Raw genomic sequence first — 126,206 nt, forward strand, 5'->3', positions numbered from 1 at the left:
AAGAAAACTAAATCACCAGCACACACCACCAGAGTCTGAAGATGAAGGTCAACGTCCAGGAAAAGTCCAGAAAACTTAGAAAATATCATAAACAAGAGGGAGTGTAAAGCATATATATTATCAGTATCCAGATCAGACCATCAAGTTACTTTATATCATTAATTATAAATAAGCATCAATTGTGTATGAAATCTGTGTTCTTGGTTTTCATCTATCCTAGAAGAAACATTTCCTTATATCCTGACCTTTTCCTGAACTCTATTTCAATAAACACACACACATAGACAGACAGACAGACAGACAGACAGAACAGATACACACACACACACACACACATACACACACACACACACACACACACACACACACACACACACACACACACACGACAGAGAGAGAGAGAGAGAGAGTCATATGCCCTTACTTGACTTAAATTTTCTAGCATTATTGGATGTTGAGTGTATTCAGCTTACACATTCTTCCTATAAGTGATGCTACAATAAAAAAAATCTTTGTACAGCATAATCATCACATTATGTATAAGTTTCTAGGGCATAATTCACAAAATTGGAATTAGTGGAACAGAGGATGTAAACATTGCAGCGGAATGTAGAAACAGTTTGTGTTTATGCAGGTTGCCCCAAATCTTAGTGGATTCTTTTGGTACATTTTCTAGCTTACAGACTTGATTTCAGCTAAGATGTTACCAGAAGACGTTAAATTAAATTATAATTTCTTTTTCATAAATACAAACTAATGTGATACACAGACATCTTGTCTTTTGTGTGCCTTTGAAAGCTTTCAGGAGCAGAATGATCTATACTATGTGAGATACGATTGCAGTGTTCTGGAGATTAAGATAACATCGCTGTGGAATTGTGGGTATGGTATGATTTGGGTTATACCACCCTCTCCACTCCACAAGACCCCATAGTTACTAATAGCCCAGATATCTATGCCAAGAGACAGAGGGCATGCTGCTTCTAACATCCTCATGACTGGACTGAGCCTGGAACAGCACCAGCTTAGAATTAAAGCCCCAAACTGTTACCTACGCCTCCCAACAGCACCCAACTCATTGCTCACACTGCTCCCAGCTGCTGAAAGTTTTACCAAAAGGTGTCAGTCTCATGCAGGTGGCCCATTCTCGCTGTGCACTGGGACTTTTGCTTCTCATCTGGAGGCTGCATCTGATGATTCTTCCTGCTTCTGTGCACCACAGAATGTTTTGGAAAGAAAGAGTTACTGTGTGTCTAATTTCTGGTTTTCCGGAGTTTTAAGACAATGAGCCACGAGGAAGAAGTTTGAAGTGCTCCTGAAGCAGGCTTTGCTTCAGGTTTGCTCTTTGGCGAGTCCCTTTAATATAGATCCATATGTCACATCCATGGTGCTCACATTGTTTCCACAGAACTGTACTTGACACCTCATTTGACAGTGTCAACATTCACAGTGGTTCTTCAATACATTTGACAGTATCAACCCTTAAAATGTTTTCACAATACTTACTGTAAGCACCTTTGACAAGATCAGCATCTGAAATGTTCCACTAGCTGGGTATTCAGTTTGCAACCCCAGCAACTCCTGCCTTCACAGCATCCACACACAATGCCTGACTGTTCATCCAGTGAACTTTCCCTTTTGAAAGCATAGCAAACATCAGGCTTTGTGATATACTTTTTTTTTTTTTTTTTTACAATGGGGATAAAGATCATCAATATTTAACCAATACTTTTATAAAAACTTCAGCTCACCCCAAATGAAATAACCACTCACCAACATTTATTGAACACTTGCTATGTGTCAGGCCAACAGCCCAGGTACTACCCTATAGCAACTCATTTAAATTTTCCAACTAGTCCCAGATAAATCCTGTTATACAGCCAGTAAACTTGACCTTCTGGTTGGTTTAGCAGTTGAGCACACAGAGTTAGAACTGTCCTTGAGCCCAGGCATTGTTCCCCAGGGCTTTGGGGGCTTTTCCTCCCACTGTGAACTTTTAGTCATACCATTGCTATAAGAGTTCATGAGCAAATAAGTACTTTAAGAGCAAATGATAATAGCCACTGGTTTCTTATGGTGTTGGAGGGAACCAGGAGAGGGATATATTTGATGGAACCAGGGGAGGGATATATTTGATGGAACCAGGGGAGGGATATATTTGATGGGACTTGAAGGGTTCAGTCCCAGTCTGGCCAAGTGGAAAAGCTGGGGGAATGGAGAATGTGTATAAAAGGTGATGCTACTATAACATGGAGGTATGTATGAAGAGGGCAGAGGATGCATGAAGTAGAGGCAAGATTAGGAAGGGTTTTGAATTTGCCAAGGCTCCGGTCCTACATAATAAAAGGGAGACAGGTTTCCAGACAAACAACTTTTATTGATATTGGCATGAACAGGAATTCATAGAAAAGAAGCAAAACCCCAAGAAGCGGAAAGACTCTACAGCTCAAATATTATTTTAACAAAGGAAATGGAATTTGGGTTTTTGAAGGAAAAGTGTCTAGCAAATATGTGGGGGTAAGTAGTGGCTATTGGCTAATTCTGTTTATAAAAATTCATGTTTCTGTTGAGTTTCTTCTCTGGGGATGAGTCTTTTGACCCTTCGAGAATGTGATGGAAAAATTGATATCATGTTTCTAAACAGATACAGAGAGGCAGAGAATGCCTTCTGACTTTCAGAACTCCCTTCTGCCTTCATTAAATATTTCCTATGGGTTGCACATTTTGGGGGTGGCAGTCTCTGATACACTTCAAATACCATTCTAAGGGATCAGGATTATATGATGTAACAGGAAGAAATTTTAAGCTTTAAGAGACATGGTCAGATTTATATGTGTGAGAATGGTTGTGGTTGGAAAGGTAGTAACCCCTTACATGTTGGAAGTTGGGAGACCACTCTCAGTCTGAACTTCACAGTATAGGGGACCAAGAGGGGAAGAGGGAGATGATAAGAGAAGGAGATGAAGGGAGGGGACTAGCAATTTCAATTTCCTTGCACCTATGACGCCTCTGTGACCACACCATCAGACTCTGCCCTGGAGATGCTCTTGGGCTCCTCAAAGCCTGACTGACATTCATCTTCCTTAACCTCTGGAAGGCTCTCAGCAGCTGCACAGTGGAGGCGGCCTGCTTAATACACCATTTCTGAGTCCTCAGCTAGCCTATGTTGCTGAGTGCTGCCTTTGAAGTCCTTTGTTCGTGCTGTGCAAGTGTTTAACACTAGAGAGCTACTGCTCTAGATGACATTCAATGGCAACTTCAGTTTTGTTGTTTGATGCATATAGACAAGAGGAAGGTGGACTCTCTTTGCTCCTTTCTTGGCACAGATAGGCAGGTATGACTCCCTACTCCTACCAACTCCTTGTTTAGTCCTAGGACAGCTCCAGAAAGCCACACTGCCTGCATCTACCTCCTGTCTCGCCTGTCTCTCTCCAAATCCTGAAAGCCTAGCCTAGTGTAGTGCTCTGGGACCAGCTGTTTTCCTCCTGGAGAGAATTTCTCTCTGGAGTTGGTATTATAGCTTAATGATGTTCCACCAATAAAGAGATGGTAATTGATTGTTAAGTGAAGATATAAATTGTAATTGAATCCGTCACATTTCAGTTTTTCATTATCTCATGACAAATCTCTTAGTGCATTGGCAAGGACTTCAGGGATAGGAGAGGGATGGGAAGAGACAGAGAGAGATGAGGAGACTTAAATTCTCTTCCCATTCCAAGCACAGGCAGTGGTAGGGATGCCCTTTCAAACTGTCAGCTCCCTCACCCTGACTTCTGCATACTTTAGTGTGCACAGGTATGTGGATAGTTACCTATGCCATGTGAAGCCATAAGGAGCCATATGAAAGTACAGAGTGGGGCTCGTGCAAGCTGTGGTTGGCACATGTAGGCCCAGCCTGCACTTCTGGTTGGTGTTTCTAGCTTCCTTTGGCTGTCGAGCCTTTCATAACTGTATGTGGTCAGAGGCTCTGTGCTACTGTGCTTATTGATTTGATCCCATTTGATATTAAGGAGAAACTACAGCATAGGCATTAGGAGACAGTCAATAAGCAGGGTGCTTGGAATTTCTTGTCATTCTTTTCTTTAGTAACTATTGCAGAGTTGAGCAAGCTGATGACCTCTCTGGTCTCTGTTCTATCACCTGTCAGATGAGGATGAGAACACATGTTTACTGTCTAGAGCGTTGTGCTACATAGAGTTAACTTAGGTAAAGCAATTAGAAAACACATATGGCAAAATTCACTAGTAATGAAAAATGACTCCAACTGTTTTTTCCAATACCAGTTCAGAATTAGTATGAGCCTAGAAGACAGAGCCTGAGGCCAAATTTCTCATGAAGCAGAAGCTTGATTAGGGCAGACAGGGTTTATCCCTGGGTAGCAGAGTGAGATACAGCAGGCATCCCTGTCACCAGGATATCTCTGGAGAGGCCCTATGGAATGAGGATAGACCTCTGGGAGCAAGAGGAAGGACTACAGCTGGATTCTTCAGACCTTTTCGGTTTCCTGTCTTTTGATAGTTAACATTATTACACGGGTTTTGGGTGTCTTGGATTTCTGGAATCTTCTGATAGCTTCTAGAAGACATGTTAACTAGACCCAATAGCAAGTCTCCCCATGCCTCTTAGAGTAAGTAACTCAGCCATTCTTGTAAATGTGTTTCCACTTTTTCCTTTTCCCTCATTAAAAAAATCACATATGATTAAAAAAATGTTTATTCTTAGTCCTTGGATTAAAGGGAAAGAGATAACACATTTTCCAAATGAATGGCGTTTCAGAAAGAAAATATCCCCCTACATGTGTTCATTTCTACCATTCTTCTTCCCACTCCCCTTAGCATCTCTTCTTCTCTTCTCATTATCCCCCCTCTCTCTGTCTCTCTCTCTCTCTCCCTCTCTATCTGTCTGTCTCTCTCTTTCCCTCACACATACACATACACACACATATACACATACATACACACATAGAGCACACAAACACACATATAAAACCTGATTTTATTTTTAGTTAGTATAGTATCTGTCACACCAAGATGTCCAATAAATGTGTTGAATAGTGTTATTCCATATTTCTATCCACTTATATGTTGTTAATATATGACTGATATATAAAATGCTTACATCTTTTACATCAGTGAACGTTGAAAATTTTATACTGTTGTATAAACACCATTGAGAACAGTACATAAAAGAGTTATATCATTTTGGAAGCTTCTATCATACTCTTAGTACAATACTCTCTGACCAAAGCAATTTCCTCTGGATTTCATTATCTTTGATTAATTTTATCCATTCTTGTAGTTCATATGAGTAAAATGATACAGCGGCTGTTCCTTTGATTCTGGACTATTTTACTTAGCATGATGCTTTCAAGATTCATCTGTATCATTTTGAGTATTGGTAGCTTGCCCTTCTCATGAATAATATTCCATTATATGAATGTATCAGACTGTGTTCATCTATTCTTCTGTTGATGGATATTTGGCTAGTTTTCAGTTTTGAGCTATTATGAATACAGCTGCTATAAAAATTCTTACATAAATCTTATTGTACGCATATGTCTTCATTTCTTTTGAGTGTATATTTAGGAATAGAATTGCTGTGTCTTAGGAGAGATATGCTTGCTCTTTATAAGAAATTGGTAAACATTTCCTCAAAATGGTAATGCCCTGCCACAACCCTACAGCATGGGTCCAGCTGTTCTGCATGCTCAAAAAAGTTTGTCAGTTTTGCTTTCAGACATTTTTTTTCTTTTTTGGGTGCAGCGAACTTTATTGATGGTATTCAAGAGTGTAGGGAGGGTTCCCTAGGCCCCTCCCGTTTTAGGGGTCTGGGGTGGAAATTGTGAGGGAGATGCTCAGTGTTGGGGGCCAAGTTGGGATAGGGACTCCTCAGCAACCGAGGGTCTCTCTCTTGCTCTCAGTGTCCTTGCTGGGGTGGGTGGTCCAGGGTTTCTTACTCCTTGGAGACCATGTAGGCCATGAGGTCCACCACCCTGTTGCTGTAGCCATATTCATTGTCATACCAGGAAATGAGCTTGACAAAGTTGTCATTGAGAGCAATGCCAGCCCCGGCATCGAAAGTGGAAGAGTGTGAGTTGCTGTTGAAGTCGCAGGAGACAACCTGGTCCTCAGTGTAGCCCAAGATGCCCTTCAGTGGGCTCTCAGATGCCTGCTTCACCACCTTCTTGATGTCATCATACTTGGCAGGTTTCTCCAGGTGGCACGTCAGATCCACAATGGACACATTGGGGGTAGGAACACGGAAGGCCATGCCAGTGAGCTTCCCATTCAGCTCTGGGATGACCTTGCCCACAGCCTTGGCAGCACCAGTGGATGCAGGGATGATGTTCTAAGCAGCCCCACGGCCATCATGGCACAGCTTTCCAGACGGGCCATCCACAGACTTCTGAGTGGCAGTGATGGCATGGACCGTGGTCATAAGCCCTTCCACGATGCCAAAGTTGTCATGGATGACCTTGGCCAGAGGGGCTAAGCAGTTGGTGGTGCAGGATGCATTGCTGACAATCTTGAGTGAATTGTCATATTTCTCATGGTTCACACCCACCACAAACATGGGGGCATCGGCAGAAGGGGCAGCAATGATGACCCTTTTGGCTTCATCCTTCAAGTGGGTCCCAGCCTTCTCCATGGTGGTGAAGACACCATTAGACTCCACAACATACTCAGCACCAGCATCACCACATTTGATGTTAGTGGGGTCTCGCTCCTGGAAGAGGGTGATGGGCTTTCCATTGATGACAAGCTTCCCATTTTTGGCCTTGACTGTGCCATTGAATTTGCCATGGGTGGAGTCATACTGGAACATGTAGACTATGTAGTTGAGGTCAATGAAGGGGTCTTTGATGGCAACAACCTCCACTTTGCCATGTAGAGACCAGATGGCAGCCCTGGTGACCAGGTGCCCAATATGGCCAAATCCGTTCACACCGACCTTCACCATTTTGTCTACGGGATGAGGCTGGCACTGCACAAGAAGATGCAGCTGTCTCTGGAACAGGGAGGAGCAGAAAGCCTAGACATCTTAGTATATATAAAATGGCATCTTATTATTGACTTAAAATGTAGTTTGGATGGCTAACGATATGAAGGATAGTTTCATATGCTGAAAGGACATTCCTATATCCTTTAAGATTTTATCTCATTTTGATTTTCTATATAAAATATTGATATAAGGGTAGGGAGAGAAAATAGAGAAGATAAACCTTCAGTGTGGAGAAATAGGATAATAGACAAAAGGAGGGTAGGGAAGGTCTCTTAAGGGTTAAAATATTCTGTGTAAGAGTTGAAGGACTCTCCATGGCTTTGAAGGCAGAGAGAGGTCATCTTTTCAGTAGGCTGCTCTCCTGTCAAGTGTGAAGAAGTCAGAGGAGCAGGATTTTTACTGCTCAGTCCATACAACCTTCCCCCTTATGCAGAATAAGGGTGCCCAAGGTCTTGGGAGGCAGAGATGCTCTTGTAAGAGTTAAACATCAGCATGTACAGTACAGCTGTGTGCCAGACACCTCCATGTCCACTGTCACCCAACAGTCCAAATGTCTACACGTGTTACATAAGTAGACTGGACTTTATGAGCTAGGTACCAGAATGCAATAATCACAGGTATGAGAGCCATCTTGTAGCTGTAGATTCATAGGTCAAAGTCAAGCCAGCTTAACTGTCCCATCATTTGTCACTAGAATGTTCTTTGGCCCCATGTCTCGGTGGATAGTGCAATTTCACATGAAGGAAATCTAAGCATCTTAGAAATTGGCATTCCAGATCCTTGATGGGCTCAGCTGGTATACCTGGCAGAGATGTCTTGTGTAGATATGTCCCTAGGTCTTGGTCTATGAGCTTAAGCACTAGAAAATCTTTGTCTTACATTCACTTAGTCATGCCTTTTTTGTGCATGCAGTTTCTATGCTGTATAGTTTTACTTGAAACCTATGTGCCTCTTTATATTTAAAATATTTTCATTGTAAGCAAAATACAGCTTGTTATACTTTTTATTCTGTCTTATTCACTTGGGATTTTAGTATTGATATTTCATTAATATACATTTAGGAATGGTGACTTTTAAGTCTATCATTATGTCATTAAGATGTATTTTTCCATTGTCTTTTGTATCATTTTCTTTTTAAATATATTTTATTAGGTATTTTCCTCATTTACATTTCCAATGCTATCCCAAAAGTCCCCCATACCCCCCCCCCACTCCCCTACCCACCCACTCCCACTTTTTGGCCCTAATGTTCTCCTGTACTGGGGCATATAAAGTTTGCATGTCCAATGGGCCTCTCTTTCCAGTGATGGCCGACTAGGCCATCTTTTGATACATATGCAGCTAGAGTCAAGAGCTCCGGGGTACTGGTTAGTTCATAATGTTGATCCACCTATAGGGTTGCAGATCCCTTTAGCTCCTTGGGTACTTTCTCTAGCTCCTCCATTAGGGGCCCTGTGATCCATCCAATAGCTGACAGTGAGCATCCACTTATGTGTTTGCTAGGCTCCGGCATAGTCTCACAAGAGACAGCTATATTAGGGTCCTTTCAACAAAATCTTGCTAGTGTATGCAATGGTGTCAGCGTTTGGAGGCTGATTATGGGATGGATCCCTGGATATGGCAATCTCTAGATGGTCCATCCTTTTGTCTCAGTTCCAAACTTTTTCTCTGTAACTCCTTCCATGGGTGTTTTGTTCCCAATTCTAAGAAGGGGCAAAGTGTCCACACTTTGGTCTTCATTCTTCTTGAGTTTCATGCATTTTTCAAACTGTATCTTATATCTTGGTTATTCTAAGTTTCTGGGCTAATATCCACGTATCAGTGAGTACATATCATTTGAGTTTTTTTGTGATTGGGTTACCTCACTCAGGATGATGCCCTCCAGGTCCATCCATTTGGCTAGAAATTTCATAAATTCATTCTTTTTAATAGCTGAGTAGTACTCCATTGTGTAAATGTGCCACATTTTTTTTGTATCCATTCCTCTGTTGAGGGGCATCTGGGTTCTTTCCAGCTTCTGGCTATTATAAATAAGGCTGCTATTAACATAGTGGAGCATGTGTCCTTCTTACTAGTTGGAACATCTTCTGGATATATGCCCTGGAGAGGCATTGTGGGATCCTCTGGTAGTACTATGCCCAATTTTCTAAGGAACTGCCAGACTGATTTCCAGAGTGGTTGTACAAGCTTGCAATCCCACCAACAATGGAGGAGTGTTCCTCTTTCTCCACCTCCTTGCCAGCATCTGCTGTCACCTGAATTTTTGATCTTAGCCATTCTGACTGGTATGAGATGGAATATCAGGGTTGTTTTGATTTGCATTTCCCTGAAGATTAAGGATGCTGAACATTTTTTCAGGTGCTTCTCAGCCATTCGGTATTCCTCAGGTGAGAATTCTTTGTTTAGCTCTGAGCCCCATGTTTTAATGGGGTTATTTGATTTTCTGGATTCCACCTTGAGTTCTTTATATATATTGGATATTAGTCCCCTATCTGATTTAGGATAGGTAAAGATCCTTTCCCAATCTGTTGGTGGCCTTTTTGACTTATTGACAGTATCTTTTGCCTTACAGAAGCTTTGCAGTTTCATGAGGTCCCATTTGTCAATTCTCGATCTTACAGCACAAGCCATTGCTGTTCTTCTATTCAGGAATTTTCCCCCTGTGCCCATATCTTCAAGGCTTTTCCCCACTTTCTCCTCTGTAAGTTTCAGTGTCTCTGGTTTTATGTGGAGTTTCTTGATCCACTTAGATTTGACCTTAGTACAAGGAGATAGGAATGGATCAATTCACATTCTTCTACATGATGACCACCAGTTGTGCCAGCACCATTTGTTGAAAATGCTGTCTTTTTTCCACTGGATAGTTTTAGCTCCCTTGTCAAAGATCAAGTGACCATAGGTGTGTGGGTTCATTTCTGGGTCTTCAATTCTATTCCATTGGTCTACTTTTCTGTCGCTATACCGGTACCATCATTTTCTTTTTAACAAATTTGTTTTTGCTTTGTGTAACTGAAATAGTTTTAGTATACCATCCTAATTTTTCTGTTGATCTTAATTTTTTATTACTGTTGCTTGAAGCATAGTCGTCCCAGATATGTCACTCTTCATCTTTATTATCAGTTAACTGACAACTAATTATTACTCCGTGAATGATGCAAGGAACTTAAAGATTAAATTTTATTTTTTTCTGAGATTTGTTCTTATGTGTTTTTACATCTATACAGGTTATAAGCCTTATAATACCTTTGAAAAAGTCTGTGGATGTTAAAAATGTGTATACATATGTATGTATAAATGAATACATGGAGCAAGGGAGACAGAAGTTGATAAGGAAGAAGAGGAAAAAGGAAGAAATATGGGTGTGTATATAAGAGCAGGAATTTTGGAAAAGGCCTTAAATAATTACATGGATACTTAAGCTTTGATGGTCCTTCTTATGTCCCTGAAAAAAACAAGTCTTTTACCTCATTTCCTGCAGCCAGAAATATTTTTAAAATATTTTCTTATAGTACAAATTTGTTGGCAAAATATCCTCTCAGATTTTTGTCTGTCTAGAAAAAGTCTGTATTTTATGCTTATTATTGAATGCTTATTTCTTGGATATGGAGGTCTAGGTTAGCAGTATTCAATTTTAAAAACAATTTAAGCTACTTCATTGTTTTGTTTTAGGGGCTCCAGTGTGTCTATGTAAACAGCTACTGTGAGTGTGTTGGTGATGTAATGAGTGTGAACTTTGTTCATTTGAGGTTGTTCCTGATGACCCTGGCTTTTGGCAGTTTGTCCAGGTGTCAGGGTGATGATGGTTGAAGTAGCTTATTGGCTTTTGCAACTTCCCATCTGTATCTCTAAATCAGTTTTATAAGATTCTTGACTGCTATATTTTCAGATATTCTTTTTTCACTTTATTCTATTTCTTCTTTTCTCTGGGACTCTAATTTCATATACGTAGTATTACTCAATATTATCTAGAGATCTCATAAACTCTGTTCCTCTCACCCTTAAGCTTCCTCTCTATATATTTTAGATTGGATAATTTTTCTTGTCTTGTTTTCAAGTTCACACATCTCTTTATGTAGTGAATCTAATTTATAAGCCCATCTAATGAATCATTCATTTCTGAGATTGTATTTCTTATTTATAGCATTTCCACTTTGTTCTCATTTGTAGCTTCTATTCCCTCATGAAATTCTCCATCTTTTCATATATGGTCCATGGTTTCCTATAACGTTTGAAAACATGTTTATCATGTTTTAAATTTTTCTATAAAAGAGATTCAAGTTCTGCATCTTCTCTAGATTTTATTCCATTGTTTTTTTCTTTGACCAGAGTCATATCTTGCTTTTTAAATGAATCTCTTTGTGTGTAAAAACATACATGTAAGGAACAAATGAAATACATGAACTTTTACCCAGAATAGTGCAAGCTTCTTTATTTATCAAGTTAGTATATGGAAAGATAATTTCCATACTCAGTAAGTACTCAGCTGAGCAGAGCCCAAGCTTTGCTCTAGTTTTTTGATATATTGAGTTCTTTTCTATTGTTAAATGTTTAACATTAGTGTAATTGAAACTTTCCCAGAAGCAGGGTTTAGATCTGTGAGGAGATGAAATTTTAGAGATCTCGAAATTTCATGGCTTTCTAAATAAGACAGTGTTTCTTAAAGCTCACATACCTACATTTGGGGTCATGATGAAAAATTGTATACATTCCTAGTACTCCTGGGTCTCTCCTTTAAGAGGTCTCTTTCCATCATGCTACCCACTTCAGGCTGAGCAGGAGGGTTGCATGTGCTGTGCCAAAACTCTCAGAAGATCTGGAATATGCCCCCTGATGTTCTGCCTGCCTTGTTCCATCATTCCACTAGCTGCTTTGGGTACTGGATGTAATCTGTGGTGTTCCCGGGAGTTTTTGCTAGCTATTTCTCCTTGTTCCTCTACACCTGTACCATGTCACATGGTCTTGCACTGAGGGAAATCCCCATATGCCTTGTGATGTGAAAACTGTCTTCTTTGTTTCATCCCTGATATCTGGTTCATCATTCTCATAAACTTGGTGAGGTTTAAGCAAGGAGATCTGGGTTGTTCACTGAAGTAGAATCATGGGCTTCTTGCATCCTACATGTCTGTGGATATGAGAAGATTTAGTGGCCCTTCCTTCCTTCCTTTTGCCCACATTGGGTTCCTCTGTCTACAATTCCAGTAAGAGTGAAAGCAGCTTTGGATCTCTATCCACATGTCCTTTCTGAAATGTAATTCATTTTGGCTTATTGATACTCATGGCTCTCTAATAGGCTTAAAGTCATACTTTTACAGCTTACATTTCTTCTAATATCAAGATGGAATAGCATACCCTCACAACTCTAACTCCTGAACAATTTTATTGCTCTGCTGAGTAGCAGCCTTCATTGGGGACAATAGGTAGTTTCATATCTGAAGAAGAGATTATTTGACTCTAACCAATGGCCCCCTTGCTCTTCTGACATCTAAAAGCCCATTCATACTGATGAAGATATCTGCTCTCTTAAAATAAGTTTTTAGTTTTCCAGGTCATTGCTTATAACATTTGGAAAGCAATACTTGGAGACATGTTCATTTCAACCAGCTGATATTTGACTGTATGGCATTTAATATGGCAACTTTTTCTCTTTTGTATTGAACAGTGACTTGAACCAGTTCAGAAGCAACACAGTGTAGATTGAAGAATTCTCTGTTCCTTTCTGCTAGGGCTATGCCCACTCTTTGGGTGAGAGAAGAACATTGACACAAATCAGAAGAGTGCTATAGGTCATCTTTTATTTTTATTATTCCTGTAAGCAGTGATAACTTGTCTGAAAGACCCCTTGCTATTCAGCGATTCTGGCTATAAGAACCCCCTTTGCACCGTTTGGGTCTGGGTTTTAACTTCTGGTAGCTTATTCTGCCTTTGTTTGGATGTAGAGCTCCACTCCTCCCTTGTACTTTGACATCCATGTTGCCTTTTGCCAGGAATCCTATAGAACCATCACTCAGGACAGCTCTGAGACATGACTGGGCTCAGTAAATTAGGAGGGAAAATCATGTGTACACTTTCAAAAGTCACACTTACTGCAAAGAGTGCTGTAGATCCTTAAGTTCCATTAGGAAGAAGTGCTGAAGGTAGGCATGGTTCTAATACCAGAGGGAATGAGATACTTTTTATAGTGTGATAATAATAAATTTAATTTATTAAGATGACTATGTAGCCCTTCACACCCTGAAATGTGGCCATTCCTCTAAGATGGGCTCAGAAGGACTTGTGTCGGGGTACAAGCAGACTGGCCCCTTTGCACTTTAATTGATGTTGTATCAAAGCTACCTTCTTGATTTGTGTTTGGTCTGTGATGAAGCAGGGAGAGCTAACTCCAAAGCTTGTTCCTAGTGAAGGATAGCAACAGTTTCTTCAGTAAGATACACAAACAAATCTATAAAAACCCAAGCAGTCACAGTCCCTACACTCCATCATAAAAGTATGATTGTCCCAGTAAAATTAGCATAATGTTATTTAGATATTGTTGATAATAGAGGTCCTGATTTCTGCATCAATTTTACCATTAGATGTGGTACCAATTGCTGACATTATTGCAAGTAATTAGAGTATTCCATTTTAAGTTTTATGATTTTGTTATTTAAATGTATACACACACACACACACACACACACACACACACACACACACACACACATGTTTTAACTGCATTAATGTCCGTGCATCATGTGTATATCTGAAACCATAAAAGGCCAGAGGAGGCCATTAGATCTCCTGGAATTGGAGTTATAGATAAGAGCCATATAGATGCTAAGAATTGAACTTTGATTTTCTGGAAGATCAGCCAGTGCCCTTAACCACTAAGCAATATCTCTAGACCCTAATTTTCCTGAACTTTTAGGAAACCATTACATATGTTTTTATGACCGTAAGTATATCTTCAGAATTCTACATGAAGTCTCTAATCTACCATACAACCAGCATTATAGGCTTAATGTAGAACTCTCATCTTAATCTTTTCTTTTTCTCATTCATCTATTTTCCTCAGTTTTGTGTTATACAACCACAAATTTAAGAATTCTTTGGATTTTTTCTTTCTTATATTCTCCATATTTGATATGTAAATCCTTTTGGCTTTATCTGTTCATTCACTGATGATATGAATACACGTGAGTTTTATGTATATGTACACATGGGCATGTTTGTGTGTGTCCTAACCTGCTTTCTTTCTATTGATGTAAGAGATACACGAGGCCACTAACTTGCAAACAGAAAGTTATATATCTTAGCTGACAGTTTGGGAAGGTCTGGTCTGAGTTCAGTCAGTTCTGAGGCCATATATCGTAACAGAAACACACAGTGGAGCAAATTCTCTTACTTCATGTTTGGATGTAAGATGGAGAAGAGGGAGACTTGGAGTTTCAGTGGCCCCTTTGGTGCTTGTTTACAGAGACCTAAGACATCCCTCTTGGCCCTACCTCTTGAATGTTTGATAACCTTCCTAACACCACCACTCTGGGGTTGGGAGGCTGTGGATCCTCATGGCAAACATACCAGGTTCAAACTGCAGCAGTAGTGTATGTCCACGTGGATATATATTTAATGTTGGTCTTTCTCTACCAGCCTTCACTAGAGTGTACTATAAGAGCAAGAACTTTGAGTGTGTGTGTGTGTGTGTGCGTGCGTGCGTGTGTGTGTGCATGTGCACATGCATGTGTATATACAAAGAGGTGTACAAAACTTTATGTTTGAGTGTACACATATTTTTATGTGTATGATCCTTTAGCCTGCATGTATGTCTGTGTACCATGTGTGGGCAGTGCCAGAGAGGGCATCAAGTCCCCCAGGACTAGAGTTACTGGTGGTTGTGAGCAGTCATCACAATCAAACCCATATCCTCTGATAAGAATGACAAGTCTATTTACCACTGAGCAATCTCTACAGGCCCTCTACCTTAATTTTTTTTAATTAAAAAATACATTTATGTAAGCACTTATGTATTTATTTAGTTAGTTTTATGTGTAGGTTTGTGCTTGGGTATGCAAGTGCCATCACATATATGTAGAGGTCAGAGGACAACTTCCAGAAGTCAGTTCCCTCCTTCCACCATTTCTATCTCAGATATCAAAGTCATATTATCAGGTCTGGTGCTGTTCCCTGCTGAGCCAGCAGCATCTCTCTCTCTCTCTCTCTCTCTCTCTCTCTCTCTCTCTCTCTCTCTCTCTCTCTCTCTCTCCCTCTCTCTCTCTCTCTCTCTCTCTCTCTCTCTCTCTTGAGTTAGAATTTCTTGCTGAAACTAGGACTCACCAGTAGCTGTTTTGGTGGGTTAGCAAGCATCTGGAATCGTCGTCTTTCTGCTTTTGGGAGCTGGGACTCAGGTGAGTACTTCCACACTCTGCTTTTTACATTCATTCCAGGGTTGTGAACTCTGGTTCTCAAGCTTCTGTAACAACCAGTCTACTCACTGCGTCATCTCCCCAGCTGGAGTCAAGATCCTTAGCAGCCAGTCTTCCATCCTTATGAGCTTTGGACCCAGGATAGTTGAACAAATCTTGAAAGGCAACTTGTGAAGTTGCAGCTGGGAATGAAATATTTTCCAGATGGGAGTCACCACACACAGGAGGGACAGATGCGTTTATCTAATTTTACTAGATGGTTAAGGTCATGGATTTAACATCTACCTGATCAAGTTGCTCTACTGAGGTGCTTATCTGTACAGTACTTAATTGTTTTAATTACTTGAGAACATTAAACAGGCAACTTTTCTAGATCTCCTGAGATCCTGGGCCATCAGGCAACATAGAACTCACATTCCCAACTACCAGAACATTGACGTTGCTGCTCTAGGGCCAGGCCCTGCTTTCCAGTTGGCTGAAGAAGGACCTTTCTCAGCCCATTTCACTTCTTTGCCAAGATAACTACTTGGTTCTTGAGGGCCTCTGGGACCAAGGCCCTTGCTAATCTGCCTTTCTAGAGTTTCCCTCCCATACAGGCAGGTTTTCCAGTCCCCACTTTCCTGAGGTCAGTCTCCAGTTCCACATGGCCCTGTGGAGATTTGAGGGTTAGTGCTTGGCAGCCATTTTGACCTGGGTGTGTCAGGCACAGTGTAGCATCTTTTGAATTTTCTCTGTCCCAGACATTTTCAAACAATTGTGTTGGAGAGAAAACAAATGGCAGATGTTAACAAAACCACAGCTTCTACTCAAAAATGACTCAGAATTCAAGATCTACTTCATGGTTATTGGTAGAATCCACTGACTAGAAGAACTCATAGTTCAAGTGTCACTTGTATCCAGACAATTTCCTCCTTCACAGCTCAGAATCAAGACATCACTAGCATCAGGCGCTTGAGTCTTTCAAAGCAATCCCCTGCCCTGCTATACTTTTGTGTTCCAGGAGCTGGGATCTTTCCAAGAAAAGAAAAAGCCCATATGGATCAGAACCGGGTGTCACTCATTTTATGTTCTTGTTTTCTTCAATCTATATGTAGCTGAGTTCCCAGAGATTTTTATATTTCTCAAGGGTGGCAGGAGGTGAGCCTTCTGTGAGAAATGACTCTGTAAGATGAAGTTGCGAATCGGAATCTCTCTCCATGTTTATACAACCATAGTGCATAGCTGTAGAGTCCAGGAGATTTCCCTTGGGATAAAAATGCCTATTCATTTTGTTATTTTGGGAGGTGATTTTTAAGGCACAGAAAGAATACAAATAGACAGCATAAAGCCAGCACAGTCTAAAGCTGGGATTCTGACATCAACCTCTACATTCCACACCTTGGTCACATCGCAGCTGTCTTCTTATTTATCCAGTTGCTGTTTTAGAACATTCCAGTGATCAATATGTGTAGTGCCTGTCTGGGAGGCCCCAGTAATGAACACAAGGCATTGACAGTGGAGTCACCACTTTCTATGGCAATGAGTAATTTGCTGGTTTTCTCAGAAGTAAACCGTTAAGAGGGCTCCACAAAATGTCTTTTTTTTTCTTCTTCATTATCATTAGCTATTGATTAAACTCCCCATTTTCCATCTGACAAATTTGTTAAAGTCACAAATAATGCAACAAATGACAGTGCTGACCACGGGGTCATTAGAAGCTTCCGTAGCCCGCGTCAGTCCGGGATGTGCTGGGTGTCTAGATCTTTGGAAAGCAATGCTGATGAGGAACCGTTTGCCCACTCAGGTCCCGGGTTTCTACAACCGCTGCGTGTGTCACCAGCGAGGCTCATCTTTTATGTTGATTTCTATTAGTGAATATATAAATACAGCTTGAAGAATGCTACCTGTCCCCCAGCTCTTGAACCATCAATAGAATCCAGAATGGTGAATTCTTTGTAGAAGTCACCTTGGTTCCGTTGGGGGGAAAATTACTGATGTTCTTTGAAAAGGTAGAGTTTGAGGGCTTTTTTTAAAAAAATGTAGCTGAATAGGATTTTAAGAAAGCAGAATTATAATGTGGAGTGAAAAGAAAAAGCGAGAGGTTGGGTCAGAAACTGGGTTATCAGTACAATGCAGAAAGGCAAAATAAATGCTAATAGACTGCACACGTGCCCTTCCTGCTAGATTAGAGACCAGGAGGGCGCCTGCTGAATGCAGACCATTGTATGGCCGCACAGAGCAAAGGGTCTGGGCTATTATCCCTCGCTCGGCCCCTTGTGCCACAGATGGTTCTTCTTGCTTCTCTTATCAGAGCTGTGCATTCAGTCTCTGCAGCTTGATCTCTTCCTCACTCCTCTGCTCATACAAAAAACGGATTGATCTGCTGAAAGAGAGGGCTAGGAGAGGGGCTGTCTCTGAGGGATAGGGGAGGTTTCAGAAACAAAAGGAGTGGGAGGCCAGGTGCAGGCATGGGACAGGGCAGTGGATTTAGATGCTCTAGGAGGTGATGGGGACAGCCCCGGCAGCAACCAGCAACCAAGTGTTCCCTAGGCCTTAAGCTCGGCCACCTGCAAAATGGCCTTGGCTTTTGTGCTCAGGGAGACCTAAAGTTCTCAGGTGTTGAACAATCGGAGTGGGCTCTCCATACCTCCCTGGGGATATAGAGCTGCCACTTCCGGCCCAGCCTTACTGCTCCCACTGCTCCTGGGACAGTTCCTGCTTCTGAACTGGTTGATAGAAACTGCAAATCCAGCAAGGATAGGCCAAGGGCATAGCCGCAGAGAGCCACTCCTCGTAAGTCAGCCCACCCAGAAGAACTGAAGGGACGAAGACTCTTAGGGTTGAGTCCTGAGTCCGGGCTGAGCTGCATTTGTTGTCCTTTTCATCCGAATCAATGTAGGATGGTTTGGCTTAGCCATACTCAAGCTGTGGCATCCACCAGCAATGGTGTCTCCAGAAAACTACCTTGTTTTTCTCCTCGCTTGTTTTCCAACTCTAAAATGCTATTACTTCATAGTGTTATTACATTAAAAAAAAGAATAACACAAAAACATCTAAAAATGAATACTAAATGAATACTGTTTAATAAGACAACAAACATTTTTAAAAAATGAATGGCTTAGAAATGATGCCATGAGATTTTAGCTATTGCCATCATTATTGTGATTATTTTGTGTTATTATTATGATGGTCTATATGAACTACATATTAACATCATAACTACATTTTAACATCATAACCACTTAGACATGATAATATAAATTAATGACAGAGCTTGGACTTAGGGGTCAAGGCCATCAGAGACTTCATTCTAACACACCTGTACCACAGACTTTGTTCATTTGGGTGACTACTTACAGTTCAAACTTCGGTCTCCCAACTGTGAAGTGGGGTTAACAAGAGTGATTGCTGTGGGCGGAGGGATGGATGGGAAATGTGCATTATCAGAGACAAAGTCTGATCACTGAAGAAGTTCAACAAAGGGGAACTGTTATTATTTCTTTTTTTATTAAATATTTTCTTCATTTACATTTCAAATGCTATCCCCAAAGCTCCATATACCCTCCCCCTGCCCTGCTCCCCAACCCACCCACTCCTGGTTCCTGGCCCTGGGATTCCCCTGTACTGGGGCATATGATCTCCGCAAGACCAAGGACCTCTCCACCCACTGATGGCCGAGTAGGCCATCCTCTGATACATATGCAACTAGAGACACAACTCTGGGGGAAGAGGTATACTGGTTAGTTCATATTGTTGTTCCTCCTATAGGGTTGCAGACCCCTTTTGCTCCTTGGGTACTTTCTCTAGCTCCTTCATTAGGGGCCCTGTGTTCCATCCAATAGATGACTGTGAGCATCCACTTCTGTATTTGCCAGGTGTTGGTATAGCCTCACAAGAGACCGCTATATCAGAGTCTTGTCAGCAAAATCTTTCTGGCATATGCAATAGTGTCTGGGTTTGGTGGTTGTATATGGGATGGAATAACCCTATTAAAAATGGGGTACAGAGCTAAACAAAGGATTCTCAATGGAAAAATACCAAATGGCTGAGAAGCACCTGAAAAAATGTTCAACATACTTAATCATCAGGGAAATGAAAATCAAAACAACCCTGAGATTCCACCTTACACCAGTCAGAATGGCTAAGATCAAAAATTCAGGTGACAGCAGATGCTGGCGAGGATGTGGAGAAAGAGGAACACTCCTCCATTGCTGGTGGAATTGCAAGCTGGTACAACCACTCTGGAAATCAGTCTGGCAGTTCCTCAGAAAATTGGACATAGTACTACCAGAAGATCCAGCAATACCCTCCTGGGAATATACCCAGAAGATGTTCCAATTTGTAATAAGGACACATGCTCAACTATGTTAATAGCAGCCTTATTTATAATAGCCAGAAGCTGGAAAGAACCCAGATGTCCCTCAACAGAGAAATGGATACAGAAAATGTGGTACATTTACACAATGGAGCAATTAAAACATTGAATTCATGAAATTCTTAGGCAATGGATGGATCTGGAGGATATCATCCTGAGTGAGGTAACCCAATCATAAAAGAACACACATGATATGCACTCACTGATAAGCGGATATTAGCCCAGAAACTTAGAATACTCAAGATACAAGATACAATTTGCAAAACACATGAAACACAAGAAGAAGGAAGACCATTGGGAACAAAATACCCATGGAAGGAGTTACAGAGACAAAGTCTGGAGCTGAGACAGAAGGAAGGACCATCCAGAGACTGCCTCCTGTTATTATTTCTACATGCTTGTGCAGGTAAGTATTGTGCATGCCTGTGTGCTGTTTGCATCTAGATGATCAGTTTCTATTTGCCTGTGTTTTATCTGTATGTATAAGGGCTCTCTCTCTCTCTCTCTCCCTCTCTCTCTGTCTTTCTGTCTATGTCTGTCTCTGTCTCTCTGTCTCTGTCTCTGTCTCTGTCTCTGTCTCTCTGTCTCTCTGTCTCTCTGTCTCTCTGTCTCTCTCTGTCTCTCTCTGTCTCTCTCTCTCTCTGTTTGTGTGTTGGAAGGGCTCAAGTTGGAAACATGAATCTTAATTATCCAAGTCCTTCCTACTCATGGCTCCTGTGTGTTTTTGATGAAACTTACATCTCCATCTCTCTCAGATTGAGCTCCTTGGTATACATTGAAATCCCATTATTTGTTTGGCAAGGAAAAGCTTTGGTCAGAACTAACAGACCTGAGTTAATTCTGGCTTGCTGTCTGTGGAAATTAAGGAATGGGGTATGGCACTATCTTCCTTTATGTCTTATTTTCACCATTTATAAACCAGAGGACCAGAAGAGATTGACCTCTGGAGAGACAATTTTGGAATTTTGTTTTTTTTTTAAAACACAGAAGTATTATAACAATATGTTTTGGTTTTAATCCCAGGTATAGGGCTTCTTCAGATTGTCTACAGCAGCCGACTATGTTTTGCCTCAAGCTCTAGCAGAGGCATGATTTTGCCAGAGGCAGATAGTTTCTGTGATTGTGTGATGTTTGGAATTCTGGGGACCTTTCAGAGAGTATATAAATGCTAGGGCCTAGAGAGTTGAATTGTAGGTTGTTGGTTGTGGGTTGTGGGTTGTGATTAGTTACATAGTTGTGTGCAAAGAAGAAAAAAAAAACAAGAAGAAATTAGATATCCTGATGGCAAAGATCAACTTGCCCCAAGGAACTCAATGCACCCACTCAGCAGGAAGTAGTCTCATTATAATGCTACCCACTTTCCAACCCCTGAATTTATTCAGGGACCTCTTTCCTTTCTTCTCTATCCTTTTTTCTCTCTTATTTAGTGTTAGGGTGTTGAAAAGGGGAAGAAAATTAGTGGAGAATGGTTGAAGAAAGAAGAACAGGCACAGTAACACAGAGCCCAGTCCTTCCTCTGTTTTCTATCAAGATCTAGGGTGCTATGTTGCCATTGTTGTCTCCATCAGCATCTTTGTGGCTTTGTTGTATCATGCACTGTTTCACTATGACTCCCCCCCCCCTTTTCTCCTTCCTTCTTCCTTCCCCTCTTTCTTTCCTGTCTTCTTCAGTTTTCTGAGACAGACTTACTCTATAGCCCAGGCTGGTCCCAAATTCGAGTGAGTCCTCCTGCCTCTACCCCTTGAGCGTAGGTGATAATAGTCACAAGCCACCAGGTTCATTCATCTGGTGCACTTCTTCTGCTGTGTTTTATCAAGGGAAATTGTGCATTCTCAGAAGGGTGCGAGGTACAGTCATCTGCATTAGCAGATCAGGCTAGGAGAAGGGAAAGGATGGTGAGATGAAGACGTTCGAGATCCATGCCCTTGCCCATTGCACAGGTACTTCTTCCCATGGGTTAAAGGGTTTCTGTCCTCAAAGCTTCCTCTCCTAATGGGAAAGCCTGAACTTCCCCAGGTCCTAGATACTGTCCTATTAATCAGTTGTGCCTTGGCCTGCTGGGCTGGTCCTGATGATACCAATCTGAGTTTGAAGAGGACAGGCTCCATTCCTAGTCATGCATTGTATCTGTGCAACTCCAGAGAACAATACTCATGTGCACTTCCATTCTAAATTTATCATCATTATAAGAATTTCCAGCAGATGGCCATAAAGGGTCTTGAGAAAGCAAGGCCTGTTTTTTCTTCTCTCATTTACAGAAGGTCACCCTGTCGGCCTGCAAGTGCCATGTGAGACTGTATTGCCTTCTGTGGTACCCTCAGGCTAGGCCTGCCTCCAGGCTCTCTCTTACAACACTGTATTTTTCACCTCACCTTTTCTTAGTTTATCATTATGATTTTCATTTAGAAACCTTGGGGATATTTTAGGGAAATTTAATCATTACTGGGAGGTATATAACTAAGAGAAGCTTCAGGTACCTACAGCCTCAGTTTCCCCTGGTTGGCAGAGCCTAATGGGACTGGATCACTTCCTTGAGGGTCTCAAGTCCTGACATCCCCCTCTATAGTTCTAAAAATTGACATCCATTCTTGCTCTCAATCTCTCTTATCAATATTTTAGGATGGAGGGAACTTGATCCAATGCCCTCCAGGATGTATTGCCATATTACTTTTTCTTCTTACGGGGGGTGGGGAGGGTATACAGCATATGTAACTCTTAATGCAAGACCTATAGATCTAGATGTCTTAGGTGAGAGTTTCTGATCAAAAGATGAAGGCCTAGGCTCTCTCCTTAGCACTTAGCTTATTCACCTAGGCTCTGGCCCAGAAGGAGCTCAGAAGTGAAGTCATGCCACCAATAACCAAGACACTGCTGTTAAAGTCACTACCTGGGTGAGTGCATGCACAGCTCTTGGTCCTGCTGTGTCCTAGATCATAGTGCCTTTATTACTTCCTTTTGGAAAAACTCTTCAACTAGGAGCTATTGAGTCAAAATCTGAGTGTTGATGTAGCTATTTCCTCTCGGTACTAGCTTTGGCATCATATCTTTATATTTTCAAATCTTATAGTTTATATTTTCTGCAACCTGGGAATATAGTATTTACCTTGCCCAAAGAACTGAAGCAGAAAGCACAAGAGAGTCTTGAGGACTGTATTAGGTGAAAAATAGCACATTTATGTTGGAAATTCCTAACTCATCCTCTTCTTTACTGCACTTAGATAGCAATATAATTTGAGGCCCAGCAGTCTTAGACTGGCCATTTCCACCAATAATAATCAGTCATATTTGTATTTGATCATTTACACCTTAATTTCTTCAACATTTGGCAGTAATCCTCCATGAAGCATAGAGGTTGTCATAAACAAATTTGGCATGTGAGTGCACATGTGTGCTCATGCATGTGTAGGCACACACACACACACACACACACACACACCCCAGGATGCTTATTGTAGACCTTGACCCCTCTACTTGTCTTTGACCAACATAAAGATAAAACCAACAGAATGTGTAAGTGTCTATTTTTTTAAACATGGTTCCACTGATCACACTGATATCAGCTTCTGCCTCAGGTATCGAGTGGTCATGCCTCTGTACTGGGTGTTCCATGTTCTTCCCAGTTCTTTTTCTCAGGTCAGGACTCTTGACTGAGAGGTAAAACTCATACACTGCAGCCTTTGGCTTTCCTTCTCAGCTTTCTTCTTCAACTAGTTTACCAAGCCACGAATCTGGAGCTGATTGCTTTTCCATATCCAGAGCCCAGTCCTAAGGAAGCTGGACTTCTCATTCATGGCACGTGGATCTATGGGGGGATTGCTCTGAAGGAAAGAGAACTCTGCCTACCTAGAAGAACCAGGAACCTGTACCCAACACATGATGGCCTCACTGCGGGGCAAGCCATGAATCAGTCTGAATCGCTTTTATCTTTGATTTTTCTACAGGCTCACTTGCCAAAGCAAAAGTTACTCTGAGAACAAACATTCTCCAGCATTTTGATCACACTGATATGCAGGTAAGACAAATCAGTCTGAATATTCTCTACACTTTCAATGCTTTATTTCTGAATAATAATATAAAAAAGCCCCTGAAGCAATACTATTTTGAGACTAATTTCCAGTGGTTCCTAGCAGGGAAATCACTACCTTTTCCCACAGCAATGTTCGTTTTAGTCTGAAAAAAAAATTGACTTGGTTGAAGAAGATGCCATTTGTTCTTCAAGCACTGAGAAGGTCCTTGGGGAGGACTTCCTGAGTCCTTTGGTAGCCACAGAGGGTGGAGCAGGGAGCCACGGGTACAGGAGGCTGACAGAGACTTGGGTTGGAAAGCAGAATACTCTAACTGAGCACTTTCCAGTCATGCTGTGTGGTAGAAAAAGCCCTTGGGAACGCCTTACACATTTCAATTCCAACACTTCTCTGATTTAGCTTGCTTAGTATAGGGCCCGGGAAGCTGTAGCTATATAGAACCTTCTTCTATACCTCAGAAATCAGAATGGCCACAGTAGAAATGTGAGAAGCTATTTAAAAAGTGGCCCCTGTGATTCTGGGACAGCCTGATATCTGTATACATGGGCATTTTTCAAAGATATATCTTTATTTCCAGATACTCTATAAAGGTTTTTGTTTGTTTGTTTGTTTTGTTTTGTTTTGTTTTGTTTTGTTTTGAATGGAGTTTCCTGTCACATGCTAGAGGACACAGCTCTAGTGGGTATCCTTATATTTAAAGCTTGAGGATGAAGCTGCACATCACTCAAGGGTGAAGCTGAATGTGAGATCTAGAGACCTTACCTGACTTTTCATTGACATCTGTAGGCTTCCTTCTTGTTCCCAGAACTCTATTATCAAGTTGATAGGAAAGAAGAATAGAGGACTTATGCTCTGTAAGAGAAGCAGCAGCAGTAGTACACAGGTGGTGGTAGCCTTTTGCCCCCACCGAACGCTCATGTGTTCTGGTCTGCCAATCCTGGAAGTTAACGCTGCCTTTACTACACTAGCGGTTTTGTTCTACAAAGTCTTTCATCCTGATTCAAGCACAGTGCACTTCATCTCTGTGTTCACATTTGAGCACCCTTGAATATTCATCTGACATTCCATCCTTCCTGAGGTTGCTTTCATTGTCCATGTCAAATGTGGATTCTGGTGGAAGAATGGACCAAAGGACAATCAAGAAATTACCTCTATCCACTCAAAGCCTAGGAAGAGTATGAGATGGGGCCAGGTTCTAGCTGGGGACTTTGGATTTAGGTTGGGGTTAGAAATCTCTGAGTATCTGGACATTGCCACACCTAGCATACCTAGGAGTGTTTATGGCTTATAATAAAATACCCATATATTTATTCATCACAGAGAAGCAATGATGTCTCACCAATGCCAGGCAGCTCAACTTATTTAACTTCAGGAATGTGAAATATTTTATAAGAAAAGAGTAAAACTAAGGCAAGATCACATGTTCCAGTTCATCCTGGGATGAGGGAGTTGGTCTGAGGCTGAGCTGGGGAACTTATTGAGACCTTGTTTGAGAATTTTATATATAAATATGTACATGTATATGTATGTATAATGGGAAATTAGAAAAAAATAATCCTTAAATCCTAAGATCTATATTTGAGCCAAAGTTGCATTTCTTTTTATCCATGAGCCAGCAATAGTTTCAATTCTCAATTTTTCATCTTTGAAAGAGGTGATGTTATTCATTGCTCTCTAAATGATAAAAGAAGATATTGTTATTCAGAGGTCTAGAGTGGCATCTGAATCAAAGGAATTCATAAAATATTTTGGATCTTTAATTTCAGATACAAGTTAGTCTAGATTGTTATTTGTGCCATTGCAGAGGGATGCCTTACATTCAAGGAATGGAAAAAGGATGGAGTAGTTGAAGCTAGGAATAGACGATCACTTGAAGAAATTTCCTGTGAAGATATGGAGGCATGGAGAGCATCTCTTGTAGTAGACACAGCAGGTAGTTGGTTCAGATTGAGGAAGTCATCTGTGCATGGGTAAGGTTTGTATAGTAAGAAGATGGCAGTTTGGGGGACTCTGACCTGGGAAGGGTCATTGTGTATTTGGGTTCTTTATATCAAACAAGAAGAAAGTACTAGAGTGAGGAGGGGGTCTTAGAGGATTTTGACAATGAGAGCTGTTGACTGTAACAAAACAAAGTTTGACATAGAAACATGTAAATCTTCTTTTGTAAAAACCTCAGCTGCCTATGAATAGGGTAGAGGAGTCAGTGCCAAGCTAAGGTGTGTTCTGAAAAATCTAGTACTATACCCAGTATAACGATGTTGCCTCAAAGTGTGATTTACCCTTAGAAGTCAGCATCTCTATGGCTCTTGTTAAATATCTTGCTACAGGATTTTAAGATGCAGCTATGGTTGAAAATCATTGTTATATTCTTCAAGTGATTAGCTCAATGGTGCTTGCTAAAGATGATTAAAACTGTCAATTCTCTAGTCACTAATGTATCACTGTACAGGTGAAAGGATGACTGCCCATCTGAGTCTCTACTATATAGTTGTATAGACTGTTTTCTGATGGGAACCATTTTATCAGAGAGAGCAATGAACCTTCTTATCATCTGCTGAGACTGAGTGCTGAAAACCCCATGTGTAATTGCAGATTTGCCTATTTCTCCCTTTAATTATGACAATTTTTTGTTTTATATATTTGAGACCATTATTGGACTGAGAGACATTCATGACTGTTATATTCCTCTGAAAAATTGACTCTTTCACAAAACCAATACTCTTTGTGAATTTAAAATCTGTTTTAAAATCAGCACCTGCTATTAATATATACACTCCAGTCTTCATATGCTTAGTGAGAAACACTTCGTCAGCCATTTAGTTTCAATCCTTCTGTGCCTTTACCTTTAAAGCCCATTTTTTACAGACAGTAGGTGGTTGGATTTTGCTTCGTTATTCATTCTATTCATTTTGCTATTTAGTTGAATATGATATAATTATCAACCTGGCTGTATCCACCTGTAACATTGCACTATTTACTGATTAGTTTTGGTCTTATGGTTTTTTTTTTCTTTCCTGAATTATTTTTGAGTTAACAATATCTTACAGAAGTCATCTGCAATTCATTTCATTGGCTCTTTAGCTACCCCTCTTTATATGATGGGGGTTTTGTTGTTGTTTTGTTTTGTTTTTGTTTGTTTGTTTTCCTGGTGGTGGTTTTCAACACACATATTTTGTTTTTAGGGGAACTTGGAAATGTCTGGACACCCTTTTGGTTGTCACATTGTCGGTGCTTCTTGCATCTAGTGGAAAGAGGCCAGAGATACTGCATCATGTCCTCCCACTATTTAAAGAGCAGTAGTTGTGAGGTTGAGAAATATTGTTGCATGAATTGCAACACACCTTTTAAAATTTTATAAATTGCCTAAAATTACTATTTATTTCATGAAAATAAGCTTGAAATTGTACACGTAAATGAACTCTTGCAATTCTTTATATTATGTACACTTAATTTTTTTGCTTTAGATAATTATGTGTATTTTGAAGAAATCAAAAGAAATGTCGTTATGTCTATCACCGTATTGGATGGTGTTCTTAATTAACTAAAAATCCAAGTTTTCACTTGGTGTCTCTTCTTCTGGACTTGAAGGACACCATAACAATTTCTTCTGTGAACTTTTTTTTTTTTTTTTTTTTTGCCATACATTGTCTTAGTTTTCATTTAAAAATATTTTGAGCAAAATACACAATGTGAAATTTTAAAAGAATAAACACAAATATATTTTCAAATATTTATCTGGTTTCTACTCTTGAAGAATATTTTCTCTGCTATAGAATTCTGTATTGGCAGATTCTCCTTCCAGCATTTTGAGGGTGTCACCATGGCCTGCGTGAGATGCTGGATGTCATCATAGCTACTCAGGGTCTGATGTGTGTTGTTTTTCGTGACTTTCTTTGGTTCTCACAAGCATACCTCTGGTGTACTCTACATGATTTTATGATATTTATTCTGTTTGTGGTTTGTTGAGCTTCATCCCTCGATCTCAGCTTCATTGATTAAAAACTCCACATATGTAGTGATTATAATTTGGTGAGTTTGAGTGTGTGAATCCACCCATAAGCCCACACTATAAACCATATCAACACATCCACCTCCTTTGCAGGTTTTCTGGGTCCTTCCTTTCCTTGCTTATGGTAGCAGGTCACTTCTAGTTACTCCACACTGTGTAACAGACATCTGGAATACATTCATCCTGTGTGGGTGGATCTTTATAGCTAATGGACATCTCATTTTCTTCTTCCCCTTATAGCACCTGGTCATCATTATCCTATTTTCTATTGGATATTTTACTTATTTATATTTCAAATGTTATCCCCTTTTCCGGATTCCCCTCCACAAACCCCCTATCCCATCCCCCTTCCCATGCTTCTATGAAGGTGCTCCCCTACCTACCCACTCATCCCTACCTCACCACCCTGGCAGTCCCCTACACTGGGGCATCAAACCTTTACAAGACCAAGGGCCTTTCCTCTCATCGATGCCAGACAAGGCTATTCATTCTCTGCTACATATGTGATTGGAGCCATGGATTGCTCCATGTGTACACTTTGATTGGTGGTTTAGTCCCTGGGAGCTGGGAGGAGAGGGTCTGGTTGATTGATGTTGTTGTTCTTCCTATGGGGTTGCAAATCCCTTCAGCTCTTCCAGTCCTTTCTCTAACTCCTAGATTGGGGTCCCTGTGCTCAATCCAATGGGTTGGCTGTGAGTATTCTGCCTCTGTATTTGTCAGGCTCTGGCCGAACCTCTCAGGAGACAGCTATATCAGGCTCCTGTCAGCAAGTACTTCTTGGCATCAGCAATAGTATCTGAATATGAGATGGATCCCCAGGTGGCACAGTCTCTGTGTGGCCTTTCCTTCAGTCTCTGCTCCATACTTTGTCCCTGTGTTTCCTTTAGACAGGAGTAATTCTGGATTAAATATTTGGAGTTGAGTGGGTGGCCCCATACCCCAAACCAGGGCCTTGCCTAACCTCTGGATATGGTCTTTACAGGTTCTCCCTTCTCTTTGTTGGGCATTTCAGCAAATTTCAGCCCCATTGGGTACTGGGGGCCTCTTTCTTTCCTGGCATCTGGGATTTACTGGTGGCTATCCCCAGTTCCCCATACCCCAATGCTACACATCTCTGTTCAAATTCTTGACCCTCTGTATATCATCTCTGTCTCCTCCCATACCTGATCCTGCCCCCCTTTCCCCTACCTCTCTTCTCTTCCTCCCAAGTCCCTCCCATCCTCTACCTCCTGTGAGTATTTTATTCCCCCTTCTAAGAAGGACTAAAGCATCCATCGGTCTTCCTTCTTCTTGGCTTCATGTGGTCTGTGAATTGTATCTTGGTTGTTTGGAGCTTTGGGGCTAATATCCACTTATCAATGATTACATACCATGTGTGTTCTTTTGTGGATGGGTTACCTCACTCAGGATGATATTTTCTAGTTTCATACATTTTCCTAAGAATTTCATGAAGTCATTATTTTTAATAGCTGAGTAGTACTCCATTGAGTAAATGTACCACATTTTCTGTATCCATTCCTCTGTTGAAGGACATCTGGGCTGTTTTCAGCTTCTGGCTATTATAAATATGGCTTTGATGAACATAGTAGAGCATGTACCCTTATTACATGTTGGAGCTCATTCTGGGTATACAACCAGGAGTGGTATAGCTGGGTTCTCAGGTAGTACTATGTCCAATTTTCTGAGGAACTTCCAGACTGATTTCCTGAGTGGTTGTACCAGCTTGCAATCCCACCAGCAATGAAAAGTGTTCTTTCTCCACATCCTCACCAGCATCTGCTGTCACCTGAGTTTTTGATCTTAGTCATTCTGACTGGTGTGAGGTGGAATCTCAGGGTTGTTTTGACTTGCATTTCCCTGATGACTAAGGATGTTGAACAATTTTTTAGGTGTTTCTAGGCCATTCGCTATTCCTCAGTTAAGAATTCTTTGTTTAGCTCTGTACCTGATTTTTAAAATAGGATTATTTGGTTCTCTGAAGTCTAACTTCTTGAGTTCTTTGTATACATTAGCTATCAGCTCTCTATAGGTCTGTTTACAGTAAACATATGAGTGGGATCATACAATATTTCCCTTCTGTAGCCAACTTATGATGTCTTTTTGGTCTCTCCATAATATTTGAAGTAGTATGGCTTTTATTCCTTGTAAATGGGGTTAGCTAATACTCCGTTGTGTATATGCCATACTTTCTGTGTCTTTCCATACTCATTTGGGATATTTCTGTATCATTGTGGTTGTGACTATGGCAACAAATCTAGGAGTCAGCACTTCCCATCACTTCCAACAGTGAACACAAGTTCTAATTTCTGTACAAATGTAGGGGTATTGCGTCCCGCTCGACCGGCAAGAAAGACGCAACAAACCAGAATCTTCCGCGGCAAAAGCTTTATTGCTTGCTTCTCAGGAAGATTCCGAACCGGGAAATGGCGCTGCTTTTATAACCCGCAGCGTGACGTTTCAGCACCTGATATGGCGTGACAGCTCCCGATTCGTTGCTTGCCCATCACCCCACTATTACACCCCGAGAATGGGAGTGACTAGGAGTGAATTCACTCTTGCACCTGCGTACAAGGCTTGTTTACTAGTTAGGCACAGCGGAGGCCCGCGCCATCTTATAATGGCGATTGCTCGCGGCACACACGGCTCTCCTCAGAGATTACTGGCGGCACACATGCGATTGCTCGCAGCACGCACCGGCTTTCCACATCTCCCCCTTTTGATTTTATTAAAATTTAAGGCTGGTCTAGGCCTGTGTAATTATGCCCATCCGCTGTGGCTCCTGTCTTAGGTCGTTCCTCCAATGTCACAGCCTTTCCTGTCATAGGGTAACCCTATCGCCACCGGGCCCCGTGTCTTAGGTTGATCTGTGCATGAGGAAAGTTGCCCGTCCCTGGATACCGCAGTGCTATGTGACATTAACTACTAAATGACCTAGGGCGAACTCTATAAAAGAGACCAGCCACCAATGTCAATTAATTTTTTAGCATAGATAGCCAGATTTCAGGGGAGGCCCCTTGCTCGATGGCAGCAAGTGCTTGAGTTATCACGACCTTGTCACGTGTTTGTTGGGTTCTGAGCTTGCAAACCAACCAGAGCATGACCACAAGTCCACAGCAGGTGGCAACGCCAAATAAACCTACCCCCACCCATTCCTTAAAATAAGAAAAGGCAGATGAAATCCAGGAGGAGAGGCCCTCTGTCAATGACAGGTCCACTCGTGTCGAGTTGATCTTTAGAACGGCCGCTCTCAGGGCCTCAAGGGTCTCATCGAATCTTTCAGACCAATTTCCTGCAAGATATAAAGAAAGCTGTCTAGACAGATTAGCTGCATAAGTAAAATTTTCATATTGGACACTGGTAATGCACAGAGCTTCCAGTTTTCTTTCACAACCCAACTGGGCCATCTGGTATAGAACACCTATCTGTTCCTCCGCCAGGTCAAGGCGCTGATTCAAAATCATCAGCCCTCCCTTTAACTTGGTACTAGCAGAAGTTTGGACAGTGATGGCATCAGCCAGATCTGCTGAAAGCTGATTTAATTTTGTGCCTGATTGAACCGCACTAACCATAGCGTACCCTGCAGCTGTAGCAGCAGCTGCACTGGCTGAAATTGCTATGATCACGGCAGCAGTAATGCCAAAATCTCTCTTTTGTCGAAACATAGATAAGGTGGAGGGTGTTTCCACCGGAACAGGGATCCAACGTGGGATCCGTGCCACCATGGCACTGGTGTTCTTTGTTACATCCCAACATTGAGAAATCCAACAAGAATCATTGGAACAGACTTCAAATGAATCATTTGAAAGAATAAACGAGAAAGGGGGGTAAACACAGACTGGGGTAGATGGATAATTAATCTGGTTTACCAAAGTTTTATTGAACCCAGTGATCTCTACACTGGTATTAGTATATCCATAAGAGTCCTGGGAGGCATCATGTATTCCCCAATACTGAGCAAATCTTGAGATGCCAGTAAAAGAAGCCTTTCCAACTGCTCCTCCCTGGATAAAATCAAAGGATTGAGTTCTGTACAACTGCCATTGACTCCACAAAGCACCCACTTGTGAAAGGGATGCATTCTAAAGTCCTGTATGAAAAGTCCCTTTTTCATAACAAATTCCTTCTCTGGGTCATCTATCATGTTGGGAGAAAAGGAAAAGGTTTTACTCTGATCTGCCCAACGAGTGATGGAGGATTGACAATCAGACCAAGGCAGGATCAGCCCTTCATCTTCCAAACTACAATGAGGGGCTATTTTTGGTTGGTGTGGACGTTCTTTGTCTGAAAAGTTAGGTGGTAGAAATGTACCATTAACCCAATTTACCTCCTGCCAAAAGGTCCGATTTGTAAAGGTTATATCTACATTGGAAGTATCTTGGGTTGTGCTCACCCAACCTCCTCGATGCTCATTAAACTTCCCCAAAGCTCGGGCTGTGAGGTTGATACAATTTCCTGGTCCATTAATTTGAAAACAAAGAACCCTGTTCTAGTAAAGAGCGATTTTCTCCTAATGGTGCTCGGGTGGGATCATAGGGTAAATATGGCAAATCCACTGTTTTATTAGTAGTAAAGAATTTTGGAAAAACTATAGCATCATGGCGAACTGGCATTGGTTTAGGGAAAGTCGAGAGAATAGCCCATCTCTGCTCGCCCATTATACTAGGAACCTGAGACAAGTTCAGCATTGTCAGGATCAGGAACAGTCCTCGGGAGGTCAGCATCTTCTGCACTATCCTTGATGAATATCCTGCGGGTGAGTCGTTCCGGCAGCCAAAATGGGTTGTCTTCACTCTGTGGAAAAACACAAACAGCTCCCCGGGATCTGATTAAGATAGGATCCGGGCCTTTCCACTGACCAGTTAAAACATCCTTCCATTTGACCATTTCTTTTGGTCTATCAGGGTCTGAGCTATGTCGCTCAGCTGCAGAGTGTCCCTGCTCGTCGAGATTCAAAAAATTAAGTGTAAAGAGTGCCATAGATACCGCTACTCTTGGCACTGAGGGCAGAGTCTCATCAACTCTCCTTTTTGTTTTATAAGATAAGATTTGAGTGTGCAGTGGGCACATTCCACAATGCCTTGTCCTTGAGGATTATAAGGAAGGCCAGTCAAGTGAGTGACATCCATTTAATGACAAAATTGTTGAAATTTAGTAGAAGTATATGCTGGCCCATTATCCGTTTTAAGAATTGTGGGCTTGCCCCAAGCACTCCACGCTTCTAGGCAGTGCTGTATAACATGAGAGGCTTTTTCACCTGTTAAAGGTGTGGCAAACATTACACCAGAGCAGGTGTCAATAGAAACATGTAAATATTGACTTCTCCCAAAGGAGGAAATATGAGTGACATCCATTTGCCAGACCTGTAATGGCCTGACGCCACGAGGGTTTACCCCTACATGAGGCGTAGGTAAAAATTGATCACTACCTCTGCACATAAAGCGAAGGTGCACTAGGACCCTGAAGCCGACAGTCCGGAGGCCGAGCAGCAAGCTGGCTTTCGCCAGCCGCTTTTTGCCTTTTTCTGGACTGAGTAGCTCGTTTTTTATCTTGCTGGTACCTTTTTCCCTTATAAGGAACTGCTTCTTCCTCCGAGTCTGTTTCTTCAGAGGCGCTAACCTCTTCATCTGGTTCTGAGTTACTAAGAGTTAGCTGCTTAAATTCATCCAGTGGCGGGTAGAGGCTCCTTTCCTTATGTGCCTCTCCAGCTCGATCTCCCTTCTTCTCTCCCTTTCCATCCCTTTTTCTTATCTCTCCCAAGGCATTCTTTCCTTTATATCTCTTTTCCTCAGGCTCAAGGCCCGTGGAAAGGCCTAAATTCTTCAGTGCACTTTGTTTCCTCTCTACTTTTACTTTCTCTCCCCGCTCTACCTCTGATAGACTTTCTTGAATTTTGTCCAGAACTTTCTGCCCCACTTCTACCATTTGCTGACAATCCTCATAATCGCCGTGCAAACAATCAAAAGGGCTTCTAACTCTGAAGAAATTTCAAGATTGTACGTACCTTGTAGAGCCTTTTGTCCCACGGTTCTGATTCTGCCCCGCGAACGAGGGATCTTCCTTGCGCCGGTGTGATGACAGTTCCCGGGTTCTTCGGCGCCACTTATTGCGTCCCGCTCGACCGGCAAGAAAGACGCAACAAACCAGAATCTTCCGCGGCAAAAGCTTTATTGCTTGCTTCTCAGGAAGATTCCGAACCGGGAAATGGCGCTGCTTTTATAACCCGCAGCGTGACGTTTCAGCACCTGATATGGCGTGACAGCTCCCGATTCGTTGCTTGCCCATCACCCCACTATTACACCCCGAGAATGGGAGTGACTAGGAGTGAATTCACTCTTGCACCTGCGTACAAGGCTTGTTTACTAGTTAGGCACAGCGGAGGCCCGCGCCATCTTATAATGGCGATTGCTCGCGGCACACACGGCTCTCCTCAGAGATTACTGGCGGCACACATGCGATTGCTCGCAGCACGCACCGGCTTTCCACATAGGGGTACTTGTCTTTTTAATTAATTAGCTGTCCTAAGAAGTGTTCAAGGACATCACACTGTGGTCTGAGTTTGCATTCCATTCTTAGTTGGCCATGCTGAATGCCTTTTCCTGTGTCTGTTACTCAAACTCAATGACTTTCTTTAGAGAAATGCTACTCACACCCTTTACCCTTTTAAGTTGTTTTCAGAAACACTTGTAGCTATTCAGTAGTAGGCCCATTATATATTTCAGACATTAATCTCTTACCTGATGCATGGTTTTCAAATACCTTCTAATACTGGAGGGTTTTGTCTGCATTGCTTTTCCCCCTCTAGGAAGATATTTTTCTTGTTTGGCAGTCTCGTGAGCAGAGGATGCATATTTGACAGAATACAGGAGATTTTTAAAAGTTACTTTGTCTCTTTAGGTCCCATCTGCCCTCTGTTGGCATTTTCACTAAGCCTCTCACATCCCAGGTCTCTGGGACTTTCTGGGTGTTCTCCCGTCCTCCCCAACTATACTGCAGCTGTATCTTTCATTCATTCTCCTGGCCCTCTGGGCTTCTTTCCTGCCCCCCATACCTGCCTCTGCCCCTATTCCTCCTGCAGTAGATAGACAGGGTCTCCCAGGAGATGGATGAGACCACCTATCTAGCTTCAAATTTTTAACCCAGAATTTTTCCTGTCTAAAGGACAAAAATAGAGCAGAGACTGAAGGAACGGCCATCCAGTGACCAGTCCAACTTGGGATCCATTCAATGGATGGGCAATAAACCCTGACACTATTACTGATACCAGGGTGTGCTTGCAGACAGCAGCCTGGCATTCCTGATCTCTAAGAGGTTCTACCAGCATCTGAATGAGACAGATGCAGATACTTACAGCCAACCAGTGGGCTGAGGTTGGGGACTCCTATGGAAGAGTTAGGGGAAGGATTGAAGAAGCTGAAGGGGATGGCAACCCCATAGGAAGAGCAACAGTGTCCACTAACCTGGACCCCTAGGAGCTCCCAGAGACTAAGCCACCAACCAGGGTTCATGGCCCCTGGTACACATGAAGCCAGAGCCTTGTTTGGCTTCAATGGGAGAGGATGTGCCTAATTCTGTAGTGAGTTGATGTACCAGGGAAGGGGGTGCTGTAGGAGATGTGATGGGGGTGGGTGAGTGCATGAGGGGGATGGGTGAACATTCTCTCAGAGGCAAAGGAGATGGGGAATGGGGTGAAGAACTCTGGGAAGGGGTACCAGGAATGGGGAGGGAACATTTGGAATGTAAATAAGTAAGGCAACTTAATTAAAAAGTTACTTTGTTTAATTGCTCATGGCTCCCTTTCATTCTCTCCTGATTTTGTTATTTTATTTGTAAGGATGACATGTTGGGGGTGTCATATCAGTCAGAGAGGTGGACCTTGGTCATCTTCATAATGTTCCAGCTTTTCTTTAGTTTGGATAATTTTTATTCACTTATCTGTGGACTTTTCTTTTCCCTTCAGTATATGGCTCAGTGCTTTTGGTGGCCATTCTGTTGGTCAACAGCTTTATTGAGGGAGAGATGAAACACAACAAACTATACTCACACAGTGTGTATACATTACAAGGTTCTCCCATCCAAACATACCCACCCACGAAACTACCACCATGGGCGAAATAGCACGGATAATAGTCAATCCCAGAGGCTTTCTTAGATTCATCATCCTGCCTCTTATCTACCATCAGCCTGCAGGAAAAACACTGATATGTTTTCAGTCACTAGTGATGAGTCCCCAATTTTAAAATTCTATAAAAATGGCATGAGATGGTTTTCGTTTCTTATCTATGTTTCTCTCTTACATAGTTTTATACAATGCTCCCATAGAGTTGTGTGTGGCTGCTTCAGTCACTTTTTGAGAATAAATAAATATATCACAGCCTGTTTATGTGCTAATCCCTTAGACACTCAGTTCCTTGTAGCTTATGGCGAGTCCACATGAAACCGCCAGGAACATGCTCAAGTCCTTGAGTGAGAACATGCAGTCTCTAGAACTGAGTAAGTGTGCTACACACACACACACACACACACACACACACACACATTAAGTGTGCTTTTCAGAAGCAGCAAAACTGTTGGCCAAAGTGATTGGACGGTTTTCCACCAGTCAGCAGTATATGAGAGCTTCGGTTGCGCTATAGCCTCACTGTCATTTGTTATTGGAATGGTCATTATTTTTAATTTTAGGCATTCTAGTTTACGTGTAACACTATCTCATTGTGGCTTAAATTTGCATTTCTTCAACAGCTAATGAGGCTGAGCGCCCAGAATGTGCTCTCTGCATTTCATATATCATTTTGCTGAATTGTTGGCTTCAGTATCTTGCTATTTTTCATTATTTTGTTTCTTATTATTGAGTTTTGAGAGTTCATTGTGCATTCTGATACAAGTCTTTTATCAAAATCTGTGTTGCAAGTGTTCTCTTGTAGTTAGTACTTTGTCTTGATATTCTTGTAACAGGAGTGTCATTGAAAGGTAGTTGTTTTATAATTTTGATAAACATCAATTTATCTATTTTTTTCTTTATGGATTTTTATTTTTATGCCATTGCTAAGGTAAATAAAAACTTTTGATACTTTCTTTTCTAAGAGAATTATAACTTTAGGTTTTATTCTTATGTACCATTTTTATGCTTAAGTTTATAGGGCCGATGGACTAGAATCAATTGACTACTTAATAGTAGCATGCTGAGGTCTAATGATGTAATCAACTTTGTAGGGAAGACTATCTCTCTGGGATCACTTTACAGTTTGTCTACAATATGTGATAATATATGTGCAGATCTCTCCCTGGATAATCTAGGGCATTCTGTGGATGCATTTGTCATGTTGTGCCTGCTGTACTGTCTCTTTTATTATTATAGCTTTATGTTATAGTTTTGGGGATGGAATGTCCCTCCAACACATGTGTCAAAACATGTGTCAAATAAAGGCTTTATTAACAGCTTGGAAATAGGAGGGGCTGGAAACCTTTAAAGGATGCCCTTTGAGAGGTTTAAAGTCATTGTATAGGATACCACCCAGAAAAGAGATATGGGATGCCTGTCTCTTCCCCTAGAGCTTTGCTTTACCATGAATGTCATACTATAGTGGGCTACCTTACTAAACACCCCAAAATAATGGGAAGCATTGGCCATGAATTTTAGACTTCAAAATTGTGAGCTACAATGAACCTTTCATTCCCTTAACTTGATTATATCAGCTATTTCCTTATAGCAACAAAAATCTGAATTCTATACCTTCCTTTGGGACCTGGAAGTGTGAGCCATTCAATTTTGTTCTTTTAAAAAATTATTTTGATATTTTATAATCTTTAAGTTCTTATACAAAATTTAGATCTTCTCTCAACTGAGCTATTTTTGTAAGATTCCACAATTAAAATTTTACTTTAAACCTTCTACAGTTCTTTGGGTGGGCTCATGTTGAATTTATAGATTGTTTTTAAGAGGATTAACATCTTTTTTTCCCCATTTTTTATTAGGTATTTAGCTCATTTACATTTCCAATGCTATACCAAAAGTCCCCCATACCCACCCACCCCTACTCCCCTACCCACCCACTCCCCCTTTTTGGCCCTGGCGTTCCCCTGTACTGGGGCATATAAAGTTTGCGTGTCCAATGGGTCTCTCTTTCCAGTGTTGGCCGACTAGGCCATCTTTTGATACATATGCAGCTAGAGTCAAGAGCTCCGGGGTACGGGTTAGGTCATAATGTTATTCCACCTATAGGGTTGCAGATCCCTTTAGCTCCTTGGGTTCTTTCTCTAGCTCCTCCATTGGGAGCCCTGTGATCCATCCATTAGCTGACTGTGAGCATCCACTTCTGTGTTTGCTAGGCCCCGGCATAGTCTCACAAGAGACAGCTACATCTGGGTCCTTTCAATAAAATCTTGCAATGGTGTCAGCGTTTGGATGCTGATTATGGGGTGGATCCCTGGATATGGCAGTCTCTACATGGTCCATCCTTTCATCTCAGCTCCAAACTTTGTCTCTGTAACTCCTTCCATGGGTGTTTTGTTCCCACGTCTAAGGAGGGGCATAGTGTCCACACTTCAGTCTTCATTTTTCTTGAGTTTCATGTGTTTAGGAAATTGTATCTTATATCTTGGGTATCCTAGGTTTGGGGCTAATATCCACTTATCAGTGAGTACATATTGTGTGAGTTCCTTTGTGAATGTGTTACCTCACTCAGGATGATGCCCTCCAGGTCCATCCATTTGGCTAGGAATTTCATAAATTCATTCTTTTTAATAGCTGAGTAGTACTCCATTGTGTAGATGTACCACATTTTCTGTATCCATTCCTCTGTTGAGGGGCATCTGGGTTCTTTCCAGCTTCTGGCTATTATAAATAAGGCTGCTATGAAGATAGTGGAGCATATGTCCTTCTTACCAGTTGGGGCATCTTCTGGATATATGCCCAGGAGAGGTATTGCTGAATCCTCCGGTAGTACTATGTCCAATTTTCTGAGGAACTGCCAGACTGATTTCCAGAGTGGTTGTACAAGCCTGCAATCCCACCAATAATGGAGGAGTGTTCCTCTTTCTCCACATTCACGCCAGCATCTGCTGTCACCTGAATTTTTGATCTTAGCCATTCTGACTGGTGTGAGGTGGAATCTCAGGGTTGTTTTGATTTGCATTTCCCTGATGATTAAGGATGTTGAACATTTTTTCAGGTGCTTCTCTGCCATTTGATATTCCTCGGGTGAGAATTCTTTGTTCAGTTCTGAGCCCCATTTTTAATGGGGTTATTTGATTTTCTGAAGTCCACCTTCTTGAGTTCTTTATATATGTTGGATATTAGTCCCCTATCTGATTTAGGATAGGTAAAGATCCTTTCCCAATCTGTTGGTGGTCTTTTTGTCTTATTGAAGGCGTCTTTTGCCTTGCAGAAACTTTGGAGTTTCCTTAGGTCCCATTTGTCAATTCTCGATCTTACAGCACAAGCCATTGCTATTCTGTTCAGGAATTTTTCCCCTGTGCCCATATCTTCAAGGCTTTTCCCCACTTTCTCCTCTAAAGTTTCAGTGTCTCTGGTTTTATGTGAAGTTCCTTGATCCACTTAGATTTGACCTTAGTACAAGGAGATAAGTATGGATCGATTCGAATTCTTCTACATGATAACAACAGTTGTGCCAGCACCATTTGTTGAAAATGTTGTCTTTCTTCCACTGGACGGTTTTAGCTCCCTTGTCGAAGATCAAGTGACCATAGGTGTGTGGGTTCATTTCTGGGTCTTCAATTCTATTCCATTGGTCTACTTGTCTGTCTCTATACCAGTACCATGCAGTTTTTATCACAAGTGCTCTGTAGTAAAGCTTTAGGTCTGGCATGGTGATTCCGCCAGAAGTTCTTTTATCCTTGAGAAGACTTTTTGCTATCCTAGGTTTTTTGTTATTCCAGACAAATTTGCAAATTGCTCCTTCCAATTCGTTGAAGAATTGAGTTGGAATTTTGATGGGGATTGCATTGAATCTGTAGATTGCTATTGGCAAGATAGCTGTTTTTACAATGTTGATCCTGCCAATCCATGAGCATGGGAGATCTTTCCATCTTCTGAGATCTTCTTTAATTTCTTTCTTCAGAGACTTGAAGTTTTTATCATACGGATCTTTCACTTCCTTAGTTAGAGTCACGCTGAGATATTTTATATTATTTGTGACTATTGAGAAGGGTGTTGTTTCCCTAATTTCTTTCTCAGCCTGTTTATTCTTTGTGTAGAGAAAGGCCATTGACTTGTTTGAGTTTATTTTATATCCAGCTACTTCAACGAAGCTGTTTATCAGGTTTAGGAGTTCTCTGGTGCAATTTTTAGGGTCACTTATATATTCTATCATATCATCTGCAAAAAGTGATATTTTGACTTCCTCTTTTCCAATTTGTATCCCCTTGATCTCCTTTTGTTGTCGAATTGCTCTGGCTAATACTTCAAGTACTATGTTGAAAAGGTAGGGAGAAAGTGGGCAGCCTTGTCTAGTCCCTGATTTTAGTGGGATTGCTTCCAGCTTCTCTCCATATACTTTGATGTTGGCTACTGGTTTGCTGTAGATTGCTTTTATCATGTTTAGGTATGGGCCTTGAATTCCTGATCTTTCCAAAACTTTTATCATGAATGGGTGTTGGACCTTGTCAAATGCTTTTTCTGCATCTAACGAGATGATCATGTGGTTTTTGTCTTTGAGTTTGTTTATATAATGGATTACATTGATGGATTTTCATATATTAAACCATCCCTGCATCCCTGGAATAAAACCTACTTGGTCAGGATGGATGATTGCTTTAATGTGTTCTTGGATTCGGTTAGCGAGAATTTTATTGAGAATTTTTGCATCGATATTCGTAAGAGAAATTGGTCTGAAGTTCTCTATCTTTGTTGGATCTTTCTGTGGTTTAGGTATCAGAGTAATAGTGGCTTCATAAAATGAGTTGGGTAGAGTACCTTCTACTTCTATTTTGTGAAATAGTTTGTGCAGAACTGGAATTAGATCTTCTTTGAAGGTCTGATAGAACTCTGCACTAAACCCGTCTGGTCCTGGGCTTTTTTTTGGCTGGGAGACTATTAATAACTGCTTCTATTTCTTTAGGGGATATGGGACTGTTTAGATGGTCAACTTGATCCTGATTCAACTTTGGTACCTGGTATCTGTCCAGAAATTTGTCCATTTCATCCAGGTTTTATAGTTTTGTTGAGTATAGCCTTTTGTAGAAGGATCTGATGGTGTTTTGGGTTTCTTCAGGATCTGTTGTTATGTCTCCCTTTTCATTTCTGATTTTGTTAATTAGGATTTTGTCCCTGTGCCCTCTAGTGTTCTAGCTAAGGGTTTATCTATCTTGTTGATTTTCTCAAAGAACCAACTCCTCATTTGGTTAATTCTTTGAATAGTTCTTCTTGTTTCAACTTGGTTGATTTCACCCCTGAGTTTGATTATTTCCTGCCGTCTACTCCTCTTGGGTGAATTTGCTTCCTTTTTTTCTAGGGCTTTTAGATGTGTTCTCAAGCTGCTAGTATGTGCTCTCTCCCGTTTCTTCTTGGAGGCACTCAGAGCTATGAGTTTCCCTCTTAGAAATGCTTTCATTGTGTCCCAAAGGTTTGGGTACGTTGTGGCTTCATTTTCATTAAACTCTAAAAAGTCTTTAATTTCTTTCATTATTCCTTCCTTGACCAAGGTATCATTGAGAAGAGTGTTGTTCAGTTTCCACGTGAATGTTGGCTTTCCATTATTTATCTTGTTTTTGAAGATCAGTCTTAGGCCCTGGTGGTCTGATAGGATACATGGGACAATTTCAAAATTTTTGTATCTGTTGAGGCCTGTTTTGTGACTAATTATATGTTCAATTTTGGAGAAGGTCCCGTGAGGTGCTGAGAAGAAGGTATATCCTTTTGTTTTAGGATAAAATGTTCTGTAGATATCTGACAGGTCCATTTGTTTCATAACTTCTGTTAGTTTCACTGTGTCCCTGTTTAGTTTCTGTTTCCACGATCTGTCCATTGATGAAAGTGGTGTGTTGAAGTCTCCCACTATTATTGTGTGAGGTGCAATGTGTGCTTTGAGCTTTACTAAAGTGTCTTTAATGAATGTGGCTGCCCTTGCATTTGGTGCGTAGATATTCAGAATTGAGAGTTCCTCTTGGAGGATTTTACCTTTGATGTGTATGAAGTGTCCCTCCTTGTCATTTTTGATAACTTTGGGTTGGACTTCGATTTTATTCCATATTAGAATGGCTACTCCAGCTTGTTTCTTCAGACCATTTGCTTGGAAAATTGTTTTCCAGCCTTTCACTCTGAGGTAGTATCTGTCTTTTTCCCTGAGATGGGTTTCCTGTAAGCAGCAGAATGTTGGGTCCTGTTTGTGTAGCCAGTCTGTTAGTCTATGTCTTTTTATTGGGGAATTGAGTCCATTGATATTAAGAGATATTAAGGAAAAGTAATTGTTGCTTCCTTTTATTTTTGTTGTTAGAGTTGGCATTCTGTTCTTGTGGCTGTCTTCTTTTTGGTTTGTTGAGGGATTACTTTCTTGCTTGTTCTAGGGCGTGATTTCTGTCCTTGTATTGCTTCTTTTCTGTTATTATCCTTTGAAGGGCTGGATTCGTGGAAAGATATTGTGTGAATTTGTTTTTGTCGTGGAATACTTTGGTTTCTCCATCTATGGTAATTGAGAGTTTGGCCGGGTATAGTAGCCTGGGCTGGCATTTGTGTTCTCTTAGTGTCTGTATAACATCTGTCCAGGCTCTTCTGGCTTTCATAGTCTCTGGTGAAAAGTCTGGTGTAATTCTGATAGGCCTTCCTTTATATGTTACTTGACCTTTCTCCCTTACTGCTTTTAATAGTCTATCTTTATTTAGTGCATTTGTTGTTCTGATTATTATGTGTCGGGAGGAATTTCTTTTCTGGTCCAGTCTATTTGGAGTTCTGTAGGCTTCTTGTATGATCATGGGCATCTCTTTCTTTATGTTTGGGAAGTTTTCTTCTATTATTTTGTTGAAGATATTAGCTGGCCCTTTAAGTTGAAAATCTTCATTCTCATCAATTCCTATTATCTGTAGGTTTGGTCTTCTCATTGTGTCCTGGATTTCCTGGATGTTTTGAGTTAGGATCCTTTTGCATTTTGTATTTTCTTTGACTTTTGTGTCGATGTTTTCTATGGAATCTTCTGCACCTGAGATTCTCTCTTCCATTTCTTGTATTCTGTTGCTGATGCTTGCCTCTATGGTTCCAGATCTATTTCCTAGGGTTTCTATCTCCAGCGTTGCCTCGCTTTGGGTTTTCTTTATTGTGTCTACTTCCCGTTTTAGTTCTAGTATGGTTTTGTTCATTTCCATCACGTTTTTGGTTGTGTTTTCCTGTTTTTTAAAGGGCTTCTACCTGTTTGGTTGTGTTTTCCTGCTTTTCTTTAAGGGCCTGTAACTCTTTAGCAGTGCTCTCCTGTAATTCTTTAAGTGACTTTTGAAAGTCCTTCTTGATGTCCTCTATCATCATCATGAGAAATGTTTTTAAATCTGGGTATAGATTTTCGGGGTGAGTGGATATGGGGGACTTTTGGTATAGCATTGGAAATGTAAATGAGTTAAATACCTAATAAAAAATGGAAAAAAGAAAAAAGAAAAAAGAAAAAAAAAGAATTCCATATTTTTATTTGCTGCTGTAAATTGTATTGTTTTAGAATTTTTTAAAAGATGGTTACTTATTGCTAGCAAATGCAATACAATTGATTTTTTTTATACTGAGCATATAGTCTCTAATGTAGTTGTTTTAGTATCTTTTCCAATCGTCTCTGTAGGATTTTCTCTGTGATCCTGTTAACTCCACCCAGTGAGCATGGACTGATTGTCCCTGGTTTATACACTTTCAGATTTATAATGGTCCACAAGTTATATGTAGTAATTTAGTGGATACTGTGCAGTGTGCTTTCTAGTCCCCTTTTTACCAGACTCTGTGGTGCAGGGAGCCACATATTTGAGGCAGCCATAGCATCCTCTAGGTTAATAGTCAGCGTTCTGTGCTCTATTATATTGCTAAGGTGTAGTGTTTACTTAGTTATATTAGGGACTTATTTGTTTTTTGTTGGTTTTTGTTTATTTTGTTTTGTTTTTCTGAGACAGTGTTTCTCTGTAACTCTACTCTGGCAGTTGTGGAACTAGCTCTGTAAACCAGGCTGGCCTTAAACTCATAGATATCTTTCTGCTTCTTCCTCCTGAGTTCTGGGATTAAATGCATATGCCACCCCAGCCCCAGACATTATCAGGTTCTTGTATTGTCAATTTACATACATGGTATTTAATACATGCAACATTGTCCTAAGTTAAGGAGTATCTGCACTTTGCTTCAGATAACTTAAATTTTCAATTTTGTAATTTCATGTGTTTTTATAGTCCTTTTCTTATGGGAGTCTTTCTGTTTTTAATTACTTGGTGAATGCAGTTCTTTATTCATTTGAGCACAGTTATAATAGCTGATTTAAAGTAATTTTTTCCTTAAATGTCAACATCCACTCTGTAATCCCAGGGTCTGCCTTCATTTTGTTGCATTTAAATGTGTCTAGTGATTTCAGATTTTATCTAGGATATTCTATAATATGCTCTACTCTGTAGGTACTTTAGATTATTCTTTTCTGCCTTTTTAGAAAGTTTATATATATATGTATATATATATTTATATATATAGTATATGCTTTTTAGAAAGATACATTTTAATATTTTTAAGTGTATGTCTGTGTCTGTGCCTGTGCCCATGTCTGGGTCCTGTGTGACTATGTAAATGCAGTATCCATGGATGCTGGAGGCATATGAAGCAGGGGGCTGGACTTGTAGGTGATTATGCGCTGCTTGATGTGAGTGCAGGCTTCAAACTCAGGTCTGCTGCAAGAGCAGCAATGCTTTTAACTGACAAGTCAGCTCTCCAGCCCCAGATTCGTTTGCTTTTAGAAAAGAAAATTAACTTGCTGGACTGAGCAAAAACTATCTCACCTCAGCTGGGTTTCCTTTTGTCTATCTCATATTTGTATATTTTAAGAGACATAGTTCCAAAAATACAGATACAGATCTCCCCAAATTTTCTCTTGTTTTAGAGTTAAAATTTTTGAGAATTTAATCTGTGGATGCTTTATTTACATAATTTCTACCTCTCTCTTGTTCCTCCTATTTGTTTTGTGCTCCTTCCCTCTCAAATTCATGACCTTTTCTATAATTTTTAGTAACACACACACGGGGTGGGGGCAGTGGTGGGAAGAGAGGGAGAGAGAAAGAGAAATACTATCTGCAGAGATTCTTCTATGTGTATGTGCTTAGGGCTGACCATTTGGGATAGGATAACCTATTAGAGACTTGTCCCAGAAGGAGGCCTTATCTCTTAGCATCCATTAATTGCCTATAAATATTCTTGTAGGGATGGAGATATTAAAAAATTTCCTCATCCATTACAAGTCAGTTGGCATTGTGATTGTTTAGGTCTTGTTGTTTAGACCTAAACACAATGGTTATATTGTTGAGATTTCATGGGGGCAGCTTCCCTGTCATGTAAAGAAAGACTATCTCACAAGAGACACTTTGGTCCTATGGCTTTCACAGTGTATGTGTCCCTTCTCCTGTGATAGTCCCTGAACCTCAGGTATAGTGTTTGTATTGTAGCCGGGCACCCCATGGTCATTTGTTCTTTGCATTTTGAGCAGTTGTGGATTTCTCTAGTAATTGCCATCTGCTGAAAAAAAAAAAAAGATTAAAAGGAGCTTCAGTGATGGGGAATAAAATTTACGCCTGCCTGTGGATGTAGGTCTAATTATTTAGAATGAAGTTGGGAATTATACCGCCTTAGAAAAACTGTAGTAGTGTGCTATCATGTAGGGCCCAGCCCTACTGGCTTTACAGTACTAGGCAGGAATGAACTCCTTTTAAGTGTGCTTTAAGTCCACATAGATGGCTATTGGTATCACAAAGTAATAAATGTCACCATTTTAGCTAGGTTGCCTGACCAGTGGGCTCTTAGGATCTGCTCATTGCTGCCCCACATTTCTACCTTTGTTGGGTTACAGACACACATAACTTTGTTTGGATTTTCACTGAAGTGCCAGAAATTTGATCTTGGTTGCCATGCTTGGATGCATCACATACTCTTTTCACTGAATCCTCTCTCTAGCCCCTCTTCTCACCTTCTTGATAGCTCTACCTATCATCAGTATGATGCAAGTTTCTTTTGGATTGATATTGCCATTCTAGCCTAGGTCCCAGATTAAGCAGGAATAAAACATATCAGAGCTCAAATTTGTGATATTTCAAACACTGACTGCTCTTCAGTATATACCAGAGTTCTCTATCCAAACCCAAAACAGGTTAACAAATTCATAGCACACCTATAAATTTAAGAAATATTTGTCTGCCTCGGGACCTGAGCCTGTGATTGTTCATTACACAGCATCCACTGACCATTACAAAGCTATGTTATTTCTCTTTCATTGTATCTCACTTTATATCTGCCCATCTTTTTTTCATCAGTAAACACTGGGCACCTACCTGTCCATCAGAAGTGTCACTGTGGCTGCTGAGTTAGGATTACATTTACTTACAGGATTTCTCCATTTCAGATAGTGTTTATTTCATGCTGACAATGGGAGAAAGGCAGCCAGTTAATCTTGACACAATTGAATTCAGAAATGCCTCAGATCTAATTTTACTTCCTTCCCATTCCCCAGTCACTCTTTCTGCTTCCTTCAGTTGTGTGTGTTTCAAGTCATTCCCACTGTTTACTTTTAATTTCTACTTCATTTTAATTATTTAATGGGTGGCATCCGGGTAGCACCTGTCATTCACCGAGTTTACTGAACAGTTTGTTTTCTGCGTATGAAATGTCAAAAGTATTTGATCTGCTGCTTTGTCGGTACTACTATTCTTCGGGCTGCAGACCCCTGGGCCCAGCCTTCCTTTTCTTTCTGAGTGCTTGGAAGGGACAGGATTCTTGGAGGTGAGAGCAGAGTACTTCAAAAATATAACACATAACTTACATAAATCAAAAATTCTTAGTTGTTTACCTGCTGATTGTGTACAAACGTGTAGAATTCAAAGGCATCATGGCATGCTCAATCACTGGTGTTAGGGGTCAACACATCAAGGGAGGGATCGGTGTTTGATTGGAACCCTTGCTCATTCCCTGTACAATCTAAGAAACATGGTTTGCTCTTCTTATCCCAACGCTGCCCACAAGAAGAAAATTCTATGTTAACGCTTCATCTCTTGCTCTCTCTGACCTCTAGCTGCCTACCCATGAGTGCCTGCCCAGGGGCTCAGCTTTTTTACCTTATATGGGCAAAAATCCCAGCTCCTAGCTCACACCCCCTGCCCAAACCTCATAAACCTCCATTGTTTTAGCCTGGATAAGTGATTTTATTGACCTCCACCCATGAGAATGGTGAACTTGCTGGGGATCTGTCTCTCAATAAACCTGCCTTTATACTTTTCATTTGGCTTAAATGGTTCATTTCATTGACATGGAGACCTATAAAGCAGTATTTTTCCAAGCTACGTCATATCTCTTTTAGCAGTTATGTCCACTGGTTAGGGAAATGAAAATGTGAGTCTGTGGATTATATCTGCTTATGCCCTAGAGACCTGACCTTAGAAGCCATTTTTAGCTTTGAGTCATGGGAGATAGATTTCACAAAGGGGAAGAGAACATAAGCGAAGTAGAAGATGCTTCTAAAAGTCTCAGAAACAATAAAAGTGATGAGAGTTTATCAGCATCACTTCAGGCATTTGTGATATATTTTGTAGTTTTATAATTTGAGACAAACCCAAACCTATTTTGGAGGCTTCAGTTCTTAAAGCGAGTTAGTTGTTTCAGTGAGAGAACCCTTTATCACCTTGCCATCTAAAGGACTGGGTGTACCTGAAATTATGTCAGAATTAAACTCAATGTGGTTGTGTAGCTCTTTACTGAAATCTGCAGCATCCCTTCATGGGGTGATGGTTTTTTAAGACTCTGGAAGTAAATCAACTTAGAAGTCTCAGGAAGCTCCTGAAATTGAGACGTTTCACAAGGCTCCTCTCCAAGACTACACAAGTAGTGATGGTTTCAGAGAAGAGATTCGGACTGACAGACTGTCTAAAAATTAGAGGGAGCTACAGGGGCAGAGTGCTCAGGAAGTATCACTTATGTTGGCAATGGACTTCTTGATGACATAGCTGCCCTTAAGTCACTGTGCTTCTGGAAGTAACCCCTGACCCTGTAAGTGACCTGGGTAGGCTTACTTGTTTAATTGATTGAGGCTTAGGTGGAATCTTTCCTTTGGCCTGTCCTTGGGGCCTTATCTAGGATGAAGAGACATTTGTTCATATCCTCCCAGGAAAAGCCATATAATATGTGTTCTCATTTTTTGTTAAAATTTTCTTTTATATTATGAATGGCCCAATACCCTTTCAATACCACATATGATATCTATTGAGATTTCTGAATTGAAGTTACCAGAGATCCATGCTTTTGTAATAAGTACTGAGCAGGTTTTGAGATTACCCCTGCCATTTATACCTTCACAAGAATCAGTGTGGAAGATTGGTTAGCTAGGATAGCACCATGGGAAGAAAATTTGACCATGGAAGCAGACAGATTGAATGCTTGAGGACAGGAATAAAGCCAGGCAAATGGTGGTCTGGGATCTATTTGGTAGAGTTGCAAAGGAAAAGAACATAGCAGTTGGGAGATGCAGGGAGTTGTATTTTTGGCTTTAGAAGGTTATTTGGAGCCAAGCAGCAGGGTTTCCTGGTAGACAGGAACAGTCTGCCCTGGAACAGGCTACAGCTGAGTTGGGAAGATGACACAAAGGAAGTAGCAGGAACCAGCAAGGGGCCTCTAGCCTGGGCTTCCAGTACCTGTTCCTGGTCATGCACAATCTGTTCCGTTTTCCAAAGCAGCTTCCATGAACAGTACCAAGCTTATATCCAACAATGGCCTCCTCGATACTTTTCTATCACATCAACAATGAAGCTCACTGTAGGCATTCCCCTCCTAACATCTGTCCTGTCCCCAGTTTTGCTTCCTCTATGTATCCACTGCTTTTCAACTGCTCAAGTCTTGTCTTTGCTCACTTGACAGATGGTTTAATCTCCTGTCTTGGCCCTGGAATCAGGGGTTCTTCCCTCATGGAAGTATGACTTTTCAGATTTTAACATTGTCTATCTCGTTACCTTTTTCAGATCTCTACCCAACTGTTATCTCATCAGACTATCTATCACTGCCTATACTTTGATATATCTTTATCTTTTCTCAGAGCAAACACCGTCACTTCATTTTGTATACATGGTTATTTCTCCTTAGGCCATCTATCATTGGAGCATAGGCTTCTTGAGCACAAGACACTTGTTTGAATCCCTGCTGAACTCCAGCCTCAGAAACCATTTCTGGTGTGGTGTGTTGCATATTCTTTAAACAGAGGAGTTAATGAGCAAATGACTTCATTGCCTCATTGTAAGGTGTGTGTGTGTGTGTGTGTGTGTGTGTGTGTGTGTGTGTGTGGTGTGTGTGTTTTCCACTACTGTGACAAAAAAACCAAAGATAAATTAACTTAAAGGAGGAAAGATTTGTGTTTGGCTCAGTTGTTCCTTTGAATTACAATGAACTAGAATATCAATATCATGGTGATAGAAGTAATTCATAGCAGAAGGGAAGAAAAGAGAGAGAGGGCCTAGATTCCCCAACCCTATCCAAAGGCACTTTTGTCCAATGACCTGCTTTCTCCATCGAATTTCTACCTCCTAAGGTCTCTACTTCCTACCAATGCCTCCATCATCTGGGCATCAAGCCTTCAGCACATAAGCTTTTGGGTGGATAGTTAATATCCTAGTCATAATATAAACCTACCCACTACCTGCCTTCGGTAATACTTAGCTTGTTGGAGCTTCATTTAGCTGGTTGAATACTAGCCAAGTTCATTTATATCTCCACAGAGTGGGCAAAAATGGGATCTTTGAAATGATAGCTGAGGCTAAGTGGGACCAAATTACTGAAACAAATACTAACAGTAGAAATTGGTTTTTTAAATCATATTAACAAAAAATATGTGTTTGTGTTTTCTCAACCTATCATATGATTTAACTGGTTGAACATGTACTTCTGCTATGCCCTTTCTTAGGACATCCAGTGGGTTCAAAGTCCCAGGGACACGGCAGTGATATGGCAAACAAAGCTTATGATCCAATATGGAGAAAGACATTTTTCCCCTTCTGATCATAACAAGATGGTAGCTGCAGTGTCTGGATGACCAAGATTGCTCAGATTAGTTCAAGATCTCATAAAAAGCTTCACTCTCAAAGGAAAACAAAATATATAAATTTATCAGTTCAATCTACAGACTTAGAGACAGTTGAAAATGAACATTGGCCCTTGATCTCTAAATGACATAGGGTTTAACCTTATTGAAGGAATTTGAGTTACAAAATTGGGTAAGAAAGATCCTTTTGCCACCTTTGTCTTTTAAAGGTGCATCATGGAATCCCTGGGATTGTTAAGCCTTTTAACAAGGTAAAAGATATTAAAATAATTTGTCTTGGCTTTTGTAATTTCTTAGAGTTGTAAACATCACAGAACAGAGTCTGCCAGTCTTTTATTGGGCTGCCCGGATGAATGCATTTGATAGAAGCAACAGAGTGTAACTAAACAAGATGCCTGCAGAATCTGGCCTCTCTTGTGCCTCATGGTATTTGGCAGAATTGATCCTAGAGCTGACTCAGAGGCAGTCTCACTCACTGGGCATGTGGGCAGACTAATTAAGCTGCTGAAATCTTTGGAGTGTTGTCACCAGCCCTTTACCTCATGTGACCACAAAAGGATGAAAGCCCACCTGGAGGCAGCCAGTGTCACGAGACTTATGCCGAGACTCTCTGTTTCCTTCCTCTGATGGTGATGTCACTTCTTGGGGTCTTTGAGGAAGCACTCCAGTGGATGGGTTCCCTTGTGTCAGCTATGGTGCTGAACACTTGATAAGTTTAGGAATAAAGATGGATCCCATATGCTTTTCCTCTAACAGCGAAGTTAGAAGCCATGGGTCTAACTTCATCAAAGTGCCAGGATAAGATGTAGTCATCCACCCAGCCCAGGCTATCCTAGAATAGAGGAAGTTTGCACAGAAGCAGACTGCCAATGCCAGTGTTTGGGCAGAATCCTGCTCTCTGTGGACTGACTGGCTTCTGAAAGCCATGAAATGAGAAGATTCTCGTATAATTTTTGAAAATTCACTAATAAGCCAATCATATAAGAGGAAGAAGGATAATACTTTTCAACCAAGTACAGTCTACATAACGACGCTTGTTTCTATCCCTCAGATTAGATTGCATCGGCAGACGCCTCTTGCTGAAAAACCAATTTCTCTCAGTCCTATCTGCTCTATGTGTCCACCCTTTCTGTTGTGCAGCCTCCAACTTCATAATGCAGACTGTGGTACTCTATCTTTACCCTACTGTGTTAAACATTGGTGCCCAGGTACCAAAGGCAAATAGAGGGATACATAGCAGGAAGGTGGCTCTTAGCTCCTCTCTCTGCTGTGTTTCCCAAGGCTTCTGCCATGCCATGGATTGATATTACCTCCCATTTGCAGCAAGGTACCTGTCTTCTAAGGGGTATCCTGGAATTCTCTCGTCCACACTGTAATTCACACTGCATGCTATCACTGGGCTAATGTTCTGAAAACACCACTCTTACAGAGTCACTCAAACTCCTCGATCCTCCATTTCCTCATTGAAAAATGGATATGTTTGTTTTCCCTGCTTGCCTACCTGATATTGTTGTGGAAAGCACCAGAAAAGACCGTGGTAGAAAGTGCTTTGTGGAGAGAATCATGCTGTGCATATGGAGCTAGACCTTGGAGATGTGGGCCTCCCATCACCTACTGCCTACTACAGCAAGTGCACACAGTTGAGCTTGGTGTTCAAGGCTTCCATGAGCAAGCATAACCTTGGTCATCTTTCCCTTCCCCACCTGTACTTTTGTGACATACCCAGTACCTTCCCTGAGTGTTGCTCATCTCCGGGAATCTTTACATCTGAGGTGTTGTAGGCTCTATAGCTAGAATTGTTTCAGTGTGGCTGCACATTTAAAATCCACAGAACAGTCTGAAAGAACTCCATCCACCTTTGATTGAATCATTTTGGAATGAAGTCAGGAAGGCTGTGCTCAGTTACATATTCCAATGACTCTAATGGATGCCTAGGGTGAAGAGTGCCTAGTTTAGGCCTTCCATTTAGCATTGAGTTGTTTTGTTTTCTTGAGTACAATGTTCTTCCTCATTAGCCTCAGATTTTTATAGACCAGAGACCCTTCTTCATCTCCTTTGTTCCATAATGCTTTCTGTCTGTTCAGGACACAGATAGATTTCGTACACGGGATTTATCAAATCTGCATGAGCACACGTCAGTTCTTCCATCTTCCTCACCCATCCCTCATTCTATCGTCCAAGTCTGAAGTCAGCATTAGTTATTTCTGTGGGTTGGGCCAAGCATGAGCCTCATTTGTGCTTACCAATGGGAACTTGAAGCTACTGTGTTCGCTTGGCAGAGCAGCAAGGGAGTCCTTCCATCAGGAAGCCTTTCATAGGTCTCTTTCTTGGGGGCAGGGTCCATTTGGTGGAGTCAAAGTTCAGAAACAACAGAAGTAGAATTTTAGACCTAGTCATCTAGAATAATAGTAGGAGGTAGAATGATGCATTTTCACGGACAGCCAAGTCAAAACCATGGTTTTGTTAGATACGTGTATTTAAGGCCAGATACTCAAGAAAAGAGTCTCAGTGATGACAGCAGATTGTTGCACTGCTGTTCTCTGACCTTTCCTGATGCACTAAAACCACTATTCCTGGGTGCCACAGGAAGCTTATATGGTTTTTGTTTCCAAATCCTCTGGACTGGAGGGTTTCAGTTATGGGAGGGAGCTATGAGCTCTTGGACCTCAAGAGTGGAATTACTGTTAACAGACATGTTTACAGTTACTCTTAGATACTGCTCACATACTACACAGAAGTGGTTTCTCCATTCCTTCCCTCTGCCCTTTTGTGTTTGGAGGCTGCTCTTATTGTGGCCACTTAATCTCATCTACTTAGCTGCAGCAGTTGGCTTGCAATATTCATAGTATGTGACTGTTCATTTCTGTTATTCTTAACATGGTTTAAAAATATATTTGATTTATTTTATGTGTGTGGCTTCCCAGTTCATGTATGTGTTACAGTGTACATGTGTGTGGAGGTCAGAGGACAATTTGTGGAAATTGATTCTCTCCTTCCAGGGACCAAACTCAGGTGATCAGGGTGGGAGGGTGGGGGGCAAGCACCTTTTCTAGCTGAGCCGCTGCGCTTGCCCAGTGTGCTATTTATATAAGCTATGCTCATACCTAATGTGCATCTTTCTTGCTGGGGACTGAACCTAGGGCTCCATACACATTTGGCAAGCATCCTACCACTGGGGCACACTTCAGCCCCTCCATTGTTCTTTTGTATGAATTATAAGCATCATATATGGTGTCATCTATTTTCCATTGTTTTCCTGAATATCTGTAGCATTTAGCTTCTTCCCAGAGCACATGCGATCTTTCAAGGCTTTGCTTAGTAATTTTGCTTCAGGCCATCTACTTTTTTGGGCCCTTTTCTTAAGAAGTCTTACTCTAGTAAATGGAGAGAAACACCATTAAAACAAAATAAAATACCACCTTGATTATAGTGTGCTGTGGCTGCTGAAAATTTATCTTCTTGTGAATACAAACCCCCCAGGCTGTCCGCTGTACTTCATATCTGAACTTCCCTATCATTCTTTAACTCTCTCTCCTAATCAGTCAGTTGGCATGAACTCAATAGAAAACTTTACCTGACAGCCTCACTGTTAACAGTGACCAAAGCAGACTTGAATGCCAGCAGTGTCTGCTACTTATGCCTCTTTTTTTGTTGGTGCCTGGACTACTCCATATCTGTGTAATACATGATTTTTAAGGACTTAAAATCAAGATTCAAGAGTGAAGCTGCACCTTGGTTTGTAGTGACTACAGACCATGGTGTCTGTACTAGGTAGTTAGATGGGTGGGTCATTCAGATGCACATTTGCTGGTGTTGTGAAGATATCCTGGCTGTGGACTCCCGGTCTTTGTGTCTTGAAGATTTGGCTCTCCTGTGACAGTGGCATCGATACTCTTCATTTGCCCTGACATTACGCATGTGTGCGTCTGTGTGTGGTCTGCAGTAATTACAGTATATGCCACCTGCCGCATCCCGGAAGCATGAGGGGGTGGCAGGAGAGCATTTGTGCATTTGTGAGAGGCTTTTCAAAATTCATTTATTTCAATAATTTCTCCTCCCTCTCTCAGGGTCAGTTGGCACATCTGCCATGACTACACCCCTCGCTTCCTGGCACTGGTATCAGTGAAGACACCTGCTTTCTTCCTGCTCTACGCAGAGGGAGAGGCATGGGGGTCTGTGGGCTCAGCGTTGAGCATCTGAATCTCACAGAGACATTTCAGAAAGTGTGCTGGGAAGACATATGCTGCAAGTTATTTTCCCAGAGTCGGGAACACAGCCAAAAGGACTTTATTTCATTCATTCCTTTGTTCAATATGATTTAGGTTACAAGTGTATGATTTTCCTTGTGTAAAGAGTAATGGGGGTAGGGAAGGCAGAGAGCCTTAAGGCATCTCTTTTATCAAATATGAGAACACACACACATGCACACACACACATATACATGCTCTCACACACATATACATGCTCACATACACATGCTCACATACATACACATGTACACACACACACATACACATGCACACACACACATACACACACACACACACACACACACACACACACACACACACACACACACACTGAAGATGCTCATTAAGCTGGGTGACAGTGACTGTCAGTTTGAAGAGCTGGCCTCCTGGATCCTACCATGGCTGTGTCTTCAGCCCTATATTCATTCATAGACTGTGCCTAACTGGTCAAGCTGTGAATAAAATTCTGGACATAGAAGAGAAAAAAGGAATATTTCCACTTATATTGAAAACCAGAACTTGAGTATGAAGAAATACAGATCTGTTTTGAATCAGTGTTGTGGGACTCAGTTGTATCCCTGGCAAATTCCTTTTGAATGTAGCCTACAGTGTTTGGGGTTCTGGCTCCAGCAGGGAGGTTTTTGATAGAAATCCACAGTCTTTGCTGAAATATAAGCAGTAGTTTCAGGTTGCTGAGTGGTCAGCCATGAATGGGACACCCATATCAATGCCCACAAAGCCTGGGGACATTGGAGGAAAGAGTGGAAGAAATAAAGGACACAGAGGAAGAAGTGGAACATCAGGGAACTCTGTCTTCCAGAGGTCTGGATGCATCCAGCTGGAGCTCAGCTGTTTCAGGAAAACTAGCAAAAGGGACTTTGTTCAGCAGCCTACCTCACTGGCCCTCATGTCCCACAGAAGGCAGGAGGTTACTGGGGAAGTAGGACAAGGAACATCAGTCTCTTGGGCTGCTATAGTAGCCTAGCCTGATGTTGAGCTTGTTGCCCTCTTGCCTTTGCCTCCTGAAATTACAGGCTCGCTTTTCTATGTCCAGCAGCAAGCAGTGTACTCCTATACCACAAGGCCAGGGTAAGTTTTTTATTTGTATAACGTTTATGTTGTGGTACTTGGGGACCAAACCCGGGGCGATCTGCATGCTAGAGCAGCATTCTTTAGCAGTCACTGGCATCTGAACTGGGATGTCTTTTGTGGATCCCTGTATTCTAGAAAAGTGCAAGCTAGTTGGTAGCAGAGATCCTGGAACCAGATGGAAATGTGAGATCAGCTTGGTGGCCTGTGGAAGGATGACACCAAGTATTTTGGAAAAGGAGGAGCAGGCATCCCTACTTTAGCTGTGAAGTGGATTTACAAGGCATCCTCATTTTATGACCCTTTATCAATGCATACAATCTGATTGTCTCTATCTTTGGGTAATTACTCCTATCTAATGAACTTAATTGCCAAGATTGCTGTGGGTTTGCTGCATTTTAAACAATTCAGTTAAAGATTGCAAAAGGATTGACAATAAAATGTTTATCAGGTGAAAATTATCTTCACAGACGGACACACCCACTTTCTGTCTTATAAAGACTGAATTCGAAGGCCCAGGAAATAGCTGGGAGGGTATTGATTTTTTTTCTCCCACTTGTTTATAGAAAGAAAATTATAGAAACAATAACAATCATATGTGTGCAGTTTGAACACCTACACTGTGTTAAACACTCTAATTTTACATCAAATTGAGCAAAGATGGAAGAGTCAGTAATTCTGCTCCCAAGGACTCTGATTGCACACACCTACAAGACCACTCCCAGAGCTCCGCGACGCCCATATTGACAAGTTACAAGGAATTCTGGGACTACTCCTCCTTGGCCCTCCTGTTCTGTAAGGATTCTCTCGTTAGCATTCCGCAGATGACCCAGAAAGTAAACCAGACAGTTAACAGAGCCTAGATCTTAATTAAACTACTTATACCAGAGGGTGTCTGGTATATGATTATGGTTAAGTACTGGCTTTCCCAGGAAAGCAATCCACTGCATAAACTTGAGAGAAGAATGGGTAGGATTTTGTTGAGGGATTTACAAAAAAGTTCTCACATTGTTCATGCAAAATCATGATCCCCCATGGTGATGCCACTCTTGGCATTGGAGCTGTCCCCCATACTTATTGATAATGATGTTTACTCCTCATCACCCACTCCTCTGGGACTTATGTGAATGTACAAAGTGCCTGGCCACTTCATCACGGCTTCTAGGTTGGTCATCCTCAGAAGGATTGACAGAGTAAAACGTGTGTTTTATTGTGTACTCTTTTCCACGTATTTCTGCACCACGGTGTATTTAGAGCATTATGCTAGTGTTTAGTTTTGCACATGTTTGATCTTTAGTTTTGCACATGTTTGATCAGTGCTGCTTTGGTGCACACCTTTAATCCCAGCACTTGGAAGGCAGAGGCAGGCGGATTTCTGAGTTTGAGGCCAGCCTGGTCTACAGAGTGAGTTCTAGGACAGCCAGGGCTACACAGAGAAACCCTGTCTCGCAAAACCAAAAAAAAAAAAAAAAAAAAAAAAAAAAAAAAAAAAAGAAAGGAAGGAAGAGAGAAATAAAGAAAGAAAACTGCTGCAGTGTTGAATGGGGTAAGGTAATTATTTTGCTCAGAACTTTACCAAGAGTAGTTTTCCAGTTTGAAAAGTCAGTCCCCTGGTGGAATCAAGCAGTGTTCCAAGCAATGGAATCATGCATGGCAAGGATGAGCCTGTTGAGGTATTTAATTTACGTTTACCTCTACACAGGTGGGAGTATCTGATGATCTGATTGCCTTCTAGCATAGTTAGTCATACCCATCTACAAACTCAGAGGTGTGTTGTATAATAAATTATTTCAACTGATCTCTCCTTTAGCTCACAACTAAGGTACAGCATTTCTATTTTATAAAATTATGTAGGCAGGTTATATTATCCATGGCTTTCACAGGGGATTAGCAAGGGGACTTTAGGATCAGCTGTTTGAAGGAAGACTCTGGCTTGGGTAAGGCTCAGATGAGTGACTGTGAGAGCTTCATGTAGCCAATCTGTGCTGTGTGGAAAGCGTGAGTCTTTAAGTTTCAAGCCTTCATGAGAGTGAGCACTCACCTTTATGATTCACATTCTTTCCCTGGGCAGCCACATGATTGGCTCAAGCCCAGATTGCTAATTACCCATCAGTGATTTGTCAATTGAGTAGATTCTGATTTCTCCTACATGTCTTCCTTTTCCCACCCAAAGGTTCAGTATCCTGTTGTGTTCTTCTCTCCAAACACACCACCATATTACCTTAGCATTCCCTCTTTTTCTCTTTCTTTCTGTATATAGTCATTCCTTAATATTCCTTCCAGAACTCTCACTAGATAACCAAATCTGTGTATCCTCCAGTATGGTAAATACATGACATGATATTTGCATCTTCCTACTTGCTTTAAATTATCTCTAAATTATATTACCTAGTAATATCTATATCTATATGCTTACATTACCTAATACAATATAAATACTGTGAGATAGTATTATGCCATTATAATCTACTGTTGGATGATAGGGTCAAAAAAAGACCAAATTTTCAGTACAGATACTTCATTACCATATATTTTTGATCCAGAGTTGGTAGAAGAAACCATGAAAATGGAACTCTGTATACCAGTGGGCAACTGTATATATGTAAACACACATATACATACATGCAGGCATGCACATATATATCTCATTTTTCCTAATTTGTTGAAGTTTGCCATGGTACCCATTGCATTGAATATGAAACCATCAATACACACAAGTTGCAGATCTGCTTGGCCCTGCGATGCCCTTTCTAGCTGTAGGAGCCCATTCAGTGTCAGCCATTGCACCTGCAAAGTGTAGTTCTCCTCACTGTGTGGTGCTTTTCATTGTCTGTCATGCTTTGATGGCTTTGAACACAGGTCTGTTATGCAGAAGACTGTCCAACAGTTCGGGCATTGGAACATTTATTCATCAATAGGTTCATAAGATTATCTCATAGTTTGGAGTTTGGGAGATTTCTTCATCAATAGGTTCAGCTTCTGCATCTCTGACTAGAACTTTGTGAAGCAGAATCAGTGTTCTTGGTGCATTATTTCACAAGGCACTTGACATCTGGGTTCTCTTCTGTGTATCTGCACATTTAGTTATGGACTCCTGGATTCACTAGGAGGTAACTATCCATTAAAATAATTTATTTTAGTGCTTAAGCTTTTGCCAGTTTAGATCTTGAGACTCATGTCTATTAGATACTGCGTCATTGGACATTTTCTCTTTAATTCCAACAAAAGATAGTCTCACACATTCTTTACCTCACTCTGGAATCAACCATCTTCCAGGAACTAAGACCTGGTGCTGAACCTGCTCATTACTCCTGGTTTAATTTGTTTCTAAGACTTCTCAGCAGACAGAACTACACCTCTGGATCTCTCCCTATCAATAACTGTAAGTACATAAAGCATATTCGTCTATCTGATACAACCCCCCACTATACATCAATGTCTCTAAAAGTTATCCACCATCATGTGCTTATTTTAATCTACCCCTTTCCACTCTTGACAGCAAGAAACTTGGTGTGCATAGTATTACTTTACTTATTTTTCCAGTCACCTTGTAAGCAGCTAATGACCACAGGGGCTGTTAATTCAGTGTCCCACTGATGCCGAGGGAGTCACCTCTCTTCCAGTCTTACCCTGAGAGGATGTGGGAAGGAAATAGTCTGTTATTTATAAAATTCATTTCAGGGTAATAGTGAAGGTACTTTTATAGTACATAATAACTAAATGTGTATTTAGTAGTGTACAGGATCACTTCTCATGTCCACCACATAACATTTTCCTATATATCGTATCTCACATCTCATTTCAATTTGTTTTTATGTCTGAAAGGCGGCTCTAGCCTTCATTTCCTCTATAATAATGTGCACTATACAGTAGTTGGCACTGTGTATCATTCTCTTCTGCTCTGGGGTTCATTGTGGCAAGTTTGCTCATGGTCTGCATTGGAGAGTCTTAAAGATGAAGCTTTAAGATCACGCTCCTAGAACTCTTAAAACCGATCTCTCATCGATCTGCTGCTGCCTCCACTCGCCATGGACCCCAACTGCTCCTGTGCCTCAGATAGATCCTGCTGTTGCATTGGCTCCTGCAAATGCAAACAATGCAGATGCACCTCCTGCAAGAAAAGCTGCTGCTCCTGCTGCCCCGTGGGCTGTGCGAAGTGCTGCCAGGGCTGCATCTGGCAAAGAGGTTTTGGACAAGTGCAGCTGCTACGCCTGGAGTGGGGACGTCTCCACAGCTGTGTAGATAGTATATGTAGGAACCTAGCCTTTTTTGTACAACCCTGACCCGTTCTCCACACCGTTTTCTATACAGCATGTAACTGACAATAAAAGCCGTTGACTTGATAAAGAAAAAAAAAGCTAGTTTTAACATTTTCTTTCAATGTTCAATATTATGACTATCATTAGCAGTAGACTTATTTTGGTCTTTCCCACCTGCTAAGTGGGGATATTTTGTTAGCCAGATTTCCTTTTTCTGATTCCAAAAAACTGGCCTCTGAATGGTACTTCTATAGTATTCCCTCTGTTCTCTTCTGGAGCACTCCTTCAACCTACACTGTACCTCTCAGTATATCCCTTCACCTGTCCTAATGAGTAGGTATTTATTCTGTATTTATTTTCTTTTCCTTTCCCACACTCAGCACAGCCTCTCCTTTATTAGGTTGCTTCCACCTCTATAGTCAGGCCAGAGTTGATCCCATTATCAGTTTGAAGAGATTGTTTATGTTCATTACTATAGTTTCTGTTTGTGAGATTCATCATTGGCTCACTCTCGTGTTTCTCTCTGAGCTTTTCAATGTAGGTTTTTGCTCCTTTAAATAAGGCTCTCCTTTCACTCATTCATATAAGCAGTTGCTCCTTCGCTTCTCTAAAGCAGTACATGGCTGAGTTTGGGGTTTATTTACTCATCTATTTTGTTTTTCATTTCATGCTTACTGTTGTATATTTTAAAAAATAGTTTGGAACTTTGACTCATGGCCTCATTTTCAGGGGTATTTTCTTATTACTTAGTGTTCCATCTCTGATTTCTCTTGTTCACTACCTTGGTGGTTATATTGAGGAGATACCATAATGGCTGTTTTAGTCACCAGCTCAATTGTAAAACCATAGAAATTACAGAGTGTGTTGAAAAGCCAGGAGAAGCCTTTGTTGGTTCCTCGCCTCTGGAATTGTAGTTCTGTGCCCCTCAGCTCCATGACCCGTCCTAGTTCCTAGCTTCTGAAGAACACCGAGGCAGCCTCCTTTCCTTCTATTTTATCAAATAGTGCGTATCTATGAGTATGCCAGTCACTCTTCTCATTGCTAAGACAAAGTGACTGCAAAGGAACGGATTTCAGGGGAGAATGATGGTTATCTAGTTCCTTAGCGGAGGAAGGAACAGCTTCTATCTGTAGAAGAGAGGGAAAGAGAAAAGGTTCAAGGGGAAGCAAGCTATAGGTCTCAAAGCCTATGCCTCCAGTTCCCTAATTTTGGGGGCGTTAGTCCCACATCCCTAAGATTCCATGGGATGGTCCAGCTGGGGACCATCTGCTTAACCATGTGAGGCTTGGAGGACTTCACACATTCAAACCTACCAACGGAGGACGGTTTGAGGAGCTGGATCGCTTAGCTCTAAGCACTGAGCCTACTTCTTAGTTGCAAGGAGACTTGAACTCAGGTACTCACTGCCTTGCTCTGACCCTGGGACTTATCAGTCTACCGCCAGGGCAGCTTATAGTTTGGAGTTGCTGCTCTAGTCCTGATTCCTTAAACCGTTTGTTGTTTTGTTTTGTTTTATTGTGTCTGAGTCTGGCTGTATTTTTGCTTTGCTTTGTTTTGAATATATCACTACATATTTTGAGCCAGAGTGACAATGTCAAAGTGTAGACTCACAGAGCTGTTTTGATAAAAGGTTTCCCATTTCCATTAGGCACAAGTAACATTGTGGTAGAACAGAATGAGGATTTTAACTCATGTGAGCTGCCAGCATGGTCTCAGAGCTCTGGGAGAATTTACCTCCATCCTTCACTGAATCACAGACTCTCCAAACACAAGGTCCACTAACACTGGACTTTGTTTATCTCTCTCTGTCTAGGAGCTATTTCATGGCAAGTTTATGCCTTTGGGTACCTATCAGTGTGGCTCACAGTGAAAAACGTTCTCTGGTGTGTTTTCTCATCTTGGTAGGAATGAGAGGCACAGTCAGCAGCCATCTTGCTTTGGGAAAGAAAGGCAGGGAGGGAGGCAGCATCATCCCTTCCCAAAGAGCAAGCACTTTAATAACTCCTGCGAGGCTGATCAGACCTTTAACAACACACAGAATGGTGTTCAGGGATATCTTTTTGGATTCTAAGATGCTTGCTGACCTCTATATAGAGGTAAAACCTTTCCTTACTTTCAAGACTACATGTATCTCCTTGTAACTGCCATCCTGATGACCCAAATGGTTCTCGGTTATAGAGCTGATCTGATGTGGGAAGATGCTGTTTTAAATTTTCCTCTTTGCCTAATTCCTCCTATTTCCTTTGGAGCTGGACTGTACCTCAGACCTCTCATTATTCTTGGTACCATCCTCAGTGTGTTCTATTTGGTTTTCATTTCTTATTTCTTGGTGGGGGGACATTCACTGTTTATGTAAACAAACATATACTTTTATTCTATCTTGCTTCTAGCTCTCCTTAGGTGGAGAAGGATTCAGTTTGTTCCGTCACAGGCTTAAAGATCTAACTAGATGGAGTTGCTGTCCTTGCTTCTAACATGGGTCATTCAGCCCATTCTTCTCCAGATACTTGTTCAGAACCCTGAGTTTTCAGTCTGGCCTGGTAAATGTTCACTGCAATTCTGTAGTTCTTCCCTTGTTATCCCTGCTGTCTGGGAAAAGCTACTCACAGGCTGGTCCATAGACCGGGTAATGGTGTATTGATTGCTGAGCAGGTGGTTAGAGTACGGTTTGATTTTTATATATAATTCCATTTTTTTGCCCTTTGGCTGGTTGCTGAAAGGTGTTTTATGTTATAATTTCATCTACAGGATAATCATTTTGATTTCAGTGCTTCCCAGTTGTTTTGACTTTTTTCCTTTTCTCTTTCCACAAACTGATATAATGCTCTGAGACTGTATGAGGATTAGGAAAAAGAAAAAGTGTGGTGTGGTTTGTTAAACTGAATATTCTGAAATAATATCTTCTTACGTGGAGGACTCAAGTGAGCCTGCATGAGTTGGTTTGTGTTGAATGTCTCAGGGATGTATTTTTCCAAAGAGTATTTCATGAACTTTCATCACCTTATGAGATACTTATGAGTGATGGTCTCCACCCTTGTGAGAGTTAGATGTCCCATGCCCTGTATCATCATTAGAAAGAACTTTTTCACTTGGTCATACAGAAAACATGGAGACTGCTAGAAGTAAACCTTTCTTATGTAACATTTACCATGCTTATCAGGGTAGAGCTCCTTAATTAAAAGATGGCCATAGCCATCCATGATCTGAAAAAAATAACCTTCTGTTTGGCCTGGTACAATCTTGGAGATGCCCTTCTAAGCTGTGAAGCATACCCATAGATGTTATGAAGTGTATGTCCATTCACAAAGTGCTGCATGCTTGACTCATGGACTGTGGTCCAGAAGACTAAGATGCACTTGTTTGTTTCTGTTGGGCAATTAATTTGAATATTCATCCAATAAGAGACACCCACAACCACATAGCTATCATCAGACTGTTTTGTGTCAGGAAGTAGGAAAGAGCATAGGGGAAAGATGTTGTCAAAATTCGGTGGACAAGCTGGGCATGGTGATAAGAAGGTATAACTCCAGTATGGGTAGGAGGCAGAGACCAGTGACTCTTGGGGGGCTTGCCAGCCAGTCATTCTAGCCTAAATGGTACAGATTTAATGAGAGATCTTTCCTGAAGGACTAAAAGAGAATTGGGGAATTGAGGAAGACATCCTGACATCATTAACCTCTAGCTTCCACAAGTACCTGCATGGATGCAAACATCCTCTCTGTCTGTCTCTGTCTGTCTGTCTCTGTCTGTCTGTCTGTCTGTCTCTGTCTCTGTGTCTCTCTGTCTCTCTGTGTGTGTCTCTGTGTCTCTGTCTCGCTCCCTCTGTCTCTTTCTTACATACACACACATAGTCACTTTTTAAAAGTAAGCATCTATGAAAATGACTGCCATGGACAGCTAGGAAAAGTTTGTTTGCTGGAGATAGATAATTCAGAATAGATATGCATAACAATAATGAAGAGATAATGTGTTTGGGAAATGGGGTATGAGAGGGAGGAGTTAGAGGAGGGAGAAGGAGGAGTGATGTAGATGCGGTGCCTGCGTATGAAGTTCTCAAGACAATAAAATGATTGTTTTAGAGACAGGAGGAGGAAGGAATTGGTGGATCAGGGTGGGGAGAATGCAAAGGTGTTTCCTGTCTTGACTGATGCACAGAGGAGAAGGGGAAAGAGTGCTGCTATGGAGGATGGATATGGAGGGCAACTATTGAATGGTACCCCATCCCTCCTCACAACAGAAACTAAATAGTTATGACTTATTTTAGGAAGATTTCTAAAGATCTCCAAGGGAAGCATGCTAAGATGCAGACAGTCTTCAGAGACAGAGGCCCCCATGTACTAGCAGACCTACTTGAAGTCTCTTATATAGTGACTTCTCCTCTCTCCCGGAAACAACACCAGGCTCATGAGTAAAGTTCTTAGCTGGAGGCTACCCAGTCACTAGGTAGTCATTAGGAGATAAAAACTATTGATCATTATTTGTCTGATGCTTGTTGGAAACAGCAGGCTTCCTGCTAATATCTTTATCCACTTCTAAGGCTGTCAGCCTATTGACTTTCCTTTTTTAAACCAGTTGATTGGAGTTGGAGGTGCAGAAGAAATGACCTGTAAGCGAATGATGGGAAGGTTTGCCTATGACACATGTGGTTTATCTTATGTTTTCCTTCTTTGAGTCAATTCCAAACAATACAAATAATACAGAAAGTAAGGCTCAGTAATCTATGCCTCACTAGTCATGTGGCAGCCCTGACTGTGGCTCACTCACCTTGGTAAGGAGTTAGTGAGTTTTGAGGCTATGGTGACAAAAGGGTTGTGTGTGGTTCCCCACAAAGGCTCCTGAGCCTCTGGCATATGTGAAGCACAGAGCCAACTACTGCAGGAGCCTTGGCTTTCTCTGCACAATAAACTCTGTAGTGTAGTCAGCCAAAAGGATTTCTCTTTCTTTCTTTCTTTCTTTCTTTCTTTCTTTCTTTCTTTCTTTCTTTCTTTCTTTCTTTCTTTCTTCCTTCCTTCCTTCCTTCCTTCCTTCCTTCCTTCCTTCCTTTCTTTCTTTCTTTCTTTCTTTCTTTTCTGAGACAGGGTTTCTTTGTATAGCCCTGGCTATCCTGGAACTCACTTTGTAGACCAGGCTGGCCTTGAACTCAGAAATCCGCCTGCCTGTGCCTCCCGAGTGCTGGGATTAAAGGCATTCGCCATTACTGCCCAGCTTATTCAGGACCATTCTTGAAGTTCTGCTGTTGCCAATACAGAGGTCCTTGGTATAGGCTCAGGCCAGAGGTACACAAGATACCCCGTTTACTTTCTAAAACCAAATATTGCGCCATCACAGAGTAAAAAGTATCTACCTCACAAAGGCCATATACTCACTGGGGATGGAGCTCAATTGGTAGCATGTTTGCTTACCATACACAAATCTCTGGATTCAATCCCTAGCACCAATCACAACCGTATGTGGTACATGATTGTGATCCCAACACTGGGGAGAAGGCAGAATGCTCAGAAAATACAAAGCCATATAGCTACATAGGAAGTTTGACACCAGCCTAGATTAGGATACATTAAGCTTTAAAAAAAAATAGAAAAAGACATTTCTTCTGCTATTAACCTATTTATATAGTTATACTAAAAGTATATTTCATATAGGAAGCACATATTTGTTCTCATGTTTTTAAATCAGATCTTAGGATCTCTAATGTAAGAATTCTTTGATTTGGAGGTGAGCATCATAAGTATTTAACAAAAAAATGTGGCATCCTCTGCCCAGTTTCCCTTTGTAACATAAAATTATAGGTCATTAATACTGTTTAGATAATTGATATTGGGGTTAGAGAGATGGCTCAGTGGTTAAGAGCACTGACTCTTCCAGAGGTCCTGAGTTCAATTCCCAGCAACCACATGGTGGCTCACAACCATCTGTAATGGGATCCAATGCCCTATTCTGGTGTGTCTGAAGACATTGACAGTGTGCTAACATATGAAAAATAAATCTTAAAAAAAAGATAATTGATATTTTTACAATTCATCAAATTTGTTCCAATTTTCCAAGTTTTACTTGAGTTTATTTTTGCTTTTTAAATATGTTTTGTTCAAATGTAAAGTTTGTATCTGCTGCTATAATTAAGGCATAGAAGAGGTCTACTGAAGTCAAGGCCCTTGGGTTTCCAATCTGATATCCCATCTGCTCAACCCCCCCCAGAATCATTAACCTGCTATCCTTTTATGATATTCAGTCTTTTGTCATTAAGCATGTTCTTATCTGTGGGTTTTGTAGAAATGTTCTGTATTAAATTGAGGTGGTTTTCCTCAATTTCTAAGTTTAGAGGCTTTTTTTTTATTAAATAATGAAAGTGTATTAAATTTTATAATATCTCCTTTCTACATTATTTCATGTAATCATATAATATTTGTTCCTTAACATGTTGGTTCCATAGCTTTAACTGATTTAAATTTTAATGTTGAGCCAGCCTGGTATTCCTGGAATAAATCCACTTGGCAACAGTACTTAGCTATCTTCATGTATCATTGGATTTGTCTTGCTAGTATTTTATTAATTTGTGTGTGTGTAAGCTCATGTGATATATTGCTTTCTTTTCTTTTGGCATTTTTTGGTATTGGCTTTTTTTCTGATTTTATTAATCTCTACTTTTCATGTATTTAGATCTCTTACATTTAATACAATAATTGATATGGTTAGGTTTAAATTTACCATGTTATTTTTGGTTTTGATTTGTTCCATCTATTTTTAGGTCTTCTTGTCTTTGTTATAATGTATTTTGGATTGAGCTATGTAAAATAACTTTATCTTCTTTTTCTACTTATACTTATATTTTTTGTTTAATTATTTTAGTAGTTTAGTTAAATTTCATAAAACACATATTTAAATCATTACAGCCTACTTTCAGGTAAGATTAAGTCAGTACAGAAAACCACCTTGTAACAGTAAATTTCAAGTCTTTCTATGCCTCCAACTCTGCCTGAATCACTTAGGGAACCTTCTAGGCTCTACCTATTCCCACTGGCCTTGAGTCATGACTTAGAGACTCAAGTTTTATGCTGGGACATCAATAAGCCTCTTCTCAATTTTTCCTCCTCTGTCAGACTTTATTGATGACTAATGCTTGCAACCATGCTTCACATATAGAACTTGTTTGTTTTTTTTTTGTTTTTTGTTTTTTTTCTTCCAGTTAGGAAGCTGTGATGATTAATTTGATTGTCAACCAGATTGGATTAAGAAATACCTAGGACATTATTGAGGAATATGTTTGGTGCATTTGTAAGGGCAATTCTAGAGTTGACTAAATGAGAGGACAAAATCTGCCCTGAATGTTGGTAGCACCATCCTGGGCATTGTAGCCCTAGGCTGAATATAAAGGAAGAAAGGAGAAAGCCAGCTGAGTACTAGGATTTTCATATTTTGGTTTTCTGATCTACCTAATGAGAGCAAGGAACCTTATTAGTCATTGTAGGTAGAATAGCTCCCACCACTGTGCCCTCCTCTTCATCATAGACTGTGAGGTATACACCTAATTCTTTCCTTAAGTTGCTTTTGATCAGGTATTTGGCCAAAGCAACAAGACAAAGGACTAATACAAAGGGTCAGGTTCCTTCTTACTCATGTTGCAAAGGCAGAATCTTACTTTGTTGCTTTGATATGAATATTGCAGACTTCATGCCAGGGTTAAAGAGATAATTCTTTTTAGGAAGTCTCAGTTGCTGTCTAGATGGAATTAAAGCATCAAGGCTACGTGGCTTGGAACTTTACTCTTAGAAAGACTCATTTTATGCAATAGACCCTCATGGTGTGCTAGATATGTGCCTGATGATGGAGCCTGCACTCCAGAAAGAGGTTATTTGCATGGAAAGATGTTGTTAAATGTGTACATGCCCTCCATTCCACTCATCTGTTTATGAATGAGGTGGGATACAGGACCATGAAATCCCAGACTTCACACCTAACAAAGACTTCTACATCAAAGGCAAAGAAAATTGGAGAAAAGTAATGGCATTAAATACTCCGAGAAACATGTAGTTTTGGTTTCTGGAGGGTCCTCCAGAATAGCTCCCTGGCTTTAGGCAAGCATGGTAATCGTACCTTAATTTACATATCCTAGCAATTTCAAGTGTTAAGAGACTTACATGGGGCCATAAAATGCTCCAGTTCTCTCTCCAAGTGTATCAGACAACTACTTTCAACAATGATTGCCTATAGCACTTTTCCTCTTGCTCCCTCTACTATCTCTTGTGTAGTCCTCTATTCCAAGTTCTGCCTGTCTCCTCACTAGATAGCAGCATGCCACTGAAAGGTGTTCAGTGTATCCTGCCTCTCTGGCTGGAGGCAAAGCATTGCCTACTCAAGTTTTTCTGAGTAGCCTTTAAAGCCACACAATTAACAATTCCCCAGTTTTTTTCTTTCCCTTTGTGGTCTTGGCCTCTGATAGATGGATGGTTGTATCATAACCTGACATCATTTGTCATGTCCTGGCACACTGACAATAGTTTTTCTGTTTCTAGAAGTCCAAGAGTTAGAATGTCAGGTAGGGAAACTAAAAGCTCCTGTTCTTTGTACACAGTTCCTCCTAGAGAGAGCTGCAGGCCATTGAAGGCTAGTTTGAGACCATTGAGATACTGCAGCATGGAACATATCAACCAGCCTGAGTGACTTTAAAGGCTTTATTACTACTATGCTTGGTCTTAGGCAAATGAGCTGAATGCTTAGGACAGAGTGGGAACTGTCTGCTTCCACAAATCAGAGAGCTACAGTCTTCTGGTCTCTCCAGGCACATGTTGTCATAGGTGATTCTTATACCAGGAAGAACTGTAATTAATGGGGGAAGGGGGTTGATATAGGACTAATAACAATGATATTAATAATAATAGTTGCATAAAGATTGCCATGAGATAGTCCTATATCTTGTAGATATATAGGCAGAATACCCTTAATACAAAAGGCCAAAGACCCTAATGTTCCCAAATCTAAAACTTTTTGAAATTTCCATCTAGTTTTCTGTGATGGGTCACAGGTAAAACACAGGCACAATAAAATATTGTTGGACATTGCAGTTAAGTGGTGCTTATCAGGTATGTATGAAACAAAGAGATTTCACACTTAGACTTCTATCTAATTCATAATGTAACCCATTCTGTATATCTAAATATGAAAACACACACACTACATACCTACCATACACACACACACACATTACACACCTACCATACACATACCTACCATACACACACACACACACACACACACACACACACACACACACACACACACACATTTCCACATTAATGAGGTCAGGAACATGACTAGTTCCAAGATTTCTAATTAGGGATGCTCAACCTGTTATAGTTAGGCTATATTTTTGAGGTAGATACTGCCTACCCCTATGTAGGACAAATAATTTGCTCCAAACTACTCAAGGAACAGGCAATAGGCACGGGATTCAGATCATGTCATTCTCAAGTGAAGTCTGTAATCTTGACTTTATTGCCATATGGCCTGTGACTAAGCATACAATATTCTTCTCTATAAAATCACAACAAAGATCTTTAGGCAATCAAGAGATACTTCTAATAGTGGACTAAAGAAAAGAACTGTTATTTTCTGCAGAGTACAATGAATGTTCAGGAAATAATCCAGACTTGGGCCTGCTGGGATTTCTGTAGGCTTCTTTACTTTTTCACAACTTCTTAATATAGGCTTACCTCTGATTAATTCTGACCAAAAAGATGTGGGCAGACATAATATAGACTGAGTTCAATAAGGAATCATTTGATTACTCATGTTTCTTTCTCCCCATATTAGCTAACTAGCTGATAGCCTTGAAGGACATCCTCAAGGTAATGAGATAAACTCATTAAGAAAGCAGCCTGGATCCTTGTATCACTGCTTGGATAGGATTACCTATCAGCCCACATAGATATATAACAGTGATTTGAACTTAACTGTTCCTCCAAATTCCTTTGCTGAAGCCCAATCCACCAATGTGACTATATTTGAGACAATGCCTATAGAGAAATAATTAAGACTAAATATGGCCATAATCTTATAGTGTTAGTGTTCTTAGTAAAGGGACATCACTGGGGCTGGGATGATGGCTCAGGTGGTGAAGTGATTACTGCTCCAGTATAAGAACCTGAGTTTAATCTATAATACCCATGTACCCACTGAGCTGGGTGTTACTTATTCACTTGTTGTTGAGACTAGTCTGATCCTGACAGCTTTCCCTGTCTTGGATTCAAAGAAGACACTGAGCATCTTTGAATTACTCCTGTTGTGGCGAAACAGTCACTAGGCAAGAATTGCCTCATTTGATCTACAGACATAATACTGTCCAGAAAGGACACAATTACAGGGTAGGACAGCGTGATTCTGCAAAGACAGAGTAGGCTAGTCCTTAATATTCCTGTTTCTCTAAGTCTGTCAGATGGCTGAAGACTGATGCTCCAACGTGTTGAAGTAAGGGACTGTCCAAGTGATCAGTGGTCTCTATAAATTGGCTAAGTTTTGGAAGTTGTGTTAGGCTTCCTGTATATTTTCAGTTAATATCAGTTTTTCTTGGATTTCTGATGGGGTTGAACAACTACATAGTCTCTTAGCCAACCCAGGCTTTTTACTTTGAGTGGAACAGATTTGAGAGGATGGTTTTCAGATGGCATCCAATCTAAAGCCAAGACATAGCCAGGTGCAGAACTATAGTCTTTTAAGTAAGGATAGATGACAGAGGTTTTTATTTAATTAACAAAGATGATGGACTGGGTGTTAGGTCTCTTGTACTTTATAAATTACAAAATGATAATAGTTATGTTCAATTATATCTGAGATAAAATAGTCTTTTAATTGGACAGAAAGGGGGAAATGTAGATAGCCCTGGGGCTAATTATATTTGATGTTAATTCGGTTCTCCTGTGAGTGGCTGCAAACAAGGAATGAGTCAGCACTCATGTGATTTCCTGTAAACCTGCTTCCCACCTTAATTTGTAAAATAAAGGCAACCTGATGATTGGGCAGATAAAAGGGAAGGTGGAGCAGAAGTTGGGAAGAGAAAATAAATAGAAAATGGAAGAGGGAGAGGACACAGAGGAGGAGGAAGAAGAAAAGCAGAGCAGAAGCACATGGCCTGGAGAATCTACAAGTTCTAAGGGGTCTCATTGATGTGGAAGATGGTAGTGTAGTGGTAGATCTGCCCATTCCAGGTGCATGGCATGTATTCATATGAATTCGGTTGTGTTTTCATTGCCAGGGTTTATTTGGGATGGAGAGTTACTGCAACTCTGCTGCCTATCTTAATATCTTAGTCATGAAGAGATGGAGACTGGAGAATCCCAGGGGCTCACTGACCAGCCAGTAGAGTTCTAGGTTCAGTGAGAAACCCTGTCTCAGAAATAAGGTGAAAAGTCATAGAGGAAGTTGAGGAAGCCACCTGACACTGATGTTCACATATATCCATGCTTTGTCTGCAAACCACTGAACATGCAGGAGGCACCAGAGTGCTCTTGTGCCCCCTTCTCCTGATGCTTTGAGGAGTACTAGGAGAATATTGAAACAGTATCTATCCTCAAGCAAAGAAGAGAGGTCTCAACAAAACAAAATTCTAGTGTGCTTAGGTGTGAGATTTCTATCCTCCAAACTATGAAAAGTAGGTGTAGCTTGTAGTATTCTGCTATGGGAATTCCCAGGGGAGTATGAATAAGTTCTAAGTCTGTGCTCCTTTCCTCCACCGGTCTCTCAGTTGATTTAATATCACAGTTGAGATGAATCTCCCTGTGGTAATTCCTTCCTAGACTTGAATATGCATGTTGCTTAATCGTTATTTCTCTTACTGGCTCTTTTTTCTTGGGTAAGAAAAGCTTAGTTTGGTCTTACAGAGAGAGATGCTGCCCCAGTAGATAGAAGGAACCATTGTCTTTCAATGTTGTTCAGTTTGCATCCAGCTTTTACTAACCTCCAACCTGGATATAGGTTGTAGAAGTGAATCTCAGACTCCTAATGTGTAAAATGATGGGGTAACATTGTGTTATTTTGTGGTATTGAGCCTCTGTTCACCAGTGATTTGTAGTTATATATTAGGATATCAAATAACATATTATTTGATTGTTGCTTGGAATTTTAGTAGATACCCCAAGTATAAGGAAAATATATTCCAAGTACCCTCACATGCTGTTTGCCAGCTTATCTACAAAGAACTTACAAGAGTTATCCTAAGCCTCAACTCATTATGAAAGAAAAAAAATCACCCACCTCTAAGTTTAAAAAGAAAAGAGGAGACATTGATCAGTGATTCTTTTGAAAAAGAATATTAACCTTTGGTCAGCTATTCTTCCAAACCTGGGATAGGAAGGGATGCAGAAGTTCCTCCCAATGATTAAGAGGAAAATCCAGGAGCTTTGTGTGTGTTCCTGACCTTTGATGGACCCAGACTATTGACTCAACTTGGATGTAGGCTATGAAAACGGATCTCAGTCCTTTCTGTTTCTCCTTTGTCTTGTCTCATCTCATCTTGTCTCTTCTCCCTGCTTCCCTCTTCTCCTCTTCCTTGTTTTTCCCTCCCTCCCCTATCCTCCCCCATTCAAAATGGCCTATAGTGTGACTAGGCCCAGCATATACCTTTATTATAGAGTTATAAAATTTCAGAGCAGACAGATCTGCATGGGTCCAGCTGCCCAAGAAAATCTGCTGAAGAAGTGAAGGGTAGAAGGGGCACAGGGACAGGGATGTACCACAAATTTTCATAGACTGAAGGAATATAGCTGACCATAAGAAAGGTTACTGTCATGAAGGGATATGGGCTTAAGGTTTTCATATACTTCCCACAAAGAAAATATTTAGCTTTATACATTTATCATATAGTTAGAGCATCAGTACCAGATTGCTGCTACACTGAGAGTTCCTTGTCAGACTCCTTCTCTTTCTTCCCCTTACAATCATTCTGAGCCAAAGACTGGAACAGCACAGTTGGTCTGTTAGTTATGTTTCCATTGACAGGACAACATATCCAGAAAAGGTAACTTAAAGAAGGAAGACTTTCCTTTTATTATTTATGTTTGAAATTTTCATATACTGTGGTTTTTATCACATATTTTACCATCTTCCAGGTGTTAGCCTTCATTCTCTACTGGAATTCGTGTTTTTTTTCTCTCTTAAAAAAAATCCATCATACAGATCTTTCACTTCCTTAGTTAGAGTCACACCAAGGTATTTTATATTATTTGTGACTATTGTAAAGGGTATTGTTCACTAATTTCTTTCTTAGCCTGTTTATCCTTTGTGTAGAGAAAGGCCATTGACTTGTTTGAGTTAATTTTATATCCAGCTACTTCACTGAAGCTGTTTATAAGGTTTAACAGTACTCTGGTGGAATTTTTAGGGTCACTTATATATACTATCATATCATCTGCAAATAGTGATATTTTGACTTCTTCCTTTCTAATTTGTATCCCCTTGATCTCCTTTTGTTGTCGATTGCTCTGGCTAGCTTTCAAGTACTATATTAAATAGGTATGGAGAAAGTGGGCAGCCTTGTCTAGTCCCTGATTTTAGTGGGATTGCTTCCAGCTTCTCACCATTTACTTTGATGTTGGCTACTGGTTTGCTGTAGATTGCTTTTATCATGTTTAGGTATGGGCCTTGAATTCCTGATCTTTCCATGACTTTTATCATGAATGGCTGTTGGATTTTGTCAAATACTTTCTCAGCATCTAAGAAGATGATCATGTGGTTTTTGTCTTTGAGTTTGTTTATATAGTGGATTACATTGATGGATTTCTTTATTATTAAACCATCCCTGTATCCCTAGGATGAAGCCTACTTGGTCAGGATGGATGATCATTTTGATGTGTTTTTGGTTTCGGTTAGCAAGAATTTCATTGAGTATTTTTGCATCGATATTCATAAGGGAAATCGGTCTGAAGTTCTCTATCTTTGTTGGATCTTTCTGTGGTTTAGGTATCAGAGTAATTGTGGCTTCATAGAATGAATTGGCTAGAGTACCTTCTGTTTCTATTTTCTGGAATAGTTTGAGAACTGGAATTAGATTTTCTTTGAAGATCTGAAAGAACTCTGCACTAAACCCATCTGGTCCTGGGCTTTTTTTTTTTTTTTTGGTTGGGAAACTATTAACGACTGCTTCTATTTCTTTAGGGGATATAGGACTGTTTAAGTCATTAATCTGATCCTGATTTAACTTTGGTAACTGGTATCTGTCTAGAAATTTGTCCATTTCATCCAGGTTTTCCAGAAATCAAAGAAGATCTCAGAAAATGGAAAGATCTCCCATGCTCATGGATTGGCAGCATCAATATAGTAAAAATGGCTATCTTGCCAAAAGCAATCTACAGATTCAAAGCAATCCCCATCAAAATTCCAACTCAATTCTTCAAATAATTACAAAGGTCAATTTGCAAATTCATCTGGAATAACAAAAAAAAAATCTAGGATAGCAAAACTCTTCTCAATGATCAAAGAACCTCTAGTGGAATCACCATGCCTGACCTAAAGTTGTACTACAGAGCAATTGTGATAAAAAACAAAACAAAAAAAAAACAAAAAAATAAACAAAAAAATAAACAAACAAAAAAAAACCCAAAACCAAACCAAACCAAACCAAACCAAACCAAACCAAACCAAACAAACCTGCATGGTACTGGTACAACGACAGACAGGTAGATCAACTGAATAGAATTGAAAACCTAGGAATGAACCCACACACCTATGGTCACTTGATCTTTGACAAGGGAGCTAAAACCATCTAGTGGAAAAAAGACAGCATTTTCAACAAATGGTGCTGTCACAACTGGCGGTTATCATGTAGAAGAATGCAGATAGATCCATTCTTATCTCCTTGTACTAAGGTCAAATCTAAGTGGATCAAGGAACTCCACATAAAACCGGAGACACTGAAACTTATAGAGGAGAAAGTGGGGAAAGCCTTGAAGATATGGGCACAGGGGGAAAATTCCTGAATAGAACAGCAATGGCCTGTGCTGTAAGATCGAGAATTGACAAATGGGACCTCATAAAATTGCAAAGCTTCTGCAAGGCAAAAGACACTGTCAATAAGATGAAAAGGCCACCAACAGATTGGGAAAGGATCTTTACCAATCCTAAATCAGATAGGGGACTAATATCCAATATATATAAAGAACTCAAGAAGGTGGACTCCAGAAAATCAAATAACCCCAATAAAAATGAGGCTCAGAGTTAAACAAAGAATTCTCAACTGAGGAATACCAAATGGCTGAGAAGCACCTGAAGAAAAATGTTCAGCATCCTTAGTCATCAGGAAAATGTACATCAAAACAACCCTGAGATTCCACCTCACACCAGTCAAAATGGCCAAGATCAAAAATTCAGATGCTGGCAAGGCTGTGGAGAAAGAGGAACACTCCTCCATTTTTGGTGGGATTGCAAGCTAGTACAACCACTCTGGAAATCAGTCTGTCAGTTCCTCAGAAAATTGGACATAGTACTACCAGAAGATCCCACAATACCTCTCCTGGGCATATATCCAGAAGATGCTCCAACTGGTAATAAGAACACATGCTCCACTATGTTCATAGCAGCCTTATTTATAATAGCCAGAAGCTGGAAAGAATCCAGATGTCCCTCAACAGAGTAATGGATACAGAAAATGTGGTACATTTACACAATGGAGTACTACTCAGCTATTAAAATAATGAATTTCTGAAATTCCTAGGCAAATGGATGGACCTGGAGGGCATCATCCTGAGTGAGGTAACCCAATCACAAAAGAACTCACATGATATGCACTCACTGATAAGTGGATATTAGCCCAGAAACTTAGAATATCCAAGTTACAAGTTGCAAAACACATGAAACTCAAGAAGAATGAAGACCAAAGTGTGGTCACTTTGCCCCTTCTTAGAATTAGGAACAAAACACCTATAGAAGGAGTTACAGAGACAAAGTTTGGAGCTGAGATGAAAGGATGGTCCATCTAGAGACTGCCATATCTGGGGATCCATCCCATAATCAGCCTCCAAACACAGACATCATCGCATATGCCAGCAAGATTTTGCTAAAATGACCCTGATATAGCTGTCTCTTTTGAGGCTATGCCGGTGCCTGGCAAACACAGAAGTGGATGCTCCCAGTCAGCTATTGGATGGAACACAGGGCCCCCAATGGAGGAGCTAGAGAAAGTACCCAAGGAGCTAAAGGGGTCTGCAACCCTATAGGTGGAACAACAATATGAACTAATCAGTACCCCCGGAGCTCGTGTCTCTGGCTGCATATGTAGCAGAAGATGGCCTAGTCGGCCACCATTGGGAAGAGAGACCTTTTGGTCTTGCAAACTTTATATGCCTCAGTACAGAGGAACACCAGGGTCAAGAAGTGGGAGTGGGTGGGTAGGAGGCTGGGGGGTTAGGGTATGGGGAACTTTTGGGATAGCATTTGAAATGTAAATGTAGATAATACCTAATAAATAAATTAAAAAACCCAGAGCCAAGCTAACTAAACAAATAAAACACACACACACACACACACACACACACACACACACACACACACACACACACTGGAATCTGATTTGTGTTGTCCATCTACTCTTGAACATGGATCTTGCACTAGAATCTCATTGACATATCCAGTGTCACTCCATATGTAGGAGGGGAGGACCCTATTTATCTCTCCTAACAGCTATCAGTTGTGAATAGCTTCTGGGCTACTGGTGAGATTTTGCACCCACTTACCCTCCTCAGTGCTGTGGTTTTTTTTTTTTTTCTGGCGTGAGGTTATGAACGTCTTGTACATGATTCTACAGTCTCTGGTAGTTCATCTGTGTGCCTGACCTGTTATGTCTGAACAACGCTGTTTACTTGAAGTTATTTACAATCTGTCTCTTATAATCTCTCGGTCTCCTCTCCTAACTAGATTCATGAACCTTGAGGGGAAGGACATCTCATTCAGGGCTGAACACTCTAAATTCTCTTACTCTTTGTACCTTGTTCTGATGTAGGTCTGTGTGTTAATTACTATTTACTGCAAGAATAAAGTGTCTTTGATGGGGGCTGAGGGATACACCAATCTATGGGTATAGCCCATGTGTCATTAGTAGTTGTTTTATTGTACTTTTCATTTAGCAGAATAATAATAGGGTGTTTTTGCCTAGGCCCATTCCCTATCTAGTCTTAGATTCTTGATCACATTAACAGTATCAGGTATGGGTTTCATCTCATGGAATTTACCTTAAATCCTGGAAAAGATGGTTGCCCCTCTAACATTTTGTCACTATTGCACCAATGGGTATCTCTCCTAGGCAAGTTATGATCCCTTAGTAGCATTTGAGCTTTCAAAATTCAGAGACTTGGCCCTTCCCATTCCTATATCATCCCTGTGTGTGTTTACTGAATATGTTAAGTGGAACCCAATGCCAAACTACCATTTATTAATAAATTCTAAAGGATATGTGTGCTATATCATGCACGAGTCACATTTATCTCTTAAAGTTGGGTCTTCAGCTTGATTGTGTATTGAATCCTACCAAAATATTTCATGAATAGCATGACAATCCATTCAGTACTCAGGTAGATAGTCCTTTTAGCTGTGTCCTATGGTAACCTAGAGAGACAGGTATGTATTCTGAATGGGAAGAGTAGGAAAGATGATAATTGGCTAACTAACTATATGATGACTATTTTTTCCCCAAAGAGGACAGCTAAGTATTTGAGGAAATAGAGGCAGGTTGGGGAGAGTAACCCAGATGATCATAATTCTAAGTTATCAAAGATTGTTAGTATCACAAAAGAAAAAAAAAATCATGTATTTTACCAAGGCTTTGGGAGCGGAGGACTTTAACTCAAAACCACAAACATGAAAGCTTGAACAAAGTGGCATTCAAGTTGGATTGTATGCCAGGACTAATGCCTTTTCCTTTAATAAGAGGTCAGAGGTTGATGTCACGTGGATCTCCTATCCCAAGTAGAAGGGTCACAGGTGCGAACATTACACATAGAAGTCATTTTAAACCCAGCTGTGCTTGGTAACTTGCTTAGAGGTCTTGAAGGCAAGGTGCTTGGAAATCTGCCAGGGCACAGGGATTCAGTTTTAACAGGCGCAGGCACTGGTATTTTGTTTGCCTGCTGCTCCTGATCATTTTTCTCTTCTGCCTTTTATTTTTTCCCCCAGACCTTTTGGTACCAAATGATTTTTGATTAATTTATTTACCATCGCTGGGTGATTGATGCTTCTTGGTGTTGGTACTTTGTAACTTTCCAATTCTCCTAGATGTCAGCGTGACAGTTCCCCGATGATGGATTAGACCCCCATCCCTTGCTCTTTTCTTTCTCCCTATGTGCCAAGGTTCTTGGTTTTTAGCAAATATAAGTATTTCTAAATGCAAATTTAATGATTAAGAGCATCCAACAAAATGCATAGAGATCTATGATGTTTTCATACTAATTTACTCTTACACTAAAACCTAAGGAACAGAGGGGGTTGCTGTGTTTTAGACTTGGTCTTACTTTCTTTGTGGAATCCCCTGAGCTCTTTTTCTGACTTTTGACATCTCTGGTATCTCACCTTTCTCGTTAGTTCCTTCTCATTGGTCTCGATGGTTTAGGTAAACTCACTTTCCTTACTAATGCAGGAGCTGAGGTTGGTGGTGAAAAAGAGTATTACATAAAGTTAAGTCCTTACTCTTCATCAAGCTCACAACAGGGGAGGTATTTTTCTATTAAGTCCATAGATATTCATAGAGGATTTATTATGTGCTTGAAAGATTTGAGAATCTTTGTATAGTTTTTTTCTTCTATATTTTATAGATAAGGGGACTGAGGGTCTAAGAGGGCAATCTATGTATTTTAAATCATGTCAATAGGAAATAATAGAATAATGGTTTGAACTCAGTCTTTTCCAATTTATGACTTTGTATTGTTTTCTATGACACTATCTGGAACACATGGAGGAACTCCTAAATTAAATGGACACATGTCTGTGTGGGTTTGAACCCCACTCTTGGTTCCAAATATCTGTATTAGCCAGAGTTTTCTAGAGGAAGAGAACAAATGAATTTATTTAACATCTATCTATCTATCTATCTATCTATCTATCTATCTATCTATCTATCATGTGTCTATAGATATAGATCTATCTAGATAGAAATATAAGGGGATTTACTAACATGGCTTATAGGTTGTGGCCAAACTGGCCCAACAATGGTTGTCTATTAATAGAAGGCATAAGAATTCAGTAGTTATTCAGTTCATGAGGCTAAAGGTCTCAGCTGGTGTTCTGCAGAGTCAAAAATCCCAAAGAAGTGAGCTCTAATGACAGTGAAGAAATGAACTTGCTAGCAGCAGCAAGAACAAGCAGGAAAATACAGAAAGCTTCCTTTTACCATGTCCTTTATATAATGCTGTCAGTGGAAGGTGTGGCACAAATTAAAAGTGAATATTGCCACCTCAGAGGTTACAGACTAAAAGTGGGCCTTTCCACTTCAAAGGATTTGATAAAGGAGAAATCCCTTACTGGTGTACCATGCTGCATGGGTTTGTGTTAATGCCCGGTGTAGTGAAGTAAACAATTAAGAATAACCATCACAAGTGTATCCTTTGTCAACTTGACACACAATAACACATCCTTATGTCATGCTTAACTTCCAAATGAGTCATAAATTTTGGAAGAAACTTATATTGGTTTATTTTTAGATTACTACAACCAAATACCTGAACCATATTAACTTCTAAAGAAAAGAATTTGATTTTGGTAATCTGGCCCAGGTATGAGGCTTTGCATCTAGTGATAGCCTTCTTATTGACAAAGTCTCAGGGAGATACATAGCATCATATCACTAGTGGTAGGGTTTGCATGTGTGTACATGTATCTGTCTGTGCGTGTGTGTGTGTGTGTGTGTGTGTGTGTGTGTGTGCGCGCGTATGTGTGTGTGGTGTTTCTATTTGGATAGTTCTCCATTATGTATATTAACTATCAACACATGTACCCTACTTCTACACATGCAAATCATATGCAAGTCACACTATAGTTATGTTTATGACATAGCTAGTTTTCAAGCTTAGGTAGTTAGATGCCAAATTGTTGAACTACATAAAATCACTGGGAATGTTTAATAAAATAAAGATTGATGATCTTACAGTGGCTGTGCTGTATGCATAAGACCTGTGCAAGATGAAGCCAATCAAAATCCCAACAGAGACCAGTGAGAGACTCATAACATTGACCTCTTGCTGTGGTGATATTGGCAACTGATGGCTACTGGGAGAGAGAGAGATTGTTTTCTTTATGTATTCAGCTCCTGATATTTCCATGGATGGTCTTACACCACTGCACTTATTGAATTTGACCCAGTGAGTTAAAAAACGAACACATAACACATGAAATTGGGAGGGAAAGTGGTGGTGGGGTGTGAGAGTAGTTGGAAGGGAGTGGGGAATCAGATAAAAAATATTCATTGTTGAGAATAGTTTTTGCTATCCTGGGTTTTTTGTTATTCCAAATGAATTTGTAAATTGTTCTTTCTAACTCTATGAAGAATTGAGTTGGAATTTTGATGGGAATTGCATTGAATCTGTAGATTGCTTTCAGCAAGATGACCATTTTTACTATACTAATCCTGCCAATTCATGATTATGGGGGATATTTCCATCTTCTGAGATATGGATCCATTCTTATCTCCTTGTACAAAGCTCAAGTCCAAGTGGATCAAGGACCTCCACATAAAACCTGATACACTGAAACTAATAGAAAAGACAGAAGAGACAGTGGGAAAGAGCCTCGAATACATGGGCACAGGGAAAAAGTTCCTAAACAGAACACCAATGGCTTATGCTCTAAGATCAAGAATTGACAAATGGGACCTCATAAAATTGCAAAGCTTCTGTAAGGCAAAGGACACTGTCAATAAGACAAAAAGGCAACCAACAGATTGGGAAAAGATCTTTGCCAACCCTAAATCCTATAGAGAGCTAATATCCAATATATACAAAGACCTCAAGAAATTAGACTCCAGACAATCAAATAACCCTATTAAAAATGGGGTACAAAGCTGAACAAAGAATTCTCAACTGGGGAATACAGAATGACTGAGAAGCACCTAAAGAAATGTTCAACATCCTTAATCATCAGGGAAATGCAAATCAAAACAACCCTGAAATTCCACCTCATACCAGTCAGAATGGCTAAGATCAAAAAACTCAGGTGATAGCAGATTCTGGTGAGGATGAGAAAGAAGAACACTCCTCCAATGCTGGTGGGATTGCAAGCTGGTACAATCACTCTGGAAATCAGTCTGGCCGTTCCTCAGAAAATTGGACAAAGTGTTACCTGAAGATGCAACTATACCACTCCTGGGCATCTACCCCAAAATGCTCCAACATATAACAAAGACACATGCTCCACTATGTTCATAGCAGCCTTATTTATAATAACCAGAAGGTGGAAAGAACCCAGATGTCCTTCAACAGAGGAATGAATATATAAAATGTAGTACATTTACACAATGGAATACTACTCAGCTATTAAAAACAATGACTTCATGAAATTCTTAGGCATGATCATGGATCATGGATGGATGGAACTATAAAATATCATCCTGAGTGAGGTCACAAAAGAACATATATGGTATGCACTCACTTATAAGCCAAGAAGCTTGGAATACTCAAAATACAATTCACAGACTACATGAAGCTCAAGAAGAAGGAAGACCGAAGTGTGGGTGCTTCACTACTTCTTAGAATGGGTAACAAAATACTCACGGGAGCAAATACAGAGACAAAGTGTGGATCAGAGACTAAAGGAAGTATCAACCAGACACTGCCTCTTCTGGGGATCCATGCCATATACAGTTACCAAACCCAGACACTATTGTGGATGCTAAGAAATGCTTCCTGACAGGAGCCTGATATAGCTGTCTCCTGAGAGGCTCTGCCAGAGCCTGACATATAAAGAGGCAGATGCTTGCAGCCAACCATTGAACTGATCACGGGGTCCCCAATGGATTAGAGAGAGGACTGAAGGAGCCAAAGGGGTTTGCAACCCCATAGGAAGAACAACAATATCAACTAACCAGAGCTCCAAGGGTCTAAACCACCAACCAAGGAGTACTCATGGAGGGATTCATGGCTCCAGCCATATATGAAGCAGAGGATGGCCTTGTCAGGCATCAATGGAAGAAGAGGCTCTTGGTCCCGTTAAGGTTCAATGCCCCAGTGTAGGGGACTGTGAGGGCGGGGGTGGGGGGTGGGGAGGAGTAGGTGGATGGGTAGGGGCACACTCTCATAGAAGCAGGAAGAGAGGGAATGGGATAGAGGGTTTCTGGCCGGGGGGCGGGGGATTGGGAAAGAGGATAACATTTGAAATGTAAATAAATAAAATATCCAATGAAAAGTAAAAAAAATTATTCTTTTATGCAATTCTCAAACAGTAAATTAAAAAAAAAAAAGCTAGAAAAGATGAGAAATTCACAAGCCTTTCCAAAACTTTTGGAGTATGAGGTTGACCCAAACTCTACTGTTTTGACTACAGAATAACACTGTATGTCTTATTCTGATTCTCAACCAGGTTTATATATCAATGCCTGGCTTTTATTGACATCTCCACTGAGCAATGAATAACATAGAACCTCTTAGATATTTAGTGTGGCCCAACTTGTACTTACCTTATAGAATTTTGCTAAGTTGCTCCTCACAAGGATCTGCCATGCATTCTTCTTAGCTATAGCCCATGGTGCCTTCTATGAAAACCACAGCTTCTTAAGCTGTGAATCCCACACTGAAGCTGGGCTTGGAAAAGCTTGGGCATCAGGGAAAGTTTTCTGAGTGCACAGGACTGAAAATTGACTTTCAATAGGACTTGTAATGACTCAGAGTTACTTCTGGCGATGCTCACCTGTGCCATATCATGTAGTTTCCTTCACTACACTCTTGCTTCTGAACATACATGTGTTCCCTACAACATTCCACAACGTCAAGCCACCAGTGCTAGTTAATACTTCCCCGGGTCACTCTGGCTCAGATCTAAGACTCTTTTGCATGCCATGAACTGTACTGTGCTTTCACTGGTCACACAAATGTCTTCTCTTCAAGAAACATAATGACATAATTACAGCAAAAGAAGACTTCTAATACTTTCCTGTCATTATCCCTCAGTGTGTAAGTATCAAATCAGTATGTCTTGAGATTGAATTGTGTTACAATGCTTAATTTGAAAAACATGTCTTTTGAGTTACTCATTTGAGGTTCATAGGAATTCATTAAGTTTAGGGTTAGGACAGAACTTCCAATAATTTCTGAAGTGGCCCTTAACATACTTAACATACTGCTATTTTATGCTACATATTTATGCAAAGTGGCATTTTCAACATTGAGAACTATAACATAAAAATATTGATCAATTCTGTAAAACATTGATGATATTCTGTGTCTTGAAAGTGTCAAATATTTAGCCAAGGTTTCATTATTTGGATAAAAAAAAAGTCCCCACTTGTATCTCATTAGTATTCATAATTACTTTAATCTTTGATTACTAGCAAAATTGAAGATACAATAAAGAATTGTTTCTATGATTATTAGATTTGATTTGTGCATAGTTAGGCTGTAGTCACTTAATATTTTATTTTATTTTATTTTATGTTATTTTATTTTATTTTTGGGGTGAAAAGGGATTGCACATGGAAAAGGTTAAGCCTTGGTATAAATTACAGATGCTTCTTGGTGAGGCTGTCTATGTGCTCAGGGATGTAAAGTGCTTTAGAAAGAGTGTGCTATGCAGATACTATCGAAAGTCCCCAAGGCTGGTGTTATCACTATCCCCACTTTGCAGATGAGGTCATTTTATTCTGGAGACACACAGACAAAAATCTATTTATATTAGCTTTTCAGATATTTGTAGTAAGTATACTTTCTAACTTTCCAGATTTTCATAATTTAATATGATCTGAAAATAACCAAAGACTGACATTTTCCAAGCCAAGATGTTTCCTTGAAAAGGTGAAGGCTATCTTCTAGAGGGTATCAGGAGGGCCATGCAATCTTGTATGTGAGCTCTGCCTATTCCTCTAATGCATCAGCCCTTGTGGGCAGAACCATCACCTCTTCTTACAATGGGTGGGAGCAGTTGTATAGTGAGGATTCAGTGAGCACACATTGTGATCTCCACACAGTCATGGAGAGTAATGTTTGCCTGTGGTATTTCCTAAGTGAATCAAGAAAGGATGGAATTGGGGCTGAGAAGATGGTTCAGTGAGCAGTGCACTTGCCAAGCATGCATGGGGATAAGAGTTTTGATAAAAGCTGGGCTGGTGTGGTGGCAGCCAAACTGATAATATTATCGCTTGGGAGATCAAGAGAGGGAATCTCAGGGACAATCTGGTTAGCTAGATTAGACAAACCAGTGAACTCTGGCTCAACAGGAGATTCTACCTCAATAAATAAGGACAACTGACAACATCCTCTGGCTTCTACACATGTACCTACATACCGGCAAATACATGTGGTGCATAAACACCACATATACACAGAAAAAAAAAAGATAAAGGGAAAACAAGCTTTTCCTAGATTACTGAAGCACAAGAGATTGAAGTAGTTTAGAAGTTTCTTTGGAGTTCTTGTTTATGATTGATGGAGAATATCTCCTTTGGACACAATGGTTGCCTAACATACCCTATCACACTGGATTAAACAGTAAGAACATAAAGATATTTAGCTATGCCACTGATTTACCCCCAGCACCTTGAATGTACGCCCTTTTTTGCCTTGACTTTGCTCATCTGCCAAATGGGAGTCCTGCTCTCTTATTAGTTCTCAGGGCCATGTGTAAGAAATGAATTAGCTATTATTAACGCACTGCAAACTTCCCAGTGACACTAGCTACATAAATATAGATCGTTCTTGTTTTAAACAAGTGATGCTAAACAAAACCAAGGAATATTAAATTATGAATTTACAGAAGAGATAAATTATGGAGGTAGTTATTATTTAAATTGGAGAAATATTTCTCATTTTCAGCCCAGGGTTCCTTTACTAAGCAATCTATCTTGTGCTTTTAAAAAAAAGTAATTCAATTTACAAAAATTTGATTTGTGTGCAACTTTTTAGAAACATTTATCATGTAAAGTGAGACATCATATGACTAAATTAGAGAGTTTACCAGTATGTTTTGGCTTAGGATAGATATCATTTCCTCCAAGAATGAGAATATTGGCAAATTGATTCTCGCATATCCCTTTCTCAAACCAAGACCATCCAAGTCCAGTTTTGAAGCATCTGGTCCAGCAATTAGTGGTAGCAGTGGAAATACTTGGATGCATGCTTTTGATCTGTCAGGAAACCACCAGTGAGCTCAAAGTTCACAAGGGTTCAGTATTTTCCTCTGGAAAATGAGGTTGGTGGAGACGCTGGTCTCTTCCAGCTTTAGAGTTCATTGCTAAAAGGAGTGACGCAAACTCACAAAGGGCTGGAGCTGGCAAGCTGTCAATGTGTAATAAATCAAAACATCGATGGATAAACAAAGTTCACATTTTCATTTCTTTCCACCCAATTCTGAAAACCCTGAAGCAGAGCTCCAAGTTTACAAATAAGAAAATAAAAAACCAGCTCAGAAAAGCCAATTCTTTTCTTCATTGACTTAACCTCTCCTGGCCATTCGCACACCTATAAGCCTGGTTGGGACGGGGAAGGGAGAGGTGGCTTCCATGGCTCTATTTTGATGGCTGTGTTGGAAAATAGACATGCAGATCAAAGGTCATGCCACACTGATCATGGGAGACTACAGTGACCCTTCACATTTCACCTCCTACCATCAATTACTAGAGTCACGAGGAGTGAAGAGACACTGAGACATGGTGGTGGCTCAGCTTGAGTCTCTCACTGAATTCCCTGCATTTCCCCACACAGGTCAGTGCTGCCCTGGCACTGGATGCCTGTGTCCTGCTTGTCACTCTGCTAGTCACTATGCTAGTCACCATCAGTTAATCAGACTCCATGGCTGAGTTCCAGCCCTGGCCATGGGTTATCCTGGTCTCTGGTCTCTACTCCCCTGGCAGAGAGAGATGTTATCCCCCCCTAAGAGTGGAGGGGGAGTTGCTAAGGAACGTTATTAGTGTGCTGAGGGCAGACCAATCTCACAGAGTTTTTGGCCTCAGCCATTTGACTCTCATCAGAAAAGCATTTTTATTTTTATTTATTTTATTTTTTATTTATTTATTTTTAAGAAAGGTTTGTCAGTGTAAGAAAGCAGGCCCATGAACTAAATTAGAATCTGAATTATTCTGCTCCTACACCACATGTGCATTTCCTGGACATTTTCATCTGTTGTCCTCAAAGGTGGGTGAAGTCTACAGTGCAGAACTTGGCTCTCCAAGGTTTGGGGCTCGTCCTTCCTCCCCTCTTAGAGGCTGGCAGTCTTGGCAGGGGATCTTGTCGTCTGACTTTTGGTTCTGTCTCCTCTCAGATCTTCACTTCCCACAAGAATGAATTCTCAGCGTGTCTCCAGGAAATTAAAGCAATCCATTATATATTGTCTCCCCATCATTGATGCAGGGATAATAGCATTTAACCCACCTTTGCAGTATACTGAGTGGCCTGTCAGGATCTCTTCTTTCAGAGGACAACTTGGAAACACTTTAATAAATGCTCCTTAACTGCAGGCTTTAAAAAATACATGGGGTCAAATGGCAAACTGGTCTGAGATAACTGCTTCAGCAAACAAGACTGGCTGTCATTAACTCTGCTTCTTTGTCTCGTCTCTTCCTCTCTCCAATGATTCCATTTCTCCAGTGACATGCTATGTCCATCTGGATGTATAGTCTTTGGGGGAACCTCGATCCTGTTCACTGCAGATTGTTCATTCTATTCCTGCAAACATTCCTATCTCTTAAGCTGGCAGTGGTGGAGTCGTATGACCCATTGCATCACTAGTAAATAGACTGATCTATGGGACTCATCTTGGTGCTATTGCACAGTGACAGTGTGGGACTGGGTTGATTGCCATCCACTGCATACCTGTACTTTCATTTTCAGTACAATTAGAAACATAATCATACACTTTGGGAAATCTGCTTTTGTACATCAGTCTGAATTACCCATCATTGTCATCTACTAGCTTAATACTTGTGTGTCACTGCTAGTGAAAAGGGAAAGATTCTGTTTCTCATTTTATCATCTTACCTCCTGTTTAGTGAGGGTAAAGAGCAGCAGACATCTCACAACCTAAGGAAGATGATCACCAGAATGTAGTGTGAACCTTTTCTCTCATTTTACAGACAGGGAAATTAAGTGAATGCTAAGCTTTGTAATATCTTAAGTCTGAAGTATCCTCATGTTGTGCAACACTATTGCTAGAGAGATAGGAACACATATCTACTCATTGCAGATAGGGAACTGAGGACCAGCCAAAGCACAGATACCACCAAAGTCCAACTTGAGTTTTACTGGGGTTATGTACAGAACTGTGGGTGAAGGATTACTTGCGGGAGCAAAAATGATTCAAAGACAGCTCTGTCACCAAATCCTCCTCCCCAGTATGGGTGAGAATCCTTAAAAGGAGGAACCATGGAGTGCATTGTACAATCTTCAGGTAGCTCAGCATGTGTGAACTATTCTTCCAGGTAGTTCAATTGTTTTCAGCCTCTCCTAGGCTCAGATTACCTGACTATCAGTAATCCTAACTGCTTCTGTTTGCTTGTGGAGGAGGGACCTAGTGTATATAGTTAGCTTCAGTGACGTCCTAAAACTATTCAGAGTTATTTACTTCCCAAGCTTAATAAGCTTCCTAGTGGGATGGGATAACACTTCCTACCTTAGATATCATCCTGTTGTTTAACTTCACTGAACGTATCCTAAATCTTAAGAAGGTTTCCTCCAAGATGGAAGGTTTTAATCCTGGAGTAAACTGTTAACAACACCCCATAGCTTCATGTCTGAAACTGTTGGTTTGAGGAAGAGCTGTGACATCTTAGGAAGTGCTTCTTGGCTTGTGGAAATATACCTCTATGTCTGGGCCTTTGCAGTTATACCTACCCCTTGTTTTGGCTGGAGTTTTTGCTTCCTCGTCTAGCAAGATAGACAGAGTCTCTTCCATAAGCTCTCGCCATGATCAGGCCTGGTCTTCTCACTGTGATGGACTGAAATCTCCCTGAAACCAAGAGCCAAAACAAACCTTTCCTTTCTTCAGTTCCGGTAGTTTGTTAGGTACAAGAACATTAACTACCCAGCCATCATGAATGTTCTCAGCAGCATTCAATGGTTCTGTTACCTGCATGGAGAGAACTCAATTCAGTTGAGGGCTATATATGAATTTCCAGAAATTTCCAGTCTATCAGCCCTGTGAATATTTTTTCAGTTAATTCTTCTTCTCAATTGATATGCCTGTGTTAATAAAAGCTTCCCACAACCGCCTTGATTAGGGGATTCTCAGAAAAAAAAATCTTAGTCATAAGGGATGCCCATGATACCAGTGAAATTCTAGGAAAATCTTCATATTTTCATATCTTTGCTTTGTAAGAACCACGGCTTAGAAGAGTTGGAAGGATGACCTTAATGCATTTATGACACAGAAGCATGGGATGTGGAAATCTTCTTGCTTTGCTGGAAAACAGTCAAGTTGCAGGTATAGAACAAAACAAAGTCAACCCCAAATCTCTTAAGAAACAGTGATTGAGACAGTGTTGTTCTCAGCACCTGGGATGTGTTACAAGCATTCAACTCTGACCATGCTGGTGGGCTGTTGAAATGTAGGTTTCTTTCCACTCCACAGACAGATCTAGGAACAGGATCTTCAGAGATTATTCAGCTTAGTAGATTCCATGTGTGACACGCACTTCTCACCCCCCACGTATAAAAGGGAGAGGGGGGAGAGGAGAAGGAGGAGGAGTAGGGGAGGAGGAGGAGAAGAAGGAGGAGAAGGAGGAGGGGGAGAGGAGGGGGAGGAGAGAGAGGAGGAGGGGAGAGAGAGAAAGAAAATTTCTTATACAAATAATATATAGAATCCCCAAACAGGTATCACTGTGGTCATCTCACTGACATGGTCGAGTGTGGGGATGAGAGTCATGCCAGTGGATGCCCTTCTTATCTGTTCATTTTCTGCATGGCCACCTCCCATCAGCATCTCCCCAGGTCCACTCGTGGAACCCTAGGGTGAAAACTTCTGACCTCTTTTAACTTTTGTGCTTTGCAAGTGAAATCCCTGAGGTTGGAAGACAAGTATTAGCCTTGTATTTGCAAGTATGCATGGGACTTGACCACTAGATGCATGAAAAGCATTCATCTTTCTTAGTGGGATGTAGAAAACTTTGACTTCAGGAGCTGGAATGATACTGTGAACGTTGATTTTTGCATTTAGGGCAAAAGAAAAAGACTTGTGCTCTCCTTTCAAAGTTCCTTGAGCCCCTTGTCTCTCTCTAGGTCTCAGATGTTTATACAACCTAGTGGGGCTGGGCTGGGCCTACAGGAAGGGATTTTTCTTCTGTGCTAATGCAGGAAGGAACACGGCATTGATCTTCCTGCAATTATAAGCTCAATGTGTTTCCCTTGAATTTTTAGAAAAACCAAAGGTACTTTGCAAGTGCAATAGAGCTTCCAATTAGGCATTTAAGTTCCGCATTTCTGTTTCCCTAATGACTTGACTTGCTCTCTTGCTTTATGAAATGAAAATAGCTTTATCTGGGCGTGAGAATGCTGCTGATTGTATGCTTAATATGCCTTTGCAACAAGCTGCAGTCTGTTTCTAGACTACGCGATGGATGGATAGAATAATACATTTCTTTGCTCCTTTCTCCTACATATTTATGGTTATCTCTTCAGCTCTGGACCTGTATTGACCGAGGGCAGTGCAATCTGGGTAGAAATGACCAGAAGGCTGGGATGTTAAGCCTACAAAAGGAAAACTATTTTTGAAGTGAACCCACTGGATGTAGGATCCTAATTGTGGAGAAGACAGAGTTCTGACCTTGTAAAGTACTGAATAGTAGGAAGTAGCCATGGTGTTGGGGATAGGGGAGAGAAGATGTGGAGGACAAGGAAAAGACATCAGGATAGTCTCTGTGCTTTAACAAAGGAGCTAGCCCTGGGAAGAGGCATTTAATCACAGCACCCAGGAGGCAGAGGTAGGTAGGTCAGCCTGGTCTACAGAGTAAGTTCTAGGATAGACAGGGCTACACAGAGAAACACTGTCTTTAAAGAAGGGAGCTGTGGGAAGAACCTTCCCAGATGCTATAAAGAAAGAATGTTCTGGGTCAAGGGGGAGACTGACCTGACAACAGGGTCAGTGTCCATTTCCAACTTTGTCCTTGCACGTTGCATGGAGATGGCGCCAATTTCCAGAAACTTAGGCATCATTCCTTCGTCCATGTTCTGAAGACATTGAATAGACTGTAGCTCTTAGAGTCTTTCCTATGACTGACAGCACTTTTTAAATGCTTCAGTGACCTCTATTCTTTTCGATGCTCAAATCTTCCTCATCATTCAAGCCACACACAGCCCAGAATCCTCCAAAGACATCTCAGCAGGACTCTGCATGTCTATTAACCCTTTCAGCCTGTACTGTGCTTCCACTGTTGTCCCCTGTGTAATACATGAAGTTGTATAGTTTTCTGCACTGGTTGGACCCAGATCAGTGGCCTAGGTGGCTTACCCCTTGACTACCAAGCAGTAGAAGCACACATGGGAACTATTAGAAGCAGTATAGCCTGTTTTGCCATCCTGAGCAGTTGGGGGAGGACATCCTATGGTTCCCCACTGCTACTGTATGATTGTAGAAACCTTGGCAGGGAAGACCACAGCCACATCCCTGGCATCTGGGTGCTTTGCAGTCTGGGGAGAAAACCACCTCTGCTCTAGTTTAGGATGATCTTAACTAACTCTCTTGTCTAAAGTGCCCTTGAATAGAAGTGAGATTGTAGAGGACCTTGGTCATTGCTGTAAGGCAGCTGTGACTAAAACGTAGTAAGAGGTCTCCCATGGTTCCATTTCTACTTATTTCTGGGAACACTCTGGGCCTTCCTTAAAGCATATCACCTGCTCAGCAGTGCTAGCTGGCTTGCTGATGGGAAGGCCTGCTTTACCAGTCTGAAGGAGACCCTGAGGTCATTGTGTCCATTCCCCTGCCTTCAGGCAGGATTAGTGATAAGCTGGCCCTGCCAGAGGATAATCTCTTCTACTTGTAAAAGCTTCCAGAGCAGTCCTGACTCTCTCTGGAGACCATTCATTGCAACTTTTAACAACTTTCACCATCAGGAAATTCTCCCCCATAGCTATCCTAAATCCCCTATGCTGGGGATTAAGCTCTTTTTCTTATTCTATCCTCTGTAGCCACTGCCAAGACTTAGCCTGCACTGCCTAAGAACTCTGCTGATACCTGAAGATTGTATGAAATCCTGCCTGCCTGTCTCCCTGATGAATAATCCCAGCTTCCTTTTCTCCCAGGCCCTGCTGCCTTCTTGCTTATCACCTTTGAGGCTGCCTTCTGAGTCCCACTGAGGGATAATCTCCCCAGTGGGAAGGGGGCCCAGATGGGGCAAGGAGTTTCATAAGTTTCTAGTCTATCTTAGGTGTACAGAAAGTCTTTCTGGAAATCATAGCTAGAGCAATACCTTTTTGTTGGTGAACCTGAGTGGTACTTGTCTTAGTAATGATAACCCAGCCTGTGAAAATGGCTGCCTTTTATCTTACCAGCTGCCAAATATACTTTGCTCCCCTTCTGAACAAGGAACATATGCCACCCCTACCAGAAATATTAATGTACATCATTTCCTCTGGATCAGTACTGACTGGATCAGTACTTCTAGAAGTAAAGACTATGGAGAGTTGGTATGATCCAGTGTACCCGTGGCTCTCTGTGCGGGGTTTTAGAAAGAAAGTAATCTTGACAACTTAATGGGATGTGGATACTCACATCCCTCAAATAGTGCTCACCTGAGGCAGCGTTACCACCTAGGTTTTGGTGATTTCCATCATCTTTTCTTCTATGCTATCTGACTTATAGGCCTTTATGCTTTCTTTTTTTGTGGGTACCAGTGTCCCTAGCCTATGTTCTCCTTTGCTTGCACAGCTCTAGTGAAATTCTCTATCCCTCCCCCTCTTTTTCTGACATACTCTGCCTCATGACTACCCCAGCCTTGACTAACCCCCAGTTCCTGCCTGCCATAGAGCAATTTCAAAAAGCACTGAACAGCTTCTCAGCATTATTCACATGTTGAAAGAAGTATTTAATTAATAAAAATTCTGGTGGTGGGGTTTAGCTACTGTCCCAATGTTCTGGGTTCCCGAAAGACACACAAACACACACACACACACAAACACACACACACACACACACACACACACACACACACACACACACACACACACACACACAAACACACACACACACACACACACACACACAAACACACACACACACACCCTTTATATTTTGATACACCTTAAACAGTGCAATAGCTGGGCCACTTTCTAACCTCTACTTGTGCAATCCACTTCCTGCCGATAATTCTGAGTAGTTACTTACTAAATTCTGCATTCTATCTTGGTTGCCCTGGACCCAGTTGGGCATCCCTCTGTGCCACACCACTCTCTCCTTTACATGCTGGCTGTATCTCCCTGTCCTCCACTCTTTTCAGGTGTGGTGGTTTCCTCTTCTCCATAGTCTCCCGGTATGATCTTCTCCTTCTTCCTCCCTTTCTGTCCCTAAAGTCCTGCCTCTGTCTGCCCTGCCCAAACATTGACTGCTGGCATCTTTATATACCAATCAGAACCAATTGGGGGCATGGTCCTTCAGTTTCATATTTGTGGACACTCATGTAAATAGTTTGGGGGACCCAAATTAACAGAGTTCAAGCAGCATTAAGCCAAACCCTCTACATTCATAGCCAACATGTGCTTACTTATTAAACAGGGGCAAACACTGGAGTGGGGGGAAAAGCCGGACTCCTCAAGAAACATGGATGAGAGAATTAAAACACAGATATTTTACTTTGTGTTTTATAATTGAATAAAGGCAGCAAAAGGCAGCTCCTCAAAGGGCAAAATGAGTTTGGTGGGGATTAAGTATAGAGAACATGGCTAGGGCGTTAGCAGAGGCTTCCTAGGGTAGGTTGGATTGCATGGGTCTTGGGTACAGGTGAATGTTGGCAAAGGTAGTATAGATGGGTCTCCTAAGGAAAGGAGAAAAGAGGCATTCAATTGGCTCATAATCCCAGTTGTGTTCTCTCCATAAACTGTACCTTCCAGTTCTTTGCATCTGTTTTCCAGGAGAAATTTCTCTTTTATTTTTCATTAATAAAAACAAAATATCCAGTGAGTACCTCTATGGTGGAACTATTCCAACTCAGGGGTTCTCTGGGACATTCTACAGATAAAGGTGGGTTGTGATTGATTGAAAATGCATGGGATTTTCATTTTCTTGGTCTGTTTTCTGGAATGGCAGAAAGTATCTAGACCTGTCATGTCCTGGGTCCAACTTGTCTCTGACTGTTGACCAGTATTTTTGGCTTGTCCCACTGTTCTGTGTGGTAGCTTTATTGTCTGTATATCCTTTGTATAGTTAGAAGCATTATTATAAACTTTGACTTTTATGGGTAATAATCTAGGCAAAGCTGTACTTTAGAATACTACATAAAATTTTTAAGATAGTCTCCAAGACTCTCCAAGAGTCTAGCCAGAAAGGGAGATTATGATGTGACAGTCACTCAGGTAATTAGATTACTTTTTTTTAAGGCAACATTGACTTCAAAGCTGACTGACAAGAGAGTCAATAGTTTATTCTTTCTAAAGATGAAAGATACTCTATGTATATGAGAGATTCACTTGAGGAGGATTCTTTGCTTTTAGTTTTGAAGATGGAGGACTCATGGTAAGGAATGAGAACAACATTTTGGAGCTCATAGAAACCTTAGTCTTATGACCCTTAGGGGCTGAAATCTTCTTGCTATCGTGTTTAATTATGTCTTGCCCATTCCAAACCTCATGGTGAAACTTAATACCTCGTGTAAAGTATTAGAATTAAAATAGGAGAGTATCATGTCTCCTTTTGAGAAGGGGAGTGGTGCTGTGGAGATAGCTTAGTGGGTTAAGAGCACTAGAAGACCCAGGTTCCATTCCCAGCACCTACATGGCAGTTTACAGCTGTCTGTAACTCCAGTTCACACAGACATACATGGAAACAAAAGTCCAATACACATAAAAAAACAGAAGAAGAGGGGCATAGACCAGGAAATACATACACCCAAGCTTCTTATCTTTTGTCATGCTCTGCTACCATGGGATTATGTTAGCAAGACCAGATGTGGTCTTTTGGCTTTGGACCAGAACTCTTGAGGTAAAATAATCCTCTTGTCTTCATCCTTATAAGTCTCTGATGCTCTGCTATGAGCAATGGTAATTAGACCGTGACTTTCTCACATCTCAGAAGACGGAGGAAGACTTGAAGTCCTAGATGAGAATGCAGTTATTTTGGAGTCCTGATTCTAGTCTTATAAATTCTCAGCAGAGCACTAAGCAATTCTATGCTCAAACTTCTGGTCTACAGAACTGTGAGCTAATAAGTGGGTGTTGTTCTCAGCTGCTAAGTTTGTGGCAATTTGTTTTTCAGCAATAGAAAATTAATACACGTGGGAACACAGAAAAGTAAACATGAAAAATTCAATAGTGGTAAGTGTTGTAGAGAAGATTAAAATCCAGCATTATAATGGAGCTTGCTGCAGTCTTCGACCCACAGAGACAAGAACGACACAGACACCAAGACGGGTTCATGCAGCTTCTGCTTTACTTGCAGCTTCCTCCGCTTTACTTGCAGCTTTCTCAGCAGCTTCCTCCTCTTCCTTCTTTACTTGGGGCAGGGTCTACTCTTATACAGTAGCGGCAACTGACCTCATCTCGCTCCACACCACCTCATCCAATCAGAATCACACACGCTCCAGGCACGAGCTCAGGACGGTCACAGATAGGCTGACAGATCCAGATCAAGAGGAATAGTCTAACTTGGCAGGCAGCTTTTGCATGCAGTTTCACTGTGCATGTTCGGGCAAGGCAGTAAACATGTGGGTTTCACGGGGCCTGGCAATGGGCCAGGGCGCCATCTTGGCCCATGTGGCTGCACCCGCTTCCCACAGGAGCTTGGCTCTATGGCCACATTAGAAGCAGTAGTTTCAGAAGGCCACACTGAAGTGATGCTCAGACTGAATGACAGCAGGAAGTCTAATGAAGACAAGAAGCAGACCATTGAGAAGTGGCTCAATATACTTCTTCCCCAGATGTATGTGTATGTACAAAATGTGTATGACCATTCCCCTTACACTCAGACTGAGGTGAGCTTGGCAAATGCTTGTAGACAGATAATGCTAAAGTTTCTTTTCAAACGTTTGTTGATAGAACTGACTCTGGCCAGAAACTGCCATGTGCTGATTTGATTATCCATCCATCTCTTAATTTGTTCTATAGGCACTTATGGAACATCCCATGTGCCCATCTTATACAAGACTGTCGACATCAGTTCCCATGGGCAGTGTATTTGAGTCTACTTCCTCCGTGCTGAAGCTCTGTCCTGTTTCAGGGCAGAGCTAGGAGGAAGGGCCTCGAGAGGTACTTCACTAATGAAGGTGAAGATGATATTATCTCTGGAGGAGGAAAGGGAGGAGTCTTCTTTTCCTTACTATGCAAGGACAGTGAAGGTGTTCTGTAAGCCTGGAAGATGAACCTCATCAGACACTCGATTAGTGGCTATCTTATTCATGGATTTTTGGTTTCAAAAACATGACAAATAGATTTCTGCTAAATAAATTGCCTGGTCTTTGGAGTTTTAAATTATTAGGTCCAACTAATAGAGATACCACAACAGGCAGGCACTGGTGGACATTTCCTGTGATGAACTTGACTGTTTCTGAGGATGAACTTTTCTGAAAGAAAGAAAGAAAGAAAGAAAGAAAGAGAGAGAGAGAGAGAGAGAGAGAGAGAGAGAGAGAGAGAGAGAGAGAAAAGAAAGAAAGAAAGAAAGAAAGAAAGAAAGAAAGAAAGAAAGAAAGAAAGAAAGAAAGAAAGAAAGGAACTAAAAAATAACAGATAGATACAAAGTGAGTTCCAGGACAGCCAGGGCTATACAGAGAAACCCTGTCTCGAAAAACCAAAACCAAACAAACGAACAAACAAAAACCAGATAGAACTAAATTATTTAAAGGAAATTAAGAAAACTAAGTGTGTGTATTGAGAGATTCACATAAGGACTAACTCCAAGTTCTGAAGGTATAATTTAATGGATAAACAAATGTAGGAAACAATAACTTCTGTGCCTCTGGCTTTGCTGAGTTCCATTCAGTTTCCCCTCTCTGAGTGTGCATCTCCCAGAGAAGGACTGCAGGAATGGCCAGACATTCAGCAAAAGGGTTTCAGGAGAAATCAGCTCCAGTGTACACTTCAGGCACTGGAGTTGACATGAACCCATTTACATAAAGGCCATTCCATGTTAGAGGGTGAGATGACAGAGACACCAGCTTAAGAACAGGGAGAAAAGGGAACATGAGGAACTGTTGGGAGACATAGTCTACAGATGTTTGCTGGTTGAGAAGGAGGATATGATGACTAGTCTTCATTATCCATTTGATAGCATTCAGAAACACCAATTACCATGGAACACAGATCCCAGGACACATTTATGGGGATGATCTGGAGTAGATTAACTGAGACAGGAAGAGCTACACTAAGTGTGGGTGATGCTATTCTATGGGCAAAGGTTCTGGGACTGTAAAGAGGAGAAAGCGAGCTGAGTACCAGCATTCATCTCTCCCTGCTTCCATGGTTGGGTGGCAATGTGACCAGCGAGCCATCTCATGTTCTTCCCATCAGGAAGGGCTGGAGGCTGTATCCCGCAATGGGGAGACAAAATCCTCTCTTCTCTAAGTTGCCCTTTTGAGGTATTTTGGCACAGCAACAAGGTAAGTAACTAAAATAGAGATTGGAAGTCAGGGAGCGTGGGCTTTGTCAAGGTCTTTGTGTATGTGGGTAATTGGTTGGCTAGAACTGGTAGTTCACTATGAAACATTACGGGTAAAGAACAAGAAGAGAACCATTTCAGGAAGGTAACTGAAAGCCCTTGCTGGGCTGCAGTTCCAGGGGTGAAGGGTATTGGTACATGGGCACTGATAGTCAGGAACATGAACAAGCAAAGAGAGGAGAGAAGGACCTAATGTCCAAGAACCAAATTCTAAAGATAAGAAAAGCTTACAGAGAAATTAAGTTGAATGTATGAGAATATGGTACGCTTAGGCAAAACTTGACTTTCCTTAGGGAGCATCAGAGGGGCATTCTGGAGCACATGTGATGCTATTCAGGGGTGCAGGAGACAGCAGGGAGCCTGATCACTGCAGGGAGGGACAGGAGGTGCCCAACTGACAATGTTTGGGCTTGCTATAGGGAGGAGGGGAGGGGTGACTTAATGTCTGTGACTCTTCCTGTCTTTTTTTTATTTTTAAGAAGTAAAATCCCAGCAAATAAAATGCTACCAGGAGAAATCCTGCAGTGTTGGGAGAGGTAGGGGTTATGGGAGAGAAGAGGAAGCAATGGGGCTAAGTGAATGAGGAGGAAGCTATCCTTCCTTATTTTCAGAAAGAATAGCGGGTAGGGATGCAGGCAACAAACAAGCCTGGGTGTTGTTAGTTGTGTCTTTATGTATATGTATGTGTGTGTGTATGTGTGTGTGTGTTTATTATGTTGCATAAATGCTATATGTGGGGTTCATGTGTTCATGTATAGTTTATGTGATATGTGAGTATGCATGTAAATGTGTGTGTGTGTGTGTGTGTGTGTGTGTGTGTGTGTGTGTGTGTGTTTGATGTGAAAGGCCCAGGGATCTGCATTTGTTATGTTCTGTTTGTTATGTGACATTGGAGATGTGGTTGCCTCTTGTGAAGCCTGTGGGAAGTAGTAGAAAAAGAGGTGGATAGGTGGAAGGCTGCATAGAGGGGGAGGTTTTCTAGAGGGGTCCTGCATGTGTTAATTCCATGTCATACCTAGCAACCATGATGGGCCAATTGCTAGAAGTTCTTCCAAACCTAGAACTGAGCTGGCCAAGGAGACCAGGGCTTTCATCCCCAGGCATTTCCTAGGCCACCAGGTTAGAAGCAAGTGCTGTGACAGACAGCAGCCTGTAGTACCATTTTTCCATGAAGCAGAGGGTGGGTACCACCCAGTAAGCCAGTACTGCAGGCACCTGGGACCCTTTCTGTCCCTGTCTTATTGTTGCTTGTCTTGCCACCTGCTTCCTCCTCTTCCCCAAATCTGCCCATAAATAATTAATGACTGCAGCAGCAGGTTCCATTCCTATAATTGAAGACACTCTCTTGGCAGCTTTGAGTCACTTGTGTCTTTTTTAGTTTCACTAGCAGAGCTGCTCACCTTGTGCCTAAACAGGGACTCCAGGGAGTCTATTCCCGAGAGCCTTAGCGTTTCGACAGGCCAGCCATCCTGACCACCACAGACGTCTTGACTGCTAAGCCTGAGCAGTCTGCAGATGAAGAAGTCTTAGATGGTAATGTGGGAAAAAGTTTAAACGAAGGGTAAATGTCAGAGTCTACTCAAGACACTAGCTGAACTCTGTGTACGCAGGTGCTCTGAGGCCAGCAGCCCCAGGAGAAGCCGCAGAGCCTGAGGAAGGGATTCTGGAGAATGTGATGCACTGGGAAACACCTTTACAGGTGAGAAAAGGAGACCAGGACAGGAAGAGGATGGTTCCAAATACACACAATCACTTCTACTTCTTCGCTATCTGTAGAGGGGCACTGTGTGACTGTGTGTAATCCTTCCTCGTGCTCCATTGGAATCAGTGTCAGCCGAGAGAACTACTGGTGGTTTTCCTTATTATCTGGACTTATGTCTTTCATTTGTTAAATTCATTTATTTGTTTATTTATTCGTTCAGCAATACATACGAAGACTCTTCTTTCACCCCTGAATCTGGCTTGTTCAGAACACATTTTTTTTATTTCTGTAAATTCTGAACTAGTCACCAAGAGCCAAAGGATTTTATACGTTCAGCACTGCCAAGAAACCTCTCTTTTGTTTTTGAGTATTTGCTGGCTCTAGCTTACCAGCGTATTCTTGGCACTGGCATCCCGCTTAAATAAGTTTACAAGTCTCAGTGGGATAGAAAATGAAGAGCACAGGAAAGCACTGGCTGCCTTAGAAGACACAGAAGGAAGGAGAGGGTGGGAATGGGAGACCAGGGCTCTGTGCAGGATTCCTAATCCGCACAGTTGCTGAGCACAGGCCACATTTGAGATCGGAAATGCTGAGGAGCCCACAAGCTTTGTGGATGGATGGATCTGACTTCTCCAGAAGAAATAATGCTGAATGAGCTTGTGGATTGGTCTGTTACACTGCTTACTTTTCTCAGAACTTTGACTCAATTCCTGCCAAAGCAACTTAAAGATTCATTTGGGTTTACAGTTTGGGGGATGCAGTCCATGAAGGCAGGGGAGGCATGGGGCTATAAGCACAAGGTAGCTTTGTGTCCATGTTCAAGAAATAGAGAAAGATGCATGCTGGAGCTCCTTAGCCTTTCTTATCCCACCCTCTCTATTTAGCTTGAACCCCCAGCCCATGGGATGGTGCTATCCATGCTATGGTGGGTCTTCTTTCTTCATTTAAACTTCTCTGGAAATATCGTCACAGGTGTACTCATATATGGGTTTCTAGGTGAGTCCAATTTTAGTCTGGTTGACAATAAAAATTACCTATTTATTGTGTGTGGGTGTTTGTTTCTAAAGAAGTATGGATTCAATGCAGACAGCCTCTTTTCAGAGCCGAACAATATTTGTTCTTTTGGCCAAGGATTCTAAACTCATAACTGCTCTTGGTATGATGCCAAAGAGAGGCTATCATATCATTCTCTACCATGTGACCCCAATGTATAAAATGAAGGCCTCATCTGGTCATTTGATCTCCAAACTCCTTTCTATAAAGGAGGGTATTTATCTCAATAATTCTTGGTGCAATTGACTTAGGACAATTAATATAAGCCTGATGGAACATATTTGCTGGAATGTCAGGAGGCTCAGTCTATTCAATATTTATCAACAATTTGGATGGAGGGAGATGGCGTGCTGCCATGGTTTGGGGGGAATTGACAGGAGTTGGGAGAAGCCATGCTTGTGACAGAATCAAGAGTTGAAAAGTTTGAAAATGGGCCTAAAGTCAATAGATAAAATGTTGCTGTTTTAAGCAAAACACTCATAATTGTATAAATACAGAGAGGTAATCCTAATCCATAAGCAATTTAAGTGAGATGACTTAAGCGTCTAAGTTCAGGATGTACTGCATTCATGTATATTCATGTTCATGTTCATGTATTCATGTTCAATAAATATCTATGGTCCCTGGCATTCTTCCAGGGGTGAAGGATACAGCAGTAAGTAATATGACATCATTGCTAGGTGGTTTACATTCTAATATGTAATGCATTACAATGTGAAGCCCATAGCATGCCACACAAAAGAGTAGGCTCTATGATACAAGCCAGCAAGAAGCAAGTGGTAGAGGTGAAAGGTGAAGCAAGGCAATGAACAATGAGACTACGGGTCACCATTTATCTATTTAAAGCAACTGTGTGGCATGGCTGCGACAAGCATTGAAATCCTGAAGTTTATGAAAAATGTGTTCCACCAATCAGAGTGCTTCATTCAGAGGTTTCTCCCTTTGTACATACCCTGACCTCACTTAACTGCAGGGCCATCCATGAAGGCCATTCTATACCTTTCCAGGTTTTCTGACCTTGGCCTCATTTCTGCAATTTTACATCTCTGGCTTTCGTGAGTCACTGACCGTGCATGGAGCCCCTATCACAGACCACTTCCAACATTGCCACACGGCAGATGCTGAGACTGGCTGGATTTCTTCTGGCCACTGTGGGGCCACCCACCGTGACCGTGATCACTGCATCACCTTGAAGTGTCCAACTTGACCTGTCCCAGTTCTCTTTCAAAGTCCTCTTGTGGCATTGGCTGCCAGATAAGCCTCAAAGGGAACATTTTTCTGTTTTATTAATGTTCTTACTCCTAAGTTTTGCACAGTGTGTGGGATAAATGCTAATTTTTGTAGGTGGGGGAAAAACTTTTCTCCAAAACTTCTTGCAATTTTATTAATAATGTAGCAAATGAGACAACATATTCTGAGGGCTTAGAGAATCCCAGGGAGGCATCCTGGGCCTCTGAGCACCAGCGCTGTTCCTCCTGCTGTCTCTGTCTCTCTCTCTCAGGCAGGGAGCTGCAGCACCGAAGAGCAGAGGGCAGGGGAATTATGCATGAGCAGAGAGAGAAGATGATGACCTTCTGTGTTTAAAGGTTAAAACGATTTCTTGGGAAATGGAGCAAACTCACTAATCAGAGGCTGTTCTGAATTTTTCTGCAAAAATTAGACCTAGTGGCTCTCTTCATTGCTCTGTTTGAGTGTATATATGTATATACATGTATATATAAGACAACCAAATTATGTTAGGCATAATCTATTGAATACCTACTGTGTTCCAACCCTAACATAAGTTACACCAAAAAGATAAAAAGAAGTACATCAATGTCTTTGGCTACTGATAATTCCAGTAACCAGAGTGCTCAATTAGACAGTTTTTCTGCTTCATGTGACTTAAAAGGAATACAGTAGTTATTCCAGGAATTTACTAAAAGGGAAGTATGATTAGGGCACATCACAATGGAGACCCCCATTTTCACAGCCGTGGTGCTGGTGGTGAAGCTAAGCTCAAGATGAAGATGATGGACACAATGAGGTGAATTCTTGGCCTTTACGCTGAATTTATAGGCGTCAGGGCTTAAAGCATATCTCATTTACCCACTCAGTGAGCATGTTCTGAAAGCATCCTCTGTATTCAACACCGTGGAATGCACTGGACAGTGAGTACAAAAGATGACTGTCCTTCTTCTAATAGATAAGTAGATATTATTTATCTATTATTTAATATACAAAGGTTATAGAGGTAGAAACTGTTTTTATTTTGTTATCTTCTATATTTCTAGGATACAGAGAAGTGTGGCATTTATATGACTATCATGTTTGATGAATGAACGAGTGAGTGAATGAATAAATTAAATAAATAAATAAATAAATGGCTTTGCTGTTTTAATGGATGAAAGGGAGGTAGAGAGGGAAGTGTGATCACACACATATGTCATGAAGTGTGTGTATTGGGGTGGGTAGGTGGGTGGGAGTTAGAGTACAGTAAGCATGGAAGAAGGAAAAAGATGGAGAAATTCCCACTGGGTAGGAATGGGATATGAGAAAAGATTTCACAAGTGTATTGTAACTTTTACTTTTTGAAAATTTACATTAACTCTTAGGTTAACCAGAAAAAATGAATTTGTTAAAGATCAAGGTACTTATAATTTCCTAGAGTGCAGAGACTCTAGACTTAATGTTATAGACCCAGTAGCTATGCATGCAATTGCAGAAAAGTGCTGTGTAGTTTGGAGGGGTCATCATTGCTCCTTGGATGGGTACAGTAGTGATAATTTTCACTCTTCCTAGGGTAGTGTTAGACACTGGCACTGCCACAGACTGACATCTCTGAGATGTCACTCAGAAGAGAACAGGTCCTGTGTCATGTATGTTCCTTATGCTCCTGCTCTCAGATTTAGAATCTGATTTGAGTTCCTCTGAATTGTGAGCCCTAAGTCACCTTAGGCAACTTACACCCTTAGTGCAAGGGAGACTGGGAAAATGATCTACTGGTTTGTATTTCATTATAAGAATTCAGAGTTGAAGCATTTATTAAATATGGAAGCATATCTAAATATATGAGGTATTCAAGAAAAAAAATAAATTATTGTGTCTATAGGATAGAAGGTCCTACTTTGCATGGGACTAAAGCAAAGATGGATCAAAACAAATCAATGCAGAAGTTGAAAGTTTGGTTGTTTACCCTGAAACAACCAAAAATCCCTGACATGTTATGAAGTAGAGTGACATGGCCAGATTTGAGTTTTAGAATGAGGACAGTGAAGGTGGAATGGGAGCGAGATGAGGACTGGGCCTTGGAGCTGGAATGATTGGGTGTTGGAGTAGAGGTACTCAGAGGTGTGGTAAGAACAAAGGAGGGTCTAGAATAGGCAGTGGGCACAGACATGGAGGGAAAAAGCCAAAGAATATTATAGAGAATGAATGGGCTAGACTCAGGAAGATGAAGGAGATGTTGTAGAGAATGACCTTGTATGAATAGAGAGTGTTGATGGTTCTAATTGAGAAAGTTAGTTAGCAATGGTGTCCAGGAAGCTGAGACAGAAGAATCTCAAGTTTGAGGTCCACTGGGCTCCATTTCAGACCCTAGAAGAAGGTGGGAACAGGAAAGAGAGAGGAGCTGACAATACAGGAGGCAGAATAGCAGGGAGGGGGTATTCTTGAAGAGGAGGACACTGTGAATACAGAGGGGGGTGCAGTAATCAATGGGGAGGATTTGTTCTCTTTTCCTGAGATGAGTGGACAAGAGATGAAGCCAGCTGTTTGGGGACTTGGATTTGGAAGTTCATAGTTCTTATCTTCTGGACTTATATTTTCTAAGTCCTAGACCCATCTTCCTACTTCCTCTGTATGGCTCATCTCCTTCTCCTGATTCATCTATGTCAAGGGTCATCTGACCTTTCTTAAAGGACCAGGTGATAACTCTTTTTGGCTTGTGAGATTAGGAGTCTCTGTCTCCAATACTCAGTTCCAGAGTAAAATCATCCATAACTAATCTGTAAATGAACGAATAAAGCTGTGTTCCAATGACCTTCATTTATTAAAACTAGCCAGACCACAGTTAACCACCTCTGATCTAGCTGGTTCTGACCCACTCTGGCCTAAAGGACATGCCCCCATTGTACTTATCGCAATTCTAATTGATAATTTACTTAATTATGTTAGGCAGAGACCCACATGCAAGTGTCAAGGCAGGGGCCATGCTTCTCAGCTTTGTGGATTCCATGGCCAACTCAGGAGGGAACAAGCATACAGCCCTGAGTATCCATCACTGAGTAATGAATTCAAACTTCCTAGCACTCCCAGGAGTTGGACAAAAGTATCATGTCCATTTTAAAGATAAGGATGTTGAGGCTGAGACAGGATAGATTATTAGAGATCATACCACTGGGAAATAGAGGGGACATAGAGTGTAGGTCTTCAAATTTGTAAGAGAAGTTCTCTCCCAGTTGAGCCATGTCCCTGATAACATCCCACAGGAACTCTTCCCATCCTTTAGGAGCTTTGTATGTAATTTGGTTTGTCACAGGTAGGATGCTCAGGGCACATCACATGACATTGTCCATGTGGGGAGAGGGCAGAGCTTTACCCTGTGCCAAAGGTGATCATGGCCATTTACTTTGCAACTTATAAAGTTTCCTGTACTTGGATACAGCAGCAGAGGTATGAAAGTATCTGGCTCAGGTCTGGTTGATGCAGCTTGAGTTGTTTCAAGAAGTAATCAGATTAAAACAGTACCCAGAGCCCAGACCAGACAGCTTTAGTACTAGGCTTGGGCCTATAGCACTAAAGCACTTTTGAGCCTTGTGGCATAGATACAGTATTTTACTTGACCTTGGTTTTTCTAAGAACAGAATGGGAATGAGAACTTTGGTGTTATGTTTTGATAGCAGTAAATAATAATAAATTCATGTACAGTGTTGGTCTGTAATAAAAAGCCCTACTGATCTGCAACCCTATAGGTGGATCAACATTATGAACTAACCAGTACCCCGGAGCTCTTGACTCTAGCTGCATATGTATCAAAAGATGGCCTAGTCGGCCATCACTGGAAAGAGAGGCCCATTGGACACACAAACTTTATATGCCCCAGAACAGGGGAACGCCAGGGCCAAAAAGGGGGAGTGGGCGGGTAGGGGAGTGGGGGTGGGTGGGTATGGGGGACTTTTGGTATAGCATTGGCTCTGGGCTGTTCTAAGAGCCTCCACCCGAAGTGCTCCGTGAGGACAATTTCTGGTCCTGGATTGTGAGGCTGTGCCTTGCGGAGCGTCTCCCTATCTTGCTTCACCACGAATTCCTCTCCTCTCTTACCTGCCCCAGCTCCAACTAGACAGCACTCAGCCTAGGCAGCTACCTGCCACCCTTGTGCTTTGGGCTCGTCTTAGTTTAGTGGTCCTCAACTGTCCTGATGCTGCAGCCCTTTAATACAGCTCCTCATGTTGTGGTGACCCCCAGCCATAAAGTTATTTTGTTCCTGCGTCATAACTGTAATTTTGCCACTGTTATGAATTGTAATCTAAATATTTGCTATGCAGGATACTTGATATGTGGCCTCCAGTGTAAGCCACAGGTTGAGGACTGCTTAGTATCACATGAATTGTGCATATAGCCATGTGTTGGGAGGAGAGTACATACTCAGTCTCTGCTTTACATGGGCACAGATTCCTTCCCCTAGATCTGTGTTCATATATGAATGCATATATTTGCATTTAGGTGGTCCTGACAAGGTGTTTTTCCTCATATTGAAAGAGTGAATTAGATTGTATTGGTCTTCTCTGGAGAGTGGGGAGCATGCTGTATCCCAAACTCAGACACTAGACAGATGCTAAAGCATTTAAAGGACAGGTAATTTCGGACAGGGTGACTTAATTTTGTGGTGTGTGAGATCTAGGGGCACTGATTATGCATGGAGCTCACTCCCACTTTACTCTGTTCTTCCATGAGTCATGAAATCCTCTGACTCTGTTCTAGAAAGCTTGTGTCATTGACCAGCATCTATGAAATGGTGACAGGTTCCCAGGTCAGTTTGTAAGCAGGGGTACATCTTCAACTTTCCCGATTCTTAGCAATGAGAAGTCCCAGAGTGTTACGCGCTGAAGAACTGGAGGGAAGGACGTTTAGCTGTGGAGAGAAAAATCACAGACATGGTGAGAACTAGTTTTAAAACACATCTGAGTAGGTCAGATGAAGCCGACTCAAAACTTCCACGTAATTTCAGAAGCAAAAGCAGTCCTGGGCCCAATGCATGGGAATTCATGACCTATGATGTAGGTGACTTCTAGGTAACACTTCCTAAGATGCAGAGCTACACAGCAGGATTTCAAGATGTTGAACATTCACCTGTACCTCTGGAGACTCCTTAGAAGGGAATTCTTGACAATGTCTGAGAGTAGGAAGAAAAACAAAACCAGTCCGGGAGACCCTTGGTGTTACATATGTTTCAAAGTTGATGCTAGCTCTAGAGTTTAGGACTCATCACCTGAGAGGTCTTATGGCAGACCTTTCTCTCAGGTGAAAATGTTCCAGGAAGACAATACCTTGGCATAAGTTCTATGAACTTGAGTCAGCACACTGACTTGGACAGAAAGAAAATGTCGAAGAGCCAGGAATTCAGAGCACAAAAAGCTCAATGAGCACAATGGTGATCGTCCTGTGAGCAGGGTTCTAGGCCACAGCCACTTCTGAAGTCCTCACCTAGATTAATGACTACCTTTTTTTATAATCAGTAGCCAGAAGTAACTGCTGGCGTAGTATACAGCTTTTGCAGAGGGAATTAATGAAATGTCAGTTTAACCAATGGCTTATATTTGTATATATTCTTAATTTTTTCATTTAAAAAATCTATGATTGAAAGCTTGCATTGCACTAAGGCATGAAGGCTAATAAGACATAATTCATCCCTTAGAGGTTCTATAATTTATTTGAAAAGACAGGATCAATACATACATACATATCTGAAATACAAAAGTGTTATATGAGATGATGATGAAATGACAAGTCCATGGGATCTGCATGTTCACAGACATTATTCTTCTCCCAGACCCCAAAGACAGCATTTGGTTATTAACCAATATCTCCCCTACAATAAGGGAAGGAGTCGAGGCTCATTAGCTGGAGAGGAAATGGGGTTCTGTAAGGAGAGATTGAAGAGCACCCCCTCAGGATGAAAAGGAAATTAGAAAAAGGCCATTGACTGTGGGACTTTTGGGATAGCATTGGAAATGTAAATGAGGAAAATACCTAATAAAAAGTATAAAAAAAATTCCAGAGACAAAAAAAAAAAGAAAAAAAAAAAGAAAAGAAAAGGAAATTGAGAAAAGGTGTTTAAATATATATGCCTATAAGCCACAGTCGGAAATCTCTTGTCCTTTGATAGGTATGCGTAGAAAATATAAGCTCTTTTTTGGTAAAATTGGGTGGTTGAAACTTTGCTATTTGCAATCTATCCCACTCAGATGGAAGCTTCCAATTACCAAAGATATAAAGAATCCCAAGAAAGACATCATAGTGAGGAACTGAAATCTGACTTTCAAGGTTGGGAGGCAGATTGCAGATGGAAGGATGAGGCAGGTCATACATGGTGGAAGGTAATATGGGGAAAACAACAGAGCTGCATGAAATGGAAAATTCTAGGGCTCCTGACATGGCCCTCTCTTTTTCTGTGGGCTATATAATATCTGCAACCCTTTCTCCTGAGCCTCCTACAAGATGTTGACCATAGGGAATCAGACTCAGCCTTGGACATACTGAGCTGATGGTGTCTTCCTTGTATTCTGGAGATTGCCATCTCTTGTTCAGTGTTCCATTGTTCTCTTAGATTCTCCCCAGTAGAGTCCTGGTTATAAGAATTATGAGAAGTCTTCTATCTCTTTTTCAATCCTATGAAGTTTTGAGTCTCATATCTAGGACTATTTCCTAAGTGACAAAGGCAGAATTGTGGAGTCACAGACATGGATAAAATATTTATAACAAACCTGAGAAGTTGGTTTAATCATAGATAGCTCTTTCCTCCTGTGTATTAATTAATCCTGACAAATATCACCCCATTACATAAAAATTGGTCTGAAAGGCATACATGTGGAAGACAAGCAGTCAGGGTATTTTAGATCCTCTGAAATGACCAAGCTCTAAATATTTCACAAGGACAGTAGGTCCATCAACAAAGAAGACAATTATGATGGTTTCATGATACACATCCATCTTTAAGCCCTTGAGCAATGCCCCACACTTGCTCTGTTAGGTCACTGGGGTTTCTGTTTTTGTAGAAATGGAGCAAGATGAGACAAGTTTGAGTCTACCAGAAGGAAACACTAACCTCAGCAGCACTGAGTAGGTCATTTTCAAACTGTGCTGCTATTTTAGGGGAGAGGATAAGGAGACCCTGGGAATCACTGCAGCTGGAATCATGGCCTGTTTTCATAGCTTTGGAAACTAGGATGGATCTTCTTCTATACTTAATAATGCATTTTACATTAAAGATGAAGGATACTAACATCAGTCCAATCCATCTGTCATGGCGATGTCCTGCTGCTGAGGACTCCTTATGACCTTTGTGTATGTGTGTGTGTGTGTGTGTGTGTGTGTGTGTGTGTGTGTTCCTCATTTCAGTCATCAAAGTTCTTACATTTTCTAGAAACTCTTTTATTTTTGTTTATACAGAGGTGATATCTTATTCTGGTAATTTAATTCACATTCACAATGAAACAATTTTCTTATCCACCTGTAAGACTAAAAACCATCCTATACAGGAGACAAGAGGGAATAGCAACAGGAAGCTGTTGGGTAGACAGATGGTGGATAATACTGCCTCTTCAGGTTTTTGAAAGAAACCATTTGAGGAGCACTGGAAAGAAAGGTTTATGTGAGAAGAACCACAAAAGTAGTATAGCCAGAGGCATGGAGAGAGAGAGAGAGAGAGAGAGAGAGAGAGAGAGAGAGAGAGAGAGAGAGAGAGAGAGAGAGAGAATATGATGGTAGGAGCTGCATCACAAGCTGCAGCAGCCAGCATACAGGAAGTTTCCAATGCCAGACTTCTCATGAAAACCTCCTGGGCATATTTTTAAAAAACACCATTGCCAAGCCTTACTTCAGATGGATGTATTTTTAATAATTTATGCCTCAGAGTGGACTAATTCAATTAAGCTGCTTTCCTCCTCAATTCTAGTTTAGACCACTGAATACATGGAAGTTTGTTTGGGGGACTTAATTAATCTCGTAGCATAGATTAGTTAATTAATTAAGCAATCATTTGCATGCTATTTTCTATGCATTATGTTCCAATGAAGAGATAAGAAAATCCCGATGCCACACTTTGAGGATCACACTGACCAGTTGGACAACAGATAAATGAATGTTTCCCAATTGTGCTGTATCCTTCAAAAGTCCTGTAATCCCAAATGATGTCATTTCTTTCCAGAACATTGTCTTCTACACTCACACCTTTGGTTCTTCCAATGTTCCTCTCCTTTGAGATGTTGTGAGTTTGTGTTCTGGACTGGTTGAGATAGGGCAAGAAGAAGGTGGAGTGTCTGGCTCTGTTTACATCTCATAGGTAGACTCAAAAAACAGCATTCTGAGGGGTGAGAAGGTTAGTCCAAGAACCTTAACAACATATGATATGTAAGATTGCCACATAAGAAAAGAAAGAAAATCAGAGACACTGAAACTTATAGAAGAGAAAGTGGGGAAGAGCCTTGGATATATGGGCACAGAGGAAAAATTCCTGAACAGAACAGCAATGGCTTGTACTATAAGATCAAGAATTGATAAATGGGACCTCATAAAATTGCAAAGCTTCTGTAAGGCAAAAGATACTGTCAATGAGACAAAAAGGCAACCAACAGATTGGGAAAAGATCTTTATCAATCCTAAATCTGATAGGAGCTAATATCCAATATATACAAAGAACTCACAAAGTTAGACTCCAGAGAACCAAATAACCCTATTAAAAATGGGGTACAGAGCTAAACAAAAAATTCTCAACTGAGGAATACTAAATGGCTGAGAAGCACCTGAAAAAATGTTCAACATCCTTAATCATCAAGGAAATGCAAATCAAAACAACCCTGAGATTCCACCTCACACCAGTCAGAATGGCTAAGATCAAAAATTCAGGGGACAGCAGATGCTAGCAAGGATGTGGAGAAAGAGGAACACTCCTCCATTGTTGGTGGGATTGCAAGCTTATACAACCACTCTGGAAATCAGTCCGGCAGTTCCTCAGAAAATTGGACATAGTACTACTGGAGGATCCAGCAGTACCTCTCCTGGGCATATATCCAGAAGATGTTTGAACTGGTAATAAGAACACATGCTCCACTATGTTCATAGCAGCCTTATTTATAATAGCCAGAAGCTGGAAAGAACCCAGATGCCCCTCAACAGAGGAATGGATACTGAAAATGTGGTACATTTACACAATGGAGTACTACTCAGCTATTTAAAACAATGAATTCATGAAATTCTTAGACAAATGGATGGATCTGGAGGCTATCATCCTGAGTGAGGTAACCCAATCACAAAAGAACACACATTATATGCACTCACTGATTAGTGGATATTAGCCCAGAAGCTCAGAACACCCAAGATACAATTCACAAACCACATGAAACTCAAGAAGGAAGACTAAAATGTGCATACTTCGATCCTTCTTAGAAAGGGGAACAAAATACCCCTTGGAAGGAGTATTTTGGAAGGATTGCAGAGACAAAGTTCGGAGCTGAGATGGAAGGAAGATGTATCTAGAGACTGCCCTACCCAGGGATCCATTACACATACAACCACCAAACCCAGACACTATTGTGGATGCCAACAAGAGCTTGCTGAAAGAAGCCTGATATAGCTGTCTCCTGAGAGGCCCTACCAGTGCCTGACAAATACAAGAAGTGGATGCTCACAGCCTTCCATTAGACCGAGCACAGAGTCCCCAATGAAGGAGCTAGAGAAAGTACCCAAGGAGCTGAAGGGGTTTGCAGTCCCATAGGAGGAACAACAATATGAACTAACCAGTACCTCTAGAGCTCCCTGAGACTAAACCACCAACCAAGGATAACACATGGTGGGACTCATGGTTCTAACTGCATATGTAGCAGAGGATGGTCTAATTGGTCATCAATGGGAGGAGAGGCCCTTGGTCCTGTGAAGGCTCTATGCCTCAGTGTGGTGGAATGCCAGGGCCAGGAAGTGGGAGTGGGTAGGTTGGTGAGCAGGGGGAAGAGGGAGGAGATAAGGTTTTTTTGGAGGGGAACCAGGAAAGGGGATAATATTTGAAATGTAAATAATATCAAAAAAAAAAAAAAAGAAGAAGAGGGAAGGAAGTAGTGATGGAGGTGACCAATCAGTAGAGGGAAACTGCAGAAGTAGTAGAAGGGTTAGATTACGGAATGATGAGTATTAATTCTTAGATCAATAGTATCTAGAATCACCCAGGAAACAAATCCCAGGGCATGTCTATAATGAAGGTGCTAGAATCCATTCTAAAGAGTGGCTCTAATCCTAGCACCACATTCATCTCCTTCTGCTTCTTGATTGGAGGCATCCTGTAGCTGTCTCAAGCTCCTGCCTTCATGCCTTTCCTGCAAAGACACATTATACTCTCAAACTGTGAGCCCGGATAAACCCTTCTTCCTTAAGCTGCCATTGACAAGTACTTTGTCATAGCAGCTAGCCAAGAAACAAATACAGATTTCGTTTTAATAGATTCTCTTAACAGCTATTATGATCTTGTCAAGTAAAATTTAAAGACTGAAGTAGAACTGATAGTAAATGCTACAATTCTTTCTTTGTGAAAATGTATTCCAAATTTAGAACAAACAATGGGAAGCTAAAGACTTTCGGGTTCAAATAAAAATGGAAATTTTATATTGATGCCTTTTTTCCCTTCAGTAGAAGATTCCAAGATATGAGTTGACTTTTCTAGATAAAGACAAGAAAAGGAGAGTGTGTATTTCAATCATCATGGACAATATTTAAGTAATGTGAATCCACTGTTCTGACTTACTAATGCAGTATAGTAGAGCTGATGAAAAGGACTTTATATTTTGGTGGCACACACACACACACACACACACACACACACACAATGAGAGAGAGAGAGCGCCTAATATTTATGACTTGTATCCTTTATTGAATTTACCTCCCCGGAAGCCTATGAATTCCAATGAAAGAAGCATATTCTATACATTATTGGCCTTTCTACCAAACAGCCCATTGGCTTAAACATCACTAGCGATCCACAAATAGTCCAGCTGGAATGACCGTGGAACACACATCCTAGGGCATTGAAAGCTTTGTGGTAGGAGAGCTGCTACAGATGCTTACTGGACCCTTGATGATGATTTGTGGAAAAGGCTGGAGCTAACATATAAGAATAGAAACTGTAGTGCTTAAAAATAGAAGTTCTTTGTCAAGGTGAGCCTCCTGTAGTAAAGCAGAAATGAAATGCTGAGGTTTCAGCTCGCCTTCCTTTGTAAGGTTAGTCTCTGAAGCGAAAGGGACAGCCAAGGATTCCTTTGTTTGATGGATACATAGTGGTGATTTGGGAGACCAGTTGCCATGTGATTATGACCCACCTAGGGGACTCATTTACTTGTGGCAGAAGTTTGGCTGCCTTCAAGTCCTTTGCTAGCTGGTGAGTAAGTGTTCATGATGACAGAGGATGGATTGAGCAGCTAAATCTAGACTTTGGACTCTAGCGTAAAAAAATAGGGGGACCATTTCTTTTGTAGCAAAAAAAAAAAAAAAACCTTAAGTTTAATCTTTGGGTTAAGCATATTATTTCTTCCAAAAAGAGACAAAACTAGTACAATTACTAGTACAACTAGTAAAACATGAGCATAGGCCACTTGTTTTCATAGGCCTCATTGTGTAGACTGCAAGTTCACGTGTGTGCATACAGACATCATGGAATATGAAAACTCATATAGCCATGTGCATTGCCTTTCTAGATCACTGGTTCTTAATCTTCCTAATGCTATGACCCTTTGATACAGTCCCTCGTGCCACGGTGAGCCCAACCATAACATTATCTTGTTGCTATGTCATAACTATCTTTTGCTACTGTTATGAATCATTTTTGATATATATAAATTTCTGTCGTGCAGGTTATCTGATGTGTGATTCCAAAGGAGTTGAGGCTTACAGTTAAGAATAGCTTCTCTAGAGTGAGTATTAGTCATTTATTGTGGTAAGAGACATACAGTATACTAGCCTTCACTGATCTTTTTTCCTTTCCTAGTAAAGATATTTTAATTATTTCACTTAGTTTTGTTTACTTAAATGTTGCGTTGGATCTGTGTCTGGACGTCTAGTAGGGGAAAGGTCATGGAAAGCACATGCAGTCTGACTAAAAATCCCATTATCTGAGCCTCAGAAAGATTAGAAGCATCTCTTATTCCAAGAAATAAATGTGGGTGGGGAAGAATACTCTTTTCACCCTTCACAAGATGAGAATAAGTTTCAATGCCTGAGCTCCTGAAACAAAAATCTTGTATCCATATTTTCCACATATAACAGAATGAAGACAGATTCCTGTTGCTCACCCTGCATAAAAACCAATTCAGAATGGATCAAAGTCCTTAATGTAAAGCATGAAACTTCTGCTAGGGGAACACATGTAAAATACTGAGACATGGGAATAAGCAAGGGGTTCTCTTGGAAAAATACTCCAATGGCACAGGAAATCATCCCAAGAATTGACAAATGTGATAATGAAAATTAGAAAGCTTCTGACATACTCACCAGAGTGGAGACAGCCGATAGGACATCAACTGTCAACTGCCCATCAGAAGGGAATTAATATTTAGGTTAGATGAAGAAATACAAGAAGTAAACAACAACAAAAAAAACCTACCCAAGAATAGGTAGTCCTCAAAAGAAGAAATGTAAGTGGCCAATAAATATAAGAATAGCCATTTAAAATCTTTAGCTATCAGAGTAATGCAAGTTAAAATCCCTTTCAGATCTCATTACATACTGGTCAGAGTGGATGTCATGAAGCAAACAAATGACAAGTGGGGGTGTAAAGAAAGGGAAAACTCTGTTTACTGCAGTTGGGGGAGGCAAAGTTGTGCAGCTATTGTGGAGATAGCACAATATTCTAAATCAACAAACAACCTAAAAATAAAGCCACCAAATGACCCAGCTGCACTACTCCCTGGCATTGACTCTTAGTCAATATATCCCAATATCTACAGGCACATCGCTGTTCACTGCTGAGCTATCCACAATAGCCAGAAGATGGAAGGAGGCTAGCTGCTAATTAACATATTGGTGGATAAAGGAAATGCAGTTTTATGTAGCCATAATGAAAAAATGAAATCATGACACTTGTAGGAAAAAATTTGAACTTGATAGCACGATGTTAAGCTAAATAAACCATGCATAGAACTACCTTCTGTTTACTCTTAAATAAAATATCTAGATTTTATTTATTTATTTATTGCAAGTGGGAATGTGAAGTTGTTTGACCTTTAAAGTATTGTCTCTTTTTTATTTTGAATTTTGGTTAAACCAATATTGCACTTTGTCTCCATTTGGTTTAAACAATATAAATGGACCATTCCCATCATATTAAATGGAAATTTGCTGAGGTAAGGCCAAAGGGATGGCACAAAGAAGATATGACCATTGAAAGCAATACAAAATGTCTTACTGCTCAATAACAGTACTTGCAGAGCAACATTTTTGATTAAAATAAAAAAGTCATCTCACTCCCAAAATATTTCAGATATTTCATAACTTATAAGAGAAAATTGCTTTGTAAAGAGGTCAGCTAGTGGTTAGTGTTTAAAATTAAAACTAAAATATAAAAAAAAATCACATCTGCGGTTTCTATAATATAGAAAAACATGGTAGACATTAAACTCAACTTTGGAGGGGCCAAAGGAGTCAACATAATTAGCATATAAATAAATGAGTGATAAAATACCTTAAGTTTAATAATTTTGGTATAATTCCTAGCATATCAAATGTGTTGGTAAATTTCCAGTGGAATCAGCAATATTCCCTTGCTATTGATACAAAGTTAGTGTTATCACTTGGAAACCCTGCTAACTCTTTAACCGTGGGAACTCTGTTGAGTTGAGACAGGAAAGGGCTCAGTGGACATCAGTGTTGTGCGGGAAATGATCTTTCTTCCCATAGCAAAGAGATTTCTTGCTTCTCATTGAGATAATCGATTCTAATGTTATTAAGCAATGGCCCAATAAATCTGCCCTCGTATTTTTCTGATACAAATACAATATACCTACCACTGTTCAATATCTTTCATATGTGAAGTAATAAAACTAATTCAATATGAAATCTTGTACTTTACATGTAAATTGGATTGCTATGGGTCATTAGACTTCTTACATAAACAATATATTTTGTTTTAAAGAAAAAAATAGTGTTCCTGGTTTAACATTCTGAACGTTTATAATGTGCAAAATCACATTAACAGAGTAGATGATGTCTGGGGTGTGGCTAACGGAGAGAGAAAATAGAGATCTTTACCTTCCAGTAAAATAGTTATCTTCCTTGGGCAGTTTCCAAGATGACTGCTAACAGGTGAATGCTTAGTGATGTCCAACATAATTAAAAACAGTGATTCTAGAATTATTCTCTATAGAGTACACAGAGAACCATGCCTGGTGGCTGAAGCAAAGAAGCCAAACCAGGGCAATAAAATATTTGGGTCTCTAAGATGACAACTATGATTCTAGAGAAAGATAATGACATCAGAGGCCAAATCAGGCCAGGCAGTATGATGTCACAGGACCTATTTTTTTTTTTATATCAACTCATTGATTTCATTGTAGTCAGACATTATTTCATGTTTGGGCTTATTTATTTCCACTATGCACAAAAATCTGCAAACTGGAATTCAGTAGACAAACCTTACCCAAGTGTACTGAAATATTTGCATCTTGGCCTCCTTTGTAACACAGATCCTCGTGCTCTGCCACAGCTGTCAGAGTAATGGCTTTCTCCCCCTTTATCTGGGTTGGCTTTATTCCCAGATTCCAAATGAAAGAGACAGCATTTTACTTGACCACCCCATTCCAACCGTTAAATACTGCGCCTTCAGGCTCCGATGCTCTAATGCTCGATTAAAGTTGATAACAGTCTGTCCAATTTCCATTTTTTAACACCCAGCTTGCTGAAATTGTAATATTGTAAAAATCCGAAGTCTTCAGGACCTGCCTGAGAATGTGTCTGGATGTCAACACATAATAATAAACAAGGGAAAAATAGTACTGCCAACACGTCTTTTGAGTTTGCAGAGCTTGAGTTAGCAATGTGGTTGAGCCAAGTTTGTATAGTACAGTCAGCTGTGAAGAAGATGATAATGCACCGGTCTACCAAATGGGATCTATCACAGAGCTACTCAGTATAGTGCAGAAGGGGAAGATGCTCAATGACTTTTGAAACCATCAAATAACATACATTTCATTCTCTACCTGCCTTACCTATAGGTAAATAGATAAGCCTTTCCTGGCTCTACAAAGACCTTTCCTTGCTTGGAAGACCCATTTAATCACAGTTTTTAGGTTTGTTGATTTCCTTGAAAGTTCATAGAGGTACAGATCTAATTGAAATATCCCCTTAGATCTAACTTCTCAGTGGGCTGGAATAAAATAGCTTGAAAGACTTTTTTTTCTCCCCCCTCCAAAACCAACCACAGGTTGGTTCTCTTGAACCTTAGAAAAATGGAATTAGAACCAAGGCTTCAGACATGGATCTGTAGACCAGTAGAATTCCGAGCAAAGCAGTTTGATCCTAGTCATCTAAGTGAAGGAAAAAAAAAGAGTGAGTACTTTACCAGGAGCACACTCCCTGATCTGCAGTATGCAGTTTCCACTCAGTCCCTTCACAGTACCAGTTAGCTTGCCTTTCTTAGCCACGCTTGGATTCTTTCTCTGAACATGAATGAGCTCCCAGAGTTCTCATCTTTGGTAGGCTAGTCTCATTTTTTTCAATCAATTGCTCAACTCCAGGATGCTTTTATCATGTTGAAGAAGCAATTGCCCATTTTCCGAGTCTTTGCTGCTAAAGTAAGTGTAGACGGGCCCTTCAGACTCTGCCAAATTTATCACTGCCGATAAATATGATATTTCTGGGAATGTGGCTTCTATCTCCTTTTCTATCTAGGCTGAAATGAAGACTAGAGAATTTGAAGGCCAAATATTTGGTTCTTCATATTGCTACCTCATCATGGAAGCAGTGCTTCCTTTCCTTAGACAAAATAGTTTTCGCTCTAAATGCACAGATATTATTGCTTAGTTTCTTGCAATAATTTGCTCCCATCAGCAAAGTGAACTCTCACATACCTTATCCTGGCATCAGGTTTTCTTTTCTCATTCCTGCTTTCTAATAATGTAATGAGAGAAGAACATGTAGAAATTCAGCATGAAAACTGATGTAATGACGTGTTCTGGTTTGGGGCTAGGTTGGTAGGAAGTTTACCTCATGTAGCACCTGGGAAGCATGTGTTTATTGCTCCTTTTTTTCTTCAAGAGATTGTAGGTGGTTGATATTAATTACTGAGTTGACAGAATCTAGAATCACCTGGAAAGCTGGTCCCTGGGCATCATTGCAGGGAACACTTGCCCACTGTGGGCTGCTGCAGTAAATCTCCAACCCAAATATACCCCAGCAATGAAAACATAACTCAATTAATATGAATACATGTCGTGTGCCTAGATTGGACAGATCTATTGCTACACTACCATCTTCCACATCAATGAGACCCCTTAGAACTTGTAGATTCTCCAGGCCATGTGCTTCTGCTCTGCTTTTCTTCTTCCTCCTCCTCTGTGTCCTCTCCCTCTTCCATTTTCTATTTATTTTCTCTTCCCAACTTCTGCTCCACCTTCCCTTTTATCTGCCCAATCATCAGGTTGCCTTTATTTTACAAATTAAGGTGGGAAGCAGGTTTACAGGAAATCACCTGAGTGCTGACTCATTCCGTGTTTGCAGCCACTCACAGGAGAACAGAATTAACATCAAATATAATTAGCCCCAGGGCTATCCACAACAGTGGGCCCCATATGGGATCCTGGACTATATAAGTGGAGAAGAGGAGGTAAAAAGTAAGCACTAGTCCATCCATGTCTGCTTCCTGATGGTGGGTGTGATGTAGCCAGTTGTTTTAAGCTTCTGCTCCCTTCTCTTTTTCTTCCCTGCTGTGATGTACTGTACCTGAACATGAGATGAAATCAACCCTTTCTCCCTTAAGTTGTTTTTGTCTGACTCTTTGATCACAGCAACAAGAAAATAAACTAAGACATTGGCACTTACTGTTTTCTTCTAAAACATTTTGATTTCCAACTTTCAAGGTGTCCACACTTTAAACAGAATGTATACGTTAAATAACAAAAACATCATTATCATCTAGGACTGTCCTTATTTTCTAGAATTAGACCAGTAGCTATTTACCTGGAAGAACCCTCTGGTAGCCAAGTTTGCATCTCAAAAATCCACTTCCATCTCAACCCTTATCTCATAAATTTTCTTTTGCATCTCCTACATTCCTGAAGAAATTCCTGTGACATTAGGTAACAACAGTAATAATAATAGTGACAACAACAATACTAGAGCAGTTTCCTAAATAGTATTTTATCAGGTATCAGACCCTTTCTGCAGCATCTCACTAAGATGAACTCATTCTGCTCTTATGTAACTCTGGGAGGGAAATATCATGGCCCTTTCCATTCTATAGATGGAAAAACTGAGTCGGTTTGGTTACAAAAGATTTCTAAGGTCATAGAGGTGAGATTTGAACCCAGGAAATCTGACAACTAGCATTGTATGGAGCGTATTTTATGGGTGAACATATTTTTCTTAACCTGGACTGAGATGAGAAGTTGATCTGAGCCTGGTGTTACTGAGGGGTATTTGGGTCTTCTGTGTGTCTGTGAATTGTAGCATTTGTACAATTTCTGTTGTGTGCTCTCCTAATAAGGCTTTCTGATTATCCCTCCATGTGCTTTACAGGTTGTAAATCTTGGCTTCACATCCAGGAGTTAGACTGAATGCTCAGCCTTGTGTTCTGTCACTTGACAATGTTCAGTACCTCCCGCGTCCTGATCCATCTCTAAAGTGCCTTCTATAGTTCTTTAAGATGCGGCTTGACAATACAAGATGAGTGGGGAAGACAGAAATTACAATAGGAGTTTGGAAGAAAATAGAAAATAATTAGAATAATAGGTAGAAGAAAGGAAAAAAAAAAGGTCTGTTATGTAATGTCTTCTGAATTGGATAATTTATAGGAAAGTACTTGAAAAGCCTTTGATGCTCTCCAGTGGGAGGTGGCATTATTATGATAATTGTTGCATTTGTTTTATCATTTTCACCTTGGGATTCTGGTTTCTGCCAAAGCTGAAGACAGAAATAAATCAGTAGATGGATTGGAAACGCTGGAAGCTGGATGCTGTTGAAGGACCACAGGTTGAGATGCTGTCTTCTTAGGGCTCCTGCTGACAGAGTGAGCATTTCCAGTATCAAAAGAATGCTGTCCATCATGGAGCTGCAATCAGCATCTGAAAAGAAAGACATGTTGGTGCTGTAAACCAGAGAAGTAAAGAAGGTCCAGGTCTCAAATCAAGGCTACCCAGGATCAGTTCAAATCTCAGAGAAAAGATGCAGGTTACTGAAACACAGAACAATCCCAACCCAGCAAATAAGTTTGAAAGAATCAGAAACAATCTTGCCAATGTATCCGAGAATGAGGCAAGGCAGGGGAGAAAAATAGGCCAAGTAATAAGTGTGAAAGGGGATTGAAGCTTAGTAATGACTCAAAACTGGCCAAGCTGTGGAGCTGATTTAAAAATCTGCTCAAAAACAGAAGCAATGAGGGAAAAGAACTTGGAAAGGGTGGCACAGTGATGACCTTGAAGAATAATTAAACCAAAAGCTGAGAGAGAGGCTCTGTTGCAGCTCAGAACCTAGAGAAATCAGCATTGGATGGCAGGATTCTGAAGGCATTAAGGGAGTTTGTGCTCTCTGAGCTAATTACTTCACTTACTAGGGCAGGGGACAACTAATAAGCATCTAAGGATGCTAAGAAGGGAAGTGATTGTAAAAGGTAGTTTAATCTTGAACCCAGACAGAAACATTATGGAAATGTAGTTCAATACAGCTAATGTCAACGTATAATGGGGGATGTGAAGGAGGGACCCGGAATCCAGAGGGTAATAGGATCATTGGCTAGAACCATGATTGATTTCTTTCCCCCAAGAACAAAGCTGGTCCAAAAATTGATTTTTTTTTTCCCCTTTGTGCACAGGAATTGGCTGACTGTTAAAAGATAGCACAAATCTTTGAACTTACTCACACATTTGGCACTGGGGCTCAAATCTTTTATTTCAAAGATGGGGTAACTTGGGTGTATGGAGCCTTGCCATATGGCTTGAGAGAAGATCATAGCAAAGGCAGAGGCAGGTGGGGGTTCAGCTGGGTCATAGCTGAGTGGGGAACACCATTGTCCAGCTGAATAGAACTTTCAGGTTGCTCTCAATTGGAAGATTCTGATGAATTCTTGAGAAAAAGAAGTGCTGCTGGGCAGTGGTGGCATATGCCTTGAAGCCCAGCACTTGGGAGGCAGAGGCAGGCGGATTTCTGAGTTCTACAGAGTGAGTTCCAGGACAGCCAGGGCTATACAGGCTATACAGAGAAACCCTGTCTCAGGGGGAAAAAAAAGGCTTCCGACTAAAACCATGGTTATAAAGTGAGATTTGGCTAAGTAAAGCTAGATGCTATAGTAGTAAAGCACTGGGCTTGAAGTGACTCTGGCCTGGGATGAAGCAGTCACTTACCTGGTCATTTTGATAAATTTCTGGAGGCTTCCTATAGACCCAGAGCCCACAGTCTTAGATAGATGGTCTCTATTTTGTGTGGAGGGTTTACTTGAGTGAACCCTACCAGGTTTTTCTTGGTAGGAAGTGTAAAAACGTGTAGCTCTGGCAGCTGAATGGGGAAAGCATCTTCTGTTTAAAGAAAACACAGCTCTGAGAGACAATGGCTTTAGGAATGAGTTTCTCTTCTAATGGTGACTATCTGTCCAGCTTCAGTCACCTCTGGACTTCCTGTCTCACCTAAGAAGGAAAATTGTCAGTTGTGAGTGTGAGAGTGCAGGACACATACTTTGGAAGACTAAAATGAGGATGGGATACTTCAGTTCTATCCCATTTTATTACTATAGCAACAGAGCACCAGCAAAAGGCCAAGATAGGGTTAGAGGTGAAAGAAGATGTGAACTCCATTTAAGACCCAGTATAAAGGGAAACTTGAAGAACATGGGGAGGACAAATAGAAAACACTAGAGAAATTTGAGTTCTCTTGTTAAAAAGAAAGAAAGAAAGAAAGAAAGAAAGAAAGAGAGAGAGAGAGAAAGAAAGAAACTCATTAAATATAGGCAGCTCGCAGCTATCCCAAACTGAGGGTCATATTCCTTTACTTGATATTGTTCCATATGTCATGCCTGAACATCTTAGGGGGAGCTGAAAAGCAGGACTGTAAAAGTCAGAAGAAACCACACTGGCATTGGAACCACAAAGTATAACACTAGATAGCATGCAATCACAGACTGGCAATGCAAACAGACAGATGGGAACTCAGTTATTCCAATGTTTGTGCCACAGTTGCCCCATTGGGCTTGTTTCACCAGACCAGTTGTAACTTGCAGGCTTCAGAACTGGTTATGACTGATGTTTACTTTTCTTTCTTTCTTTCTTTCTTTCTTTCTTTCTTTCTTTCTTTCTTTCTTCCTTCCTTCCTTCCTTCCTTCCTTCCTTCCTTCCTTCCTTCCTTCCTTCCTTTCTTTCTTTCTTTCTTTCTTTCTTTCTTTCTTTCTTTCTTTCTTTCAGTAATATGCTTTGAACCTTACTTTCCCTAACCGAGAAGTAGTGTCCTATGACTTAACTATGGACATCAACTGACAGAAACACACATCTTAAAATTTTAAACACTAAAATTTAGAATTTATATGATATACTAATCAACTGAAGAAGATGATATGTCAAAAGTAGAGAAAATTGAGAAAAATAATAAACTCATTTAAAATCAGAACAAAGACCACAAAAGAGGAGGCAAAAACAAAAAAGTAATGTGCATATGTCATAGATAAGCACTTACACACAAACTGTTGACCCAACTGTATTGATAATTCCTTTAAATATCAATGGTCTAAAAAACAGTTAGGAAGACAGAGCCCCTCAGAGTGGACATAAACAAGAACCATTCATGTTGTGCTTACAAGAAAGACATTCGTATATATTAAAGTTGAAGTGATATGCTAGTATCTACTACAGACAACTGGATACACTATGGTAATTTCAAGGCAGATTATAAAACAAGGAAAAATATTAGGAGTTTAGGAGGATGTTATAAAGGTGCCTTTTGTTTCAAGGAGACATAAGAATATTTAATGTCTGTGCAACTAGCTGAAGAGTGCCAATATACACGAGACAAAACTAATAGAACTTTAAGAAAAAGTGGCTAAGTCCATTACTGTAGCTGAAGACTTTAATACCTCACAGTAATTGGAAGATCAAGCAGGCTGAAAATTAGTAAGGATATAATTGGAAAAGCACCGTCAATCAACTGGTTCAAATTGACATTTATAGAAGAGTCCATCCAATAACAATAGAATCCACGTTTTCCTCAAACTCACATGGAGAATTATAAAATAGAGTACCTTTGGGCTACAAAACTCATCTTAACAACTTTAAAATAATAGAACTTACATCAAATACGTTCTTGGATAATAATACAATTAAAACTAGATATGCATAATAGGAAAGCAGATGAAAAATACTCAAATACTAGAGAACAAAGCAAAACAACACTAAATAACCAACGAGTGGAAGAAGTCTCTAGAGAAGAGTACCTGATAAGAAATTTATAGCACATGCGCTCGTGCGTGCGCGCACACACACACACACACACACACACACACACACACACAAGCCTTTAATTGAGAGTGTAGGCTCCTACCTCATGAAACCATAGAAAGAAGGACAGTCAAAACCCAATTCAGGCATGATAAAATAATTCCTAAAACCTAAAGCAGAAAACAATGGAATCAAAGACAGGAACACAACAAAGAAAAGCATGAAACCTAACACTTGTTTCTTGAAAATGTCAATCAAATTGATAAACACCTATTTGAGCCTATCTCAAAAGTGGAAGGAGAAGAAAGGAGAGGGAGAGGGTGAGGGAGAAGGAAAGAGAGAGCGCTTATCAAAACTAAAATCAAAAGAGGGTGATCACCTTTTATTCTGTCAACATTTATAAAATTATGTGAGTGTAGATATTTCTGTGAATCTATGGATATGAGTGTAGATGCTTTGGAATCTAGAGGTTCTGAAGTCTACTGGAGCTAGAATTATAGGAGGGTATGGGTCATCTCCTATCCCAACATGGTTTTAGGGAACCACATTCAGTTCCTCTGCAAGAGTGGTACTTACTCTTAACCATCTTGAGTCAAATCTCTAGTTTTAAATCTGTAAACATTTTAAAGGATAAAGAAACACTTGTTAAAACACTATTCCCACACATATAATATTGATTAAAATGGATCAATTTTAATTAGTTCTTTGAGAGTTCCTTATGTATTTTGGTTATATTCAACTCTATAACTCTTCCCAGACCCACTCCTCTTCCAAAATTTGTGTCCTTTAAGAAAAATAAACAAGCAAACATAAAGACCAAGTTGTACTGCCCACAATCTTACATTTTTCATCTTCTACTAAAGAATAGTTGGCTTACCAGGGGCTACACTCTTAGAGAAAACTGTCTTTCCATTTCCCAGAAGGTAACAGTTGACAATAGCTTCATGGGTAGGATTTTGCATCCTACTTCCATTTTTATGCTTGGATTTGATGGGGCTTGGTCTAGCACGTGTTTTTTTTTTTTACATGTTGTCACAACAACTGTGAATTCATATATGCAACTACCCTGTTGTATTTGGAAGACATTGCTTCCTTGTAGTAAAGCATCTACTGCCTTGTAGTCAAGCGTCCAATGCCTCTTCTGCAATGATCTCTGAGCCTTGAAAGGACAGAGTCTAGTACTTATGTTCGATTTGGGGTTGAACATTCTATAGTCTTTTATTCTCTGAACCTTGGCCAGCTGTGGGTCTTTGTGTTAATCACTATCTATTGAAAATATAAGTTTCTCAGATGAGTGCTGAGAGATTTACTTATCTATAGGTATAGTGGTAGGCCATTAGGATTCAGCTTAATACTGTGTCCATTTAGCAGAATTAGTAATAGTAGGTTCTCTTTTAAGGGCTATTGCCTACCTGGCTATAAGTTCTTAGGCTGATCATGGTGCTAGATATAAGTTTTGTGGAGCCTGACTGAAATCCAATCAAAACGTGCTTGGTTAGTCCCATGGTAACTGGGCCACTATTGTATTGGTGACTCTGTTCTGTCATGTGAGTCATTGTTGTGGTTTTCCAGGGTCACACTGGGTATAATTGATGCTTATTTTTCTCCTTTGGGAATGTGCACAGTACCTTCTAGAACAATGAAAGCTAGCCAGTAGAGATACAGCTTCTAGAAAATGAACAGCTTGTTTTCTTCATGTTCTAATATTCAAGAATGTGCTGTCTTTTGCAATAGACTCTTTTTTTTCCTTCAAGACAGGGTTTCTCTGTGTAGCTCTGGCTGTCTGGAACTTACTCTGTAGACCAGGCTGGCCTCGAACTCAGAATTCCGCCTGCCTCTGTCTCCCAAGTGCTGGGATTAAAGGCGTGCGCCACCACTGCCCGGTTGCAATAGACTCTTACTGTAAAGTTTTGGAGGTTAACTAAGAGCAGTGAAAATAGTCTGTTATGTTTAGGAAATCTATGGTACTTCATTGCCAACAATTCCAAAAGAAGTAACCCATGCCTGGAATTGGGCTTTTTGTTAGCTTCCTTGACAGATGTGAAATACCAAGATTTCACAAAGACAAATAATTCTATGTACCAATTAAATAAGTTGACTAAGTAAATATTTTTCCCTTTTTTATTAGATATTTTCTTTATTTACATTTCAAATGTTATCACCTTTCCTGGTTTCCCCTCCCAAAACCCCCTATCCCCTCCTCCCTTCGCCTGCTCACCAACCCACCCAATCCTGCTTCCCTGACCCTGGCATTCCCCTACACTGGGGCAGAGAGCTTTCACAGGACCAAGGGCATTTCTTCCCATTTATAACCAACTAGGCCATCTTCTGCTATATATGCAGCTGAAGCCATGAGACCCACCATGTGTACTCTTTGGTTGGTGGTTTAGTCCCTGGGAGCTCTGTAGGTACTGGTTAGTTCATACTGTTGTTCCTCCTATGGGGCTGCAAACCCCTTCAGCTTCTTGGGTCCTTTCTCAAGCTCCCTCATTGGGGACCCTGTGTTCAGTCCGATCAATGGCTGTGAGCATCCACCTCTGTATTTGTGAGGCACTGGCAGAGCCTTTCAGGAGATAGCTATATCAGGACCCTATCAGGAAGCACTTGTGGACATCCACAATAGTGTCTGGATTTGGTGATTATATATGGGATGGATCCCCAGGTAGAACAGTCTCTGGATGGTCATTCCTTTAGTCTCTGCCTCACAGTTTGTCCCTGTAACTCCTTCCATGGGTATTTTGCTCCCCTTTCTAAGAAGGATCGACGTATCCACACTTTGGTCTTCCTTCGTCTTAGTTTCATGTGTTTTGAAAATTGTATCTTGGGTATTCTGAGCTTCTGGGCTGATATCCACTTATCAGTGAGTGCATATAATGTGTGTTCTTTTGTGATTGGGTTACCTCACTCAAGATGATATCCTCCAGATCCATCCATTTGTCTAAGAATTTTATAAATTCATTGTTTTAATAGCTGTGTAGTACTCCATCGTGTAAATGTACCACAGTAAATATTCTTTCAAAACAGATAAAAGAAAGCAGCTGGCTCAAATGGTTAAGCACTGAGTGATGTCAATTTTTCACAACTCACCTAGAGAAATAGAAAGAGAAGAAACAATTCCTGGATGATTCTATAAGGTTGGCATTGCCCTTATTACAAAAACTAGATGATGTCTTATGAAAACACAGGTGAACAGGTCATATAGGAGTAAAAGGTAAAAGGTTCCCAAGTTGAAACTCAAGAACAAAGACCAATGTCTGGACATTTGGCCCCTTCTTAGAATTGGGAACAAAACACCCATGGAAGGAGTTACAGAGACAAAGTTTGGAGCTGAGATGAAAGGATGGACCATGTAGAGACTGCCGCACCCGGGAATCCATCCCATAATCAGCCACCAAACGCAGACACTATTGCATATGCCAGCAAGATTTTGCTGAAAGGACCCTGATATAGCTGTCTCTTTTGAGGCTATGCCAGTGCCTGGCAAACACAGAAGTGGATGCTCACAGTCAGCTATTGGATGGGACACAGGGTCCCCAATGGAGGAGCTAGAGAAAGTACCCAGGGAGCTGAAGGGGTCTGCAACCCTATAGGTGGAACAACAATATGAACTAACCAGTACCCCCAGAGCTCATGTCTCTAGCTGCATATGTAACAGAAGATGGCCTAGTTGGCCATTATTGGGAAGAGAGGCCTCTTGGTCTTACAAACCTTATATGCCCCAGTACAGGGGTACCCCAAGGCCAAGAAGTGGGAGTGGGTGGGTAGGTGAGCAGGACAGGGGTTGGGGAGGGTATAGGGGACTTTCGGTATAGCATTTAAAATGTAAATGAAGAAAATACCTAATAAAAAATTGGAAAAAAAAAGATTCCCAAGTTATATCCAATGTTGTGTGGAAAGGAATTATACACCATGACCAGACAGGATTCATTTCATGTATGGGAATTAGAAGAACAGTAATGTTCACCACAGCATTAACAAACAAAGATAGGAAAATCTATGAGGGAAAA

The 126,206-nt window shown here is 40.8% G+C and overlaps 1 long non-coding RNA gene and 2 pseudogenes across 1 annotated transcript; 2 read left to right on the forward strand and 1 right to left on the reverse strand.

The window, feature by feature from the left end:
* Window positions 5,754–6,978, reverse strand: Gm5652 (predicted gene 5652; annotated as a pseudogene).
* Window positions 15,264–101,459, forward strand: Gm32398. The gene is made up of 3 exons (XR_381224.4): window positions 15,264–20,161; window positions 23,697–23,767; window positions 98,193–101,459. It is a non-coding gene; the product is annotated as a predicted gene, 32398 (long non-coding RNA).
* Gm40238 lies at window positions 54,564–59,713 on the forward strand (annotated as a pseudogene).
* Window positions 101,460–126,206: the final 24,747 nt, after the last annotated feature.

The sequence above is a fragment of the Mus musculus genome, chromosome 12 (assembly GCF_000001635.26).
Source record: "Mus musculus strain C57BL/6J chromosome 12, GRCm38.p6 C57BL/6J".
NCBI classification, from domain to species: domain Eukaryota; kingdom Metazoa; phylum Chordata; class Mammalia; order Rodentia; family Muridae; genus Mus; species Mus musculus.